Source organism: Phyllopteryx taeniolatus, chromosome 10 (assembly GCF_024500385.1).
Source record: "Phyllopteryx taeniolatus isolate TA_2022b chromosome 10, UOR_Ptae_1.2, whole genome shotgun sequence".
Taxonomy (NCBI): domain Eukaryota; kingdom Metazoa; phylum Chordata; class Actinopteri; order Syngnathiformes; family Syngnathidae; genus Phyllopteryx; species Phyllopteryx taeniolatus.
The window spans coordinates 1877698-2021876 of NC_084511.1; the positions used below are offsets into that span (position 1 = coordinate 1877698).

Genomic DNA, 144179 nt, shown 5'->3' on the forward strand with positions numbered 1-144179 from the left:
TGGGGTCCTTCACTCAATACATGCATTAGAGTGTGAGAAGTTTGTCGAGATATTTCAAGGTGCATCAGAGAAGGCAGACTCTCAACATTCCTGCCTGGTCAGGAGAAGAAACGCAAAGTGCCAGTGCGTTTTCTGCACAGCACAGCACAAAGCAACGCCATTGCAAATGGGTGATGAATTTGACTCTGTGGATTCGTACTTCAGGACGAATGTGTATTACAAATTTCCATCCAATTTGTCACTTCCGATCCGATGCAAATATCGCAGCCTTGAGATTTGGCCAATACCGATATCGGTCTGATCCGCTAACAGCAGTAATCATAAATACTTTACTTATTTTGCATTGTTAGAAAGTGTTAGAAAAGGCTTGCTCAAGTGATATTACTCAGAGAACAATAAACAGCAACAGTAGGTATGAGAAAAACTGACCCATTTATTGTTAACCATTGGGTTACATAAAGTAACTTTCAAAATAAGAATGTAGTACAATTGAATGAAATAAAAATTAGATTAGAAAAATCCTTAAAAATAACTTCAACAAAACCAGTAATGACAAAAATATATACTTAAATTGCAACATAACCACTGCTTAACTTAAACATAAGCATATTCTGCATTTGGATAGGTTAAATAAAAAATAAATGAGAAACTGCGGAATAGTCACATGATTTGTACACATGCATTTACACTTGACAGGTTTGACGCCATACTTGCTATATAAGATGCATCGTTATGCTTCAAAATGGGGTTGTGAGGAGATTTAGGCAGTGAGAGAGTGAATTTGTTGTGAATATGTATAGGTAATATGATAAACCAATTAAACATTTCTTTCCGGTCATCTGAGGGAAATCGTACCTACAATGTGGCCTGTGACAAAAGTGAGTTTGATACCCCTGCGTGTAAGTAAATAAAACGGTGGTAAAATCGGAGATTTTATTTTGAATCCAGTCAGATCCAAGGTTATTATACTGAACGGAAATTAACAAATTAATCTTAATTCTTTACCCTCAAGTAGTAATAATGATAATAATACATTTATTTATAAAGTGCTTTTTAAGGCTTTAAAAATAAAACAAAATAGTAAGATAAAAACAGAATTGGGAAAAAAACAAAGACAGGAATAAAACAAATGGCAGATTTACACATTGAAAGGAGTTCGGAAGAGGCGACACATCATTTTAACACATATAATATTTAGGCATTTAATAAATATATATTAAATGCATAAATATTATTCATTCATTTCGCGTACCGCTTCTTCTCACTTGGGTCGCGGGCGTGCCGGAGCCTAAACCGGTTGACTCCGGCCGAGAGGCGGGGGTACACCCTGAACTGGTCGCCAGCCAATCGCAGGGCACATAGAAAACAAACAACCATTCGCGCGCACATTCACACCTACGGGCAATTTTTGAGTCTTCAATTAACATATTTTTGGGATGTGGGAGGAAACCCACGCAGGCACGGGGCAGATGTGCTAACCAGTCGTCCACCGTGCCGCCTATAAATATATTATACGTTGAGAATCTTGGTCATCCGGGAGGGGCTCAGAGTGGAGACAGATGAGAGGAGACAGATGAGGTGGCTGGGGCATCTGATTCGGACGCCTCCCTGGCGAGTCGTTCCGGGCACGTCCCACGGAGAGGAGACCTCGGGGACGACCCATGACACGCTGGAGACGACCTCTCCCGGCTCCATCCAGTAGTGCCGCAGTCGAGCATCCTACTGGCAATTCTATAGAATAATCAAGTAATCAGATAGGCGGAACGGTGAACGACTGGTTAGAGCATTTGCCTCACAGTTCTGAGGATCGAGGTTCAATCCCCGGCCCCGCCTGTGTGGAGCTTGCATGTTCTCCCCGTGCCTGCTCACAAAGCTAGCTGCTAATGCTAACGAAAACAAGCATACGTGACTTCAAGCTGCGCGATTCCCACAATGCAATGTAGATTTTTGTTGTTGTAATAATTAATGTCCTTATGGTCACGTCAATAACCCTTGACATTTCTGTGTGAAATGCGTACCTTATGTAACGACAACATTTATTGTTGAGTTACGTTGCACTCTTTTTTAATAAAACCATTACTTTAAGTAGGGACTGAAGGAGTGACCTCCTGGTCAATTCTTCTACTGGAACATATCCAACACGCTGTTAACTGGTAAAAGAGGTCATTAACTTATGAATGAATTACTAACTCTCTGGGATTCTTCCACTTGAGGGATGTGTGTAGAGAACATGGACTTTATGATTACATCTTTGTGAAATTCCTGGAATAATAAACATTAGCATGTTGAGCTGTTGCAGTAATCATTTCTCGGTACTTTGGTAAAAGTGGCAAGTCTTCAAGTCAGTGGGCTCGAGTCTGAGTCAAGTCACGGTTCAAGTCCAAGTCGACTTGCAAGTCATCAAATTAATTAGAAGTACAAGAAGTACATTGCGCAAAATAGAAAGCAAAACTATTGTCCATTGAGTTGGGAACTTTATATTGAACAAATATATATCAAAATTACTTCTATTAGTTTGAGACATCTCCTTCACATTTGTGTGCGTAACACAAATGTGAAGGTGAAGATGACACAGTTATGTTTGACAACCTTCACATGCTTTATTGTTATACTGTTATGTTGTGACTACTCGCTCTGTGTGCGGAATACTTGTTGCAGCTGGACATAGATAACCGTTTTGTTTTCTTTCTCCGTTTGATATAACAAAGGGGATTTTAGTTTGGGCTTCAGTAAGGGGTAGCAACTCGGAAGACTTGTACCTTTTCCTCTTTTTGCAAAGACTGAAAGAATAAAAACCCACAAAGACAAGATTGTCGAGTTGGGGGGGGGGCGGCGTCTCACTCTCCTGTGGGTGGGGGGCAGCGGTGGCTGGGTGCGGGGGGCAGTGGGCGGGAACAGTGGGTCCCTGCATTGTCCTACGGGTGGCTGATTTTGGGGTTCTTTGGTGGGGCCGGTGGAACGCCCTGGGTCCCTTGTGTGGGTGGTGTCCTGTTTGGCGGGCCTTTGTCCCCTTTTCAGCTGGATTGGGTGGTGTCTTCGGCTCCTGCTGTGCTGGCACAGCAATTACAGGACATGTCTCGCATGCCTGTATCTCGGAGAATAAAATCACAACTCATGTTTATTTTGCACGATATTTATTAATTGCAGAATTCAGTGTGACAAAAAAACAGGTGCATCCTGAAGTCCATGGTGACCACCTGCAATGGGAAAACAAACTACGTTTTATTTTCTCATCCATTAATTACACACAAACACAAGTATGTGAACACTGGAATTACCTGAATTTTTGAATACCCTAAATTGGTCAAAAAATGTGACCTGATCTACAACCCCAATTCCAAATGAAGTTGGGACGTTGTGTTAAACATAAATAAAAACAGAATACAATGATTTGCAAATCATGTTCAACCTATATTTAATTGACGACACGACAAAGACAAGATATTTCATGTTCAAACTGATAATTGTTTTTAGCAAATAATCATTAACTTAGAATTTTATTGCTGCAACATGTTGCAAAAAAGACTGAGAAAGTTGAGGAATGCTCATCAAACACCTGTTTGGGACATCCCAGAGGTGAACAGGCTAATTGGGAACAGGTGGGTGCCATGATTGGGTAGAAAATTGCTCAGTCATTCACAAGCAAAGAAGGGGCGAGGTTCACCTCTTTGTGAACAAGTGTGTGAGAAAATAGTCAAACAGTTTAAGGACAATGTTCCTCAACGTACAATTGCAAGGAATTTAGGGCTTTCATCATCTACGATCCATCATCAAAAGGTTCAGAGAATCTGGAGAAACCACTGCATGTAAGCGGCAAGGCCGAAAACCAACATTGAATGCCCGTGATCTTCGATCCCTCAGGTGGCACTGCAACAAAAACCGACATCAATGTGTAAAGGATATCACCACGTGGGCTCAGGAACACTTCAGAAAACCAATGTCAATAAATACAGTTCGGTGCTACATCCGTAATTGCAACTTGAAACTCTACTATGCAAAGCAAAAGCCATTTATCAACAACACCCAGAAATGTCGGCGGCTTCTCTGGGCCCTAGCTCATCTAAAATGGACGGATGAAAAGTGGAAAACTGTTCTGTGGTCCGACGAGTCCACATTTCAAATGTTTTTTTATTTATTTATTTATTTATTTATTTTTTTAAATTGTGGACGTCGTGTCCTCCAGGTCAAAGAGGACAAGAACTATCCGGACTGTTATGGACGCACAGTTCAAAAGCCAGCATCTATGAAGGTATGGGGCTGTGTTTAGTGTCAATGGCATGGGTCATCTGTGAACGCACCATTAACGCTGAAAGGTACATACAGGTTTTGGAGAAACATATGCTGCCATCCAAGCAACGTCTTTTTCATGGACGCCCGTGCTTATTTCAGCAAGACAATGCCAAACCACATTCTGCACGTGTTACAACAGCGTGGCTTCGTAGTAAAAGTGTGTGGGTACTAGACTGGCTTGCCTGCAGTCCAGACCTGTCTCCCATTGAAAATGTGTGGCAGATTAGGAAGCGTAAAATACGACAACGGAGACCCCGGACTGTTGAACAGCTGAAGCTGTACATCAAGCAAGAATGGGAAAGAATTCCACCTACAAAGCAACAATTAGTGTCCTCAGTTCCCAAACATTTATTGATAATAAAGTTTATCAGTTTGAACATGAAATATCTTGTCTTTGTAGTGTATTCAATTAAATATAGGTTGAACATGATTTTCCAAATCATTGTATTCTGTTTTTATTTATGTTTAACAGAACGTCCCAACTTCATTGGAATTGGGGTTGTAAAATATAACAGACAAGCATAGTCTACTATTAATAACACAATTGTTTGGTTTTTATTGGACACACCTATTGCAGTATATACACAGTATATATTCACAGTGCATGGTGGAAAAGTATGTGAACTCCTAGGCTAATAACATCTCCAACAGCTACACTAATCAGTCAGTGAGCCTCAAGTCCCATCAATGTGATGAGAATGGAGGTGTTGATGGTGTTAAAACTGCACTCTCCTTCCAGTTTTGAGTTTTCTAACACTGCCCAATGTGAAACATGCCTCGCACAAAAAAACTCTCAAAATACCAAAAGACTTGTTGACTTGCATGTAACTGAAAAGAGTCAGTCTTACCATGGCGTCATTAACATCAAGTCTTTTAGAAACACTTATGTGACCGTCATAAATGGAGAAAGCACTGTTATTTCTCTCCCTCGGAGTGGCTATCCTGTAAAGATGACTGTTAAGAACAAGAATTTAAGACCGTGTCTGCCAACACTTCCTTGGAATTGGGGTTGTAAATAATTTTTTGCTTTGCTATTAATCTGAAACCCAAATGTCTTCAGAAGACAACAAAGACAAAGGAATTGACCTTGCCTTTCCAATACTTTTGGAGGGGACTGTACATACTGTACATATACATACTGTACATATACATACACAAACGTAGTCTGAATAATTAGGTATACAGTAGACTTTACACCGATTTTATCGGTGTGATCGGTATCGGCCGAACTTTTAATACAATACGGCTCACAAGCAGGCAATAAAACGTTATGTAGCCTAGCAAGCTACTGCGAGCACTGACGGTTGTACGTAAACATGCCGTCGTTCTGTCGAATCATGCTCTAAAGTTTCGGTGTGGGTAAAGTCATTTACTTAAAAATAAAGTAATTTAATTACAGTAAGTTAGCACCCGTTATTTCTGTCATGTAATGTTGGTTTGACCTGACTGATTAGAATACACAATCTGACTAGAGCAGTGATTTCCAGCCTTTCTGGAGCCAAGGAAAATATTTTACAATTGAAAAATCTCACAGCACACCAACAAACAAAAATGTCACAAAAGGTGGCTACATTAATTACTGTATTAACTTCCTGCCATCTATTAGAAGACCATTCATGTGTGTCTGTCACTATGCCTCACTGGCATAAATAGAGGAACAAAGATATATATTATTTATTGTAAATATAATTTTTTGAGAAATTAAGTACACAAGTATATACAGTAAATGAACAGGTCATTTAAATAGACACATTCCTCCAGCTTGTGATCGGATCGGTGATTGGTTATTGTTTCTTTTTTAAACTCGCTGATCGGCCCCAAAAAGCCTGATCGTGTAAAGCCTAGTATACAGTGGGCCCCTGCACGTTCGCAGTTCGGTAGCCACGGATTCACCTATTCTCAGATTTTTAAAAAATATATAGAGAGCTTACTGGCAGTATTTTCCCGCTTAGTCACACTTTTTTCTGGAGAAATTGTTTTTATAGCAATGATGATGACTGTCAATTATTCGCAAAGTTTTGCTTTTTGAGGTCAGACCCGGTCTCTATCCCCCGCAAATAGCGGGGTCCACTGTATAACACATACACATGAATTTGATCTACATACTGTACATCACGTTTAGCATCTACTGTCTAACAAACTAAATACAAATAAATACATAATTACCATAGAGCTGGGTTATTCTATGTCATTCCTTAGTTTTTCCTCAAGAACATCTGTGCTGTGCTGCTTGAAGAGCTGCATGAGGTGGATAGACAATTGTATGAATTAGACGAGTGATTCTCGACCAGGGTGTCGTGGCACACTAGCATGCCATGAGAAATCACACCAAGGGTACAGCAAGAAATTCTCCAATCACTTCATAACTTTCACTTAATTTGTCTGAAAATTATTTTTTTTGATTAATTGCAAATATATCTTTATTAATCTAGTGAAGCCAGCGATGTACAGTACAGGCAAACTAATCAAATGCCATTCCAGGAGTGCACTACAATTAGAGTGGGATTTTAAACTTGGTAAACGCCCACCTTGCACCATAAGCAATGAATGCGCTGGTTGACGGTGAACTGCGCTCTGCTAAGAGCCGTGCGAAAAGGCCTCAAGACTTTTTAATACAGTGGTACCTTGATTTACAAGTTCAATACGTTACATGAGCAAACTCGGAACTCAATTTACTCATACATCAACTAAATTTGACCTATTGAAATGAAATGCCACTCATCCGTTCAGGCTGGGGGGGGGGACATTTTAATAAAGCGTTTGCTTTATTTTAGCACAGTAGTGTATAAAAAAAAAACAAGAATATGAAGAAATAGACGTGTCATGAAGTGTAATTACAAGCCGAACATCACAACAAACCCTGTCGTGTTGTACTGTACGTGCGCCTTTAAGGGGCGTGAAGTAAGGAGCCTAAATTGGGTTGGTCCAGTCTTTTCATTCTGTATTTGTGTGTTTGATTCTTTTCCCGTTCCATAAATGGAACACTATTTGTTAAATAGTAGGTGGTCAATTCCATGTTGTTCCCATGTGCTAAAATGAAGGGGTATATTATTAATTTCGAAATCTGGATTCTGCCAGATTGGGGAGAGCATATTGGGAGCTAATTGAGATATTGTCGATTCTAAACTTTTCCACCAAGACGTTAAGGTGGATGCGATTATTGGGTTTTTGAAGCATTGATGGCATTTAAGACTGGAAATAAAGGGGCGATTCGGGAGTTTTATGTTGTTGCAGTCTAACTGTTCCAATTGTAGCCAAGAATGCTGCTCCTCATTGGGGTGCAACCATTTGATGAGGTATTGTAATTGGTTAGCTAAATAATAATGTTTAAAGTTGGGAGCATTTAGCCCTCCCCCCTGTTTACTTTTCTGAAGAGTGGATAAACTAATTATATTTTTCAATACAAATCTACTGCGGCAGATTCTAATGTTTGAAACCATTTAAATGTGGTCTTAAATGTAATCTTTGAGAATAAATAACTTATTTGAGGTAAGGTTTTCATTTTTATTGTGGCTATTCTTCCCAGACCCTCCTGGAAGCAGTCACCTTATCGTGGTGGATGGGGTTTGTGTGTCCCAATGATCTTAGGCGCTAAGTTGTCTGGGGCTTCACACCCATGGCAAACGGGTCCTAGAGTCGGACTCTCCTCCACCCACAGCTTGGGCTCTGGTACCAGTCCTCTCAAGAGGGGTCGGACTCTCTTCCACTCAAGAGTTGCCCACGGTGAGAGGCGCCGAGCAGGTGTGGGTATACTTATTGCCCCCCGGCTTGGCGCCTGTACGTTGGGGTTCACCCCGGTGGACGAGAGGGCAGCCTCCCTCCGCCTTCGGGTGGGGGGACGGGTCCTGACTGTTGTTTGTGCTTATGCACCAAACACGAGATCAGAGTACCCACCCTTTTTGGAGTCCTTGGAGGGGGTGCTGGAGAGCGCTCCCACTGGGGACTCCATCGTTTTGCTGGGCGACATGTGGGCAATGAATCCCTGGGAAGGTCTATTCAGGGGTGCTGGAGAGGAGGGTCCGTCGGGAAGTGGAATCTCAGATTCAGGAGGAGCAGTGTGGTTTTTGTCTTGGCCGTGGAAAAGTGGACCAGCGCTACATCCTCGGCAGGGTCCTTGAGGGTCTATGGGAGTTCGCCCAACCAGTCTACATGTGTTTTGTGGACTTGGAGAAGGCGTTCAACAGTGTCCCTCGGGGGGGTCCTGTGGGGGGTGCTTTGGGAGTATGGGTTACCGAAAACATTTGCCTTCTATTGTTCCCATCGTCATTTATCCAATTTCCAAGCAAAAAGTTCCACAATATACTGTATGCTGTCGGACTGAAACAAGTTCTTAATTCAAGCATCTTGATTAAGAAAAAAAATGCTGACGATGCCTTGGAGAAGCATTTTTTTAAATTTGTAAAACTCAAAAGAAACACCCATGCTAACTTTAAAGTGTCAGCGCGTTTCTGTCACCTAAGCAAGGGAAGAAGGACACGGATGCACGACGCATATTTTTAAAGTAAATACCTTTATTTGATCAGTCAGACGCTCTCAAATCAAAGATTGAAGCGTTTATTTCGCGTAACTTGAAAAGAGCGTGGATTGATAACAGAAATGAAAGCCGCATGTCAGACAGAGGACAACAAAATGCGACGTGTCAAGCCATGTACGGTTGGAACACGTGGCTTAATTTTACGGTCGAAGAGAGTGCACTAGATTATATGCATTGTTCCCTTTGTCACCATCACAGAAATAATTAAATATTGCCGAAATTAGTCGCCCAAGTTTGTGGAAGGTGTTGCATGCACCAGGCTAAAGCAAGGTAATGTTGAAAAGCACAACTGTGCGGAGGCACACAAGAAGGCGGTAAAATTTGGATACAAATCCTGCAACATTATCTGAATTCTACAAAACTATTCAGATTGGAGAGGTGTTGAGTGATGCCTAATAAATCACCTTTGGAAATATAGATTTAGTGAGAAAAATGGTGACGTTAAATATTTCAGCCGCTGTGTGTGTGTGTGTATACAGTGGGGCAAAAAGGTACTAAAGTCAGCCACCAATTGTGTAAGTTCTCCCACTTAAAAAGATGAGAGGCCTGTAATTGTCATCATAGGTATACCTCACCTATGAGAGAAAAGAAAATCCAGAAAATCACTCTTTTTTTAAAGAATTTATGAGCAAATTATGGTGGAAAATAAGTATTTGGTCACCTACAAACCAGCAAGATTTCTGACTCTCACAGACCCTGTAACTTCTTATTTAAGAGGCTCCTCTGTCCTTCACTCGTTACCTGTATTTATGGGACCTGTTTGAACTCGTTATCAGTATAAAAGACACCTGTCCACAACCTCAAACAGTCACACTCCAAACTCCACAATGGCCAAGACCAAAGAGCCGTCAAAGGACACCAGAAACTAAATTTGTCGACCTGCACCAGGCTGGGAAGACTGAATCTGCAAGAGGGAAGCAGCTTGGTGTGAAGAAATCAACTGTGGGAGCAATTAGTGGAAAATGGACGACATACAAGACCACTGATAATCACAATCTGGGGCTCCACGCAAGATCTCCCCCCGTGGGGTCAAAATGATCACAAGAACGGTGAGCAAAAATCCCAGAACTACACGGGGAGACCGAGTGAATGACCTGCAGAGAGCTGGGACCAAAGTAACAAAGGCTACCATCAGTAACACACTACGCCGCCAGGGACTCAAATCCCGCAGTGCCAGATGTGTCCCCCTGCTTAAACCAGTACATGTCCAGGCCCATCTGAAGTTTGCTAGAGAGCATTTTGATGATCCAGAACAGGATTGGGAGAATGTCATATAGTCAGATGAAATCAAAATATAACTTTTTGCTAAAAACTGAACTTGTGTTTGGAGGAGAAAAAATGCTCAGTTGCATCCAAAGAACACCATACCTACTGTGAAGCATGGGCGTGGAAACATCACGCTTTGGGGCTGTTTTTCTGCAAAGGGACCAGGACGACTGATCCGTGTGAAGGAAAGAATGAATGGGGCCATGTATCGTGAGATTTTGAGTAAAAGTCTTCCATCAGCAAGGGCATTGAAGATGAAATGTGGCTGGGTCTTTCAGCATGACAATTATCCCAAACATACGCATTCCATTGCACCGTACGATGTTTTGATTGTATTTTTATTTTTCATTCATTCATTTTCCGTTACGCTTATCCTCACTAAGGTCGCGGGCGTGCTGGAGCCTATCCCAGCTATCTCCGGGGGAGAGGCGGGGCACACCCTGAACTGGTCGCCAGCCAATCGCAGGGCACACAAACAAACAACCATTCGCACTCACATTCATACCTACAGGCAATTTAGAGTCTTCAAATAACCTACCCTGCGTGTTTTTGGGATGTGGGAGGAAACCCACGCAGGGACGGGTAGAACAGGCAAACTCCACACAAGCGGGCCGGGATTTGAACCCTGGTCCTCAGAACTGCGAGGCAGATGTGCTAACCAGTCAATCACCGTGCCACCTATTTTTATTTTTCTCTGTTTTGAATCTTGATAAGCAGTTATTTTAATTAGTTTTAAAAGGCTTTTAATCATGTAAAGCACATTGAGTTACCTTGTGTATGAAATGCGATACAAACATTTGCTTTGCTTTAAACCAATAAAGTATGTACATCAATCACAGGAATCAAAAAGATTCACAAAGCTCTAACAAGACGAATTGCAATTATAGGTTAATTATCAGTTTGCTAGTTGAATTTTCATGGAAACAAGCAACATCATCATTTACAATTCTCAGTAAATCATCATTTACCAGACTCCACAGAAAATAGATGATCCAAAGGCAAGACCCACTCGTAACCAGTTGGGCAAATTAGTGTCACGCTTGGCGCTTGTAAACACGGACCTGGACCCAACTGCAAACATATGAGTACAGGTTCAACCATTAATACATTTAGGACATTTGCACAGTTACACGGATAATTTCAAAATTGCAAACTGTTCGATGGCACTTAACTTGCCTTTTATCCATGCACAAACGTTTGTGTTCTTAGATAAATTAGCCATCGCAAAACTGAGAAAATAATGCTGTCACTGTGACACTAAGGAACAGAAACAATCGGTATGTTGTAAAACTTGTATTCTGTGAGCCCAACGGACCACATGTATAGCAAAACTAAGAATTTCTGGTGGAAAAGTCAAATGGCATAACAGTTTCCATTGTCAATAAGTTATGAGCTAGTGGGACGCCTACCGACTGAAAAATAACCTCTGTTGGTAAATGTGTGAAAACCGACAGTATGTTCAATAGAACGTTACTATGCAGTCCATCAACTGTAATATTAATAAGTGACCAACAAAGGGACCTGGTTGGACATGCTCATAAGATGAGCACCGACCGATGTTAAAGTCAATAACCCATGAAACAACACACAAAGAGCAGCCCAAAGTATTATCCACCCATCCATTTTCCATTTTTCCCCAGCTAACTGCGGGCAGGAGGCAGGGTACACCCTGAACGGCTTGCCAGCCAATCGCAGGGCACATATAAACCACCATTCGCACCCACATTCAAACCTACGGGCAATTTGGAGTCTTCAATCAACCTACCACGCATGTTTTTGGGATGTGCGAGGAAACCGGAGTACCTGGAGAAAACCCACGCAGGCACGGGGAGAACCTGCAAAATCCACACAGGCGAGGCCGGGATTTGAACCCCGGTCCTCAGAACTGTGAGGCAGATGTGCTAACCAGTCGCTCACCGTGCCGCCCTATTATATACTTATTTTTTTATATAACTATTGAGGACATAGGGGAAAAAACTACACACCTGCATTTACTGTCTCTCACTTTAGAACGAATCCATCTCGTAATAGATTACATTTGGAGGGTGTGGGGGGGGGGCTTTATTGAAGGCACAAGCTTCAGTCGTACACAACAACATGCTTTGCTTAAACTAAAGCACTCAAATATAGATATACGAATGTATATGTTAAAACATACACGAACAAATTGGAAAAACCAGTCAAATTCTGACAGTAAGACTGTTTTCCATTAAAACGGTATTTATGCACTAAAAACGATACATTATGGGATACATTTGTGGGTAGCTTACCGTATTAATTATATACAGTAATATACCATAAATAGCAACCTGGGATGATATGAAAATCAACAACGGAGACATCGCGTAAATACCGTATTCGGGCTGCACAATTAATCAAATTTTAATAATGAGCTTGATTTTGACTGCCACAATTAAATGACCCTGATCCTCTACGATTTTGTTTTTATTTGAAATGCGGGCACTGCTGCATATGAAAAATACTTGATTTGTAGCAGTGCCCACAACCAAGTCAGCCAGCCACCAGGGGGCAAACGTGTGGTTAAGGGGGCCGGCACCGCGCTCCGTGGCTAACTTCAAAATAAAAGCCTAAAATTGCATTGATGTCCAATGTAGTAATATATGATGCTTTTATTTTGAAGTTGGCCCTCTCAGCACGTTGGCGGAGAGGCGACGTGTCACAGTCAGACACTATTAACAATTGCTGCCTGCGATTCTCTGGCGACCAGTTCAGGGTGTAATGCGCCTCTCGCCCAAAAATAGCTGGGATAGGCTCCAGCACACCCGCGACCCTAGTGAGCATAAGCGGTACAGAAGATGGATGGATGGATGTAGCAGGTGCCTTGACTTCAACTTTTCAGCTGGCCCGACCACAGTAAAAAAAATCGATCGTGATTGTCAACTCAAACGCGACCAGATACACTCGTTACCACGGCCACGACAACAACAATCCATTGCGTCGTGTGTATTATAAGAACTATCCATCCATCCATTTTCTGAGCCGCTTCTCCTGACTAGGGTCGCGGGCATGCTGGAGCCTATCCCAGCTGTCATCGGGCAGGAGGCGGGGTACACCCTGAACTGGTTGCCAGCCAATCGCAGGGCACATAGAAACAAACAACCATTCGCACTCACAGTCACAATTTAGAGTCTCCAATTAATGCATGTTTTTGGGATGTGGGAGGAAACCAGAGTGCCCGGAGAAAACCCACGCAGGCACGGGGAGAACATGCAAACTCCACACAGGCGGGGACGGGGATTGAACCCCGCACCTCAGAACTGTGATGACGCTCTAACCAGTCGGCCACCGTGCCGCCTTATAAGAACTAAATGGGGAAAAAAACGTGAGTTGGTGGCCACCGGTGCTCAGGAGAGGACTTTCATTTAATTAAGACTTGCTTGATGTATGTTCACGTACTTTTACGATACGATACGGCTTGCGGGCAGGCAACAAAACGTTATGGAGCCTAGCAAGCTAGTGCTAGCACTAACGGTCGTAAGTGAACATGCAAGCATTCTGTCGTATCATGCTTGAAAGTTTTGGTGCGTGTGAAGTAATTTAATTACAATAAAGTAATAAAATTACAGTAAGTTAGCACTCATTATTTCTGTCATGTTGTAATGTTGGTTTGACCTGACTGATTAGAATACACAATCTGACATTGATGTGACGCTATTTAAAGATGAGCCAACTTATTTTATTTTTTTGATATTTGAACATGATTTTTTGCAAATTTTCACGGCATTCCTTTGACCACCAAAGAAACTGACCAGGCTCATTCATGAGTGTCAAATATTGCCTCACTAGTCACTGTCACCCACAAACATGTTTGCTTTAATTAAGGACATCTTGGAATGGCTCAAAACGTCCAATTAAGCCTAATAATGCTCAATGAGCATCTTTAAATGTGTGAATGCGTCAATTTGACATTTTAAAAAGCTTGTAATTGACGTAGCCCGACGTTTACTACAAGAATGCTAAGCTAAGGTCAAACCTAAAAATGAGCACTCACTCGAATGGCAGTCGAAAAGCACAAAATCCAGGACGACATAAAGTTCCCCGCATATAAATTGCTTACCTCTGTGGACAGGATAGGATCGAGCAAATAGACTGCTCACAGTCATTTTGTGTTCAGAAAAGTGTTCTTTCCGAACAGAGCCGCAAACCACAACACTCTTCTGCCTCCTCGTCTTGTTTGGATTGAATTGAACGGTGGTTGCAACCACCGTGCGGGTGCATTACCGCCACCTGTCGAGTGGAGTGAAAATGTCACTTCTTGATGTGTTTTGTGCGTGTTTTGAAGATCACAAAGCATCATCGTCAAAATTGCAGTTTGTATCACAAAGGGTGAAGTTTTTGGGAGGCATCCTCACTCCTCATGGAAAAACCCTTTCTCCAGACTAAAGAAAAATGTATTATCCTTTTTTTGGTAATGTGCTCTTAGTGTCGACATTTCATCCCGAATGATTCTGATTATGACTCTGCTTTGCGCTCTCTCACCCTGGACAGTCCAGTCACTTCCTCATCACAGGTCAAATGCACATCTGAGGCTACCACTGCCTTTGAAAACCTGAAGTGTGCTTTGTGCCCTTCCAACTTCTGCAAATCCTGCCTTACATGTGCTCGTCACAACCCTGGCAGACCACGCCCACTCACCCAGCGGGCAGCACACCCACCACCTACACAACCATTCCAACATGTAATGAGGGATTTGATAGAATTAACACCCTGTGAGGGCAGCAAATACTGTCTAATTATGGTAGACATGTTTTCAAAATGTATTTCCATCAAAACATGCATCTGCATCTACGGTGCACTATTGACTGAAATTACTCCCAGATGGGGAATTCCTGGAAAACGTTCTTCTGACAACGGCACACACTTTGTAAACAAAGTGATGAGACAGCTTTCGACCAGGCGACAATTGGACCTCAAAACACATTGTAGTTACCATCCCCGGTCTGGCGGTGGAGTTGAGAGGGAAAATGGGATATTGCAAGCCAAAGTGAGTAAGTGTTGTGAAGTCACAAAATTAAATTGGATTAAGCGTCTACCAATTGAGTTGATGTATATGGCCGTGTGCGGCCTAGGCACAGTTTGTCCCTTTTTGAAATCCTCTTTGCAGGCCCTTCGAATGCCGGACTGCATCCTCCAGGCTTGCCGATGGACGCACACCTTTGCGAGGACAACATGATCAGGTATTGCACGTCTTTGATTAACTTGCTCTCTGATGTCAGGAAAGGGCGACCGACGGACCGCTGCATAACATCAAACCCAAACTTTGTGCTGATTAAGAACTTCTGGCAGAAAACGTGAAGACATCAGCGCTGGCTGGGGGCTTTCCAAGTCCTCCTTGTGACCAACACTGTAGTGAAAGTTGCTGAAAGAGCTACGTGGATTCACGGGTCACACTTCAAGAAGGTCCCAGCGTCTCCTATTGTCCCGGCTCCTCCACTTCTACAACGGATGGCCGGAAAAGTCAGCCTCATCAGGCTAAATAATCACCTCTAAGAAAGAGGATTCACTGTTAGCATACACTTTAGCTACAATCAGCGCTAGTAACTGATTGCACGTCGATAGGTCATAGAGGAGCAGAAGATTGGTCATAAAAGCTGAGCAATGACCAATCATCTGTTATCTGAACTGACGCATGCACATCACACACACACACACACGCGCACACACACACACACGCGCACTTGCGTAACTCAGCAGAAGAACAGAGGAAGAAGATGGCATCTCCCGGGGGCTTCGAAACCCTCCTCGATGGATTGGCATTAATTGCCATAGTTATTGTGATTAAAATGTGTATTGATGTTCCCACTTTAACAGTTGACACAATTTTGCATCTTACGAGACGTGGCACCTATGATGAGCTTCTTTGGTTACATGCAATCGCCACGACCTCTGCTAATTTCACTTCCTTCTGAATGAATCTTTGGTTTCTTTATGCCCTTCACGTGGCATGCTCTCAAAATCGTTCTCGCTGCTATGTTTGTTCTTTCATGTCGCATGCCGCTGCAAAACCACATGGATTGCCTTCCCCACATCCCAATTCCTCATCACTTTTTCCTTGTACCTTAACTTCTTTTTATCAGTCCACAGTACCTTAATCAAACCGTCCTTGCTGGTTCTCCTCTCCCCTATGTTAATGTGACCAAACATTTTGATGGTTTTAAACCCACTAATGATTTGGGTGTGGTACCTTTGTTTGTTCCTGACAGGCGTTATAGCCAGTGGATAAAAAAAAATCATTAAATTGCATTAAAAATCTCACTATACTCCATATCATTGCCTGTGAGGAGGTTCTCGATTCGAGCTGGTGCACTGGAGTTGGATGGCAGGCTTGGGTGTATCGTTTTGCACTTATGGTCTATGTTGCGTTCCTTCTTCTCTTTTTCATCTCCTGTTGCCTGGTCCCTTTGGTGGTCTTTAGTCTCTTGCATGGTTGGCACAGCATTTGTCCACTATTCACGAGAGACCTCTGATGGACCACTGACAATGTTCCCGCTATTGAGCACCGTTTTCTTGATCTTTTCATGACCTTTTTCCCTCGATCCGACTGCTTGGATGACAACGACAACTTAAATGATGACAATGACTCACATTCCTCAGTCTCACTTTACTGCATGACTGACTGACAACCCACTTATGAAGGATTTTCTTAAACCGAAGGTGTGAATTTCCAGATGAACGATCCTGCACGGCACTGCCTGATGCTGGCTGCTCATTGGTCATTCGCCGAAGTGAGTGACAACGCTGGCGAATCGTAAATCACATGACAGTATGTTTAATGAACGCCCGCCCCCGCCTGCACGCTTGCTGCTCATTGGTCATTCACCAAAGATTCAAAAGTGCGTGACAGAACGCGTCAGCAGTTCCGTTTTAGCTCCCAGCTGACTCGCTCGCCTCACGGCAGCGGGTGGCGGCCAAGTTTAGAGAACAAATCATTTCATAAACTGATTCAGTTCACGAAAAAGATTTGTTCTTCTGAACGAAACATTCGCAAACGAAACAACTCTCAATTGTATTTTTACCTTAAAGAACTGTGCGACTGAAAATAAAACAGAAGTGTTTGATTGGGGGTTGTTTGAGAAAAAAAAGTACATAATCAGAATCAGAATCAGAATCATCTTTATTTGCCAAGTATGTCCAAAAAACACACAAGGAATTTGTCTCCGGGAGTTGGAGCCGCACTAGTACTGTCTAGACAACAGACAGTCAATTGACAGAGAACACTTTTGAGCCATAAAGACATTGACAAAAAACAGTCACTGAGTAATAAAGGGTTGCTAGTTATCTGGTAATGCCGGTACATTTTATTTTATTTATTTTTTGACAATTGTGGAAAAAGATGCAGAGCCCTCTAGCACTTAGAGCAGTTCGAAAGACTAATATTGCAATAGTCCGATGCAATGACCATTGTGCAAAGGGCGCCGAGACTTCAAGTGAGTAGTCCGATAATCTGGGACAATGTTGAGTGTGCAAATGTTGCAGATATGCCTCAATCGAGACTACTACAGTGAGTGCACGAGTAATATATAATTGGCCCCACAGAAATGTGACAACAAACAAACCCAAGTCAAAAAATTGCCAGCATGTTGTAATGGAATTGTAGGTTAGGTGTTTAAGAAGTTGATTGCAAGAGGGAAGAAGCTGTTGGAATGTCTGCTAGTTCTAGTTTGCATTGATCGGTAGCACCTACCTCAGGGAAGGAGCTGGAAGAGCCGGTGACTGGGATGTCGAGGGTCCGAGAGGATTTTGCACGGTCTTGTCTTAGTTCTGGCAGCGTGCAAGTCCTCAAGGGTGGGTAGGGGGGTACCGACAATCCTTTCAGCAGTTTTGATTGTCCGTTGCAGTCAGAGTTTGTCCTTTTTTGTAGCAGCACCAAACCAGACTGTGATGGAAGAACACAGGACTGATCCGATGACCGCCGTGTAGAACTGCCTCAGCAGCTCCCGTGGCAAGCCGTGCTTTCTCAGAAGCCGCAGGAAGTACATCCTCTGCTGGGCCTTTTTGAGGACGGAGTTGATGTTGGTCGCCCCCTCAGTCACTGAGAGACTGTAATTCCCAGGAACTTGAAGGTCTCAACGGTTGACACAAGGCAGCTGGACAACGTGAGGGGCAGCTGTGGTGAGGGATGCCTCCTGAAGTCCATGATGATCTCTACAGTCTTGAGCGTGTTCAGCTCCAGGTTGTGTCGGCCGCACCACAGCTCCAGCCGCGCCACTTCCTGTCGATATGCAGACTCGTCACCGTCCTTGATGAGGCCGATGACAGTGGTGTCATCTGCAAAGGAGTTTGACAGCCGGGTGCGCTGAGGTGCAGTCGTTCGTGTAGAGAGAGAAGAGCAGCGGAGAGAGGACATAACCTTTGGGCGTCACAGTGCTGATGCTATGTGTGGATGAGGTGGCCTCCCCCAGCCTCACCTGCTGTGTCCTGCCCGTCAGGAAGCTATAAATCCACTGGCAGATGGCAGGTGAGACGCTGAGCTGGAGAAGCTTGGATGAAAGGAGTTCAGGGATGATGATGTTGAACGTTGAGCTGAAGTCCACGAACAGGATCCTCGCGTAGGTCCCTGCACTGTCGAGGTGTTCTAGGATGAAGTACAGTCCCATATTGACTGCATAATCCGCAGACCTGTTTCATGAGGCCAATGGATTGGAGGAGCCCATGCAACTTGGCAAGACCAGGTTAGACCCTCTGGAACGGCACCGCCGCTTCAGTCGATGTTTATGCATCTATTGTGGACAGCCAGGCCATTTCATCACCATATGCTCATTAAAACCAAAAGACAAGGCTCCCCACAAACCGAGAGCGCCGTGGTGAGCCATACCAACACTTCTCCTAGCTCTCCCTCCCGAATGACCGTTTCCTCATTTATCCTTGGCCCAGATTGTAATACTCCGGTCACCGCCCTCATTGACTCCAGCGCTGATAACAAGTTTATTCATGAGGGCTTGGCGTATCAACTCCGGCTACCCCTCGAACCCCTCCGGGTCCCTAGAAAGTTACTGCCCTGGACGGGCGAGTCATCTCCCCTGTCACTCAACAAATGGCACCGTTCACACTACTCATCTCAGGAAGTCACCGGGAAACCCTCCAAGTATTTGTTATTCCTTCCCCTGGGATCCCATTAGTCCTCAGAATCCCCTGGCTCAAAAGACACAACCCCGCCATCGATTGGACCCACCTGTCTATGGGTGGAGTCCTTTCTGCCACTCCCAATGTCTTCTCGCGGCCGTTCCACCAGCCAGCAAACCTCAGCCACCTGCAACACCAATTGATTCTCCCAGGTTCCGAAAGAATACCTTGACCTTTCTCCAGTGTTCAGTAAGGAGCTTCCCATCTACCACCGCTACCCCCCCACACACCCCACATCACCACTGCCCCTATGACTGCGCTATCGACCTCCTGACGGGATCCCCTCTCCCCTCGAGTCACCTCTTTAAGCTTTTCCACCATGAAAAGAAGGCTATGGAAAACTATATCCGTGACTCCCTTGCTTCTGGACTCATCCGGCCCGCTTCTTCTCCCCTGGGGGCTGGGGACTACTCTCCGCCTCTGCATTGACTTCCGTGGACTCAACGACATCACCGTGAAAAATAATCCCCGCTGCCCCTCATTGTCCCTTCATTCGAATCCCTCTGTGATGCCCAGATATTCACTAAATTGGACCTCGGCAACACATACCATCTCATCCTCATTAGAGAGGGGGACGAATGAAAAACTGCTTTAATACCCCCCTTGGAAACGTTGAATATCTTGTCATGCCCTTTGGGTGACCCAACACCCTCGCATTCGTTCAAACTTTCATTACCGACCTCCTCCGTGATATGCTCCACCCGTTCGTTTTTGTCCGTTTAGATGATATCCTCATCTTCTCCCACTCTCCCGAGGAAAATCACCAACATGTCCGCCAGGTCCTCCAACGCCTACTTGAGAACCGCTTCTTTGTGAAACCGGAAAAGTGTGAATTAAATCTCTCCTCCCAACACTTCCTGGGATACATCATTGCCAAAGAACAGTTACAACCAGACCCGGTAAAAATCCAAGCAGTCATCAGCTGGCCCATTCCCTCCACCCGCAAAGAGCTGGAACATTTCATAGGCTTAGCAAACTTCTACCGTAGATTCATCCGTGATTACAGCAAAGTGGCCGACCTTCTCACCAGTCTCACCTCAACCAGCTCTCCATTCCATTGGACCCCTGTTGCATCCCAAGCATTTGAGCGCCTTCAGGAGCTATTCACTAGTTCCCCAATCCTGAGACAGCCCGACCCCTCCCTCCAGTTTGTTGTGGATGTTGACGCCTCTGACACTGGAGATGGGGCCGACCTCTCCCAGCAGGACCCCAAATCCCCAAAATGACATCCCTGTGCTTTCTTTTCCCGTCACCTTTCCCCATCCGAACAGAATTTTGATGTGGGAAATTGCGAGCTGCTGGCCATCGTCTGGGTCCTGGAAGAATGGAGGCATTGGCTGTAGGGGACCGTTTCTCCTTTTATTATATGGAGCGACCACAAGAATCTTGCCTATCTCCGTTCCACCAAGCGTTTGAACCCCCGGCAAGCTCGTTGGGGCCCATTTCTCAGTCGTTTCAACTGTAGTCTCTCCTTCCGCCCTGGTTCCCATAACGGCAAGCCTGACGCTTGAATGGCACTTATGTCAACCAGAAGCAAACAAATACAGATGTCTAACTATCTATCTAACCCCTAACCCAGACAGACAGATACTGTAGCAACCCTGCATATTGCTCGAGTTTTGTGGTTTCCTATTGTCTGAACGGGTCTGGGGGGTGCGTGAGAGGCAAAAGACAGAATAATGGCTACCGCGCGAGTTAATGTTGTTTTAAAAGCATGATTACGAACAACAGTAATCATTTTGTTTGCATTCTATCAACAAACTCTTTGTTGATAGCTCATCGCTTTACCTGATTAACTCCACGTCTCACACACATGCGTTCAGACACACACAACTTCTCCCACCATCGTAATTTTGATACGTTGACAACCGCAAACAATTTTTTTTTTTTGTTTGTTCCCAGGGACAAGTTAGCACCTGTTTAGCTGCACGCTTACATAACACTGCATACACATTTTTTTTGGGTGTGCCACATTCCATTACAGATACACACCAAGCCAGGTCTTCTCACAAACATATAGTTGCGTCACGGAGTATGTGCACATGTACATACAGTATACTACGTTTATCCATCCATCCATCCATTTTCTGAGCCGCTTCTCCTCACTAGGGTCGCGGGCGTGCTGGAGCGTATCCCAGCTGTCATCGGGCAGGAGGCGGGGTACACCCTGAACTGGTTGCCAGCCAATCACAGGGCACATAGAAACAAACAACCATTCGCACTCACAGTCATGCCTACGGGCAATTTAGTTGTTTAGTCACGCATAAACAACGCTCGCACAATATAGCAACACACACGCCCAGGCGAAGCTTGGATTGGGCCACGACTGCATGGCGTCACGATATGAAGCAGACACTCCACTATAAAAGAGTTCGGGCGCAGACTTCTGGGGTGTTTTTCACTTCAGAGCTCTTCGAGGTGGGCACGGAAGAACTCAGCGGTTCAACCTTCACCAACCTTATGGCTTGCAGCAACGTGTTACATTGCTCGTTTCTGACATCACGAATTCCCATCACATAAAACAACACAAACACATACCACAATCCACTCTTAAAATTCATTTATTAATTCCAGGGGTTACTACTTGTGTTGTCGGTGCACAAGCAATAGCAACCACGTTGGTTGATAGATCGATTGATGTACAAATATTGGGTAAGAATGTACTCCAGTAGTTTTTGTGTTCTGCCCATTACGCACACTTTTGTTTTCCCAATGCACAACGTTCCGTGTAGAACTGCCTCAGGAGCTCCCGTGGCAAGCCGTGCTTTCTCAGAAGCCGCAGGAAGTACATCCTCTGCTGGGCCTTTTTGAGGACGGAGTTGATGTTGGTCGCCCCCTTCAGTCACTGAGAGGCTGTAATTCCCAGGAACTTGAAGGTCTCAACGGTTGACACAAGGCAGCTGGACGACGTGAGGGGCAGCTGTGGTGAAGGATGCCTCCTGAAGTCCATGATGATCTCTACAGTCTTGAGCGTGTTCAGCTCCAGGTTGTGTCGGCCGCACCACAGCTCCAGCCGCGCCACTTCCTGTCGATATGCAGACTCGTCACCGTCCTTGATGAGGCCGATGACAGTGGTGTCATCTGCAAAGGAGTTTGACAGCCGGGTGCGCTGAGGTGCAGTCGTTCGTGTAGAGAGAGAAGAGCAGCGGAGAGAGGACATAACCTTTGGGCGTCACAGTGCTGATGCTGTGTGTGGATGAGGTGGCCTCCGTCAGCCTCACCTGCTGTGTCCTGCACGTCAGGAAGCTATTAATCCACTGGCAGATGGCAGGTGAGACGCTGAGGTGGAGAAGCTTGGATGAAAGGAGTTCAGGGATGATGATGTTGAATGTTGAGCTGAAGTCCACGAACAGGATCCTCGCGTAGGTCCCTGCACTGTCGAGGTGTTCTAGGATTAAGTACAGTCCCATGTTGACTGCATAATCCGCAGACCTGTTTCATGAGGCCAATGGATTGGAGGAGCCCATGCAACTTGGCAAGACCAGGTTAGACCCTCTGGAACGGCACCGCCGCTTCACTCGATGTTTATGCATCTATTGTGGACAGCCAGGCCATTTCATCACCATATGCTCATTAAAACCAAAAGACAAGGCTCCCCACAAACCGAGAGCGGCGTGGTGAGCCATACCAACACTTCTCCTAGCTCTCCCTCCCGCATGACCGTTTCCTCATTTATCCTTGGCCCAGATTGTAATACTCCGGTCACCGCCCTCATTGACTCCAGCGCTGATAACAAGTTGATTCATGAGGGCTTGGCGTATCAACTCCGGCTACCCCTCGAACCCCTCCGGGTCCCTAGAAAGTTACTGCCCTGGACGGGCGAGTCATCTCCCCTGTCACTCAACAAATGGCACCGTTCACACTACTCATCTCAGGAAGTCACCGGGAAACCCTCCAAGTATTTGTTATTCCTTCCCCTGGGATCCCATTAGTCCTCAGAAACCCCTGGCTCAAAAGACACAACCCCGCCATCGATTGGACCCACCTGTCTATGGGTGGAGTCCTTTCTGCCACTCCCACTGTCTTCTCGCGGCCGTACCACCAGCCAGCAAACCTCAGCCACCTGCAACACCAATCGATCTCTCCCAGGTTCCGAAAGAATACCGCGACCTTTCTCCAGTGTTCAGTAAGGAGCTTGCCATCTACCACCGCTACCCCCCCCACACATCACCACTGCCCCTATGACTGCGCTATCGACCTCCTGACGGGATCCCCTTTCCCCTCGAGTCACCTCTTTAAGCTTTTCCACCATGAAAAGAAGGCTATGGAAAACTATATCCGTGACTCCCTTGCTTCTGGACTCATCCGGCCCTCTTCTTCTCCCCTGCGGGCTGGGGACTACTCTCCGCCTCTGCATTGACTTCCGTGGACTCAACGACATCACCGTGAAAAATAATCCCCGCTGCCCCTCATTGTCCCTTCATTCGAATCCCTCTGTGATGCCCAGATATTCACTAAGTTGGACCTAGGCAGCACATACCATCTCATCCTCATTAGAGAGGGGGACGAATGAAAAACTGCTTTAATACCCCCCTTGGAAACGTTGAATATCTTGTCATGCCCTTTGGGTTACCCAACGCCCTCGCATTCGTTCAAACTTTCATTACCGACCTCCTCCGTGATATCCTCCACCCGTTCGTTTTTGTCCGTTTAGATGATATCCTCATCTTCTCCCACTCTCCCGAGGAAAATCACCAACATGTCCGCCAGGTCCTCCAACGCCTACTTGAGAACCGCTTCTTTGTGAAACCGGAAAAGTGTGAATTAAATCTCTCCTCCCAACACTTCCTGGGATACATCATTGCCAAAGAACAGTTACAACCAGACCCGGTAAAAATCCAAGCAGTCATCAGCTGGCCCATTCCCTCCACCCGCAAAGAGCTGCAACGTTTCATAGGCTTAGCAAACTTCTACCGTAGATTCATCCGTGATTACAGCAAAGTGGCCGACCTTCTCACCAGTCTCACCTCCACCAGCTCTCCATTCCATTGGACCCCTGTTGCATCCCAAGCATTTGAGCGCCTTCAGGAGCTATTCACTAGTTCCCCAATCCTGAGACAGCCCGACCCCTCCCTCCAGTTTGTTGTGGATGTTGACGCCTCTGACACTGGAGATGGGGCCGACCTCTCCCAGCAGGACCCTGAATCCCCAAAATGACATCCCTGTGCCTTCTTTTCCCATCACCTTTCCACATCCGAACAGAATTTCGATGTGGGAAATTGTGAGCTGCTGGCCATCGTCTGGGTCCTGGAAGAATGGAGGCATTGGCTGTAGGGGACCGTTTCTCCTTTTATTATATGGAGCGATCACAGGAATCTCACCTATCTCTGTTCCACCAAGCGTTTGAACCCCCGGCAAGCTCGTTGGGGCCCATTTCTCAGTCGTTTCAACTTTAGTCTCTCCTTCCGCCCTGGTTCCCATAACGGCAAGCCTGACGCTTGAATGGCACTTATGTCAACCAGAGGCAAAGAAATACTTCAAGACACATGCATTTGGGATAAATTAGGTTGATCGCAAAGCCTTCATGTCATAATATACGCTTAAAGACCACCCTTAGACTTGATTGGTTCAATGCGTTTGAATAGCCGGGCTCCGCCTCTTACCTCCAGTTGGTGTCACTTCCTTCTGCTGGCCACAAGGCTATAAATTAATGGCATCCTTGCGAGTTCCTCTGGTGTCGCAATGTCTGGAGTTGAGCCACCAAGGATATTACAATGGCACACACTTTTATGGCCCACCTCCTATCCTAGTTTAACCAGAGGACGTATTGTCCTGAAAACAGCGGGGGCCTGCTGGATCAGCAAACGGTCCCAAGAAAGCAATTAACCCTCTTTGATGTACATAGTTCAAAGAGATTATAAGTTTAAAACTCGCTCACACGCACCATACTGAAATGTGAAAATGTCTATATAAAATACAATTAAAAATACGCAAGAGTAGCATAATCCAAGTGCCATCATATTAAAGTAATGTAATGTACCTTCAATAACGTTTGCATTACTTCAATACCAAATATGCTCATAAAGACAAACTATATGAAATCTAAAAACAAGTTCATATATTTATGTACATTTGTCTGGCCCTATTAATATTTAATATGCACATTTTTGGAGGAAGCAGGACCACCCTGAATGCTGCAGGCAGATAGATAGATAGATAGATAGATAGATAGATAGATAGATAGATAGATAGATAGATAGATAGATAGATAGATAGATAGATAGATAGATAGATAGATAGATAGATAGATAGATAGATAGATAGATAGATAGATAGATAGATAGATAGATAGATAGATAGATGTCTAACTATCTATCTAACCCCTAACCCAGACAGACAGATACTGTAGCAACCCTGCATATTGCCTCGAGTTTTGTGGTTTCCTATTGTCTGAACGGGTCTGGGAGGTGCGTGAGAGGCAAAAGACAGAATAATGGCTACTGCGCGAGTTAATGTTGTTTTAAAAGCATGATTATGAGCAACAGTAATCATTTTGTTTGCATTCTATCAACAAACTCTTTGTTGATAGCTCATCGCTTTACCTGATTAACTCCACGTCACACACACATGCGTACAGACACACACAACTTCTCCCACCATCGTAATTTTGATACGTTGACAACCGCAAACAATTTATTTTTTTTGTTTTTTTGTTCCCAGGGACAAGCTAGCAGCTGCTGAGCTGCACGCTTACACAACACTGCATACACATTTTTTTTTGGTGTGCCACATTCCATTACAGATACACACCAAGCCAGGTCTTCTCACAAACATATAGTTGCGTCACGGAGTATGTGCACATGTGCATACAGTATACTACGTTTATCCATCAATCCATCCATTTTCTGAGCCGCTTCTCCTCACTAGGGTCGCGGGCGTGCTGGAGCCTATCCCAGCTGTCATCGGGCAGGAGGCGGGGTACACCCTGAACTGGTTGCCAGCCAATCACAGGGCACATAGAAACAAACAACCATTCGCACTCACAGTCATGCCTACGGGCAGAAACAAACAACCATTCGCACTCACAGTCATGCCTACGGGCAATTTAGAGTATACTACGTTTAGTCACGCATAAACAACGCTCGCACAATATAGCAACACACACGCCGAGGCGAAGCTTGGATTGGGCCACGACTGCATGGGGTCACGGTATGAAGCAGACACTCCACTATAAAAGAGTTCGGGCGCAGACTTCTGGGGTGTTTTTCACCTCGGAGCTGTTCGAGGTGGGCACGGAAGAACTCAGCGGTTCAACCTTCACCAACCTTATGGCTTGCAGCAACGTGTTACATTGCTCGTTTCTGACATCACTAATTGCCATCACATAAAACAACACAAACACATACCACAATCCACTCTTAAAATTCATTTATTAATTCCAGGGGTTACTACTTGTGCTGTCGGTGCACAAGCAATAGCAACCACGTTGGTTGATAGATCGATTGATGTACGAATATTGGGTAAGAATGTACTCCAGTAGTTTTTGTGTTCTGCCCATTACGCACACTTTTGTTTTCCCAATGCACAACGTTCCCATGGGATAATTAGTATTCTTATACAGGTACAGTAGAAATGGGCAGTACAAAGCTAAGAGGCAGCTTTACTTAATTAAATTACGTGTTTACTAAGTTGAAGGGATAACAGGTAAACACTAAAGTTAGCTCCTGGTTAAAATAAATCAGCAATTGTAGAAAAGTAAGTTTATAACGATCAATAGCCTGGAGAACAACACATTTCTAAACAAGAAAGATGGCTTTAACGCTTGTAACAAAACAACAATTTAGTTTTATTCTGTGACTAATTACCCTCTTTACTTGTAAGTCCACTTTATTGCCAAGATACAGCTCGGTTTGGGGTTAGTATAAAGGCAAAAATAAAAGAGGCAGGCATGACAACAGAACGGAATGAGATGAACACACAAGGAATACATTTACATTTGGATCAAGCCGAATAGGTAAAGAGCAGGCATCACAGGCCACCAAGGGAAATAATAGCAAGTTGGCATGAATAACAATACATTACAGAAAAAGGAGGGGAAAGAGAAAAGAGAGAGAGCTGGAGGGAAGAACCACCCCCACCCTCACTGGAATTTATATGCACTTTTGGAACTGCATGCTTGCAACGGCAGAGTGGCTACGGCCTTAACTTGTTCCAGTGATTATTCCTGAAATACAGTCTGTTCCTCATACGGAGTGTGTATCTTGGAAACTGAAAAGATGAATAGAAAGTCATCCACTGAAGACAATGGAGCAGATACAAATGAGCATCCAATGCTTTCCAATGAACCCATGGGTGAGAAAGAAAAAAAGGTGGAATTGGGGAAGAAAGTGACACTTCTATCTGGGATTTCGGTCATTGTTGGGACCATAATTGGAGCTGGGATCTTCATCTCTCCAAAAGGAATCCTTAAACACTCAGGCAGTGTTGGAATGTCTCTGATAGTGTGGATCGCTTGCGGTGTGCTTTCACTGTTTGGTGAGTTTGTTAAGGTCCTTAATCTTTTCCATATTTCATGGTATCAACAATCCTTGCGATGAGTGTAACAGTTGCCAAATGTGCTCCTCCACAAGTAGACATTGAAAACAAAAAAGCTTCAGATAAAAAATACCGACAAGAAATTAGCATCTTAAGCCTGATCATTTTTCCTTTTTTTCTGTGCGTGTGTGTGTCCCACTCAAGCAAATCAAATGCTTCGTTTTTCATGCTTAATCCGCTATATGCGGAACATCACATGACCAAACCCGGAAAGCGGGATAGCTGATGTTCTGTGTATGCTATGCTACGAGCATGACTGGTTTGATGCCATGATTATGTGAAGGAGAACTTGCTAAAATGTTGTTTTCATTATGGCTGGTGTCTTCGGACAAAAGTTAAATATGCAGTACGCACAGTATATTATTTATTTATACAAATATGGTATATGTATACACGAAGAAAGTCTAAACATAGAATGTTTTCATCTTTGGTGGCTCTGTTGTGACATTGTGTTAAAAAACGACGCAGACGTTTAAAGTTTCCACCCGAGCGATGCGAAAGTGATTTTACCCGTTTTGCCGAATGCGTAAGTAGGTTGCGCATGTACAGATACATTTGTTCTTCTCATTTCGGCAGAAAATCTGGATCAAAGTTGCAATTTTTCTCCACTCTTTACAGATATTACAAGCATGTGTTCCACCTAATCCAGTCACATAAATTGAACTATAATACTATACTATAATGGTTGTCACTATTTTCTGACTTCCGAAGCCCAATTTGTTAAAAATATATTTAATAACAATTAATTGCAGGTGTACTATTACTATACAGGTATAAATGTAATAATGATGAGAGTAGGCTATATTTATGTGCTTGATAAAGTCATCATGGCCCTTTGAGGAAACCATAACTACGATGTGGCCCGTGACACTATTGTCTAAGTTGTATTTAGTAGGGCTACGAACAAATCAGTGGTGACTCGGTGGTGCATTCGAGTGCACTGAAAAAAAAAAAAAACTCCAAGTCAGAATATTCCAATTCAAATCATAACAAACTCGAATTCACTTGATTATCGCATGTTTTCGTCGTTATGAATAGCGAGTGAGGAAAAATACCCAGTGTCTAAGTACTAGTACAGGGAGCGGTGTTCGTCCCATTGTCCATGACAGTGAAGCACTTATTTTTGTACGGTACAAAATTATTGTTTTGTATTTTTTTTAATGGACGAAAACGCCCAGTTCAGTACAAAGTTATTATAAATAAAATATCTAAAAAATGCTTGAAAATGTTTGGAAGTTTCACTTTTTATCCAAACTTACCATGCCTGTTCTTGGTCATTGTGAAATTGTTCATGTACTATACTCATCACAGACGAGTCGCTTTCATGAGCCGCGAGGATTTAGTGTGTTTCCTAGTTCCAAATCTGTTGCCAAAGGTGAACGGCTTGACCAAAAAAAAAACTCCTGTTTTGTATACCTCAGAGCCATTCCGCTCGCGCTCTGTGGAGCGCTCTATGTACAATAGACAATAGATAGAACCATTGTCACATTGCCACCACGTCAGGGCCCCACATTCAACATGGCTGCCACGTAGACGCGGCAGGAACGTCATTTAGAATTGGATCTCGTTCTACTGTATATCTGTGACCCCGAAATACGTCAGTCCCATTCTCTGGCTGCATTCCGCCACAGCGCCAGTAAACAACAGCAGCCAAATCTGGAACTAACAGACTTTGTCAACAGCATTTTAAGTGACAGATGGAAACTATTTTCGGAAACATTGTTCAGTCCCGACGGGCCGTTTTATCCCCCATCTGTTGTATCGAGGTCCGTTTTATTGAGGTTCCGCTGTATTTGTGAGTGTCAATGATTGTTTGACTTCATCTGCCCTGCCATTGGCTGGCGACCAGTCCAGGTGTTTCCCACCTCTCTCACGAGCTGGGATAGGCTCCAGGGACCTCATTTATTAAAGAGTGCGTAGAATAGGTTCTATATTCGTTCGTACGACTGAACACACACCACCTCACACCGGTAAGTAATGTAGTGTAGAAAATGAATATCTCTACAAGACAGACAGGAACTGTCTGAGAATTGGGAATGTAACCCAGCTGTAGTTTAACTTGGTTTATATATATATATATATATATTAAAAAAAACTGTTTGGAACAATTAATTCTCCTCTTCAAAGGGAGAATTTCACTGCTGCTTTTAATTCTATCGATCAGTGAAAAGAGCAGCAACTGTCTCAGAAATAAAAATAAATGGTTTAATATCAAACTCACTAGCAAAAAAAAGTGTCGCTGCCCACAGACAAGAATTATCTATAATTCAGTGGCGGAGGACAAGCAATTATGGGTACCCATATTGCAAGCATTATTTGGGAGACGTCATTCTATACGCAGCCAGCCATCCTCAGGCACGGCTCCCGTGGAGGGGCGCGTGCATGCACGCAGCTATTCAGTACAATGAATGAATGAATGAATCATACATTTCTTCAAGCGACGTGCATGGCAGTGCATTGATTGAATTAAATCCTTTCCTGTTCACGTGGTTGAATTTGTTGTGTGATTGCGCTTCAATTGAAATATGGATGGAATCTATGGCTCCAATTATATGTCTGGGAGACCTTTGTTTAATTTTGGCTTGTTGGTGATGGCTGTATGGCACTGGATGTAAATTGCAGCGAGGGAAATAATTGCACAACGGCATGATCCGTCGTAGTTTTGATTGCAAAATGCCACATATGTCCCCAATCTCCTGCTAAAATGTTCTGGTGCTGGATGTGCACTTGGATGGCTTTGGTGGTCATTGCACCGGAGTATTGTAGTATTAGTCATTCGAACTGCTCTAAGTGCTAGAGGACTCTGCATCTTTTGCACAATTGTCCAAAAATAAAAATAAAATAAATGTACCGGCATTTCCAGATAACTAGCAGCCCTTTATTGCTCAGTGACTGTTTTTGTCAATGTCTTTATGTCTCCAAAGTGTTCTCTGTCAATTGACTGTCTGTTGTCGTACTAGAGCGGCTCCAACTACCGGAGACAAATTCCTTGTGTGTTTTTTGGACATACTCGGCAAATAAAGGTGATTCTGATTCTGGTGTTCTATGTGTAGTTTCACTGTTCTACCACAAGGTTTTCTGTGTATGCATGGTCAGAGCGGTGTGTAAAGGTGTCCATGTCCCCATGAGTCCATGTTGATAAATCCCAGACTTTGCATTGAAATATTTGTAGGCATGGTTTACGCACACTTCCGGGTGTAAGCATGCTTGATAAATGAGGCCCCAGGTCTCATAAATCCTGTTACCAAATTTCCCTTTTATGCAGATTACACCATTTAATATTGTTCGGCTTCAGCATTCACCAGTGTCATAGAACATCTGCAATCTGCCTTTATTGATATTCAGGAAAATCTTCATCAGTTGCGCCTTGTACGCAAGTCTGACAAGACTAAAATGATGTGTTTTCCAAAGTCAAGGAATACAGTTTGTCAGACTGCTATACTGAACAACAAAGTAATTCACAAACACATTTCTGTCTAAAAATAACACGGACTTTATTTGGAGGAAAATTTATCTTTCAAACAGCATATTGAGTACCTTACAAAGAAACTGGGCTTCTTTTATAAAATATAAAAAAGTTGTTTTTTCTTTAGTGCGAGGAAAAGACTTAATCTTATACATGCATGCAAATCTCTCCTTACCCTAAAAATGGTGGATTCAGTCTATCATGCAGCATTAAGTGAGCATTTACTGATTCAGGTTTTCTTACTGTTGGTTGGCCTTCTCTGAAAAATTGTGTGAGATGGCATCCAAAAATCATGGGGGATGGCATCCAAACGGGTTCGTGTGGACATCAAAATCCTCCCACCCCCGTTGACAAATGAATTTCGATAGTAAATTATGTAATTGTCAAAGTCCATTAATGATTGTTTTTTTTTTTTTTTTTTGGGGGGTGGGCCTTGGGATGGGATGAGAATCAGCACCTCCAAATCTGAGGCCAAGATCCTCAGTCAGAAAAGGGTGGATTGTCATCTTCAGGTCAGAAATGAGTGCAGGAGTTGAAGTATCTTGGGGTCTTGTTCATGAGTGAGGGAAGAATGGAGCGTGAGAAGACAGTTGGATCGGTGCAGCATCTGCAGTGATGGGGACTCTATATTGGTCCGTCGTGGTAAAGAAGGACCTGAGCCGAAAGACAAAGGTCTCGATTTACTGGTTGATCTACGTTCCACCCCTTACCTACGGTCAAGAGCTGTGGGTCCTGACTGAAAGAACAAGATCATGGAAACAAACGGCCGAAATGAGTTTCCCCCACAGAGACAGGGTAAGAACCTCGGTCATCCAGGAGGCTCTCAGAGTCGAGCAGCTGCTCCTCCACATGGAGAGGCGCCAGATGAGGTGGCTCATTAGGATGCCACTTGGACACCTCCCCGGTAAGCTGTTCTGGGGACATTCCATTGAAAGGAGGCCCCATCGATGACCCAGGACACGCTGGAGAGACTATATCTGGTCTGGGTCCACCTCGGGATCCCCTCAGAAGATCTGGATGAAAGTGACTGGAGAGAAGGAAGTCTGGGCTTTCCTGCTTAAGGTGCTGCCACCACGACTCGACACCGGATAAGCGGAAGAAAATGGATGGATGGTTGGCTCTTCTTAATGTACTGTAGATGTCATGTTTATGTGCTTGTCTGGTTTCTCTCTAAATACTTAGAGGTCATTAAATCATGGGAGTTTCATGGAAAAAGTCATGTTTCAACTCTCAGCAGCTTCTGACATTCTCAAGAGTTTCTTATTCTTTTGCTCATACATTGTCCATTGTCATATATTATTCTCTTGAGCTGTAAAGGAGTTGTTAACGTCGATGTATTTACATGAACTGTGGGCTAATTAGAGACTATCTAACACATGGGGGTGAAAGCGAAAACTCATAACAGGATTCATGACTTGGATAACATCTTTCAATAATTATCCGCTGCTTCAAAGCAATATTTTTCAGACACACACATCTGTGGCTTATTTTATTATTGTTTTCTTTATTTCAGTTTTTGTTCTTTGTTGGACAGCTTAAAATCTTTCTCTTGACTTTTTTGTGTATTTACCGTCGTAGGAGTTGCTAGACCGTCCCCTCCCCCCAAAAAATTTATCCCAGCATCCCGAAAATTTGAGATTTAAACTGTAGAGGATGTCATTTTTAAACTACTTGGAAAATTGCCATACAATACTTCATTGTAACATAATATTCGAACAACAGAAATACAGCACCCCTCATCATAATTGCACATTTAATCGAATTTTAATCGTGATCGCAATTATGGAGACCACGATTAAATCAGCCTGATCGTCAGCGATTTTTTACATTTAAAATGTGGGCACTGCTGCATATGAAAAGTGCTTCAATTTTAGCACTGCCCACAACTTAGACAGCCAGCCACCAGGGGGCGAACATATGGTTAAGGCTTCATTTAGGGCTGGCACTGCGCCCTGTGGCCAACTTCAAAATAAAAGCTTAAAATGGCATTGATGTCCAATGTAGTCATATATGAAGCTTTTTCTTTGAAGTTGCCCCCTCTCCTCTCAGCACATTGGCAGAGGAAAGAAATGTGCATTATACATGAGAAATTACAGTAGTTATTTTAAACACAAAATAAATCTTTTAGAATTATTTCCATAGGTTTGAAACTTTATGCTTTTATACAATAAGATGAATCATCTTTGGAAATGAAAATCCAATTTGTTGTCCACCTCTTTTTTCCTCTCACGAAGGGCTCGATACTTTAAAGTTCTCTTCCTGAACAACCTTCATTCCGTTGTCTTTGCCAAATCTTCTTCATTTCATTTCTAATTATGGATTTCGCTTCTGCTTTTTCGAGGCATGCCATTATGGCGTGAATCCATCTACAGTGCGGTACATCAAGAAAGAGGAAGCAAACATCCGCAAAACTGCTTCAATAAGGAAGCCAAACGTGTGGTAACTCCGTGTAATAAGAGACGGGGTTATGGGGAATTTTGAAGCAAAAGAAAAAACAAAGACAACAACTACCCATCAGCATGTTTTTCTCCAAGGTAAAACCCCAGCTACACCATCAGCGCCTCCAGCAGAAGTCTCCGAGTGAACCTAAAGCCTCTCCTCCGCCACTGACGCAAGCCTCTTCGCCTCTCTCAGAAGGCAATGTTGATGAATGTTAATGACTGTATAAGGGTTTAGAATTAAAGATTTAAGTAAATACGTGTACTGTTGTAATCTTTGTCTCAAATATGTAAAGTATAAATACTGTTTACATATTTTAAACATTCTGGTACCTACATACACATCCACCAAAATTCCTAGTGGGGTTTTTATTCATCTGAATCCCAAATTAATTCTATACAACTACTGAGGTGCTACTGTTTTGTCATGTTTCACAATGGAAAACTGATCATCCCGAGCTGAGGTGAGTAGACCAAAGTACATGTGGCAAGCAAAATAGTATAGGTGCAGTGAAGTGCCATTTCTGAAAAATCCAACTCACGCTCAAGGTTTCCTTGATAAGCACCAAGCTAGCACAGCAGCAATTTTGTCCGAAATAGACGACATACCTCTCTGGCTTGTACCATACGTTTGGTCACTTGTAAAAAACTGTCGTCTTCCTGCCTGTAATTCTGACCAGAGTAGCGGAATATTGTACTCAAGTAAGCAATGACCAGTCTGCCGAATGTAGACCACTTTGTTCGACTCAAAGGGTGCGCAAATAATTTCCCCCAAAGGGCTATGTGCGAAACTGAAACGGTTTTTGATGTTCACACAAACATGTTATACAGTTTATCACTATTTAATCAACACTCACAAAAAAAAAGCATCTACAGCATGCATCGATTTTCTGCATTTTTAAAGTATGCAGACGTTTCTTACGCCATCCGCTAACTTACATGAGCCGTTACTAGTTGGGACTCCCAAATCATTATCCGGGCAAATCCCCGTCATTTTGCAGTCTTTGCTTTTTGACACATTGCTCTTGCACATGCTTGCTTGTCCCACTCACACACATACGCACATACACGAAGGCACAAAACAACTGTTGTATTCCTGCGTATGGCGATCTGCAGAGAGACACTTTCAAAAATAAAAGCACCACTTTCAAAAGTGAGTGACTGCAGACAGTCTGGATGGGCTGTATCATGCCCAGGTCTGGTCTACTCTGTAAAAGATTAAAGTGAGGCATTAAACCTTTTTTTTTAAGAGGAATAAATGGGAGTCTCATTATTGTTTGTGCATGGCTATGATCACAAATGCACTGTGCGAAAAAGTTGTGTTGCTAATCTGTCATCCTTGTCTTTCCTAGGAGCCTTGTCCTATGCTGAACTGGGAACTTGTATTAAGAAGTCTGGTGGGCATTACACATACTTACTGGAGGCTTTTGGTCCGCATGTGGCTTTTATTAAACTGTGGACCGATCTCACTGCTATCAGGTAATGTGCCATTAGGTTTACTATCCTTGTACTTTGGGGGGCTGTGGCTCAGTTGGTAGGGCGGGTCGTCCAGTGACTGAAGGGTTGCCGGTTCAAATCCCACCTCCAACTGTCAGCATGTCGAAGTGTCCATGGGCAAGACAGCGAACCATAATTGCTCTCAGTGGGCCTGGCAGCAGCTGCCCATTGGTGTACAAATGTGTGTGTGAATGTGTGAATGTGAGGCTTTGTAAAGCGCTTTGGGCACTGTGATGGTGTCGATAAAGCGCTATATAAGTGCAGTCCATTTGCCATTTTACCATTTACTTAAACTGGATTGCGACAGCCTGAGAAATTGAATCCTATGTGCCGCAGTAGGGCTGCACGATTATGGCCAAAATGTAACGATCATGATTATTTTGATCAGTATTATGATCATGATTATTCATCACGATTATTCCTCATGTTTGGGAAAACATCTGTGTTTTTATGACAAAACTTTTCAACAAGTATATAAAACAATTTGCATTGCAAAATGAAACTTCAAATAAGAATAAATGATAGATAAAAAAAATCAAGAATTTCAACTTTACAAAGGTCTAACTGAATAAATATGTTACAACAGAGTGCCATCACAAAGTGCAACTCACTGGAAGGAAATAGTTTATAGATCAAAGGCAAGAGCATTAGACTGCAAGCACCGACGTTTCATTTGAAAATAGCCGTCAGTATAGTGAATTTGTCAAGGATGGGTACGGTTCCATTGTTCTGTTTGATCATAGGTTAGACGAAGTTGCAAACTGCAAATAACTTGACAGTTGTGATTTCCGTCTTTATTTACTTCTGGTGTTTTTCACTGCGGTCAGGTCAGCCTCCAATGGAAAAGAGCTGTTAAGCTCTGATTATCATAAGAATTGTGCAGAAAATGAAAGAAGCATTAAACTTTTTGCTCTTGAGTATATAAGCTTTGATTTAGGATGCGGAGGCGTTCTCAGTTTGACCTGGGGGGTGAGCCAATAACTGGGTGGTCAATAACCGTCACCCTTACGGGTCAAAGGTCAAGATCGCTCAAAAGGATCCCACATTTTGGTCAATCTAAAAATCAAATGTACAGCTCCTTTCTATTTGATCAAATAATTACATGTAAATATTGACATGACAAAAAAACAGGCCTATGAGTATACTGTAGATACAATACAATTGTAGGCCTATTTTAACATCACCACATCAGAAACAACAAAGAGTATTTTCACAACCATAAGGCACACTTAAAAGTTAGAAATTTTCTCCAAAATGGACGGGGCGGGCACGGTGGCCGACTGGTTAGAGCGTCAGCCTCACAGTTCTGAGGACCCGGGTTCAATCCCCGGCCCCGCCTGTGTGGAGTTTGCATGTTCTCCCCGTGCCTGCGTGGGTATTCTCCGGGTACTCCGGTTTCCTCCCACATCCCAAAAACATGCATTAATTGGAGACTCTAAATTGGCCGTAGGCATGACTGTGAGTGCGAATGGTTGTTTGTTCCTATGTGCCCTGCGATTGGCTGGCAACCAGTTCAGGGTGTACCCCGCCTCCTGCCCAATGACAGCTGGGATAGGCTCCAGCACGCCCGCGACCCTGGTGGGGAGAAGCGGCTCAGAAAATGGATGGATGGATGGATGGATGGACGGGGCGCCTTGTAATGCGACACAGCGCGCCTTATGTGTGCGCCGAGTTTCAAAATCTGTAAATGTTGTTGCGTGACATTGATGAGCGCTCCGCTTGACTGACTGGGAGCATTTCCTGCAGACACGCTTATACAGAGGAAAGGTGCACGTGACTGAGAACAGCATTAAACAGAATTGAACAGAATACATTATAAGCATTCTAAAATCATTATAAAACAATGGAATTTGTTGTAAAGACCTTGCCTGAGGGTTCACAACAGTTTTAGTTACTGCAGTCACCAGAACATGTGCACAGTGTTGTGCACCTTAATGCAGCCTTTTTACATTTACAGTGCCCAACATAGCCCCTTTTGCAATCATAGTGCACAGGTTCACAACAAGCTTGCGATGGATGCCTCAGAGAGAGTTGTCTAAAGTGTCTGCCATCCGGCATCGGTGTCAGTCCATCGCAAAGTCTGAGGGACTGGCCAAATGTGAAACCAAGGCAAGGTTCCAGATGTTATCGCCTGGTATATTGCTCTTTTGTTGTTGTGTTGTCTCAAAAGCATCTTGTGTAGGGGGGGATGTTTTCCAGTGATCTTAACTGTTGCGTGAAAATGTTTACTTGCTTTATTGACATCTGAGCATGCACTTGTTCTGTCATAAATGAGCAGAACAAAACATTCTACCTGAAACAAGGAACAATCACCCAACTCGTGGTATCAGCAACATTTTGTGGAAAGCCTCTGTAACCTTTGGCTATACATACCATTTATCCCAGGCAGTCTTTTTACCACAACCACAAAATGAAGAGGTTGTATCACAGCGAGTAACCACATTGTGAATGGCTATATAACAGAAACCTCTACCAGCTCCAAACGCAGTTCACATTTCTTCCAGACTAACTTTCTTAAAAACATCCAGTGACAAAAGGTGACTAAGTCAGTCAGCTGTTTGCACCATGCCCTCTTGGTTCCCTTTTTGACTGCTTCCGTCACATGAAGAAAGAGAAGAGTATCAGGTTCCCTATGTTTGCATCCAGGAGAACAGAGGACAGTATTACCGTGTTTGGCCTAAACTTCTTTATCCAGACGTAAAGGTACGGTGTATTAACCACCTGAGTAGGAAGATATTGAAATAGTTCAGCTTTGTTTTCCTTCATAGACAAGAAATCTTTCCAGTCCTTGGAGTGCCTGGTTCAACTCTTCTCCGAGTTCTCTTTCCTCTCCTCTTTCTTGTTATAGCTTTCAGGCTATTTATTTGGTAAACACCAAATAATGTTGATGCGTTTTGTGCTCGTCAACTATGGTGCTATGTATGGTATAACAACACTGTCAGCATAGTTGTGAAAGGTTTTAGCAGTACCTGATTTCAGCATAAGCAACCGCTGCAGCACCATCAAATAATACAGCTTCGACATACACAACAGTGGTTTCGGACAAGCCAGAATACATTGAAATCAGACAGTGAACAAGATCTGATTGTGCTCCGTTTCTTAATATGCCTCTTTGCGATAAAGATGGTGGTGCTGGCTGGTTCTCATGGCTAAAAAACTGATCAAGACCACCTCCCTTGTTTGACATGCTGTGTACAGATGAGAAAACAGCAATCACTCCTCTGAGAATTCTGTCTGTAATGGGCTTGACACATTTCATCAGGCGCTCCAGGTGCATGGTGTAAAATATAAGTCAGATTAAGCCACCAAACTATGCCTATTATTTAGATCAGATATCGTAGATGTGAGAACAATGCACTAAACTGAAAGCAAATTAAACAACAAACTATTTTAGTTCTAGTTTGAGCGATCCATAACATGGCATTGCTTGGTAAAATACCAAGGAGCTGTTCATTTTGTATTTTGATTGACCAAAATGTGGGATCTTTTCAACCGACCTTGAACTTTGACTTTAAGGGCTTGATTTTCCTGACGAGTGCAAATCCGGCGTGGCGCATAGTGTATCTTTGCAAAGAGGCGGGTTTGACCGAATTGTGGTATTTTCGTAGATGCATCCAGCTGTTGTATTTAACAAAAGGGGCTGTCTGCGCTGGTGGGCGAAAACACTGCCAACTTCATTCGCCGCCAAACAAAGCGTTTCATTTCCTTTAAGTTAAATGCAGTAACAGTGTCCCTTGCATGGAGAAAGCACCGTCCCGTTGTAACTTGGCCGTGTGGCAAAAGACAAGGTCATGCAAGATACAGATGAGCTGGCGATTAAAATACAGGTACAGTATGTCCACGGAATGAATCCCTCCCCACCCAAGCACGATCGTACGTGCATGATCGTACGCACTACCGAACAATGCAAACTAAAACTAGCAGACATTCCAACAGCTTCTTCCCTCTTGCTATCAACTTCTTAAACCGCTAACTTACAATTCCATTGCAACATGCCGCCAATTCTTTGTCTTGAGTTTGTTGTCACATTTCTGCCGGGCCAATTATACATTACTCATGTACTCACTGTTGTAGTCTCGCCATGCTGCACTATTTGCACATCTGTTGTAGACCAATACTGGCCACTCATGCCAGAGTAGCATCTGCTCCATTTGCACATTGAACAATCAACATTGCACAATCAACATTGTCCCAGATTATCGCACTACTAGTCACTTTAAACTGCATACATTCCTTGAAGTCTCTCTGTTTTTCTCAATGTCGTTATGTCTCAATGTCTATTCTCTGTCAATTGACTGTCTGTTGTAGTACTAGAGTGACTCCAACTACCGGAGACAAATTCCTTGTGTGTTTCTTGGACACCGTTGGGCTGTAGTGCTACACCCTGAGAGGGAAGGACAGGACAAGACAAAATAGGACAAGGACAGGAGAAGAAACATGGAGGACCAGGGTCGTGAACCCGGCTGCACAACCGAAGTGTGGTGGGATTAATTATGTAAATTCTAAGTGTACAGGACGAGAGTATAAGTGAGGGGATACACAAGCGCTTTGCATATTCATGTGTTATTTGTTGCAGCAAGGGGTGTGTGTCTGCGGATAGATGCAAGTGAATTGACACCGTTTTACATGCACAAAGACTGACAGAAGTGTCCTGTAATTGCTGTGGCCGCACCGCGGCGGCTGAGGACCCCACCCAATCAATCGAGGGGCGGGATCAGGCCCTGGGGTCCACCCGAGAGCAGCCTGACGTATGGGACACGTCCCACACGTCTAATTTTATCCAACCTGGTCACTCCGAGAGGGAACCTCAACATCTTCATTTCCGCGACCTCCAGCTCTACTTCTTGTGGTCTCTTCAGTGCCACTGTATCTAATCCGTACATCATGGCTGCCTCACCACTGTTTTATAAACTTTGCCCTTCATCCAAGCAGAGACTCTTCTATCACATAACACACCTGACCCATTCCTCAACCTGTTCCAACCTGCTAGGACCCGTTTCTTCACTTCCTGACCACACTCACCATTGCTCTGGACGGTTGACCCCACATATTGAAAGTCCTGCACCCTTGCTATCTCTTCTGCCTGCAGCCTCACTCTTTCCCCCACCAACCCTCTCATTCATGCACATATATTCTGTTTTACTTCGGCTAATCTTCATTCCTCTGCTTTCCAGTGCATGCCTCCATCTTTCTAACTGTTCCTCCACCTGCTCCCTGCTTTCACTGCAGATCACAATGTCATCTGTAAACATCATAGTCCACGGGGATTCTAGTCTAACCTCATCTGCCAGCCTATCCATCACTGCAAAAAGGAAGGGGCTCAGGGCTGATCCCTGATGCAGTCCCACCTCCACCCTAAATTCGTCTGTCACACCTAAAGCACACCTCACCACTGTTCTGCTGCCCTCATACATGTCCTATATTATTCTAACATACTTCTCTGCCACTCCAGACGTCCGCATGCAGTACCACAGTTCCTCCCTGGGTACTCTGTCATAGGCTTTCTCGAGATCTACAAAGACACAATGTAGCTCCTTCTGACCTTCTCTGTACTTTTCCATCAACATCCTCAAGGCAAATAATGCATCTGTGGTACTCTTTCTCGGCATGAAACCATACTGTTGCTCGCAAATACTCACTTCTGTTCCGAGTCTTGCCTCCATTAATCTTTCTCATAACTTCATTGTGTGGCTCATCAACTTTATCCCTCTATAGTTCCCACAGCTCTGCACATCACCCTTGTTCTTAAAAATGGGCACCGGCACACTTTTCCTCCATTCCTCAGGCATCTTCTCACGCACTAGAATTCTATTGAACAAGCTGGTCAAAAACTCCACAGCCACCTCTCCTAGATGCTTCCATACCTCGACAGGAATGTCATCCGGACCAACTGCCTTTCCATTTTTCATTCTCTTTAATGCCTTTCTAACTTCCCCCTTACTAATCATTGCCACTTCCTGGTCCACCAAACTCGCCTCTTCTACTCTCCCTTCTCTCTCATTTTGCTCATTGATCAACTCCTTGAAGTATTCTTTCCATCTATCTAGCACACTACTGGCACCAGTCAACATATTTCCATCTCTATCCTTAATCACCCTAACCTGATGCACAACCTTCCCATTTCTGTCCCTCTGTCTGGCCAACGTGTGTAGATCCCTTTCTCCTTCTTTAGTGTCCAACCTAGCATACATGTCATCATATGTCTCTTGTTTGGCCTTTACCACCTCTACCTTTGCCCTATGTTGCATCTCAATGTATTCCTTTCGCCTCTCCTCGGTCCTCTCAGTGTCCTACTTCTTCTGAGCTAACCTTTTTCCTTGTATGATTTCCTGTACTGTGAGGTTCCACCACCAAGTCTCCTTCTCCCCTTTCCTGCCAGAAGATACACCAAGTACTTTCCTACCTGCCTCTCTGATCACCTTTGCTGTAGTGGTCCAGTCTTCTGGAAGCTCCTCCCGTCCACCGAGAGCCTGTCTACACTCGTCCTTTCTCAGCTTCCACCACATGGTTCTCTGCTCTGCCTTCGTCTTCCTAATCTTCTTCCCAACCACCAGAGTCATCTTACACACCACCATCCTATGCTGTCTAGCCACACTCTCCCCTAACACTACCTTACAGTCGGTAACCTCCTTCAGATTACATTGTCTACACAAGATGTAATCCACCTGCGTGCTTCTACCGCCGCTCTTGTAGGTCACCCTATGTTCCTGCCTCTTCTGGAAAAAAAGTGTTCACTACAGCCATTTGCATCCTTTTTTCAAAGACTACCACCATCTGTCCCTCCAAGTTAATTTCCTGGATGCCGTACTTACCCATCACTTCTTCATCACCCCTATTTCCTTCACCAACATGTCCATTACAATCTGCACCAATCACGACTCTCTCTCTGTCTGGGATGCTCAACGGTGTTTTGCTGAGCATGCAAGCGGGATTTTAACTGCTGTGCCATAGCCGTCCATTCCTGCGTTGATTGGTTGTTAACATAATTAGCATGCTTGGTAGAAAAGTGACGGGTAATGTTATATTCCTTTAAAACCAAAATGGTTTCTTGGCAAATAAGACATACAGCCTTTGTCCGGACTTCAGTGAAAAACTATTTAGTAGTCCATTCTCTATTAAACACTCGGCACTGAACTTTTCTTTTCTTTGACCAACTCATGGTTGAAGATGGGTGCAGAGCAGTAGCAGAGAAAAACAGAACGGCCAAAGTCAAGTGAATGTATCACTGTGCCTGCTGCGCCACCTGGTGAAACCACTGGACATCAAGTGATTTTGATATGATTTGGGTGATTCTGTACCAATCTTTAGTGGGCCGGATTTAAATTAATAATGGCTCGGATGTGGCCCGTGGGCTGTAGTTTGCCCCCCTCTGGTTTATGTCCTGTTCTTGTGCTGCCATGATTAATGCCTCTGTGTTGTCTTTCAATCCAGCCTTTTCTTCATACTGGTAGGTTTTCTCGATGTCAGCCACTTCTTCAATGAAGGGGGCTTCTCTTTCCATGACAGCCAATCTGTCTCCTTCTCCTTACTGTGTTTCTGTTGCCCGAGGCATTCACTTAGTAGATCCCGAGGCCTCTACTTCACTTAGTAGATCATCCCTGGGGGCCATATTTCTTTATGTATTCTTGTAGACCTGTTGTTTCCTCCTGGATAGTGGCTGAGACGCTTGCTAGTCCTCAAACACCCTCCTGCGTCCTGCGATTGGCTGGCGACCAGTGCAGGGTGTACCAGGCCTCTTGCCCAGAGTCAGCTGAGATAGTCTCCAGCACGCCTGCGACCCAAGTGAGGATAAGTGTCTGTATGTGCCCTGCATTTGGCTGGCGACCAGTTCAGGGTGTGTCTCAGCCAGACCCAAGTTCCTGGGATTCCACATCCCTGAGGACCTCTCCTGGACCAGCAACACCTCATTGGCCAAGAAAGCTCACCAGCGTCTCTACTTCCTGCGCAAGCTGAGATGAGCCAGAGTCCCGACCCCTATCATCTGCTCGTTCTACAGATGGACCATAGAGAGCATCCTGACCAACTTCATCTCTGTGTGGTACGGAGCCTGCATCGCATCCTGCCACAAGACTCTCCATCGCTTAGTGAGGGCAGCTGAGAAGAACCTCTCTTCCCTCCATGCAGGGCATTTACAGCACCCGCCTCACCCGCAAAGCCCTCCCCATAGCGGGGGATGCCACCCATCCATCACACAGCCTCTTCAGTCTTCTGCCATCAGGGAGGAGACTGCGGAGTCTGCAGGTCAGGACTAGCCGACTTAAAGACAGTTTTATTCATCAGGCTGTCAGGAATCTGAACTCTATTCCTGCTCTGCCCCCTCTACCTCTTCTGTCCTCTGCCCACCTAAAATCTGACGCCCCACATACATGTACATGCACACACACACACACACACACACACAGACACACACACACACACACACACATGCATACATACATGCATACTTACATGTTACGAGACGTACATGTGACAAATCTCCTGTCTTCTTTATATGTCTGGGCAATGGGTCGGGTGTCAAGACAGAAGCCTGATCTTACAAAGAAAAAATCCACATGAAATCTCCCAAACGCATCTCGAAAAATGTTTCATGGTCCGATGACACCAAGGTTGAACTTTTTGCCATAAGTCCAAAAGTTATGTTTGGCGTGAACACATTTCTCATTCCCAAAAGAACAACATACCTACAGTGAAGAATCGTGGTTGCAGCATCATGCATTGGGGCCTTCGTCAAGGTGAAGGGAATTCATGAACGGTTTCCAATGCCGGTCAGTGTTAGGACAAACCCTTCATGCTTCTGCTAGAAAGCAAAACAATGTCAGGAAAAGCCCACCACAACATCTGAACTTTTTTAGGTGTGTGGTGACTCCCGTTTAACACAAATTTGAGTGTGATTGGTTAATTCTGAACAGAGCCTCATCCCAAGTTATAAGAGGTAGTGCGTACTTGTGGACCCACATTATATCAATTTTGTATTTGTTTTTCCCCTCACAAACAGCTTTAAATTTTTCTCAGTTGAGTTGTACAGCCTACAGGTCAAATTTACTCAAAAGTTGCAGGTGACATTGTGGGAAAAGATCCACCATTTAAATGTCCATCCGTCCAGCTTTTTGCTCTCATAAATGATTATTTTTTCATTACAAATAATGCAATTATTATAAGCTGTGTACCTGATTCAAATGGAATGAAAATGAAAAGCTGAAATGTTGATCTCGTTTCATATTCTTCTTCTGATGTCAAACCCAAATGTTTTCAGCCTGCAGCAAAAATGAAAGGAATCAGCTTTAGTGTTCCAATGCTTTGGAGGGCAGTGTATATTTACTGAAACTGATCCGTTGGTTTAGCGTGTTTAATAAGCTAAAGGTAAAGAATGTCAAAGAGGCTGTAGGATCCTTCAATCTTTCTGGATGCGGCCCTTGGTGGGAAAAGTCTGGACACCTCTGGTTTCGGTGTTCTGATAGAATTGTGAAACAATGACATGCTTAGCTGACAACTTAGCTGTGATTTTGTTAGGCCATATAATAAATGCCATTTGAGAGCATTGAGGTGAGAAAAGCTCCATGTATTTCTTTGTATGCACAGCCAACCAAGGGCTGTATAAACACTTGTGGGAATCCCTGAGTCACCCAGTTTGTGTTGGCCTCAGGCTACCAGGACTCAATAGAGACCATGGGAAACCAAAAGAGACAGAGGCCTCTGATGGAAACAAAGATAACTGGGATAAAGACCTGTTTTCACAGCAACTGCAGCTCCATGGTTGTTGTTGATGAATGGCTAAATGGATGTTCATATGTATGTATGTTAATGTACTTCTTCCACGACATTTTCAAATATTTTAACTGAGGGTGGATGCAAATTCTTTTTTTCTTTCATTTCTATATTATTTATTTTGATCATTGTTTTAACTCTAGTTGCTTACATGTACAGCTGTTTCAAAATAATATCAGTCCAACATGACTTATTGATGGTTGTTATAATATCAGTCCACTGTTTTTTGTAGAAATTATGTTACTACATGGCAAATACTTTAGCAGTGAGTGTACTAACAGACCAACAGATGCAAAATTCATTATATGCATGTTCCTACGGCTGTGTAAATGCAAAATTAATTGAATACGGCTGTATTCAGTAGAATAACAGTGTGGATTTTAGTTCGTGAGGACCTATAATTCATTCTGGGAAAAAAGGTGGGAATCACGTGGCCCTTATTTAAACTTGCAATCTACAACAATTTTTTGTTTTAAAAAAGTACATTTCACTCGAGCCACGACTAGAGGAGATGACATAATGCTGATTAAGCCTGTCAGCTACTCTAAGATCTTGCTGTATTTTTAAAAATTAGATTTTGTTTTAATTTAGTGTCTATTGTATACATTCCCACGCTGGCCCGAGTAGTGGCGCACAGTAAATGACGTAGCGGAAATTCACGGAACAAAAATGAGCCATTTTGCTGAGGAATATGGGCAGAGCACAGTTATAAAAAGCACAATAAAAATATTATTTTGCATTATCTGTAGCATAAAATAATCATAAAATAATTAGTTCTATTATTATAATTATTGTTTTCATTTAGAAAACAGTACCGTAATTTCTCGTGTATAATGCACACCCATGCACCCCCAAAGTTGACCTAAAAATTTTTACAATGCATGATTTTGTGTCTACCCATATAATAAAAACATGAAGTATTATCTGTACTTTGTTAGTTTTTTTTCAAATAATTATTCTGAAGTCAAGCACTTTATTTGAACACGTAATATTTGCTTTTTTATTTACTTGCTCTTACTTAAATTCACAGCCCTACTTTTATTTAGTAAATGAGAAAACACACAGTTGTGCTCATAGGTTTGATTACCCAGGCAGAATTTGTAAGATGGGTACAATTCTTTAAACAAAACATGAAGGGCCAGGCGAAACACATTTAATTTTATTTGAATGGGATTCAAATTAAACTGTCAAGCATTTCAGAAAAGTATTATCATTAAACAAAACATAACCATGAATAAATTATTGATGGTTGTTATTCAGTCATCAGTCGTATTTAAAAAAAAAACTATTTCACAAATTCTGCCAGGGTAGAATTTGTGAAATATTGTCCCATCAATTGTTCCTGTTGGGCGTTCGGCGGCGCCTTGCATGCATGTTTGAGAATTAAGCAAATAGTTCATTGCTGTGTTTGCGTCCCGTTCTCGATCTGTCCGAGCTTGGTCTTCTCGGAGAGAGAATCCCCAACCTTTTGGTCGCTATCTTCAAGAGAAGGAAAGGAGTCTTTTGAAGACGGGAATCAAGATTTGACGGAAAGCTGCTAATTAGATTAATGTCCAATTAATCTTACAGCACGGCGTCTTGGAAGAATGCAGTTTATCAAGTTGCAGAGGAGTCACTGTGGCATGATAGTAGTGTATCCAGATAAGCACAGTTCAATGAAGGTGTTGTGTCACTGTCTAAAAGAAATAACTGGATGAACTGAAATTCCATTCAGTTAAAGCGCAAAAAAAAATAGATCATTGATTTTGGAAGTAAAAAAAAAAAAAAAAAAGACTATTGATGTTAGTAAATAATAACTCTCTTTAAAAACTAAAGACCAATTCCCAAATCTTGGTGTGCTGTTCCAAACAGACTTCCAACAATCATATCAAATCAATCACTAAAACAGCCTTCTACCAGCTGAAGAACAAATCCAGAGTGAAGGCTTGCATGTGTCAAGCAGACCAGGAGAAGATCATCCAAGCTTTTATCTCAAGTGGACTTGACTATTGTAATGGTCATCTGACTGGACTCCCCCAAAAGAACATTAAACAGCAGCAGCTCATTCAGAACACTGCAGCTCGAGTTTTTACCAGATCAAAGAGATCAGAACATATTATTTCAATTCGAAAGTCTCTACACTGGCTCCCAGTCAGCTTTAGCATATAATTTAACGTTTTGCTACTGGTCAATAAATCACAAAATGGTTTAAGTTCTGAATACATCAAAGGCATGCTAAAGGATATAAACCCAGTAGCATACTGTAGAGTCCAAAGCCAACAGGGTGAAGCAAATTTTAGCTGCTATGCTGCAACCAAATGGAATAAGTTGCCACCAGAAGTAAAGTCAGCCCCAAGTATGAATCCTTTTACGTCGAGATTAAAAACTCTTCCTTTTTCTCAGGTTTATGATTGAGAATTTTAAAGCAATTCTTTCTTGCGCCATACGTTTTTTTTCTCTTTGTTTTGAAATGCTTAAACAGTTTTTTGTTTTTCTCTTTATTTTTAAATGCTTTTAATCATGTAAAGGACAGAGTTAGCTTATGCATGATATGCGTGATATAAATACATTTGCTCTCTTTTGGTTTGTCTGTGCTCAACAGGCCTGCTGGGATGGCAGTAATCTGTCTGGCTTTTGGCCAGTACATACTGGAACCTTTGTTTATGCCATGTGATGTTCCACCTATTGCCATCAAATTGGCAGCAGCCATTGGCCTCAGTAAGTACTTTATTCATTGTTACAGCACGAGAGGAGTTTTTAATTACAAGTCAACCAGCATCACGGGATTGATTGTCGTCCACTTTGGCTCTTCTGGTCATTACTACTGTCTCTAAACCATACAACATGGCTGGTCTCACTGGTGTCCTGTAAACCTTTCCTTTTACTTTAGCTTGTGCTCTGATGTTGCAGATCACCCATGACACTTTCCTCCATCTCCAACTCCATCCTGCTCTCACTCTATTCTTCACCTCTCCTACGTTGTACACTCCCCATTGCTCTGAACTGTTGATCCCAAGTACTCGAACTTTCTCTGTTTTTACTCCTTGTAACCTCACAGTTCCACCGGCCTCCCTTTCTTTCACTCACATACTCTGTCTTGCAACTGACCTTCATACCTCCACCACTTTAGGTTCTCTTCTGGCTGGCCCCTACTCTCAGACCACTATGTCATCTACAAACATCATAGTCCACAGAGACTTCTGTCTCATCTCATCTGTCATAACCATAATAAACAAGAAGGTGCTCTGAGCTAATTATTGATGAAGTCCCACCTCCACCTTGAAGTCTTCTGTCATTCCAGAAGCATACCTCACCACTTCCTTACTGTTCACGTACATGTCCTGGACTAGTCTAACATACTTCTCTGCCGTGCCAAATTTCCTCATACAGTACAACAGCTCCTCCATTAGCACCATTTTCTACACTTTTTTTTAGGCCTGTCCTGTTGGCTACGGCCATGCAGAATGGTGGATTTGTATGCCTTTTGTGCTGGAACAGTTTTGCTGTGCAGCAGGGGAGTTTGAAAGACCCCCTCTGCTAATTTAAAAAAAATATTTTCTGATGTTTATTGAAAATCCAGCAAGACAGAAAATGGTTTGAGGGGACAGACACAGAGGGACAAAATGGACAAGGAGAATAGGGGTGCGAACCACAGTAGACCAATAGTTAGACAGTCTAGACCACAAGTAACGTTACAAGACCACAAGTAACGTTACAAGAGTCTCTTAATATAACCTGTTATTATTAGTGGTCCCAGCACAAGCAGTCAAAGCCTATAGCATGTCTATAGAACTTAGCTAATTGTGAGATGAATATAACCTATTGTAATAGTTGTATAATATATCATTAATATCCTGTGGTGATTGAGTAAAGTACTCATTTGAATCTTGTCTAGTTGTAATTAGTGTTTTTTCTTTGTTACGTTGAAGTTGGTTTGCAAGAAATTTTCCTGATTTATTATTGTGCTCAAAATGAGTGTATCTTAGCTGTTTTAGTAGGAACTCTGTTCTTTTTACTAATACAGTGGGTATGGAAAGTATTCAGACCCCCTTAAAATTTTCACTCTTTGTTATCGTGCAGCCATTTTCTAAAATCATTTAAGTTCATTTTTTTCCCTCATTAATGTACACGCAGCACCCCATATTGACAGAAGAAAAACACAATTGTTTATTTTTTTGGGAGATAAAAAAGAAAACCTTAAATATCACACAGCCATAAGTATTCAGACCCTTTGCTGTGACAATCATATATTTAACTCAGGTGATGTCCATTTCTTCTGATCATCCTTGAGATGGTTCTACACCTTCATTGGAGTCCAGCTGTGTTTGATTATACTGATTGGACTTGATTAGGAAAGCCACACACCTGTCTATATAAGACCTTACAGCTCACAGTGCATGTCAGAGCAAATGAGAGTCATGAGGTCAAAGGAACTGCCTGAAGAGCTCAGAGACAGAATTGTGGTAAGGCGCAGATCTGGCCAAGTATACAAAAAAAGTTCTGCTGCACTTAAGGTTCCTAAGAGCACAGCGGGCTCCATAATCCTTAAATGGAAGAGATTTGGGACAACCAGAACCCTTCCTAGAGCTGGCCGTCTGGCCAAACTAAGCAATTGGGGGAGAAGAGCCTTGGTGAGAGAAGTAAAGAAGAACCCAAAGATCACTGTGGCTGAGTTCCAGAGATGCAGTCGGGAGATGGGAGAAAGTTATCGAAAGTCAACCATCACTGCAGCCCTCCACCAGTCGGGGCTTTATGGCAGAGTGGCCCGACGGTAGCCTCTCCTCAGTGCAAGACGCATGAAAGCCTGCATGGAGTTTGCTAAAAAACTCCTGAAGGGCTCCAAGATGGTGAGAAATAAGATTATCTGGTCTGATGAGACCAAGATAGAACTTTTTGGTCTTAATTCTAAGCGGTATTTGTGGAGAAAACCAGGCACTGCTCATCACCTGTCCAATACAGTCACGACAGTGAAGCATGGTGGTGGGGCAGAATCATGCTGTGGGGGCGTTTTTCAGCTGCAGGGACAGGACGACTGGTTGCAATCAAAGAAAAGATAAATACGGCCAAGTACAGGGATATCCTGGACCAAAACCTTCTCCAGAGTGCTCAGGACCTCAGAATGGGTCGAAGGTTCACCTTCCAACAAGACAATGACCCCATATAGTAGTGAGGACAGAGAACCTCCCACATCCCAAAAACATGCATGGTAGGTTAATTGACAACTCTAAATTGCCCGTAGGTGTGAATGTGAGTGCGAATGGTTGTTTGTTTGTATGTGCCCTGCGATTGGCTGGCAACCCAATGATAGCTGGGATGGGCTCCAGCACGCCCGTGACCCTAGTGAGGAGAAGCGGCTCAGAAAATGGATGGATGGATGGGTTCCACTTTCCTGTATGTCAACCCTGAGTTCCGAGAAGTAGCCTTCCTTGTTACTCTCCCAATTATTGACTCCCGCAACATCTATCACCTAAAAGACGTAAATAATGTTGGCATCTGGCAAAGCGACACTTACGTCCGAATCAGTACTCCCGCGGTAGTCGCCTATCATGATAGTAATCCTGATTTGTATCTGGGGCCAAATTTGCACATGTGCATCTTCACAAAAGACATCCATTACCTGTGTCCCAGTAAGCAATTCATCCGAGATGTAGCGGAGGGGATTTGGTGCCCATGAACGATGGGTTGCGGTGTCGAGCAGAAGTTACACCTCACTACCAGGTTACTACTACTCACGTGGAAATTGATGGGTCCAAATGGGTAGTCAATACACCAGCCCTAAGCACAACGCTAAGTTACGACCACCACGACACCACGACGAGACTCGCCCTGCCAAATCAAACCATGTGGCTCGACCTCCCCAAAGAGGCCATTTTGTATATTGAGGATGTCACCCTCTCCCACACACGCCAATCCTGACACCGACACCTATATACCCATATAAGTTGAATCTCGAAACTCCGTGGTCGTCTACCTCAACGGGGAGAGGGGCGGTAGCCCGAGACTGGGGTGCTGGGTGTCATCTTTAATGGTGTGTCCATTACAGCCATCATGAGTCAACGTTCAGTGATTTCCGTAACAAAATATAGATGTTTCGCAACATTTGCCAGCTCTGTGTTTTTACGAACATAGTGATTTCCAGCGAGTTGATTGCATAAAATTAACAACTTGAAATTCCATTCTATGGAAGTCCTGCTTTGGAAAGATTCACACACCTTATGCTGGTCTCGTGTTCGTCTGGAATTTTATGCGAGTCGACTCGAAACAGATAACTGGTGCCTGTCACCAGTCTCTTTTGGACGTGGCGGGTGAGCAAATGTTCACAGAACCACATAAACAAGCATGGAAATAGCACAAAAAGAGCATAGCTGCAGCGTGATTGTGAATCCACTCGAGTACTCTATAAGGCAGGACGCACCCCGATGCAAGATGATTGGCTGCTTCATCGCTGGACGAAAACGATGGGTGCTTTAGGAAATAAACTCTAGCTCTGCTCTGCTGCACTCGGGACCATTTGGAAACTCAAAACATTGTTTGATTGTGTGGAACACTCTCAAGATTAGAGTTAGGGTGTCAGATTGAATTTCCGAACACACCCAATGTGTCCTGCCTTGTCAACTGCTCGAGTGGGAGTCAACGCAAGGCCGGAAACATGCGCACCACCATCTTGGCTAGCATTAGTGCTACTGTACACTTCATCTCAACAGTAAATAAGGTTTTTCCAGAACTGAACAGGACACTTGCAGACCGAACTGAAACAGTCGAACTGAACCGTTGTGACGGTTTCCAAAAAAGTTTGATCCCTAATGTTAAACTTTACACCGCAGTTCCAGCCTTCTTTCTTTTACACAGGAGCCACCCTGCCTCTGATATGGCTCTGATACCACCTCAGAATTCCTGGGTCAGGAAAAAGCCAGCTTTCACTGGAAGTGTGAATGTGGCCACAGATAAAGTGCAATAAGTGATTTACAATTTTTTTACTTCACTTAAAGTATTTCAAATGTCTCAATGCATTTAAATTTTGCATGTAAATTTTCCTGAAGTTTTAAACAGTACATGAAACAGCCAAGATCAATACCAGTGAAGCTTGTTGTCAAATAATGTACCAAAACAGTGGCAGTTAAATCAATCATCTAACGATACTTTGAAAAGATTTGTGATTCACAGCTTCTTTTTGTGTGACATGACTCTCTCTATCTCTGTAGCCTCGGTAATGTACACAAATAGTATGAGTGTGAGGTGGACAGCACGGATTCAAATCTTCTTCACCCTCTGCAAGCTGGTGGCCATCAGCACCATCATAGTTCCTGGAGTATACCAGTTCTTCAAAGGTAGGACAAGTTTCATCTCATCCCTAACACTCTTATTATGAACATCTTGTCTAGTTGTAATTGTCTTTGTTACTACCAGACTAGATTGGCACAGGTTTTTTTTCCAACACCAGCATGGGGTTAACAACACTAGCTACTCAGATATCGTGATACATGTCGGCTCCAATGATACATGGATGAGGCAATCAGAGATTAGAAAAAGGACTATAGCCAGGATTTGTAATTTCACCATAAAGATGTGTCGGCATCGAGTAATTGTCTCTGGCACCTTGCCTCCGAGAGGCAACGATGAGCGGTTTAGCAGACTAAATCATGCCTAATTCAGACTACAGGATTTTAGCTATCGCAGGCGTTTCCTAGATCAGGCCCGACTTCTTGTGGTGTGACATAAACAACAACCAACGATTTGGCCCTATGTTAGCCCTACGACGCCAAAATGAAATGTCTAGCATTTTTGATTTTTGGAATATCTTCCGTGTAGTGTGACATATGAACGAAAACTCTCCCACAGCGCACCTTGACGTTGACCAATAGGGTTGCGTATTGTGACCGGCGCACTGTGTCCCGTGCATGCCGTTGTCATCATACTTGGTCGCCGTTGTCAACATTTTTTCACGCGGACAATCCAATGTTTACCGAAGGTTTAGAGCATGATTCAACAGAGTGTCAGCATGTTTACGTACAAACATTACAGCTAGCACTAGCTTGCTAGGCTACATAACGTTTTGTTGCCTGATTGCAAGCCTAATCATATTAAAAGTACGTGAATATACCTAAAGCAATCCTTGAATGCATCCCGAGCACCCTGTTACACCGCACATTTTGCTTTCTCTTTTTGTACTTTTATTCCCCCAGCATTGCCGCAGCAATCTATTGTTTGACAACAATTTGTTGTCGCCATGGTAATGGTTGCGGTCAAAGGTGACACGTTTTCTGGTCACGCATCTTCGACAATGTTTGAGTTGAGGAGATAAAGTTCAGTGATTGTCAGAGACGGGTACAGTGATACCAGAATACATGTTGTGCAGTGTTGCCACTGTCTGACTGTGATACGGCAAGATTTTATGGAAGTAGTCTGACATAGTGCAATTGTGAAAGACCAAATTTGTCTTGTAGTCTGATCCAGGCATTCACCGGTGGCTGGCTAGCTTCTGTAGCGCAGCTAGTACGACAACAGACAGTCAATTGACAGAGAACACTTTTGAGACATAAACACAATGAGAAAAACAGTCAGATTCGCGAGGTGGATGGACGGAAACGCCAATCTGTATCTTCTCTTGCGGAGTTTCACCTGGATGCCAGCTCGCTTCCCTCTGTGGCGTCGCCTCCGCCTCCTTGCGCCGTAGACCGCCGTCGCTGCTCCGGTGAGTAACTCGGGGAAAAAACTGAGCGGATTTGCGAAAGTTGGTGAAAGAAAGTCCGGAGTAGCCTCCTTGATGGTTAGCAAGTCTCCCCTTGTGTAAGTGAGTTGTGTAATGTCTCCAAAGACGAACGAAAAACACAAAAACAAAAACAATACTAGAAAGCGCGTAACCGAGCGTAATCTGTAAATATAAATAAATAGTGTGTGTCTGTGTAATCAGGTGGCCAGTGGTTGTGCTAAAGTTTTGGCTAATGCTATTACTAGCTTGGCTCACAGTTCAACAGGTATAAATAAGTACTGTAAATGGTGTAAATAAGTACTGTAAATGAATGGAAAATTCCAAGCCGGCTCCTTTCTTGCTCAGTTCCGGTACTGAGAACATGTCATGTCATACAGCTCAGAGTGCCCACAGACTGCAACAATCACCTCCTTCATTTTCCTCTACTCAACAACTGTACCAGACGCTGTGTGTGACGTAATGCATTCTTGATGCTGATTGGCTGTCACGACGCGAACGTGGCTTATAGATCAAACTCTCCCAGCTTTGAGAGAACTGGCGAAGGAGGTTAAACGGGTCATATGTGCCACCCGGCACAGATTTGCGTCTGTTCATGTGAACTGCATTGACGTTCTATGTAATCACGCCGCGTGGAACGGCTAAGACGAGTCAGGTGTGAATGCAGCATAAGGACACTACCATTACCCAAAGTGAGTCGGCAAAAAGCCTCTGGCATTATATTTGACTCAAGTCTCTTCTTTCAAAAGGAAATTAAGAATATTACCAAAACTGCATTTTTCCCTCCCCCATCTTCACAATATCGCTAAGATATGGCCCATCCTATCTACTAGTGACGCAGAGATCATAGTCTACGCATTTGTTATGTGTTGCTTCGACTATTGTAACGTGCTGCTTTCTGGTCTTTTCATGTATAGTACTAAAAGCCTGCAGTTAGTAGAAAATGCTGCAGCAAGTCTTTTGATGAGGATGAGAAAGTTTGATCATATTTCCCCCATTCTGGCCAGCTTGCATTGGCTCCTGGTCTACTTGAGATGCGATTTTAAGGTCTTGTTACTTCGTCATAAAATCTTACATGGGTTAGCACCCTCTTATCTCTGTGACTTAGTTGTACCGTATGTTCCATCCTGAAACATACACTCGCAAAACACTGGTCTTTTGGTGGCTCAGAGAACCAGAAAGAAGTCCGCAGGCTCTTGAGCATTTTCTGTTCAGGCTCCGGTATTCTGGAATGCCCTACTCGCGAATATTAGAGTCGCTATCTCAGTAGAAATGTTTAAATCTCGATTTAAGACTCATTTCTACTCTTTGGCATTTCATTAAAATACGTTTTACTGCCGCTTGTCTTATCTCCTCCCCCCTTGTCTCCTGCTTGGAGACAAGGCTAGGTGACTAGCAGAACCACCGAATGCATCTACCCTGCAGTGCCTTTTCTCTTTAAATGGACTCTTATGCCATCTTAATAAATATTATATAGCATCTCGTAATGAACATTGTACAGAACCAGACTATGTGATAAATGTTGCCCACTCGACATCCATTGCACCGGGTCATCCTGGAAGGGGGATCACTCCCTCATCTGCGGTCCCTTCTGAAGGTTTCTTTTTTCCACAAATGGGGTTTTGAATTTTTCGAATGTCGTCAGTCATTGCCAACTGTGGGCCTGTGAAGGTCTTTGGGACTGTTTTGTGATTAAGGGCTATACAAATAAACTTGACTTGACTGATATCAATATATATTCAAGAGATGACCACTTCACAACACTAATGTCATCGTTACTGGGCAGCTCCAGTCGATAAGCGGATGCGCAAAAGTGTTGGAAGTGCGGTTTTACAAATCTGATTGACTTGACAGAACACCGTCACCAGCTGTTGGAGGCTCGGAGCACAGAAGCAGTAAACTTAATCAAAACATGCAATATGATGTTTCACCTTCCCAGGGCGCTGGACTTACTACAGCCTCTGGAGTGCGGCTGAGGAAACACACTTGTCTTTACCAGAATGCGCGCTCGGCCAGATATGGGAGGGAATGCCCACACTTCAGAGTTACTCCACCCAGAGTGCCTAAATAACAGAATGGTATGGTATCAGTTTATTGTCAGTCCTCAATATACTTATGTGGAACATACAGAGGGCCGACTAAAAAAAAAACATAAACATGAGGACATAAAAAATACTGTACATTCATACATGCTCTTTGTTGTATGAAGCGGTTATAGATTAAAAAGGAGGTCTGGAGCCTCCATTCCCCAGTTGATCATAGATGTGATCACAGCGAACATGATGTCATTCCTGTTCGTTAAACATAAGCAACTGGAGTGTCCAATATCTCCATTCTCTACTCCCATCTAGCTCTACATCACTCATCTCTTCCGGGCCACTTTGCTGACGCTCCTTGCTCAACTCAGCTCATTCCCCTCCTTAGAAACCGACTTAACCACATGGGATAATACGCCCTTTAAATGGCTTCTTATGTGGGTGTAGTGGTTCCTATACTGAATGGCTGCTGCTTTGTGCTCTCAGGCATTTGAAAAGCACAAGCTTGTTCTCTACATGGTAATTGTTGAGAGGCACAAGAACACCATATATAGTGGGCGGCCTTCTGTAACCTCTCGTCAAAGCAGATAATTATAGTCCCAAGAGTCTGTTTTAGTTTTTTGTTTTTCTTTTCATGTTGTTTTGTGTGTGTGTGTGTGTGTATTTGTGTGCAGGGGAGACACACAACTTTAAGAAAGCCTTTCAACTGGACAACATGAAGGTGTCAACTTTACCTTTGGCTTTCTACTCTGGAATGTATGCATACGCTGGATGGTAGGTACGATAATAACATGCTGTTTTAACATGCACTTATTCACAGATGTGTGTGCTCCTCCCCCACACACACACATTCAGATAAATGCAACACACATAAGGTTTTGTTTTTTTTGCATCATATTGTATTTAACCAAACATACATACAGGTACATGGATGTAAAAGAAAAATATTGATTTAAATTGTAGACCATATCCCAACTCTGCATTTGTACCATAAGCGACATATACAGTGCCATGAAAAAGTATTGGCACCTATCACAAATATGTATTTTTATTTTAGTTGAAGACAGGTAACTCACTTCCTGCATTTTTATAGTGCTTAAACCTGATTGGTGTTTCTGCATTTAAGCAATCATGTGGTCACGCACCAGATGGCTGTGTTTAACCAATTGCCTCATTGGTGTGGTAATTTGACAGTCAGTGCCAGCAATTCAATCATATTTAAGTCCCAACTTTTACAAGGCGAGTGCATCCTAACTAAGCCTTGTTGCATGACCTGATGAAGCCTGCTTGGATGAAGGGGGAAACGTCTCCTAAGACAAACTTGACTCAATGCTCTGAGAATGAAATGACCTGGATGAATGAGAATATTCACAGGCACCATGTGTATTGTTTTGCAAAGAACGAGGCTGGCATTGTGCTTATAGTGGTGCAAATGTTGGCGTAATTGTTGGATAATTTTGATTTTAGTGTTTATGCAGTTGAAAAGAAACTGTAAGGCTGTGGGAAAGTAATGGCCCCCTAAACCTAATAACTGGTTGGGCCACCCTCAGCAGCAACAACTGAAATCAAGCGTTTTCTATAACTGGCAATGAGTCTTTCACATCTCTGCGGAGATATTTTGGCCCACTCTTTCTTGAATTGTTTGAATTCAGCAACAATTGAGAGTTTTCGAGCATGAAGGGCCTTTTTAATGTCATGCCACAGCATTTCAGTCGCATTCAAGTCCCAATTTTGACTAGGCCACTCCAAAACCTTAATTATTATGTTTTTAAGCAATTCATACATTGACTTGCTGGTGTGTTTTGGATCGTTATCCTGCTGCAGAACCCAAGTGTGCTTCAGCATGAGGTCACAAACTGATGGCCCAAAATTCTCCCTCAAAATTTTCTGGTAAAGACCAGAATTCCTTGTTCCTTCAATCACAGCAAGTCATCCAGGTCCTCAACTAAAAAAGCAGCCCTAGACCATCATACTACCACCACCATGTGTGGCTGTTCTTTTACTGATATATTGTGTTATAATTACTCCACATGTAATGAGACACACACCTACCAAAAAGTTAAACTTTCATCTCATTACTCCTTAGAATATTATCCCAAAAAGTCTTTTTGCAGTAACAAAAACCCAAGTCGGCACGGTGGCCGACTGGTTAGAGCGTCAGCCTCACAGTTCTGAGGACCCGGGTTCAATCCCCGGCCCCGCCTGTGTGGAGTTTGCATGTTCTCCCCGTGCCTGCGTGGGTTTTCTCCGGGCACTCCGGTTTCCTCCCACATCCCAAAAACATGCATTAATTGGAGACTCTAAAATTGCCCGTAGGTGTGACTGTGAGTGCGACTGGTTGTTTGTTCCTATGTGCCCTGCGATTGGCTGGCAACCAGTTCAGGGTGTACCCCGCCTCCTGCCCGATGACAGCTGGGATAGGCTCCAGCACGCCCGCGACCCTAGTGAGGAGAAGCGGCTCAGAAAATGGATGGATGGATGGAAAAACCCCAAAGTAGTCTGTTTTATCAACAACATGGTGTCTTCTTCTTCTTCCACCTCTTCTTTTCCTTTCGGCTTGTCCCGTTAGGGGTCGCCACAGTGTGTCATCCTTTTCCATGCAAGCCTATCTCCTGCATCATCCTCTCTCACATCAACTGCCCTCATGTCGTCCCTCACAACATCCATCAAACTTCTCTTTGGTCTTCCTCTAGCTCTCTTGCCTGGCAGCTTCATTCTTATCATCCTTCTACCAACATACTCAGTATCTCTCCTCTGGACGTGTCTAAAGCATTGAAGTCTGCTCTCTCTAACTTTGTCTCCAAAACATCTAACCTTGGCCGTCCCTCTGATGAGCTCATTTCTAATCCTATCCATCATGGCTGGCCTCACCACTGTCTTATAAACTTTGCCCTTCATCCTATCAGAAACTCCCGATAGTCACATAACACACCTGACACCTTTCTCCATCCATTCCAACCAACTCCTTTCTTCACTTCCTCAGCACACTCACCATTGCTCTGGACTATTGGTTCCAAGTATTTGTAGTCCTCCACCCTCGCTATCTCTTCTCCCTGTAGCCTCACTCTTCCCCCTCTACCTCTCTCATTGATGCACATATGTTCTTTCTTACTTCGGCAAATCTTCATTCCTCTTCTTTCCAGTGCTTGCCTCCAGCTTTCTAACTGTTCCCTCACCCCACTTTCACTACATATTACAATCTGCAAATCTTCTGCAAATATCATGGTCCACGGGGATTCCAGTTTAACCTCATCTGTCAGCCTCTCCATCACCACTGCAAACAGGAAGGGGCTCAGGGCTGATGCCTGATGCAGTCCCACCTCCACCATAAAGTCCTCTGTCACACCTAGAGCACACCTCACCACTGTTATGCTGCCCTCATACATATCCTGTACTATTCTAACATACTTCTCTGCCACTACAGACTTCTGCATGCAATTCTCTGTCATATGCTTTCTCTAGATCTACAAAACACAATGGAGCTCCTTCTAACCTAACCTGTACTTCTCCATCAACACCCTCAAGGCATATAATGCATCTGTGGTACTCATTCTAGGCATGAAACTATACTGTTGCTCGCAAATACTCACTTCTGAGTCTAGGCTTCACTACCCCTTCCCGTAACTTAATTGTGTGGCTAATCAACTTTATTTCTCTCTGGTTCCCACAGCTCTGCACATCACCCTTGTTCAAAAATGTGCACCACCATTTTTCATCATCATTAGTGCCTTTCTAAATTCCCCCTTACTAATCATTGCTACTTCCTGGTCCACCACACATGCCTCTTCTACTCTTCCTTCTCTCTCATTTGACTCATTCATCAACTCCTCAAAGTATTCTTTCCATCTATCCAGCACACTACTGGCACCTGTCAACACATTTCCATCTCTATACTTAATCAGCCTAACCATCCTTCCCATCTCTATCCCGCTGTCTGGCCAACCTGTATATATCTTTTTCTACTTCTTTAGTGTCCAGTCTGCCATACATATCATCATATGCCTCTTGTTTGGCCTTTGCCACCTCTACCTTTGCCCTACTTCTGTCATGAACGGAACAGAGGATAGGACCCAAAAATGCACGACTCGAAAACAAATGGACAGTTTCCAAAAAGAGAGGTTTAATAGACGGGCATAGGTCGGTACACAGGCAGGCAATCCAAGAAAGGCAACAGTATCCAAAAACATGAGGCAAAGAGGCAAGGTCGATAATCGGAACAGGGTCAAGTCTTACTGTGAGTCTGTGACATGGAAACAAGGAATGCTGGAATGCGACGACAAGGTACAACGAACTGGCAATGAGAGGGAATGAGACACGAGGTTAAATACAAGGGGTAATTAGGTTGAACGAGGCACAGGTGGTGAAGATGCTCACAGGAGCAGGTGTGTGAGAAACAGGAGGGAGGACAAAATCCGGAACACACACACATGACAAAAGCGGAAATGAAACATGACCTAGGCAAAATAGTCTTAGGGTCGGACAAAGAATTCTCTTCGGAGAAAATACGTGACAAAGCATATGGCTTACCATTTTTAGAACCAGGTCGGTAGGATAACGTGAAATTAAATCTAGTGAAGAACAGAGCCCATCTAGCCTGCCTCGCATTTAATCTTTTAGCAGTCTTAATATACTCAAGGTTCTTGTGATCTGTCCATACTAAAAACGGAGTCTGTGCCCCCTCTAGCCAGTGCCTCCACTCCATCAAAGCCACCTTGACTGCCAACAGTTCACGGTCACCAATGTCATAATTTTTCTCAGCTGGGGTCAGTTTTTTGGAGAGAAAAGCACAAGGATGTAATTTATCATCCTTGAGAGATTTCTGGGAGAGCACTGCTCCTATTCCAGCATCAGACGCATCGACTTCTACCACAAACTGCTGTTTGAGATCTGGCAAAGTAAGGATGGGAGCGGAGGTAAAGCTCGACTTAAGTTTCGGAAAAGCTGCCTGACAAAGCGGGTTCCATACAAAAGGTTTGTGTGGCGAGGTAAGATCATGCAAAGGAGAGGCTATAGAACTGAAATTTCTGATGAATTTTCTGTAGAAGTTTGCGAACCCTAAGAACCTTTGTTGAGACACGAGGTTAAATACAAGGGGTAATTAGGTTGAACGAGGCACAGGTGGTGAAGATGCTCACAGGAGCAGGTGTGTGAGAAACAGGGGGGAGGACAAAATCCGGAACACACACACATGACAACTTCGCATCTCCATGTATTCCTTTCTCCTCTCCTCAGTCCTCTCAGTGTCCCACTTCTTCTTCCATGTGGAAGAAAGCATTCACTAGAGCAATTTCCATTCTTTTTGCAAAGTGTACCACCATCTGTCCCTCCAAGTTCCTTTCCTGGATGCCAAACCTACCCATCACTACTTCATCGCCCCTGTTTCCTTCACCAACATGTCCCTTACTGTCTGCACCAATCATATCTCTCTGTGTCTGGGATGCTTAGAAGAACTTAATCTAGCTCCTTCCAGAATTTCTCTTTCACCTCTAGGTCACATCCTACCTGTGGGACATAGCCACTAATCACATTATACATAACACCCTCAATTTCCAGTTTCAGCCCCATCACTCGATCTGATACTCTTTTCACCTCCAAGACATTCTAAACTAACTCTTCCTTTAAAATAATGCCGACAACATTTCTCTTCCCATCTACACCATGGTAAAATAATTTAAACCCAGCTTCTAAATGTATAGCCTTATTGCCTTTCCACCTGCTCTCCTGGTCACACAATATATCATCATCATCATGTCAACCAACTCCTGAGCTTTTCCTGTGATAGGCCCAAATCCAATTCCCCACATTCAGTTCTAGGCTCTGAGCTTTCCTCTTCTCTTTCTGCGTAAGAACTCGCTTTCCACCTCTCCTGACCCACCACAGCTTAATTTCCACGGGCGCCCTGTAGGTAAACGCCGCCGGTGGCGGACATTGTTCACCCGGGCCACGACCGATCTGGTATGGAAGATATGGTGTGTGAAATCTAAAAAGAAACCATGGAGATCACTAATGAGCACCCAATGTGAAATCTGTCATTATACACACAGGGAACCTGGATGTTGTCAAGCAGCAATAAGAGGTACTGAAACGAGATTTCATTGATCTCCTAACTAAAGTGCAATATTTGGATGCTGAGTTTTTCACAAATGGACCTCACCCAATGGCACAATCTGGAGAGGAACATTTCAGCAGGCTTTTACAGCTAAATAAGTGTGCACTCTGCTACCCGTAAGCTTCACTGACAATTTCTGCATTTTTTGGGGAGTACAGGCATCTTCACAAGGCAGAGGGTTTCTGTCTCAATAAACAAGGGGTTAAGTTATTGGGTGCCAGCATTTTTGACTGTGTACGTCATTCAGCGGCATGAAAAGAAAACATTGGCTTTGTTGACGCAGCTGAAGGACAAAAGATGCAGAAGGAGTCTCCAGGTGTGCATAAACAATCAGAGGAACAAGAGAGAAGATGACAAGAGGCACAGATGGCATCACCAGCAAAGAGCATTAAACAGCTGCAGCTCATTCAGCTCGGATCCTGACCAGAACAAAGAGGTCAAAACATATTACTCCAAATCTAAAGTCTCTACACAGGCTCCCTGTCGTATTTAGAATAGATTTTAAAGTTCTGCTACTGGTCTATAAATCATTAAATGGTTTAGGTCCTTAATACAAGAAATAAATCGTAATGGGATATAAACCCAGTAGGGCTCTGAGATCTACAGACTCAAGTCAAATAGTGGAGCACCGGAGTCCAAAGCAAACGGTGAAGCGGCATTTAGTTATTATGCTGCACACGAATGGAATAGGTTGCCAGCAGAAGTGATGTCAGCCCCAAGTGTGAATGTTTTTAAGTCCAGGTTAAAAAATTCTTGTTTTCTCATGCTTTTAGAGCATTTCCAGTTTTAAATGATCTTTCTTGCACTGTACGCTGTTTTTATTGTTTTTAAGCAGTTTTTGTTTGTTTGTATTTCTTTGTTTTTAAATGCTTTTAACCATGTAAGGCACATTGTGTATGAAAAAATTAAATATAAATAAATTTTCTTTGCTTTGCTTTGCTTTACTGTGTGGGTTAGAAGAAGTGACGTCATCGGACAGTGCCGTAGTACTGACGGCTCGCCAGACCTAGCACAAGTTTTGCAGCCCAGTTAACTTTTACGTCCAAGCTGTTTTTGTTGCAACGTGTTGCTAACGGAAATGGCTAAGACGGCCACTGGCTAGCTCATACCTTCAAAGAACTAGCTAGCACCTTCAAAGAACCTGCACATCTGTCTTTTGGGGACAATTCTGAGAAACGGACAACTGCCGAGAGTCTCATAATGCTGCTGTTTCTCGCCACAAAAGGAAGATGTGTAAGCAGACGGGTTTGTCTCGCTGGCACAGCAGGTGATTGAACGATTGCAACAACAGGAACCTTTGACAGCACTACTTCGACAGCAGAAAAACTTCCAAATCTTTGTCACAATAATCATGGACTCAACAACAATAACAAAAAAACAGACTTGATGCACTTTCAGTGGAGATACAGAAGGTAAAAGCAAGCTTACTTTCTGTCTATCTAACAGTCACTATTCTGAAAGTCCACTTGATAAGTTTGCAATTTAGCAACAAGGGAAGGAAAACATGCAAATAAGAACTTTTTTTGTAAGAAACATATAAACACACTGCACTACTACAGCATGTGTAGTGCATGTGCTGATGCAGTCAACATGGGACTGCATTTCATCCTAGAGCACCTCGACAGTGCAGGGACCTATGCGAGGATCCTGTTCGTGGACTTCAGCTCAGCGTTCAACACCATCATCCCTGAACTCCTTTCATCCAAGCTTCTCCAGCTCAGCGTCTCACCTGCCGTCTGCCAGTGGATTTACAGCTTTCTGACGGGCAGGACAAAGCAGGTGAGGCTGGGAGAGGCCACCTCATCCACACGCAGGATCAGCACTGGGGCGCCCCAAGGTTGTGTCCTCTCTCCGCTGCTCTTCTCTCTCTACATGAACAACTGCACATCAACGCACCCGGCTGTCAAACTCCTGAAGTTTGCAGATGACGCCACTGTCATCAGCCTCATCAAAGACGGTGACGGGTCTGCATATCGACAGGAAGTGGAGCGGCTGGAGCTGTGGTGCGGCCGACACAACCTGGAGCTGAACACGCTCAAGACCGTAGAGATGATCGTGGACTTCAGGAGGCATCCTTCGCCACAGCTGCCCCTCACGGTGTCCAGCTGGCTTGTGTCAACCGTCAAGACCTTCAAGTTCCTCGGAATTAAAGTCTCTCAGGACCTGAAGTGGGTGATCAACATCAACTCCATCCTCAAAAAGGCCCAGCAGAGGATGTACTTCCTGCGTTTTATACTTTTATACTATTTTTACTATTTATACTATTATTTCCAGTCTGTCCTTGAATTTCTTTCGTTTGTGGTATTGCTTTTTTTTTTTTTTTAGATCTTTTGGCCAACTTCATTTATTCAAATAGGTTCTATTAAAGTGATTTCTTGATTTAAACAGTTCTGGAGGGTTGGTTGTGGTTAGTGAAAATGAACAAATGATTAGCCACAGTTACAGTAATTCATGATTTAACAAGGGGGGCATTACTTTTTCACAGAGGGCCAGGTAGCTTTGTATAGTTGTTTTTCCTTAATTAAAATCACAATTTTATGCTTTCTTGGGTTATAGTTGTCTGATATTTACATTTCTTTGATGAATGAAGTGGTGAAACTATGCAAAAATATCAGAATTTGAGAATGGGGCTGAGATATTGACATCATCATATTTACATCCTGTCACCTCATTCGGTAGGGGGCAGGGCCTGCCCTTCCTCAGTGTGTCGACACAGCAACCCCGTACACTAGTTGACTGACATGCATGTGATGTAGTGTTTATTCACTAATAGGTTCTACAGACACGCTATCGGCTTGAATTGCTCATGCTGGGACAACTGACAATAGCACAGGTTTATTAACATATCAACTCACAGGCTCTTATAGGTGTTTAGCCACTATAAAAGCATGCCACCGCACCACTTATCAGTAGCACTGCCTTGGTCATCTCCCATCTCCCTTTTCTCTCCTCTCCCATCTTGTCCTAAAGGTCAGCTGTTGCATGTCCTGCCCCCCTATTCTCCATCTCCGTTCTGCCGCTCTGTCTATACCATAAAACCCTTTTCTGTCCGGCTGCAATTTGTTTGTTTGTTGAATTTTTTTTACAATTTTACTTTATATGTCATCTTGCAGATACTGTACATTGTTAATCTGGGGGTCATGTGTTTTCCAGGTTCTACCTAAATTTTGTTACAGAGGAAATTGATAATCCTGAAAGGTGAGTTTTACGTATCCCTTTTTAAATGTACAGACCCCTTCCAAAAAATTTGAATATCATGGAAAAGTTTATTTATTTCCATAATTCCATTCAAAAAGTTAAACTTTCATAGATTATTGATTCAGGGCCCACAATTTAAACAATTTCAAGTATTTATTTGTTTATTTTTACATAATTTGGGCTTCCAGATCATGAAACCCATAAAATCGGCAATTCAAAAAAATAGAATTCTGTGAAGAAATCAGCCCAAGTTTTGCAGGCCATAAATGTTTTAAATTGAGTGTCACACACTAATCATTTACTAAACTTGAAGCACCTGCACAGGTTGCCCCAGGTGTCATTAAATTGCTTCAATTTGGTGTAATTGTCTAAGTAGGGTTCAATATTGGGAAGACTGCAGACTTGACAACTGGCCAGAGGACCATCATTGATACCCTCCATAGGATGGGTAAGCCACAAAAGTACATAGGTAAAGAGGCTGGCTGTTCAAAGAGTGCTGCGTCCAAGCATATCAATGGAAAGTCAAGTGGAAGTACAAAATTTGGCAGGAGAAGATGCACCAGCAAAAAAGATGACCATGGGCTTCAGCGGATAATCAAACAGCGAAGACTTAAGAGTCTAGCAGAGATCCAGAAAGAGTGGAATGAGGCGGGCGTCACAGCTTCAAAACCCACCACATTCGGACACATCTGGGAGATGGGCTACAACTGTTGGGCTCGTTGGGTCAAGCCACTTCTGAGCCTGAGCCAACGTAGGAAGCGTCTCAACTCGGCCAAGGAGAAGAACGACTGGACTGTTGGCCAGTGGGCCAAGGTCCTCTTTTACGATAACAGTGAAGTGTGCCTTTCATATGGGAATCAAGGTCCTAGGGTTTGGAGGAAGACGGTTGAAGAAAATAACCCAAGCTGCTTGAGGTCCAGTGTGACATATCCACAGTCAGTCATGATTTGGGGTGCAATGTCCAGTGCAGGTGTTGGTAAACTTTGCTTTCTAAAATCCAAGGTCACCGCAACAGTCTACCAGAATGTTTTAGAGGACTTCATGATTCCTTCTACTGAGGATCTGTATGGAGATCTAGATTTCATCTCCCATCAGGACCTGGCCCCTGCCAATACTGCCAGAAGCACCAAAACCTGTTTTGAGGCCCATGTCTTCACAGTACTTGACTGGCCAGCCAACTCACCAGCTCTAAACCCCTTTGAGAATCTATGGAGTATTATCAAGAGGAAAATGAGGGACACCAAACCCAAAAACAAAGAAGAACTGACAGCAAGCATCAAGGAAATCTGGGCTTCTATAACTCTTAGACAATGCCACAGACTGATTGCCTCACTACCACGGCGCATCGAGGCAGTGATTAAAGCAAAGGGATTCCATCCATCCATCCATTATCTAGCACTTATCTGAGGTCGGGTTGCGGGGGCAGTGGCTTCATTAGGGACGCCCAGACTGCCCTCTCCCCAGCCACTACATCAAGCTTGTCGGGGAGAAGGGGATCCCGTGGTGTTCCCAGGCCAGCCGGGAGACATACACTTTCCAGCGTGTCATGGGTCGTCCTCACCGAGGAGGCGTCCAGGAGGCATCCTAATCAGATGCGCGAGCCACCTCATCTGGCTCCTCTTAATGCGGAGGAGCAGGGGCTCTACTGTGAGCCCCTCCTGGATGACCGAGCTTCTCACCCTATCTCTAAGGGAGAGCCCGGACACCCTGCGGAGGAAACTCATTTAGGCCACTTGTATCCGTGATCTTGTTCTTTCGGTCACGACCCACAGCTTGTGACCATAGGTGAGGGTAAAAACATAGATCGACCGGTAAATTGAGTGCATCGCCTTTCGGCTTAGCTCCTTCTAGACCACAACGGACCGATACAAGGTCCGCATCACTGCAGACGCTGCACCGATCTGCCTGTCAATCTCCGGTTCCATTCTACACACACTCATGAACAAGACCCCAAGATACTTGAACTCCTCCACTTGGGGCAGGATCTCCTCCCCGACCTGGATAGGGCACTCCACCCTTTTCCGACGGAGGACCATGGTTTCAGACTTGGAGGTGCTGATTTTCATCCCAGCCGCTTCACACTCGACTGCGAACCGCTCCAGTGAGAGTTGGAGATCACGGATTGATGAACCCAACAGAACCACACCATCTGCAAAAAACAGAGATGCAATACTGAGGCCACCAAACCAGACCACCTCTACGTTCCAAAGAGGACCAGTCTGGAAGGGTAGGAGTCCGGTTTGTCGGTGGGCCGCAGGATGTGAGCGCTGGTTTGCAGGGAGCAAGGGCAGACAGCAGACTGGGGACAAAGACCAAGAATGGGTTAGATATAAAATTACGAGGTCTTCAGGAAGCAAAAGGACTCAGGGTGCTGAAACAGCAGCCCTGACACAAATAAATACTTGCTCTGATTCTATAATCTATAAAAGTTTAACTATTTGAATGGAATTATGGAAATAAATACACGTTGCCAGGAGCACAAACATGTGTCATTGGCAACATGTCACGGTTGTATCAAACGGTTTTGGACTGGACCCAAAAGCAGACGGAGGCGGGGGAAGCAGTTAGTTTATTTGGGAAAGGCGCAAGGTCAGGAATTTCAAGGCGTGATGGTGGTCCGTAGGAGCCGGGGCACAGATCATGACACAAAATCAATGACTAAATGGCATGACTGTAACCTAAATTTCTGCTGGGTTCAAGAGAAGAAAATATGATGACTATAATATTTTTTTTGTACACTTCTTCAATATATACATTGACATAAAACCAGCAACAGCACGACAAAAAAGCTTCTTCTAATAAGTTACATGACACTTACCAAATTAATTCTGGTAAGATACTGATATAACCTTTTGTACATGAGTATAACAGCAAATTCTTATGTTCCAGGACAGTGCCCCTGGCTATCTGTAGCTCCATGGCAATTGTGACAACCTGCTATGTGCTGGTTAATGTGGCATACTACACAGTGATGTCAGTTGAGGAGCTCCTGGCCTCAGACGCAGTGGCTGTGGTAAACATTTAAAACACAAGTTAAAATCCATTCCGTACAATTGCATTTAATTTCATAGGTACTTTGTAGTACCCAACTCCTGAAAACAATTACATTAATAAAATAGATGCATTATTTACTGGAAATTGTAAACATAATTCACAGTGTTAAAATAATTCCACGATCCGCTCCATCTGGATCCACACTAATATTAAATAGGCTCATCCTTGGCCCTTGTGTTTCTCCATACATTTTTGTGGAAAACAGTTAATTATTCTTGTTCACTAACAAACAAACAAACAGTGATTAAGGTTCTACTAAGATGATTCAAACCGTGGTGGCCTTGGCCGGAACTTCCCCTACCTCACCTGTCCCCTGTTAGCCACTCCACTGTGAACACTTGGGCTTTGGCCTGTTCAGATCTGCCATTACATTATATGGCAGAGGTACAGCGGAACCACCAGAGTGTCCCATAATTTGAAGTTTAACCAATATTAAAAGTCTTAACAGTCCAACAGTGAACATGCGTGATGTCTGTGACTCTTCAGCAAAATGACTTTACTTAACAACTTACAGCTATAGTAAAAGCACATTCTGTATATAAATCAATGGATAATGCCTGGCAGGAAATATTGTAACGGTCTACAATGTACTGTATGTAAAACGATGTAATTCTAGTTTCTATCACACTCACACATGTTCATTAAGAAAATGCGTCTAACCATGCTTTGACTTATCACACAACACCTTACTCCCTAAATTTCAATATGGTTTCCTTATTTGCAGACATTTTCAAAGAAGTTGATGGGGAATTTTTCGTTAGCGGTGCCCATATTTGTGGCCATGTCGTGCTATGGCTCCATGAATGGCTCCCTCTTGGTCCTGTCAAGGTACAGTTTCTTCTTATTTGGACAGCATTGTTGCTTCTGTGCAGCATAGTATCAACTGATTAAAAAAAGTTTACAAACCTCTGTAAATTACACTTTTTGTGATGTAAAAATTAAAAATTTCAGAACTTTACACAGTCAGTGTGAACAAATTATCTTACAAATAGGGTTGCCACCTGTCCCGTAAAATACGGAAGCGTCCCGTATTTGGCCATTAAATGTCACGTACAGCTTTGTTCTGTATATTCATTTATGTCCAATACAAATGTTTGTCACACTCACACACTAAATTTGACAATAATGAGCAAAATAAAACACAGAAAATACTCAGGGCAGCAAAATTGTCTTGGCTGGAAACACAGGATCCCCGCTCCGGTCTTGTGTGTATCTGGCAGCTGCTGTCACTGTTGCCGGTGGCGTTTCTGGGTGTTGTTGAACTTGTTTCCTGACAAACTCAATCTTTGGCATTTGAAAGTTCGGATCCATCTTGGCCTTCTGTCTGGTAACTGCCAGGGATGGCGGGCCCGGGACCCATCTTTGCTGTTCCATGGCAAGAGGTGACATGCTCCCAGCAGGAGTGGGCTGTGGAGGCAGGGAGTAGGGGGGAGCAGCACCGGTAATTCTTTTCCACTCTTCCCACCTCCCATTTTCCAATACCCGTGAGAAGCGCTTCTTTTTTTCCCCACAATATTCGAACGTCTTCGAAATTGTTGAGGACCTAAACCCTAATCTCTGGACTTCAACCGGGAGAGCTTTAACCTAGACTTTAATTAGACTCTAACCTAGACTTTAACTAGACTCTTTAACCTAGACTTTAGCTAGACCCTACCAATGGAATGTGGGGTGAGAAATTACCAATACCACTTAATCTTTATGGTAATTCTGTTCTGGTCCGGGCGGCACGGTGGCCGACTGGTTAGAGCGTCAGCCTCACAGTTCTGAGGTGCGGGGTTCAATCCCTGTCCCCGCCTGTGTGGAGTTTGCATGTTCTCCAAGTGCCTGCGTGGGTTTTCTCCGGGCACTCCGGTTTTCTCCCACATCCCAAAAACATGCATTAATTGGAGACTCGAAATTGCCCGTCGGCATGACTGTGAGAGCGAATGGTTGTTTGTTTCTATGTGCCCTGCGATTGGCTGGCAACCAGTTCAGGGTTTACCCCGCCTCCTGCCCGATGACAGCTGGGATAGGCTCCAGCACCCACGCGACCCTAGTGAGGAGAAGCGGCTCAGAAAATGGATGGATGGATGTTCTGGTCCGTTTGGAATCGCGAGGTGATGGCCAATCCAGGAGGGCAGCCGGGCACTCCCCTGTCCTAATGCTTGGGTAAGGGCAGGACCAATGTGCTTGTCCCGGATGATCAGTCACTGGTCCGGAGAGCCTCTGGATTGTCATCAATCCTGGAATCCCACTTCTGACACCAACTGTTTTTGGCAAATCTTTTTCTGACAGAATAAGTAAGGAAGCAATCTTGTCTTTGTGGGTTTTTATTACAAAAAACAAAGCAAAGTCTTTGCAAAGGGAGGAAAAGGTACAAGTCTTGTGACTCCTTACTGAAGCCCAGACAAAAAAAAACCTTTGTTATATCGAAGTGAGAGAAAGCAAAACAATTATCTTTGACCAGCTACACTCAATTTATCTTTATCAAAAACCAGCTAGTAGTCACAAGATAGCTGGGAACAATTAGTACGCACAGTATGGCCGAAAAAGAGCTAGTAGTCACAATGTAAGAGATTTTGCACTTATAGTGGTGATCGATGGTGGGGAACCCAGTTCGTCCGACCTCTGGCTCACTCCCTCAGCCGCATAGACAGAACGATGCTTAACTGGTAATATACAGAAACACCACAACTTGCACCCAACACTCGCTCCTTTGTGCAATGAAGACGCGCTTGGCACTGATAACACTGCTTTGCTTAAGCTAGTTATTTAATTGACAGTCATCACCAGACATTCATTTACACAGTTATGGAGTTAATGTATGCAACTATGAAATATAACTGATAGATCCCTTTGAATTTGAATTAGAATATATTGACAGAATTAGCATTATATCTGGATCTCTCAGCGCTGTTGGTTATTTTTATGTTCTTTTGTTTTGTTGTTGTTTGTTTTCTTGTCATGAAAACAAAAGACGAGGGATAACAAAGATAACAACAACCATTAACAACAACCATGACTAATGCAGATGGGAATATTGAACTACCTGAATTATTGAGAATAATGATTTGTAATTGTCTGAGGATCTATTCCCCGCGTTAGATGTTGTAGATGTTTGGTCGGGGACCTAAGGTGTAGCAGTTTAGAACTGCTGGAACAAATCTACAGTAGGCCAGGGATGGTGTTACTAAGGGAAGGTGATCGAGGAATCACCTGGAATGGAGGATAGTTATTTGTAATTTTTCAATGTTTCGAGAAACTATCCCGCTGGTCGACATTCGGTCTGGGAAAAAGAATTGAAATGCATTCATTGATGATTGAAAATTTTAAATAAAATACAAAAATATGTAAAATAAATAAATGATGAACACAGTTGTGAAAAGCAAAATATTAACTATTTACTGTGAGGGGCGAGATGATCAGTTTTGTGAAAATGCGCAATTCGCAGCACTGAGTTCAAAACCACAACTTGTTTGCACTCAGTGTTAACAGTTTTGTTTGAAACAATGTTTGTTTCAAATGCTGTCAAATGATCAAAGCAAATGTATTTATATAGCACCTTTTCTACATTAAAAATGGAACACCAAGTGCTTTACAACAATTAAAATGATGAGAGAAACTTTAAAGTTATTTGCAACTGAAAGGATAAGACGATCTAACTGACAAGACGTGTTCAAACTTTTGGACGAAAAAGACTTGGTGTGAGTGACTGTCTGCTGATTACTGATGTGTTGGTCTGTGTATATACAGGAATGTGTGTGGTAATTGGAAGATGAATGCTGGAATTTTGGCCAAGTGTTTGATGAAAGTGCATTGTTTGACTGATTACAATAGCTGTTGTTCTCTTTGGATACTGTATGTATCTGTGTGCGTGTTATTACTCATGTAATATGCTGTGAGCAGTCGTTGCAGGGGAAAGTTGTTGGAAAATGTTTATTTACATTATTGTTTTTGGAGTGGTTTGTATTTGTTTTTTGTTGGTTTTGTTTTGTTGGTTTTGTTTTTGGTTTTGCCTTGTTTTGTGCTCCGTACAAAGCTAGTGGATTATTTTATTTTTGTGCTTAGCAGCACAAGTCGCATCACATGTATTATTATTATGTTTGACACATAATTGATTACCACAAAATCTGAATTTATAGATTCACTTAGAGACAATTCCACAGGCTGCAAACAGAGCACCAATATTAGCATTATTATAGTGATACATATGATTGGTTCAGGAGTTCGTCTAGGACCCTAAGCACCAGCGTCTTTACAGGGCCATTCAGGCGGACAGCCATTGTGCCGAACCCAATGGTAATGCAGGGGCCAGGCAATTCAGTAATTATGCATACTTTGGAGAAAAAAAATTAGCATACTTTGGACAAAAAAAATTGCTGAGGTAGACTTTATCCAACGGAAGAAAGCTTTGGTAGTGCTGGGGTCCTTCGATTGCCAGACTACTCAAAACCCTTCACTCCTCATGTTGACACAGACACGGGCTTTGGGGGGAAAGGTACCAAGCTTGACCTTTTATTCCACCCAAAATGTTATAATGTGCTTAGAGCACTTTTTATGTGCAGTATTTACATTTAATAATTTTTTGATTATCAGTCTCAAAGATGATGATAATATACCAAAATATTATGTTGGTATAATGCTGATAATGGATCATAGTTTTGACCATATTGACGCTATAATGATAACGTATATAATGAAATAATGATCAATGCGCTTACAAAATACTGTCGAGATATGATAGACATGTTAAAGTAAGAATTGAAGTAAGTGATAGTAGCACAAGTGACCGAAATTATTTTCAGAATTTTCTTCCAATTCTTGGAATGCTTTCCTCGAACAACGGCTTTCTGACAGGTTACAATTTGACCTCAGAACACATGGTACCTAGCGCCCGCAAAAATGCTTTGAAGTCAATTAAACTCAAGTATATATGAGGATGCGTGTGTGCCCTATTCACACGTCACACTGCAAGACGGTCCCAACTCCTCCTCTCCCTTCACCTTCTACATCGGATTCAGCCTGATAAGGCTAAATAATCACCTCTATGAAAGAGGATTCACTGTTTGCATACACTTTTAGCTACAATCAGTGCTAGTAACTGTTTGCACGTCGATAGATCATAGAGGAGCAGAAGATAGGTCATAAAAGCCGAGCAACGACCAATCATCTGTTGTCTGAACTGACGAGCGCGCGCACACACGCACACACACACGCGCTTGCGTAACTCGGCAGAAGAACAGAAGAAAGACGATGACGTCCCCAGTAAACTGCAAGGGTTTGAAGCCCTTCCTTGGTGGTTTGACATTATTTGCCATAATTATTATGATTAAAATGTGTATTGATGCTCCCACTTTGACAGTTGACACAATTTTGAACCTCACAAAACGTGACGCTTCTGACGAGCTACTGTGGTTTCATGAACTAGCCACCACCTCTACTAATTTCACTTCCTGTGGTATGAATGTTTGGTTTTTCGACACCCTTCATGCAGCACGCTCTCAAAACCATTTCACAGGCTCTGAACCAAACCATACATGCAGAAACTCCCTTATGACAACTATGTGACCACAAGATTACATTTGTTGTAAATTGACTGACAATTCGAGAGGGATGGGGGCCCTTTATTTGGTCCAGTTCACATTCGTCCAGGAGTGAAATTCCACTGCGTCGCAATGAATGACACCCTAGGGTGGCTGTATGGCTTTATACTTATGATCTGTGTTGCGTTTCTTGTACTATATTTCATGTCCTGTTGTCTGGTCCCTTTGGTGAAATCTTTAGTTGGGACTGAATTTGCACACTATTCACAGGTGACTTCTGATGACCCACTGACAACGTCCCCCGCTACTGACCGGCATTTTCCTGACCTTTCCTCTCAATGACACATATTCCTCAGTCTAACTTCATTGCATGACTGACTTACAAACCCGCTTATGAAGGATTAGGGGTTAGGGCGTTAGGGGTTAGGTTATAACCACTGTTATACTGTGATATTGTTTTGATTGCTCCATGCTATTTTAGCATTTTTTGGTTACTTATTTTGGTTACTTAGTGATAAGTAATCCATCCATCCATTTTCTGAGCCGCTTCTCCTCACTAGGGTCCCGGGCGTGCTGGAGCCTATCCCAGCTGTCATTGGGCAGGAGGCGGGGTACACCCTGAACTGGTTGCCAGCCAATCGCAGGGCACATAGAAACAAACAACCATTCGCACTCACAGTCATGCCTACGGGCAATTTAGAGTCTCCAATTAATGCATGTTTTTGGGATGTGGGAGGAAACCGGAGTGCCCGGAGAAAACCCACACGGGCACGGGGAGAACATGCAAACTCCACACAGGCGGGGCCGGAGATTGAACCCGGGTCCTCAGAACTGTGAGGCTGACGCTCTAACCAGTCGTCCACCGTGCCTCCTGATAAGTAATGTTTAGTAATTTTCATTTCATATGTGAATGATTTTGCGTTCCGTCACCGGCGAGCAGATACCTTCCAAGATGTCGCCTAACCGTGTGGTCACCTCGGTTACGTGCTCTCTAGTATTGTCTGTTTTTCGTTCGTCTTTGGAAACATGACGCAACTCACTTACACAAGGGAAGACTTAGGGATTCTACCTCAGACTTTCTTTAACAAACTTTCGCAAATCCTAAAATTTTTTTTTCTCCCTCACCGGTGGTACGGCCGTGGCGTACGGCGCATGGAGGCGAAGGCGACGAAGGGGGAAGCGAGCCGGCATCCAAGTGATGCTCCGTAAGAGATTATTTTGAATGCCGCTCCCGTCGATCCACCTCGCGAATCTACGCTCCCTCGCAACAAAATGGGCCAGCTTCCTCTTCTGACAAAGACCAGTCAAGACTTCGGCCGTTCCGCCGCCCTGTGCTTTACGGGCATATGGCTTTGTGAACACGTCTCCGATGGCACCGTAATGCTTCCGGGCCTCCAACTTCACCTGCACAGGTTTCCCCAAATGTCATTAAATTGCTTCAGTTTGATGTAATTGTCTAAGTAGGGTTCAATATTGGGAAGACTGCAGACTTGACAACTGGCCAGAGGACCATCATTGATACCCGCCATAGGATGGTTAAGCCACAAACGTTCATAGGTAAGGAGGGTGGCTGTTCACAGAGTGCTGCATCCAACATGTCAATGGAAAGTCTAGTGGAAGGACAAAATTTGGCAGGAGAAGATGCACCAGCAAAAGAAATGCCCGGGGACTTCAGCGGATTATCAAACAGAGAAGATTCAAGAACCTAGCAGAGGTTCAGAAAGAGTGGAACGCTTCAAAAACCATCCGGAGATGGGCTACAACTGTCGGGTTCCTCGGGTCAAGCCACTTCTGAGCCTGAGCTAACTTAGGAAGCATCTCAACTGGGCCAAGGAGAAGAAGGACTGGACTGTTGGCCAGAGTTCCAAGGTCCTCTTTTCTGATGAAAGTAAAGTGTGGCTTTCATTCGGGGATCAAGGTCCAAGGGTTTGGAGGAAGACAGGTGAAGAACAGAACCCAAGCTGCTTGAGGTCCAGTGTGAAATATCTACAGTCAGTCAGGATTTGGGGTGCAATGTCCAGTGCAGGTGTTGGTAAACTCTGCTTTCTTAAATCCAAGGTCACCGCAACATCCATCCATCCATCCATTTTCTGAGCCGCTTCTCCTCACAAGGGTTGCGGGAGTGCTGGACCCAATCCCAGCTATCATCGGGCAGGAGGCGGGGTACACCCTGAACTGGTTGCCAACCAATCATAGGGCACATATAAACAAACAACCATTCGCAGTCACATTCACACCTACGGGCAATTTAGAGTCTTCAATTAACCTACCATGCATGTTTTGCCCGGAGAAACCTCACACAGGCACAGGGAGAACATGCAAACTCCACACAGGCGGGGCCGGGGATTGAACCCCGGACCTCAGAACTGTGAGGACACTCTAACCAGTGGTCCACCGTGCCGCCTGTCACCGGAACAGTCTACCAGAATCTTTTAGAGGACTTTATGATTCCTTCTGCTGAGGATCTGTATGGAAATTTCATCTTCCAGCAGGACCTGCGCATACCGGCAGACGCACTAAAACCTGCTTTGATGCCCATGCCATCACAGTGCTTGACTGGCCAGCCAATTTGCTGGATCTAAACCCCATTTAGAATCTATGGGGTATTATCAAGAGGAAAATGAGGGGCACCAGACCCAAAAACAAAGAACTGACAGCAAGCATCAAGGAAATCTGGGCTTCCATAACTCCCAGGCACTGCCACAGGCTGATTGCATCATCGAGTACTGCACATCGAGGTAGTGATTAAAGCAAAGGGATTCCCAACCCAATACTGAAGATTAACGTCTTGTTTTGAAAGTACCATATTTTGATCGATTTAATGTGAACCTAATTTCTTTCTTTTTTTTCTACAAAAACTGAGACGTAAATGTTGATTTCTTCACAGTATTTAATTTTTTAAATTCCTGATTTTGTGGGTTTTATGAGCCGGAAGCCCATGTTATGTAAAAATAAAGAAATAAATATTTGAAATTAAATTTAAATTGTGGGCACTGAATCTATAATCTATGAAAGTTTAACTTTTTGAATGGAATTATGGAAATAAATTAACTTTTCATGATATTCTAATATTTTGGAAAGGGTCTGTATATGTTACCATTATTGCTCAAATTATATGAAAATGACACATATCCCTTGTTGTGTTATATGTATTTATGTAAAGCATAAAATGTCATTGTTTTAACAAGGGCGGCCCGCCTATCGCCCGCAGTCGGCTGGGATTGGCTCGAGCATACCCACGACCCTCGTGAGGATACGTGGTGTAGAAAGAGGATGGACGGATGTTTTAATCAGCTGCTACTTGTTTAGATGATTAATTAGATAATTAGAAAATAAAAGTGTTAAACAGAATTATAAGCAGTCATTAAAATTACATATCTCCACAAATTAACATTACATCACCATTTAATCAATATTCAGAAAAAAACACTTTGACAGTGTGCATCCATTTTCTACATTATTAAAATCTGCTGACATGACATAATATCAGGAACTCATGTTTGCAATTCTTTGTTGGGACTGGAAAATCATTACCAGGGTAAATTATTGTTCAATCTTACCTTCACCGTGCAGGAAATGGTAATGTTGCTAACATATTGAGCACTCATTTGGCGCCGTTTGCTTTTTTTTGGGGGGGGGGAAATAAATCACTCGAGTTGCTGGAAAAGTCACTAAATACTGTACAGCGACAATGTCTTGTTGCTTGGTTGGTAACACAGAAAACAAGTTATTGCTCATGTTCACATCAAATATAAGTATAACTTTCAAAATAATTGCACGTTTTATTTTGACTTCATAAAGTTTCCAAGGGACAGTCAACGGGCAGGATGAAGCCCCCAGGCCGTACTTTGCCCAGGTCTGAATTCAAATTACTGATGTCATCGAGCGCACTGATCTGTTGCTGTAAGCGGCTTTGCCTCTTTCTCAACCCAAAAACACTTGATTAGCAGCTACCAACGTCAAATCAGATGTGCGGTATGTTTTTTTAAAAAGTGTTGATTATAAAGGTATGCCTTTACTTATTGACTCAGCACAGTCCTACCATTTATTGAACAAAACTATTTCCAATTGAACTTTTAACTATTTAAGCTTTTAACCTTTTTCGACTAAACAATTTTAAAGTAAAACAACACAATCACTGTATAAGAAAAAGAAAAACAACTTTAGACGAGATAAATTGCCTATAGTTCTTCAGCTTTGAGGAGCTGATCTGGTTACTCCTGGCACAAATGATCTGCCCTGTGTTGGAGAACATTCTCTCAGAAAGGGACTGACGTTGCTCCAATGCACCGTCTCCAGCATCGGCAGCAACAGTCGCATAGACACACTAGAATCTTCGTTAATATCAGGTTCAAATGCTTGGCTTTATTTCTTTCCATTACATGGAAGGGTGCCTTATTTGGGGAGCCAGCTCGATAAGGGATTTTTTTCTTGCAGATTTTACACTCTGCCTTTATATTGTTAGTACAGATGAAATGTGTCCAGATTTGACAGCTTTTCCTGCTGTCACTCATTTTCTTAGCTATTCCTTACTAGCTGATTTTGTGGTGTCTCTCCTTGTGGCCCCTTTCCCTCTTTCTCTTGCATCTCCCCTGTGTGATTTGTATGGAACTGCCACCACTCCCCCTTCTGCTAAGTGCAAGACAGGCTTGTAGAAAGAATGTGACAAATAAGTGGGAAGAAAAGAAATGTGGCTTCTAAATCACCTCAAAGAGCTGGTTTTAAGAGCTATTTCATCTGTGACACCAGGCTGCAATGGATGCTGGGTAGGTAACATCTATCACATCATACGATGCAGTACAATGTAGTTAAAACAGCATTAGAATCCATCCATCCATCCATTTTCTGAGCTGCTTCTCCTCACTAGGGTCGCAGGGGTGCTGGAGCCTATCCCAGCTGTCATCGGGCAGGAGGCGGGGTACACCCTGAACTGGTTGCCAGCCAATCGCAGGGCACATAGGAACAAACAACCATTCGCACTCACAGTCATGCCTACGGGCAATTTAGAGTCTCCAATTCATGCATGTTTTTGGGATGTGGGAGGAAACCGGAGTGCCCGGAGAAAACCCACGCAGGCACGGGGAGAACATGCAAACTCCACACAGGCGGGGACGGGGATTGAACCCCGCACCTCAGAACTGTGAGGCTGACGCTCTAACCAGTCGGCCACCGTGCCTGCGCATTAGAATCCATTGAATGAAATGAAGCGCCGCATGTCGAGGCCTTGAGGAAAGTTGGTCTCCTCGGGATCTGTCTTGGTCAGTCGACGTAGAACAGCAACACCTCCAGGGACGTGGTGCTACTCAAATCTTGTCCGGCAATCTTTTAATTTTTGTTTTTGTGTGTGAATTTGCTGCAAACAATTGGGTCTCTGGTACCCCATGCTCCACCTTCCACAGGACTGCCCAGGGGACACGGTTGAATAAATTTTTCAAGTCCAAAAAGCACATTTTGTGGGTTTATTGCTGGTCCGCTGTTCCACGGCCAGGAAGAAAACTAGATTGGTGCTCCTGAATCTAAGGTTTTACTTCCCGACAGACCATCCGCTCCAGAACCCCCCGAATAGACCTTATCAGGGAGGCTGAAGAGTGTGATCCCCCTGTAGTTAGAACACACCCTCAAGTCCCCCTCTTAAAAGAGGGACAACCACCACAGCTTGCCAATGCAGAGGCAGTGTCCCGATGTCCATGCGATTTATGGTGTGCACTGCTGAAGATTTTTCAGTTGTGCTTATTTTAAAGCCTTTACACTGTCGCAAGACAATGTATATTCCAGCTCATCCAAAAGGATTTATAATTTGTATATTTGCAGTTTCCTCAACCAATAAAGAAACACCAAAGTGTTCAGTTTATTAAAAACAAAACTCAAGCAACCTAATTTTAGAGAACAGAGATGTACAGTATAAACAGACAAGGAACGAAGAGAGCAGAGGTCATCAGAAAAAAAATCCCAATGTTAAATGTCGGGAGTAAAAATCTTCCTCTGAGATATAGCGGAGTAGACAGCACAAAAAGGAAATATATTTTAAAAATAATCTGCTCATTTGCATCCGATTCTGATCAACTGAAAATAATTATAAATATTTTACAATGCTATGAAATGCATATGATTTGTCAATAAATTGACAATAAATAAATTGATTCTTTTACTGACAAAGCAAGTCTTGTAGACTACATCGAAGTCACCAAATAGAATAGGAAGACCTTGGAGAACCACAGAGCGAAGGACATCATGATTGTAGCATCGTAGACAAAATACATACTTTGCAAAAAAAAAAACATTAAAAAAAAATCACGGTTAAAAACGCTGTAATAGTGCGAATGGATTAGCATGACGAAAGAGTGGAAAAATACTAAAGGATAATGTTAATGGAGCTGAACAGAATGCCAACTGACAGGCACACACAACGACAGTACAACACGATATTCTCCACGAAAGAATCTCACGGGTAAATAATTCAAAACGCATTGACATGACGCAAAACCAACACCAAAGAGTTAAAAAGGGTGGAAAAGTATAAACAAATTAGAACATTAGCAAAGCTGTTCTGTTATTGGCACACCCCTCAGGAGAGTGTAATTTGTGTGTGTGTGTGGAGATTGAAAGTTAATACTGATTAATTCCCTACAGAGAGGCAAGACAGGTTTTTGTGTGTAATTTATTAATGCAGACACAGGCTTGATAACAGCTTGCAATTCAAATGAAACAGTTTACACTTTTAACGTACGGGCTAGGTAATCAATCAAATTTTAATTGTGATTTCACTTTTGGCTTCTCACAATTATAAAAACGAGTAGTGCTTGTTGCGTGCAGGTGCAGCTAGAGCTCGGAGCTCAAAAGGCTGACAGGCAGCATTTGATAGTTCAACAGCAAAAGGAAAGAATACTTATGTCACTGATAATTTAGGTATTGTTTTCTTTTGCTGTTGAACTCACAAATGCAGGAGTGATGTGTCCTGAATTTTCATCGGAGTCCATGGTACGATCCTCTAATAAAGATGACAATGCTTTAACGTCCATAAAATCCAAAATATTGGGCCGATCAATCTGATATTTTCAGAGGTCAAAGTGGGTAGTATTAGAGATGTCCATATACATTTTGGTGACAAGTGATCACAGTTTTGTGTCATTAAGCAATGTTAAGCTTTTTCTATATTGTGAGCGTATATGGAAAAGAAAACGCTTAATGTCCATAAAATCAAAATGTTGGTACAACTGTTCTGATATTTTCAGAGGTTGAGGTAGGCATACATATTGATATCCACATAAATTTGGCGATTGATTGATTGCAGATTTGTGATATTAAGATTCCTTAAGCTTTTTCTCTGCAGTGAGCGTATAGAGGAGTCTGCAAAAGGTCGCCACTGAAATCGAACATGTTCAGTTGAGATAGGGGTCTAATCCCTCGCCATATCGTGGTTAATGTATTGCGGATTCAGTGCATCATGGATTTTAATGAAAGGTCAGTGTAATGCAATTACTCACCTGTACCTCTCTGAAACAGTCAGCTTTATAGGAATTGATTTAAATGTGGCAGCAATGACTCACAGAAAGTCAATTGGGCTCTTGTTCATAAAATAAACCTTACTGAGTAACTGACCCATTTAAAATACAAGCCAGAGTCAGTTTTATTAAATTCACAAATATCAACCGACGAATGGCTAATGTACACATTCATAACAATATTGACAAGAACAAATGCAGAACACCTTTTAGCTTGATTTTCTACAACTACTACTGAATTCTGGGTACCCATAGTACTTTTTGCTGACTGCATTCCCAGAACCGTGAGTGTGAGGAACGGTGCAAATGGTTAACCCAGGAAATTGTGCGCATCAGCCCATGTGCGCATGGGCAGATGTTTAAGTCATGCCCAATAGGTATGTGCTTATGTTATATGTACAGATGGTGACTTCAAGTGGACAAACAAAATGCTTGCGTCATATGTATTGTGCAATTTCAAAAATTGGCACTGAAATGCATGTATGAAACATAAATTTACGTAATAAATAATTGGTCACTACTTTGTGGATTTCATTTACTTTCTGGCACATTACGCCCACGATGAAAGAGTTTGGCATAATATGACAGAAGCATGTCACAGCCATTTTATTAAGACACCTGGTAATTGGAAAATTCCATAACACCGGTATGTTGCATTTACAAAACATTTTTCTGTAAACATTGTAACTACAGTGGGACAGACAGTTGAAGGAACTAGTTAAATAGAGAACATTTGACAACAGTATTAACAATTTTGGCATGATCAAACACACTTGGGATAGTAAGGAAGTAAGTTGATTGATATATGTGTGTGTTTTGCAGAACATTCCTGGTGGCATCACGTGAAGGACAACTACCTGAGGTTTACTCCATGATTCACATTCGCAGAAACACTCCAATAGCTGCCGTCCTCATACTGGTCAGTTGGCTACAATCAAGGAACAATCTAGAGCGAATGCTGATAGCAACATACTACTTAATCCTGAATTAGGGTATTCTGTATTTCAAGTTCCCCAATCCCCATATACTGCCAGGTCTCATCCCATCTCGGAAGCTAAGCAATGTCAGTCCTGGTTAGTATGTGGATGGGAGACTGCCTAGGAATACCAGGTGCTGGTCTTGGGCAGCAGGTCAATCACCTGCTCCCGTAAAAAACTACAGATTACAGAAACCGGAATTGCAGCTCAATGTGCCTCATGGCATTGAGACTGTTAACTAATATTTCAATTCTTTCTAGTTTCTTCAATCAGTGGTGCTTTGAGATATGAGTGACTTGATTTAAACGGTTTTCAAGATACAAGCTGTCGTTTGGTAAATTTTTTTGCTTTGACTTTTGAGTAATAATTTGAGACAGGGCCAAGATAGGTGTGAACTTAACTCCCAGTTGAGGTTTACTCTTAAACTAAACATAAAACAAACAGAATTACAAATTGTGTATTTAAAACAACCACATAGGTTTGCCTCAGAAAAGTGCGTTTAGCTTAATGCTAACAAGCAATGCAGCACCCCATAGATGGGCTAACAAAGAGCAACAATGTCGGAGCGTTATAAACTTTTTAGCAAAAAATATTTGCGCACAAACCGTGGAGCAACACATTATAATACAACATTACTCACAGGCGTATCTTTTTTATTCTCTGCAAAGAGCGCCGAATATAACTGCGGCTGACTGAAGAACTGTGACTGTCTCAATGTACAGTATGTCCATAATGCACTGCCCCCATGTGCCCAAAGTGCGCACACCAGAATGAGCAGCACAATGTCCATTGTCTTGAAGCAGAAAATGTGGCAAATACATTATTATAGAGTACTATGTTTCCGTGTGACCATAGAATGAATAAAATTTGTATTGAGAGGCACCACTGTATTTTTTATTGTTATCTTTTACCTTACGCAAAGTTCAACACATCAAATATTTTTTTGTGGCCACAGTTCAAATTTTAAATATTACTGATTTACTAATGGTTTGCACGTGCAATAATAGGTACAAACTTGATTGCTCACGCAAAGAGATGTGAAGCTGATCTACTAACCAGGCATACCCAGGATTGCGTCTGCAAAATGCACAAAATTGCTGTGCAGTTCATTTTGCGTGTTCTGGGAGGAGTATATGCAAAAGATTAATTTAGCACAAACACTGTCAAACCTGAGACAAATTGTGATGGTAGATTATTTTTGAAAATTGTGATGGTAGATTATTACTTTAAATATTGCGCATCTGAAAGGCTGGCACAAACAGCTCAGCTGTTCATAACCACGACGAGGAAGCGACAGGGAGAACAGATTTTTTTCAGTTCGTGTAAAACATTTTTGAAATGCCACAAACAAACTTTTTTTTTTTACGACATTGTCTACCAATGCAATTTTGGAGCTCCTGACTGATCTAAGGTATGACTTAGAGCCAGTCACAAGAAGGAGTCTTGCCATATCACTGATGACAAAACGTTTTCTGGATTTTCTTCCATTTGGGTCATTTCACTGAACTGTAACAACTAGTGTTGGCCTCTGCCAAAGCAGTTTTTCGGGTGCGTTATTGCATGTTACAAAAAGCAGTGTTATGCAGAGTAGGCAGATACATCCAATTGCCGTGCACTTGGGGTGAGTTAAATCAAACAAAACATGGCTTTTATGTGGTTGCTGGCCCCCCAAAATTTGGGGAACGATCGATTTATTCTCTGCAACTCAATATGTTTGTTTGCCTCTTCACTAATACTTCCAAATCCATTACTTCAAACTTCACTTTGTACCTTCAGTGCTCTTTCAAATATTACATGGTCAAAACCATCATATCAACCTAAAGGAAAAAAAGTTGGGTGTAAAATACATGGGTCTCCAACATTTTTACATTTGTGACCAACAGCGTGCAATCTGTGTGTGAGTGAGTGAGTGAGTGAGTGAACATGCAATTTACTCCCAGTATTTGGGATCTTAGTAAAGATTGTAATCTTAGTAGATCAGGCATAACATAGCCACCAACGGCGACCCACCAACCCAAACTGTAAGACTGAAAACACAGCTTTCTACCCTTATTAAATCAGGCCCTTAATATCGAAGAATCCTACAATTCTTTAAAACTTCTGTGTGCAGTATCCAATGACCATGCTCCAGCTGTTTCTGGGAGACATCTACAGTCTGTTAAACTTCATGAGCTTTCTGCGGTGGTTATCCATTGGTGTGGTAGTCCTTGGTTTAATCTACCTTCGATACACCCGGCCAGACCTCCCACGTACCTTTAAGGTCAGTATTAACACACTTTTAGCTTTTCAGTCACATTTTATTCAAGCAATAGTTTTGTTCAGAGAAGCACTTGCTTGGTTTAAGGGTACCAACATAACCGATACCTACCAGTACCACTTAAGCACACCTCTGCTTTGGGACGACTGACGCAAGTGGACCAAATAAAGGAAACAGGTGCAGGAATCCAGGCAGACGAAACTACCTGAAAATCGTTGTTTGGAAAAAAATAAATAAATAAAATGAATTAAAAACACTGAAGAACTGAAACACAAGGAGCACAAGAAATAAACATACCACATATGACGGTGGCGGGCCATAAATGTGGTACCTGGCCCTTCACTGGGGACATAATCGACCTCTTAATACCACCACTATCATGTCAGATAATAATAATCATCCATCCATCCATCCATTTTCTGAGCCGCTTCTCCTCACGCGGGTCGCGGGCGTGCTGGAGCCTATCCCAGCTATCATCGGGCAGGAGGCGGGGGACACCCTGAAATGGTTGCCAGCCAATCGCAGGGCACATACAAACAAACAACCATACGCACTCACATTCACACCTATGGGCAATTTAGAGTCTTCAATTAACCTACCATGCCTGTTTTTGGGATGTGGGAAGAAACTGGAGTACCCAGGCGCGGGGAGAACATGCAAACTCCACACAGGCGGGGCCGGGGATTGAACCCCGGTCCTCAGAACTGTGAGGCAGGCGCTCTAAGCAGTCGCCCACCGTGCCGCCCTGTCGACAGTTATAAAGTTAAAAAAATTACAAATAAAATTAAAAAAAGAGGGAAATGATAATAGTTGTGTTATAGTCTGGGAGTCATTAATAAAGTAATTGTGCCTTTTGATATCCAAACTGAAAAGAACACAATTCACAAACCATAGTAGAACAACTTCAGGAAAGACTACAGCATTGTTTCCCAACCTTTATTGATACAAACGCACTTATTTTACATGCGATAGAATATCACTCATGCCACTAAACTAAAATGTCAGTTAATTATGTACCTTCTGCCATCTGGTGGAAGAGCAATTAATTAATTCTGCCTGTCACTATACCGTCACTGGCATACTGTACATCGTTGAACAAACATTCATTCATTCAGATGAACAAAATAATTTTCAGACCAATTAGGTGATATTTGATTTCCTGCTCCACACCGATGATCTCTCATGTCATACTGATGTGCTGCGGCACATTGGTTGGGAATCAGTGTATTACAGTTTATGGGGGTCGGTTTAGGGTGGGATGGGGGGCCCTTCACGAGGCTTCTGAATGGGAACCTAGAATTTGGTGCTATGCCCCTGATGAACATTCACAATCACAACAAAACACAGGTGAAACCGATAATGAGGTAATTCCAATAAACACAGAAGGACTGAGAAAAAAACAAAAAATTAATTTAACTGATATTGTTACATTCTCAACCTAACTGATTGATTCACTCCTGCTTTCTACCCAGGTACCGATCTTCATCCCAGTGGTTTTCAGCCTTACTTGTTTCTTCATGGTCTTCCTCTCGCTGTATTCAGACCCACTCAACACAGGCATTGGATTTGCCATTTCTCTGACAGGGATCCCAGCCTACTACATCTTTGTACACTTCCACCGTAGGCCCAAGTGGTTGCAAAGGGCTTTAGGTAAGTCTCAACCAGTGGTTACGTGAAAGGGATCATTAGAGTAATAGGAATTATCATACAGGTTACATTATGTACTCTGTAGTTATTGATTTTATATACAAAATTAAGTTTTAAGTACAACCCCAATTCCAATGAAGTTGGGATGTTGTGTTAAACAAATAAAAACCGAATACAATGATTTGCAAATCATGTTCAACCTATATTTAATTGAATACACTATAAAGACAAGATATTTAATTTTCAAACTGATAAACTATTGTTTTTAGCAAATAATCATTAACTTAGAATTTTATGGCTGCAACACATTCCAAAAAAGCTGGGACATGTGGCCAAAAAGACTGAGAAAGTTGAGGAATGCTCATCAAACACCTGTTTGGAACATCCCACAGGTGAACAGGCTAATTGGGAACAGGTCAGTGCCAGATTGGATATAAAAGAGCTTCCCTGTATTGCTCAGTCGTTCACAAGCAAAGATGGGGTGATGTTCACCTCTTTTTGAACAAGTGCGTGAGAAACTAGTCGAACAGTTTAAGGACAATGTTCCTCAACGTACAATTGCAAGGAATTTAGGGATTTCATCATCTACGGTCCATAATATCATCAAAAGGTTCAGAGAATCTGGGGAAATCACTGCATGTAAGCGGCAAGGCCGAAAACCAACGTTGAATGCCCGTGACCTTCGATCCCTCAGGCGGCACTGCATCAAAACACGACATCAATATGTAAAGGATATCACCACATGGGCTCGGGAACACTTCAGAAAACTAATGTCAGTAAATAACAGTTCAGTGCTACATCTGTAAGTGCAACTTGAAACTCTACAATGCAAAGCAAAAGCCGTTTATCAACAACACCCAGAAACGCCGCTGGCTTCTCTGGGCCCGAGCTCATCTAAGATGGACTGATGCAAAGTGGAAAAGTGTTTTGTGGTCCGATGAGTCCACATTTCAAATTGTTTTGGGAAATTGTGGACGTCGTGTCCTCCGGGTCAAAGAAGAAAAGAACCATCCGGACTGTTATGGACGCAAAGTTCAAAAGCCATCATCTGTGATGGTATGGGGCTGTGTTAGTGCCAGTGGCATGGGTAACTTGCACATCTGTGAAGGCAGGATTATTTCTGAAAGGTACATGCAGGTTTTGGAGAAACATATGCTGCCATCCAAGCAAGGTCTTTTTCATGGATGCCCCTGCTTATTTAAGCAAGACAATGCCAAACCACATTCTGCACGTGTTACAACAGTGTGGCTTCGTAGTAAAAGAGTGCGGGTACTAGACTGGCCTGCCCACAGTCCAGACTTGACTTGATTGAAAATGTGTGGTGCATTACGAAGCATAAAATACGACAACGGAGACCCCGGACTGTTGAACGGCTGAAGCTGTACATCAAGCAATAATGGGAAAGAAATCCACCTACAAAGCTACAACAATTAGTGTCCTCCGTTCCCAAACGTTTATTGAATGTTGTTAAAAGAAAAGGTGATGTAACACAGTGGTAAACATGACCCTACCCCAGCTTTTTTGGAACGTGTTGCAGCCATTAAATTCTAAGTTCATGATTATTTGCTAAAAACAATCAGTTTGAACATTAAATATCTTAGTGTAGTGTATTCAATTAAATATAGGTTGAACATGATTTGCAAATCATTGTATTCTGTTTTTATTTATGTTTAACACAACGTCCTAACTTCATTGGAATTGGGGTTGTACATTAATGAGGGAAAAATGAACTTAAATGATTTTAGCAAAGCCAAAAACAAGTGATTAGCTATGGGTCAACTTCAAGCTCTGGAAGTAATTGCGGAGTAGTCGACTCATCGACTAGTCTGTTCAACCCCCATATTACTATGACTATCTCATTAATGACTGCACCCATCCATGACTCATTCTAAATTGAAATATTTTTCAAGGACCACAATATAATGTTATTTGTCCATTCCCCTTTTATTTTTTAAGAAGATAAACGAATGATCTTTGAATATTGTTTTGTTTGCGAATAGCAATTGACATTAACATTATGGTACTTTTTTTTCTGTGTCTAGATTCTATCAATAGAAGCTTACAGATTCTCCTGGAAGTGGTCCCTGCTGAGCAATAATTGCAACCACATCCTACGTCTTTGGAAAATAATAGCTACTCTATACATTGTCAAACAGTAAGTTCAAACAAGTGCTTTGTACAACCAGGATCCAAACTTAAATTAGTTTACACTACCTATGAGCTTCTGTGTATTTTACCTCAATTTTCAACAACCTTTATTAAACAACACTGTTGTGTGTCCTTTTCCTAACCACAGATCTGTAGTATTTTGTACCAACTGTAGTGTGCATGGAAATGCAATATAATCTAATCCAGTATTTTTCTGTGTAGGAGTGTTTTTGTTTGGTAGTGATAAAATGAACAGTTTTCAACAATTTTCTGCCAAACTAAATAAAAACATAACTGTGGTCAGAGTATCAATTAACAACATGTGAATGATTAAGAGGCGTTTTAAAATCATTTGAGGCATTAAGTATGAGCAAACAATAATGGCCAATCATATTAGCTGTAGCTGAAACTGCTTAGCTGTTGTTATGGCCTCATCAAGGGGTGGGTAGGCGCAACATAAAACGGCGAGACACAGGTAATTGTGATGACAAGCGGTTTAGTACCACGCATGCACAGAAACAGAACAATTCAATATAATCCTTTGGGGTAAGCCAAGGCCAAAATAACAAACAAATAACGTCTAACTTTAAACAATTCACTTTCTAACCCCTATGTGAAATAAAATTAAACCACAATACATTTACTAAACCTAACTAACCAAAAACAGGAGAAAATCAGACAAACAGAAAATGGCAGCTTACCCTTACTGCTTCGTGCTCTATGTACAAGTTGTTAACAAAAACTCTCAAGGAAAAACACAAAATGCTGACCAAAAATGGGAGGAAATACTCTAATACTAACTTAACAAACGACCAAAACGATCTGCCTAACGAGGCTCTACAGTAGGAACAAACACACCTGGGACAACGAGGAGTGACGTGACGACTGTCAAACAGGGCTCTTGAAAAACTGACAGCAGCAGGATTTGAACTGGCGTCTCCTCTCGGCAGCCAATTAGCAGATGCCAGACGGTTGGACTCCTGGAAGAAACCAATGAGCTGGACCAGAACCAGGGAGGCAATTAGCCAATCACCTGCAGAAAGGCATTAAAGGAACACGCAAAAACAGGCACACAAAGAGCCTCCCAAGAAGATGTCTCACGCCGTCGAAGAAACGGCAGGAGCCGTAACACCTGTACTAATAACGTCCATCCATCTATTTCCTTCCACTTATCCAGGTTTGGGTCACGGGGGCAGCAGCGTAAGCAGTGAAGCCCAGACTTCCCTCTCCCCAGCAACTTTGTCCACCTCTTCCAAGCAGATCCCTAGCCATTCCCAGGCCAGCCGAGAGACATAGTCTCTCCAGCGTGTTCTTGGTCGTCTCTGGGACCTCCTCCCGGTGGGATATGCCCTCACCAGGGAGGTGTCAAGGGATCATCCTAACCAGATGCCCTAGCTGTCTCATCTGACTTCTCTCTTTGAGGAGGAGCAGCGGCTTGACTCTGAGACCCTCCTGGATGACCGAGCTTCTCACCCTATCTCTAAGTGAGATTTATGAACAAGACTCCAAGATACTTGAATTTCTCCACGAGCTCTTCCTCGACCCGGAGAGGGCACTACACCCTATTGTGACTGAGGACCAGAGCCTCAGATTTACTGGCCACTCATGCCAGAGTAGCATCTGCTCCATTTGCACACTGATTGAGGAGTATCTGCAACATTTGCACAATCAACATTGTCCCAGATTATCGCACTACTCATCACTTTAAACTGCATACACTCCTTGAAGTCTCGGAGCCCTTTGCACAATGGTAATTGTACCGGACTATTGCAATATTAGACATTCGAACTGGTCTAAGTGCTAGAGGACTCTGCATCTTTTGCACAATTGTCAAAAAAAAAAAAAAAAAAAAATGTACCAGACAACTAGCAACACTTTATTGCTCAGTGACTGTTTGTTTTTTTTGGTCAATGTCTTTATGTCTCAAAAGTGTTCTCTGTCAATTGACTGTCTGTTGTCGTACTAGAGCGGCTCCAACTACCTGAGACAAATTCCTTGTGTGGTTTCTTTTGGACATACTTGGCAAATAAAGATGATTTTCATTCTGATTTGGAGGCTCTGATTTTTGTCCTAGATGACGCTGACACCGGTCGTACAAGGACCAAACAGTCTGTATTAATTACAACCATACTACTGGAGCACCCTCTATAGGACTCTCAGAGGGACATGGTCAAACGCCTACTCCAAGGCCACAAAGCACCAGTCTACATGGTTGGGCGAACTCCCATGAACACTCCAGAACCTTGCTGAGGGTGCAGAGCTGGTCCACATTGCTCCTCCTGAATCTGAGATTCGACTTTCCAATGCACCCTCCTCGACAGCAGCCCCGAATAGAACTTACCAGGGAAGCTTCAGAGTGTTGATCCCCCTGTAGTTTGAAACACACCTTAAAAAGGGGGACCAACACCCCGGTTTGCCAATCCAGAGGCATTGTCCCCGATGTCCATGCGATGTTGGAGAGGCGTCTCAACGTGGACAGCCCCAAAACATCCAAAGCCTTTAGGACCTCTGGGCAGATCTCATCCACCTCTGTTGTCCTGCCACCAAGGAGCTTTTTAACCACCTCTGTGACTTCAACCACAGAGATAGGAGACGCCACTTCAGAGTCCCCAGTTTCTGCTTCATTATAGGACGGCTTGACAGCCATCCCTCACAGCTTGATGGCATCCCTCACAGCTGGTCTCCACCAACGGGTTTGAGGGTTGTCGCCACAACGGGGAGCGACCTTATGGCACCAACTCAGATGCCTCAACAATGGAGGCACAAAACATGGCCTACTCAGACTCATTGTCCCCCGCCTCCCCTGGGAGTTCTGCGGGAGGTGGGAGTTCAAACTCCTTCTGACAGTCGACTCTGCCAAACATTCCCAGCAGACCCTCACATTACATTTTGGACTGCCAGTTTGGAGCAGCATCTTTCTCCACAAGTCCAATGACACGACCACAAATTCAATCATCGCCTCACCACGGGCAACTCCAGAGTGGAATTGAGTCCAACAACCCTCAAGGAGTACCAGAGCACAAGCTGTGTGTTGAGGCCAGCTCAACTAAGTCTAATTGGGTATTGGTCTACCTCACACACAAAGTCACGTTTTCAGTCCAGAGAGGGGCTGTGTCCAGCCGGGACCCACGTGGAGGTCAGGCCACTAATGACAAGACTTGGAAAATCATTCATCCATCCATTTTCCATTTTCTTTTTCGATACTGTGCCTTGAGCTGTGGACTCTGTTGCGTTCACCAACACAGAGCAACAGAACTGCGAAGTCATGATGCATTTAACTGCAATTGGAGAAAAAGAAAATCAGTACCAGAGTACAAAATTTTAAAAATACTGCTAAACAAAATGTGTGGTGTCTGTTGACAAAAAGAAACAAAATAACAACTTGTTTTTATCAACCCTATGAAAACAAATTATGCCTTAACATGTATGTCTCTGGCGGCATGGTGGAAGACTGGTTAGAGCGTCTGCCTCACAGTTCTGAGGACCGGGGTTCAATCCCCGGCCCCGCCTGTGTGGAGTTTGCATGTTCTCCCCGTGCCTGCGTGGGTTTTCTCCGGCCACTCCGGTTTCCTCCCACATCCCAAAAACATGCATGGTAGGTTAATTGACGTCTCTAAATTGCCCGTAGGTGTGTATGCGAGTGCGAATGGTTGTTTGATTATGTGTGCCCTGCGATTGGCTGGCAACCAGTTCAGGGTGTACCATGCCTCCTGCCCGAAGATAGCTGGGATAGGCTCCAGCACGCCCGCGACCCTTGTGAGGAGAAGCGGCTTGGAAAAATGGATGGATGGATGTCTGTCTCCCACACTTTCTCCCACTTACCGTATTGGGCAGCCGTGGCCCAATGGTTAAGATCATCGCCTGCCACCGTGTGGGACCTAGGTTCAAAACCCCGACTGGACCATCCGCCAACATCCCCCGGACTCACGGCTGTGGTGTCCTTGAGCAAGACACTGATACCCCGAAATGCTCCCCGGGCGCTTCAGCTGCCCCCTGCTCCAGTGTGTTCCACTAACGTGTATGTGTTCACTGTGATGGGTTAAATGCAGAGAACAAATTTTGTGTGCATGCATGCATGTTCATGACAATAAAAGATGATTCTTCTTCTATTCTTCTTCTTCTTCTTCTTCTTCTTCATGACCAAAGGCCGTATCGTATTAAAAGGTGCAGTCTCAGTTACGGGGTCTATTTGTGTATTTAACACATACATAAGGCGCACTGTATTATTGGGCGCAGGCATAGTAAAACATACGCTAGTTTAAAATATACATGCATGCACGCTAAAACAATGTTTTTTAAAAGGCAGTTTGGTTGTACTTTATTGAAGTATTTAACAATGTACTCATGTTATTTTTTGATGAATCCTCATCCACAAATCCATCAAAGACCTCATGTGCTGTATCCGAAATGAACAACTGGGCAAGTTCTCCAACAAACACGCCGGGTTCCCTCTCGTCATTGTCAGAGTTAGTCTCGTTGCCGGAGGGCTGTTCAGCAATGATGCCTGCTTTCGCAAAAGCTCGGACAACAGTCAAAGCAGATACCTTAGCCCAGGCATCCACAATCCATTCACATATGGTGGCGTAACTCGCCCGGCGTTGCCTCCTAGCCTTAGTAAAGCTGTGTTCGCCATCTGTCATCCATCGCTCCCACGCCGCTCACTTCACTTTGAAAGCCCTGTTTACACGGATGTCCAGCGGTTCGTCAAGCCTCCCGGAATGATGGCAAGCCCCGAGTTATTGCACTCAGTCGAATGGTGACTGTAGAGACACTTGCTCATTAATCCATTGCTTGAGTTGGTCTTCCAACTCGAGCCACCTCGCCTTGTTTCCGCGTTTTGTTTTTCTTTTTTTTCCGCGGAAACTAAGCTTCGTCTTCTTTTCTTGGCAAAGCTCGTTTTCCTGCTTCCTCCACTTGCGAACCATGGATTCATTGATCTTGAATTCTCTTGTGGCTGCTCGATTCCCATTTTCCTTCACGTAACTGGTAGCTTGCAGTTTAAACTGTGCTTCATAAGCGTGTCTCTTCGTAGGTGACATTTTCGGGGGTCCTTAGCCAAACCCATGTTGTTTTGCACGATGCACACCCCGGAAATGCTCCCAGTCAGTCAAGCCGTAAAATAAATAAATAAAACATTTTAAAAAATAAAACACTCCGGCGCTATATACCTACTGGGGGCATGGCTTTAGCGTCCTACTTCACGCACCCTTCCCCTGTCCTCAGCCACGTCCGCTTTTCCTCTGTGCAAGAAGCGTGTCGGCAGGAAATTAAAAAAAAAAAAAGTCAAGCGGCGCGCTCATCACACAACAACATTTATAGATGTTGGAACTCGGTGCACACATAAGGCGCGTCGCATTATCAGGCGCCCTGTCCATTTTGGAGAAAATGTAAGACTTTTAAGTGCGCCTTATGGTCGTGAAAATACGGTAATATAAGATACAAATTGGTGCAACCCGTGTGAGGAGATTACAAGTTCGTTAAATTCAGAACACACAAAAATACAAGATATTAATTAATTAATTATTATTATCATAAGGGCGGCACGGTTGGGACTGGTTGGAGCGTCTGCCTCACAGTTCTGAGGACCGGGGTTCAATCCCCGGCCCCGCCTGTGTGGAGTTTGCATGTTCTCCCCGTGCCTGCGTGGGTTTTCTCCGGGCACTCCGGTTTCCTCCCACATCCCAAAAACATGCATGGTAGGTTGATTGAATAATCTAAATTGCCCGTAGGTGTGAATGTGAGTGCGGATGGTTGTTTGTTTGTATGTGCCCTGCGATTGGCTGCCAACCGGTTCAGGGCGTACCCCGCCTCCTGCCCGAGGATAGCTGGGATAGGCTCCAGCATGCCCGCGACCCGAGTGAGGAGAAGCGGCTCAGAAAATGGATGGATGGATGGATAGTATCATAAGAGCAAGACATCGTCCGCCATCTTGGGTAGGGCGTGTTCCGACATGCCTAGGCACGCCTAAACGTGATCTATGTGTGAGCCGCATTCCGTTCCCGTAGACACAGCGTTGTAGTGCTTGTAACCGTGAGAAAACTAAGATTAGCCTCTCAGTAAATCAAGAGTGTTAACTCTTTTGTGTGGGGGAAAACACGTGGCATCTGTGCCGGCCACCATTTTCTCTTTCTGCTTTGTATATTGAGGTCGCCATGTGGTCATTCGCTTAAGACTTAGAAGCTTCCATAGTCCGCCATCTTTGTGTTCCACGTGACGTCATTGTGAGGTTGCAGCCTGGCTCTCTTCTCGGTTGGTCTGTGCGCTCGACTGTAAAAAAGCTCCTCGGTGGCAAGGCGCCGTAGGTGGATGAGATTCGCCCGGAATTCCTCAAGGTTCTGTATGTTTTAGGGCTGTCCTGGTTGACACGCCTCTGCTGGATTGGCAGACTGGGGTGGTGGTCCCCCCTTTTAAGAAGGGGGACCGGAGGGTGTGTTCCAACTACAGGGGGATCACACTCCTCAGCCTCCCTGGTGAGGTCTATTCAGGGGTGCTGGAGAGGAGGGTCCGTCGGGAAGTTGAATCTCAGATTCAGAAGGAGCAGTGTGGTTTTCGTCCTGGCCGTGGAACAGTAGACCAGCTCTACACCCTTGGTAGGGTCCTCGAGGGTGGATGGGAGTTCTTCCAACCAGCGCTCGACCGTCTCCCTGTATGTCTATATGCACCGCTTGAAGCACCCAGGCACTGAGAGATGATCAGGATGGGGAAACAAGTCCAGCATCCCCAGAGTCCCACACCGCAGATCCAGAGCCAGAAGGATAGAGGTCCAAGTACATGCAAGGGACCCTATAGCATGCACAGGAGTCTTAGATGAGAAGATATTATTTGGTCACATTACATTACATTTACATTACTTATTACATTACATTTCTGTTTGACAATCTTTCCCAGGACGACAAGAATCAAGGTTCAAGGTTCACCATTTCAAGGAAAGGGGACTAGTTTTTCTTAAAGTTATCAATTTGGTTATTACATTGTTGTATACTCGAAGGCAAGCTTTTGCCATTGGGTCATGTTGGTAGCTTATCTTTACAGTTAAAAAATAGTTGTTTTTTTGGGATTGCTAATAGTACGAGTATCGCTTGAGCATGTTTATTTGAGAGATCTATAGCTTTTAAATCACCCAATAGACAAAGATGAGGAGAAATTGGAATCCTACTGTTCAAAACTGCGGAGAGTTTCTGTCTAACTAGTGACCAGAAGCATTGTACAGATGGACAATGTCAAAGATTCTGAAGGTGTCTGTGGAGTGTTTTCAGTACAATGAGTGCATATGTTTGAATTTGAATAGCCCATTTTATGCATATTATATTGCATAATGTGTGATCTATGGAGTACTTTAAACTGGATTACAGTTTAAAAAATCACAGTTTTCTGGTCATTGAGAATGTATTTCTGCAGATATGCGCCCTGTATTGATTAACAGTAGACACTGATGATTTGGTCCACAGGATTCCTTGAGTTAGCCATTATGGGGAGTATAGTTGAGTTTGACCATTTGATTGCATATTCTGATAATGGTGAAAATGTCATAATGAGGTTAAAAACTATCTGAAGTGATGACTTGGTAATTTGTGAAGTAGATCATCTGGGTCATGACCTGACCTGTGAGGGCTGGCTTGTATTTGTGTTGCTTTGCCTCCCTCTGCTGGTGTTTTAGCATAAATAATGATTTTCCTGTTACATTCCAGCCTTTGTTCTGATAGGCGGTTTTAATCACATGACACCTCCAGTTCACAGCGCACACACCGTCTGCTAACAGACACACTGGCGTCTTTGTACTGAGAGTCATCTTGCAGCTCGAGTCTCTCACAATTGTGCCTTAGAAAAGCTTCCCAGATAGCAAAATCTAGCTGGCAGGTATGTGGGGCGGATGTGCTTGAAAATCCGGGCCGAACCCGCAATATAGATCCAAGCCAGTATGTTTTTGACAATGAGCCGCATGCGACACGGACTCATTTCCCGGATCTTGGCCAACTTTGGGCCAGAACTGGCCCAGAGCAAAGCAAAACAAATGTATTTATATAGCGCATTTCATACACAAGGTAACTCAATTTGCTTTACGTGACGAAAAGCAAAGCAAGAACAAAAAAGTTAAAAAAAGGCCCAAATACTGCCCACATGCGTTACCCAGAAATCAGATCCTGATCATCTCTGGACCACATCTGGTTCTGGGTCTGTACCAAAACTCTTTTAGTATTTAAATAAATAAATAAATATTGTATATAGGTGTCATATTTTACATATCAGATAAATATATTCAAACAATGAGAATACTTCATTGAAGTTTAATTAAAGTGACATTTATTTACAACAGCGTCATTACATTGCACAGATTAGCATGATAAATGCTAAAACCCATAAACAGCATATTTGAAGAAAATTTTATTGCAATAGTAACAAAAGGTTTAACATTTTAATTTGTAAACATGAAAATTCAAGTGGGCGGCACGGTGGCCGACTGGTTAGAGCGTCTACCTCACAGTTCTGAGGACCGGGGTTCAATCGTGGCAGCTCAATGTTTAAAGGGCCAAGGCAGATGATAAAGTGGGTCTCTCTGTCGAAGACAGGCGCTTCCTCAAGCTCATGAGTAAAGAGATGTTCATGGACTGCACCCACATTTGGTTGGCACCACTCCCATTCCGTTGTCCTCGGCAGCGGCTCCCAGACAACCGAGAGCAGGCTCTCAGTCACCTTGCTTCCCTTCGACACACCCTTGCAAGAAAGCCTGAAATGAAGACTAATTTCCTGAACTTCATCCAAAAAACCTTTGATCACGACCAGGCACAATTAGCTCCTATATTGGTGGAGGAAGAAGAACGATGGTATCGATCCATCTTAGGTGTTTACCACCCACGAAAGCTAACTCAAATCAGGGTCATCTTTGATTCCACTGCGCAACACCTTGGCGTCTTGTTGAAGAACGTGCTACTTACCAGTCCAGATTTGAACAACAGGTTGCTCTGAGTCTTGCTGCATTTCAGAAGAGAGCAAGTGGCTGTGATAGACGACATAGAGCAGATGTTTCATAGTTTTATTGTCAGAGAAGACCATCGATAATTCCTTCGGTTCTTCTGATTCAAGAACAACAAGCTCTGCAACAAAAATGTTGAGTATAGAATGAAAGTCCCTGAATTCAGCAACAGCCCATCTCTGGTGGTAGCCATTTATGGTCTTCGTCGTCTCCGGTAGTTGGAGCCGCTCTAGTACGACAACAGACAGTCAATTGACAGAGAACACTTTTGAGACAGACATAAAAAACACAGTCACTGAGCAATAAAGGTTACCAGTAATGTGGTAATTAAAAAAATAATAATAAAATTAAAAAAAAAAAAAAAAAAAATATATATATATATATATATATATATATATATATAATTTTTTTGGGGACAATTGTGCAAAAAGATGCAGAGCCTTCTAGCGATTAAAGCAGTTGGAAATGACTAATAGAACAATAGTCCGGTGCAATGACCATTGTGCAAAAGGCGCAAAGACTTCAAGAAAATTATGCAGTTTAAAGTGACAAGTAGTGCGATAATCTGGGACAATGTCCATTGTGTAAATGGTGCAGATGCTACTCAAGCTCATGAGGGGCCAGTATTGGTCAACAACAGCTATGCAAATAGTGCAGAGTGGCGAGACAACTACAGTGAGTGCACGTGTAATGTATAATCGGCCCGACAGAGATGTGACAACAATCTCAAGACAAGACATCAGGGACAGTGCCTCTGGATTAGCAGACTGGGATGGTGGTCCCCTTTTTTAAGAAGGGGGACCGGAGGGTGTGTTCCAACTATAGGGGGATCACACTCCTCAGCCTCCCTGGTAAGGTCTATTCAGGGGTGCTGGAGAGGAGGGTCCATCGGGAAGTCGAATCTCAGATTCAGGAGGAGCAGTGTGGTTTTCGTCCTGGCCGTGGAACAATGGACCACCTCTACACCCTCGGCAGGGTCCTCGAGGGTGCATGGGAGTTTGCCCAACCAGTCTACATGTGTTTTGTGGACTTGGAGAAGGCATTCGACCGTGTCCCTCGGGTGGTCCTGTGGGGGGTGTTTCGGGGGTATGGGGTAACGAACCCACTGATACGGGCTGTTCGGGCCCTGTACTACCGGTGTCAGAGCTTGGTCCGCATTGCCGGCAGTCAGTCGGACTCGTTACTGGCGAGGGTTGGACTCTGCCAAGGCTGCCCCGATTCTGTTCATAACTTTTATTGGCAGAATTTCTTGGCGCAGCCGAGGCGTAGAGGGGGTCCGGTTTGGTGGCCTCAGAATTGCCTCTCTGCTTTTTGCAGATGATGTGGTTCTGTTGGCTTCATCAAGCCGTGACCTCCAATTCTCACTGGAGCGGTTTGGAGCCGAGTGTGAAGCGGCTGGGATGAGAATCACCACCTCCAAATCTGAGACCATGGTCCTCAGTCGAAAAAGGGTGGCGTGCCCTCTCCGGGTCGGTATGAGATCCTGCCCCAAGTGGAGGAGTATCTTGGGGTCTTGTTCACAAGTGAGGGAAGAATGGAACGGGAGATCGACAGGCGGATCAGTTCAGCGTCTGCAGTGATGCGGACTTTGTATTGGTCCGTTGTGGTGAAGAAGGAGCTAAGCCGAAAGGCGAAGCTCTCGATTTACCGGTCAATCTACGTTCCTACCCTCACCTATGGTCACGAGCTGTGTGTCGTGACCGATAGAACGAGATCCGGGATACAAGCAGACAAAATGAGTTTCCTCCGCAGGGTGTCCGGGCTCTCCCTTAGAGATAGGCTGAGAAGCTCGGTCGTCCGGGAGGGGCTCAGAGTAGAGCCGTTGCTCCTCCACATCGAGAGGAGCCAGATGAGGTGGCTGGGGTATCTGATTCGGATGCCTACCGGACGCCACCCCGGTGAGGTGTTCCGGGCACCTCCCACCTCGCCTGGTCCTTCATGCTTTCTTTAAAGAATTGTCCCATCTTACACATTTTGCCTGGGTAATCAAACATATGAGCACAGCTGTGTGTTTTCTAATTTAATAAATAAAATTAGGGCTGTGAATTTCAAAATAAGTAAATTTTAAAAACTGTTACGTGTTCAAATAAAGTGCTTAACTTCAGAATAATTCTTTAAAAGAACTAACAAAATACAGATATGTTTTGATCATATGGGTAGAAACAAAATTATTTATTGTAGAAATGCATTATTCATAGGTTGAAGGGTTTTCCAGAATATTGAGGTCAATTTTGGATGTACGTATTATAGATGGGTGCACATTATACATGAGAAATTACGGTATGTGTGTGTGAGTGGGTGAATGTGAGGCTTTGTCAAGCTCTTTGGACACTGTCATGGTTTAGATAAAGCGCTATATAAGTGCAGTCCATTCATCATTTATCATTTACTTGGGATGTTCCCAACATCTGCTGAAATTTTCATGTCAATAACACCTTTGGAAATATATGCAGTGAGAAAAATGGTGACGTGTTAAATACTTATTTGACCCGCTGTATTAGGATATCAACTCACATATTCTTACAGGTGTTTACACACTATTAAAGCATTCCACCACACCACTCATCAGTAACACTGCCTTGCTCATTTCCCACATCCTGTCCTACCCTTTGCTGTCCTCTCTCATCTTGTCTTATTAGTTAGTTGTCCCATGTCCTCACCGGGTGTCTCCCCAGTCCACAAATAAGAACACGATTTGACTTTTGCAACATGACTTGTGGTCAAATATCGAGACAATTTTTCTCCTGTGGTTCACAAGCCTATTCCCCAGGTCAGTTCTGTCCCTCTGTCTGTCCCCTAATACCCTTTTTTGTCCAGCTGCATTTTCAATAAACATCAGAATGATTCCAAATTTTAAAATCTAAGCAGAGGGAGTATTTCAAACGCCCCCGTTGCACAGCAAAACCGTTCCAGCACAAAAGGCACACAGATCCACCATTCTGCATGGCCACGCAGCTGAACAGGACAGGTTAAAAAAAAAAAAATCACCAAATTCTCAATGATTATTTAATGTATTATTCATCCATCATATTTCTGACTTCATTCCCCCCCCCCCGCAATGGTTTTGCAGCATATTAATGGCTCAATAAGTGGTGGGTATGAATGAAATAATAAAAATCAAGTGCAAATATGTTCATGGATGATTTCAAGATATGCAATTAGTTCTTACAGATTGCGCGGCGTTCTTTTAGCTCATCTTAAACAGTCTTGTGTTTCCATTAACTGGAATATCTTTTGAGTGGTCTGCGGGGGACAGAGTGTAGCTAAATCCTGCAGGTGCTCACTCTACTTTGACTCTATATTCTTTGTTACAGCTGCAATTACGAAATAATGATATCCTCGGATGTGAAAAATGTGCAGAACTAGAAATCTTTATTACAATGCAAAATGTAGTAATGTCAACAGTATATGGCCTGCGGTATAGCCTTCTATTCTGCACTACTGGCAGATCTATGGAGCCTACTAAAGGGGAAGAAAGAAGAGTTCACAGCATTAATGAAGGGTCGTAACTTTAAATTAAATATTGGTATTCATCTATTGTAAAAATGTGCTATTCTGTGAAAAAAGTAAAACAAATAAAAGAAAACTACAGACTGAAGACAACAAAATTTTGCCCTCACAGCACTGGCAGCTAAGTAAGTAATGTCTCAAAACAACAACAGAAACACCAATTCTTTAAACAAATCTCAGTAATAATCCTGTGTGCATGAAGTCCCATTCCACTGCCTTTAGGCTGTTGTCACCAAGGCAAAAATACACTGTGACCTGGCTTCAGGATCCTTTGTACCGTGAAACAAACACATTTAGAGGTGAGGTGATGACTCTCACTTGCAATGTTTGTTGTCTTAAATAGCCCTGGGGTTTCACGTTCCTTCTGACATTTGAATAGAAGCGAAGGCACTCCTAAGCTTGCATGCGGTACAGCACAGATGTAGACACTTTCAGACATCTCCCCTTCAGGTCCGGCTCTCAAATTTGTCTCCATATGTCCGCACTGTGACATTGTTACTCTTGATTTTAATCATATGTTTACAACAGGGCACATGGAGGCAACATTGTAATATAAGGCATATATTAACTAACCATGAAGTAATGGCCACTTGCACAATCTTCTCAGATTCAGTACAAGGGCTGTACAAAAAAAGTCTCGGGTAAATTGTGCTTGTCACAATAGTTTTAATGAAGCATACTTTTTACTTTTACTCACGTATTTATGTTAAGAAGAAACTACTTTTACTCCGTTACAATAATCCACATGCCGTTCGCGACTTTCATTTATCAATAATTGCATGCAGGATCTATTTTTAGACTTTTGTTTTCGACTTTCGCATCGGTCGCCATTGCTCCAATCCACTGTGATTACCACAGTGATGTTTGACTCAAGTTCACCAATCAAACGACACAAGGATGTCCGCACACAAAGTCTTCTATTGGGCTTCGAGGGCCAATCAAAGTGAGTTGTGACAGCCGTGTGTGACTCGTGTTTACAGTATATACTACAAAAAACAACAGCTTTAACATGCAACATAGTTTTGTCACTGACCAAATTTTGATATTTCAGCCCACTTCTAAGTTGACAAAACAGAAACCTGGGCTTCCAGTCATCAGAGAACCCCTGGGTGCGCAGGTTTCAAGATACCGACCCAAAAAGTTTGAAAATCCGCTGGCCGACTGGTTAGAGCCTCACAGTTCTGAGGACCCGGGTTCAATCCCGGGCCCTGCCTGTGTGGAGTTTGCATGTTCTCCCCGTGCCTGCGTGGGTTTTCTCCGGGTACTCCGGTTTCCTCCCACATCCCAAAAACATGCATGAATTGGAGACTCTAAATTGCCCGTAGGCATGACTGTGAGTGCGAATGGTTGTTTGTTCCTATGTTCCCTGCGATTGGCTGGCAACCAGTTCAGGGTGTACCCCGCCTCCTGCCCGATGACAGCTGGGATAGGCTCCAGCACGCCCGCGACCCTAGTGAGGAGAAGCGGCTCAGAAAATGGATGGATGGATATAATATTCTTCTTCTTTTCCTTTGGGCTTGTCCCTTTAGGGATTGCCACAGCGCGTCATCCTTTTCCATGTAAGCCTATCCCCTGCATCCTCCTCACGAACACCTGTCCTCATGTCCTCATGTCTTCCCTCACGACATCCATCAACCTCTTTGGTCTTCCTCTGGCTCTCTTGCCTGGCAGCTTCATCCTCCTCATCCTTCTACCAATATACTCACTATTTCTCCTCTGGACGTGTCCAAACCATCGAAGTCTGCTCTCTCTAACTTTGTCTCCAAAACATCGAACCTTGGCTGTCCCTCTGATGAGCTCATTTCTAATTTTATCCAACCTGGTCACTCCAAAAGCAAACCTCAACATCTTCATTTCCGCCACCTCCTGCTCTAGCTAAAAATGATGCTGCTCATTGTGGTGCATCCATTTGACGACGTATTGTAATTGGTTAGCTAAATAAAACTGTTTAAAGTTGGGAGCATTTAGGCCTCCCTCCTGCTTACTTTTCTGAAGAGTGGATAGACTAATTTTATTTTTCTTATTTTTTGAATAAAGATTTATTACAACAGAATCTAAGATTTGAAACCATTTAAATGTGGTCTTAAATGGAATCATTGAAAATAAATAATTTATTTGAGGTAAGGTTTTCATTTTTATTGTGGTTATTCTTCCCAGTAGTGATATAGTCAAGTTACTCCAGCATCTTAAATCAGCTGAGATTTTTTCCAGAAGTGGTGTGTAATTTAGATTGGTTAGCCCTGTGAATTTGGCGAAATATTAAAAACTAAATACTTAATGTTTCTTTTAGGAATAGGGTAATCTGGGATTTGTTCTGCAGGAGTCCATGAGTTTGCTGTTATTGGGAGTATTGTTGATTTTGTCCAGTTGATAGAGTAAACTGATATTTGTGAAAATGTTTTAATGAGATTGAAGACTGCCTGAAGAGAATACTTGGGTTCCTGTAAGTAAAGAAGAATATCATCAGCATACAGACTGATTTTGTGTTCTGTCACTAGTGAGCAGATACCTTACAGTCCAACACGTGCTAATACCGATTTCGTTAACCGTGTTTTTCAACTATTAAACTTTTAGTCAGGAGAAACCATTAACGGCGCGAAGTTTTGAGCGAAGACGAAGTTATAGTAAAAGCGTCGACTGTTAACTTCCCTGTTCGACTGGTCGTGCGCGCTAACGAAGCATTGACCGGCCCCCAGGCGTTCTTTCAGCCGTCGCTGGAGTTTAATGACCTGGGTTTGTCGCTGCATGCCACACCCCTCCTAGACGCTTCCCGGACCACCGTGCTGCCAATGCACAGCCACACAAGAAGCAACATTCACATTCCCAGATCTACTAGGCTTGGCCTCTTGATCTGCGGCAAACCACAAGATGCAAACCACTCAACAGCAAAAAGAATCGTAAGGCCAGATCAGATTTTGCAAAGAAGTACAGCGATGAGCTACAAAAATCTTTGAATTTTGGAGTTTTATGGACTGATGAGACCAAGATTAACCTCTACCAAAGTGATGGAATGGACAAAGTATGGAGTAAGAAAGGATCTGCTTCTGATCCAAAACACACAACTCATCTGTGAAGCATGTCGGAGGTAATGTCATGGCTTGGGCTTGCATGGCTGCTTCGGGAACAGGCTCACTAGTGCTTATTAAGGATGTAACTCATGATGGTAGCAGCATCAATTAATTAATAATTAAATGTTATTAACTTTCAGTTAATTTAATAATGTCTGTTCCAATACGTTCGCTCACTTGAAAAATGGATGGCTTCAAACAAAAGGTGCGCTGTCCTGAGCTGTTTAACACATCTAAATGTACAACCCCAATTCCAATGAAGTTGGGACGTTGTGTTAAACATAAATAAAAACAGAATACAATGATTTACAAATCATGTTCAACCTATATTTAATTGAATACACTACAAGGACAAGATATTTAATGTTCAAACTGATCAACTTGATTGTTTTTAGAAAATAATCATTAACCTAGAATTTTATGGCTGCAACACATTCCAAAAAAGCTGGGACAGGTGGCAAAAAAGAAGTTGAGGAATGCTCATTAAACACCTGTTTGGAACATCCCACAGGTGAACAGGCTAATTGGGAAGAGGTGGGTGCCATGATTGGGTAGAAAAGGAGCTTCCCTGAATTGCTCAGTCATTCACAAGCAAAGATGGGGCGAGGTTCACCTCTTTGTGAACAAGTATGTGAGAAAATAGTCGAACGGTTGAAGGACAATGTTCCTCAACGTACAATTGGAAGGAATTTAGGGATTTCATCATCTGCGGTCCAGAATATCATCAAAAGGTTCAGAGAATCGGAGAAATCACTGCATGTAAGCGGCAAGGCCGAAAACCAATATTAAATGGTCCCTCTTTCACAAGTGATTTTGTTCATATATGTGCAACCAATCTCAAAGAATAAAATAATCCCTGCACCCACTGGCACTATATACTTTTTTCTTACCAATTTGATCACCTTGACTTTTTCTTCCGGGCATCTGCTTCACAGTTAAGACACAGAGGTTTTGGGTCCAAATTTTGCTCTCCTGTGTTCTCCAGGTATTCTGCGGGTACTCCATCTTCCTCCTACATGCCAAATACATGCCTGTTAGGTTCGTTGAAGACTAACTTGACCACAGGTGCGAAGGTTATTATGAACGGTTGTTTGTCTATACAAATGTGCCCACTGATTGACTGGCCATCAGTCCAGGGTGTACCCCACCTCTTGCCTGAAGTCAGCTGGGTTCAGCTCCAGCTCACCCGCAAACCTTATGAAGGCAAGCGATATAGAAAATGGAGAGAGGGACTTTTTTTTGCAATATGTTTTCTTTTTTTAGCTGCTCAAAGTGAAATAAGATGAAATGGCAAATAATGACAATGACAAGCTTCGGGGGAGGATACACAAAATGAGGACAAAAAGAGGGGGTGGAGGGAGAACAAATGAAAGAGAATTAAAACAGATTGAGTGTGTCTGCTTCAGGTGTTTCTAGTCACTCTGAATTACGTGTAAATGGTTTCTCACTTTGAGTCAAAACATACAGCCACAACATGATACCCATGATGCATTTCCACTGGCAGGCCACTCCGCTGCCCCCAGGTTAGCCCATTTCTCTCATCTCTCTTCTGCTCTTATTCTTCTCCAGTCATCTCTCTGTATCCTTCCATTGCCGAGGGTGAAGGATTTTGTAAACTTTGCTCTCCTTTAGTCTTTCCATCATTCTGTGGCGAGTGATTGGACTATCAGAGTTAGCTGCAGTTGTTTCAAACCTTCCAAGTCCCCCTTTTCCATCTCCGACTTGCACAGTGAATAGAAATATTCCAGCCACCATCTTTAAACTCTTTTAGTGCTGAGCTGCCCTAGTTTCCATCTTGCACCAAGCTTTTCACAATTTGTTCCCCTTTTTTTCACCATACTTCTGCTTTCATGATTCCTATCATTGTTCTCATGTTTTCTATTTACTATTAACCGGCTCCTCTCTTGTGATTACCATCCTTTATTTTTTTTCCCAGGATGCGCATTGAAAGAATAAACTGTATTGCATTGTGGTCACTTGAGACAATAAATATTAAGTTAAAAAATACTGGGCATGTAGTCCATTGATGTTCTCAAAAGAGTTGTGTCACCCTCATTTTCAAATTGACAGAGCAGTTGGGGAAAAAGAAGCTAGCTAGCCCATGCCGAGCTTGTAAAGTCTGGTAAACTGGTAAACTCCTCCCGCCGCAAGTCACCCACAGCTTTTCTTTTTACACTCAACATTATCAATGCTGCTGCATTGGTCACAGGAAGAAAACCAAGTTTCTTCCCCGGATGACGTCTACTGATAGTATAGAAGATCCCTTTCAAGGTTTATATAAAGTGCATTTATAGTCATTGAAATCTGAACTATATTATATTAGTAGTATCATACTAAAAGCACCTACTTGTCGTGTAACTCGAGCAAGTAAACAGTATCCTTATAACAGTTAAATAAAAAGTGTGTTTATATTCAGTCAAATATTATATTTTTACATTTGTTTAAATTAGGGAGTGTATTCATTTTAATAACACATTTCTATGGGATAAATATATTGCATCAAAGTCTACTTTTCGAGATAGCTAAACGAACAAATAGCCAGTGGTACTTTTAAAATTAATATCAACTAATGCTGAGGATGACTGACTAAGATATTACTTTCACCACTATTATTTGTCCAATCCTAGCCCCTACATGTAAATCCTACCTTTGCAGGGAGGGCGGGGATTTCTTTCTTCCTCCGTTTCTGCAGTGTTATTTTCTAATGGGTGATTAAAAATTTGTTTTTGTTGTTGAATTTGTTGTGACAATTATGATGATATTTTAGCCCCCCCCCCCTTTTTTTTTTTTTTTTGCAAATCTTTCAGTTTGCTGTTGAATCATTTTCCACCTTACCACACAGCCATTCCTCTTCCTCTCTGCATTCATCAGGTCATCTTTGTGCACTGCTTTAATGTACAGTGGGTACGGAAAGTATTCAGACCCCCTTACATTTTTCACTCATTGTTATATTGCAGCCATTTGTTAAATTAATTTAAGTTTTTTCCCCCTCATTAATATACAACAACACCCCATATTGACAGGGAAAAAAATGGAATTGTTGAAATTTTTGTAGATTAAAAAAGAAAATCTGAAATATCACACAGACCCTTTGCTGTGCCACTCATATTTAAGTCGGGTGCTGTACATTTCTTCTGATCATCCTTGAGATGGTTCTCCACCTTCATTGGAGTCCAGCTGTGTTTGATTATACTGATTGGACTTGATTAGGAAAGCCACACACCTGTCTACAGAAGACCTTACAGCTCACAGTGCATGTCAGAGCAAATGAGAATCATGAGGTCAACGGAACTGCCTGAAGAGCTCAGAGACAGTGGCAAGGCACAGATCTGGCCAAGGTTACAAAAAAAATTCTGCTGCACTTAAGGTTCCAAAGAGCACAGTGGCCTCCATCATCCTTAAATGGAAGACGTTTGGGACGACCAGAACCCTTCCTAGAGCTGAGCAATCGGGGAAGAAGAACCTTGGTGAGCGAGGTAAAGAAGAACCCAAAGATCACTGTGGCTCTTAAAATTAAAATTCTCTTAACCGTAATTCTTTGTTTGGAGGACAACAAGTGTCTGTCTGTTTCACACTCGCACACACAAACACTGCATGTTTCTTTCAGTCACATACCGGTGCAAAAAATACCCCGAAAAGTTCCATTGTTTAATATAAAACAAAGCTATTGCTGCTCCATTTGGCAAGGGCTTTGTACCTTTGGATTATTTTGTCACTGTGAAATTTAATATATCAGAAACTGATCTTTTTCACCTGATCTCGATCAGCTGAAAATCACGTGATCAGATCGGGACAGCCCTAATTCCATCCGTTGTCTTAATGTCTCTGTGGATCATCTGAGTGTTCAATTAGATACACAATTGTCTTAGGCAGTGTAATAAATACAAACAATAAAGTTATTTTACCAGCTGTTGTCTATAAATCACATTGCTTAAAGAAAGTGATGTTGGCCTTACCCAACTGTTTCTTGTCTTCCAGCCACACAAAACAAAGATGTCTGCAAACCAATATAGGCCAGATGATTACCGCCCTTCTGGGCACAAATGCAGCATCAGTAGACAGATGAATGAGGGTCAGAAGAGCTAGTTGAGCCTTCTCATCTCCTGCCCCAAATAATTAAAAAAACCTTGGAACATACGCCCTTTCGTGCATATGTTTGCATACTAATTAGGTCAAACGTCTGCCCTCTTGGAAGACATTGCAGGCAACTGTCTGTCTCTTTGTTACTCCTTCCCTTGTTTATTTTCCTCTAGAAAACTGACATGAGTGTTCTTGGGGGTGTTGTCAGCCTTAGCCTGCATATAGAAGAAATTAGGTACAAACCAAGATTCTCAACCGCTCAGCCTCCAAACATATTTGTCATACAGCACCTTCCAATTTGTTTTATCAGAGATACAGAAAAATTAGTTTGAAACAGCCGGCATGGTGGAAGACTGGTTGGCACATCGGCCTCAGAGTTCTGGGGACCGGGTTTCAAATCCCGGCCCCGCCTGTGTGCAGTTTGCATGTTCTCCCCGTGCCGAGGTGGGTTTTCTCCGGGCACTGCGGTTTCCTCCCACATCCCAACAACATGCGTGGTAGGTTGATTGAAGACTCTAAATTGCCCGTCGGTGTGAATATGAGTGCCAATGGTTGTTTGTTTCTATGTGCCCTGCGATTGGCTGACGACCGGTTCAGGGTGTACCCCGCCTCTTGCCCGAAGATAGCTGGGATAGGCTCCAGCAGATCCGTGACCCTAGTGAGGATGAGCGGTAAAGAAAATGGATCGATGGATGGATGAGTTTGAAACAACATATTTTTTTCTTAGAAAACACACAACCTACTCAAAATGCAAATTAGGGTGTTGTCAAACTTAAGTCAACTGGGTTAGGCTCCAGATTTCTTGTCACCCTGAACAGGATAAGTGGTCGAAAATGGATGGGTAGATGTCGGAAGTTGCTGCATGTCAGCGTTAGTGAGATAAACATTACACTATGGACATACATTTGGTATATGGGCCTTAAGGGGGGACTGACCCAACTTCATTTACCCCTCAATACCACTACGCAATTATAGAAACTGGCGACACTATACAAAAAAGGAAAACAAAAAAGATACTTTTATTACATACAAAAAACGCAATATGACAGCACACAACAGTGCCACGTCATCTGGAACAGTTCAGAATCAATATTCATCTACTCTGTTAAATATTGATATCTTGTCTCATATGTGTCTTTTCATCAATGTTTTCAGTCTACAGCAAATAATAAAGGAATTGGCCTCAGTGTTCCAATACTTCTGGGAGGGAGTGTAGTTTAAGATTCATAATCTTGTTCGCTTTTCCAAGTCATGTTACTCAAGTAGCGCACGGAAACTATTGATGTGGTTTAGGAAATGATTTCAGTTGGACTATACATCTCTGAAGTTTAGTCACAGCGGCGCATCTGTGACGCAGACAAAACAGCTGCTTCACGTGTGTTTAGCTGGTTTCTTTTGGAAATAACATGAAGCCTGGTGGGTTCATACTTCCAGTGTTCTGGTTACGAATTAGTGCTCTTTGATCACATGGAATAAGTACTGGAACAGAAAACTTGAATCTGTGTTCAAACATTTCACAGTATGGTAATCCATCAAATATATTGGACATTTGTTTTCCTGGTGGCCCATCCAAATAACAGTCCAATTCAAACCTTCCATCAAACTGGGTCGTATGTTTACTGAGATGAATGCTGATTGACTTACAGTAACTGCCTGCTGTACAGTACTATAATGTCAAGTATACAGGTACTGTCAATCTGTAAACTGAGGCTAAAGGTAATACAAGAAAGAACTGTTATGCTCGATCATCTATTATATATATATATTTATATCACATCTTTTTGAGTGAGTGGACCGGAAACTAGTACGTAATTGCAGTTCACGAGCTGATGCAAATTTTTTTTTTTCAATTCAGAGAATTTTTTGCTTAATGAGACAGAAGCTATGAAAAGAATGATGAGTATTTATTGCCCAAATAACAAACTCATTTGGTGATCTTTGGGGTCACTACCTGGATATATACTGCACATGTTAATGACTAATTTGGATTTAGTCCCTATATCCTATTGGTTGACCAGCGACAGTGGAACCCCATTTGAAAGGTCCCTGAGGCCCAATTTAGAAATTGACTAAAACTTAAAGTTAAAAAATATGCCTCCACAGTCACAGTTTTGGAGTTGCCCTCTTGCGTAATGTCACGCGGGACGCCAGGAAATCTTGGAAGACTTCTGTGAATCTAGCAAGACCTCAGCCCAGCATGCATCAGAAAACTCAGATTTAGCTTTTTCTTTTCTGCATCAGTTATTCCAAAAGAAGTTTCAATAAGAATGTTAAGAGAAGTATGTAAGAAAGGTAGACGAACATCTAATTAGTAGCAACGTGACCGCCATCTTTGCGCAATTAGTCCCCAAAACATGGAATGAGCACGTCTAACGCCTTTAAATCTTCCATAACATAAATTCAGGAAAAAGCAATCGATGACGAATGTACATGACCCATTCTACTGCCCACACGAATAATGCTTTATTTGTGTGTCTATTTAAGTTGAGTTTTTAGGCCAAGTGATATAATCATAAAACCCACACAGGAACACAGGCAGGGCCGGGATTTGATCCCCGCTCCCCAGAACTGTGAGACCGATGTGCTAACCAGTCGTCCACCGTGACAGCCACTTGGTTTACATTTGTCTGATATGATAGTATTATATATATATATATTTAATCTTAAAATTTTAAGTGGGAACTGAAAAAATATAAATAGAGAAGGGGGCCAATACTTTTTCACGACACTGTAATAGACAAATTTAGTTTAGTTTTATTATTAAAGTATTTTATGTCATTTTACTTAGTTACTATGCTTTTAGATGGAAAATATGGTATTTAGATTTCAGCATTTTACTGAATTTAGCCTATTTCCCTTTTTTGTTTTTGTCACCATTGCAACAAACTTGTTGCAATTGTTGTCATTGTTTTAATAACAAACAGTTCAGTAAATTGTCAATGCATTTTAAAATTAAATTCCGAAATTGACAGTCAAGTAGCAACCAAATTTCTGCAGGTAACAATTAGAAATCTATTTGAAATCTCATGCCTACGTATAGTGGAAAAGGATTTTTTTTTCTCTTAATGATAATTGCCATTTTATTGAAATAACATTTTAAAAGGAATTTCCCAGCAGTGATAATTTGAACGATAGCATTGCAAAATACTGCCACTAAAATCTGCAGTTTCAAGTGAGGGTTACTCTCCCTTTTCTTGACATTTCTCGAAAAACAATCCCTTAATTTAGACCAAGTTTTGTGCCTTGAAGCTGCCAATATATGACTAATAATACCCCCAATGATAAGAGACCGGAGACTGTTTAATTATAGTGTTCAAATTCAGTTAAAAATAATCACTTTAAAAGCTTGCTAAGCCAATAATAAACCAATTAACATTCTGAGTCATCTCTGAGTGACTCACCTCGGTCTGGTACAGATAGGCGGGCTCACCTTCTTCGGTGGATTTCATCTCTTTTTGTTTTGGTATTTGGTATTATCAATTGTGTAAAAACAAAATTCAAACATATTTAAATTATTTAAAAGGGTTGTTTAAGGTCTTAATTGTTAGGTCTCCTGCCCCTGCTCCTTGAGCTCCGTGTGTGTGTGTGTGCGTGCGTGCGTGCATGTGCACGTGTCACATGACTCTGACACAGACCTATGAGTCATAGGTCATTAGATGCTTGAATGACTTTTCTGCTGAAGGCCTCAGAAAAGGATGAGAAATGCCCTTCATTATGACAGGTCTCCATCTTGTAACTCATGACATGGCTCTCATTGACCAAAGGCAACAAAACAAAGCTTTATGAGATGGGGATTAGGGGCAATAACAGTATTGTGGTAGTGTTTGGAACGAGAGGGGCTGCTGAAATGAAACAAGCACATCTCTCTCGTTGCACCAACAAACACTTGGGAAGTGGAAGGCGAACACAAACGAGTTACTGCTGTTTTATCTTAAGTCCTGGTTTTACCCACTATCAGTTTATCATTCAGCATTTTGCTGACAAAAGTTGGTGTAATAACAAATATTAGGGAGCAAAACTATTAAAATAGTTACTAGTTAACTAGAAGGGCGAAAATTGTCAAGGGGTTTCTGCAATAATATTTTTTGTTGCAGGAAAATTTGCTTTTTTTATATAAACCATTTAGGTTTACCAAAATCCCATTAGTTATTCCCGTGAGTAGTGCCTCCTGTCAAAGAAGTTTCTCTGCACTTCAACTGATCAAAACACACACAAGAATAAGTTTGACAGACAACAGCTTGAACAGTTTAGGAATAGTAAAGAGTCTAGAATCTAGTCTTGAGTCTAGAATGGGAAAGAATATCTTGATATGGAAAAATTAGTCCCACAATTTGCCATTAAGGATTTAAACAGGTGCCCTGCGATTGGCTGGCGACTAGTTCAGGGTGTACACCGCCTCCCGCTCGAAGATAACTGGGATGGGCTCCAGCAGCCCGCGACCCTAGTGAGGATAAGCGGGAAAGAAAATAGATTGATGGATGGTTAGAAGATTTGACTTTTCGTAGAGTCCCTATGTCACAGGCTCAAAAGCAAAGGCCCTGATTGGCCGAAGAGATCTGCGTATCGCAGATCGATTGCTATTCCTACAGTCCCCACATGTCTGTCACAGCTAATTTGAAATTGAATTTGTCGAACTAAATCTGAAATGGTGAGGGACCATCTGAAATAGGTGAGGGACCAGACAAAGCACAGCTCCAAAACCCCCTATGATGACAAACAATTCAGGAAGACGTTTTCTCTTGCCCGGACGCGGGTAACCGGGGCGCCCCACTGGAGCCAGGCCTGGAGGTGGGGCTCGAAGGCGAGCGCCTGGTGGCCGGCCTGCACCCATGGGGCCCGGCCGGGCACACCCCGTAAGGGTAACGTGTGTCCCCTTTCCCATGGGCTCACCACCTGTGGGAGGGGCCAATGGGGGTCGGCTGCAGTGTGAGCTGGGCGGTGGCCAATGGCAGGGACCTTGGCGATCCGATCCCCGGCTACAGAAGCTGGCTCTAGGGACGTGGAATGTCACCTGTGAGGTCGAGAAGTTCCGACAAGATATAGTCGGGCTCGCCTCCACACATAGCTTGGGCTCTGGTACCAGTCCTCTCGAGAGGGGTTGGACTCTCTTCCACTCTGGAGTTGCCCACGGTGAGAGGCGCCGAGGAGGTGTGGGTATACTTATTGCCCCCCGGCTTGGCGCCTGTATATTGGGGTTCACCCCGGTGGACGAGAGGGTAGCCTCCCTCCGCCTTTGGGTGGGGGGACGGTTCCTGACTGTTGTTTGTGCCTATGCACCAAACAGCAGTTCAGAGTACACAGTCTTTGGAAGGGGTGCTGGAGAGCGCTCCCGCTGGGGACGCCATCGTTCTGCTGGGGGACTTCAATGCTCACGTGGGCAATGACAGTGAGACCTATAAGGGCGTGATTGGAAGGAACGCCCCCCCCCCGATCAGAACCCGAGTGGTGTTCTGTTATTGGACTTCTGTGCTCATCATGGATTGTCCATAACGAACACCATGTTCAAGCATAAGGCTGTCCACACGTACATTTGGCAACAGGACACCCTAGGTCGCAGTTCGATGATCGACTTTTTGGCCGTGTCATCGGACTTGCGGCCATATGTCTTGGACACTCGGGTGAAGCGGCGCTGTCAACTGATCACCACCTGGTGGTGAGTTGGTTCCGATAGTGGGGAAAGATGCCGGTCCGACCTGGCAGCCCCAAACGTATTGTGTGGGTCTGCTGGGAACGTCTGGCAGAATCCCCTGTCAGAAGGTATTTCAACTCCCACCTCCGACAGAACTTCACCCACATCTCAGGGGAGGCGGGGGACATTGACATTGGGACCATGTTCCGCGCCTCTATTGCCGAGGCGGCTGACCGGAGCTGTGGCCGTAAGGTAGTCAGTGCCTGTCGTGGCAGCAATCCCCGAAGCCGTTGGTGGACACCAACGGTGAGGGATCCCGTCAAGCTGAAGAAGGAGTCCTATCGGGCCTTTTTGGCCTGTGGGAATCCTGAGGCAGCTGATGGGTACCGGCTGGCCCAGCGGAATGCAGATTTGGTGGTTGATGAGGCAAAAATCCGGGTATGGGAGGAGTTCGGTGAGGCCATGGAGAAAGACTTCCGGACGGCTTTGAGGAAATTCTGGTCCACCATCCGGCGGCAATGATTAGTAAGGGGGAAGTTAGAAAGGCATTAAGCAGGATGAAAGAATGGAAGGGCAGTTGGTCCTGATGACATACCTGTGGAGGTATGGAACCATCAAGGAGAGGGGCTGTGTAGTTTTTGACCAGCGTGTTCAACAGAATTCTAGCGGGCGAGAGGATGCCTGAGGAATGGAGGAAAAGTGTGCTGGTGCCCATTTTTAAGAACAAGGTCGATGTGCAGAGCTGTGGGAACAATGGAGGGATAAAGTTGATGAGCCACACAATGAAGTGATGGGAAAGATTAGTGGAGGCTAGACTCAGGACAGACTTGAGTATTTGCGAGCAACAGTATGGTTTCATGCCTAAAAATATTACCACAGATGCATTATTTCCCTTGAGGATGTTGATGGAAAAGTATAGAGAAGGTCAGAAGGAGCTACATTATGTCTTTGTAGATCTAGAGAAAGCGTATGACAGAGTACCCAGAGAGGGACTGTGGTACAACATGCGGAAGTCTGAAGTGGCAGAGAAGTATGTTAAAATAGTATAGTACATGTATGAGGGCAGCAGAACAGTGGTGAGGTGTGCTGTAGGAGTGACAGAAGAGTTTTAGTTGGAGGTGGGACTGCATCAGTGATCAGCCCTGAGCCCCTTCCTGTTTGCAGTGGTGATGGGCTGACAGATGAGGTAAGACTGGAATCTCCGTGGACTATGATGTTTGCGGATGACGTGATCTGCAGTGAAAGCAGGGAGGAGGTCGAGGAACAGTTCGGAAGGTGGAGGCATGCACTGGAAAGGAGAGGAAGAGTAGTTGAAGTAAGACAGAGTATATGTGCATGAATGAGAGGGGTAGAGGGGGAAGAGTGAGGCTTCAGGGAGAAGAGATAGCAAGGGTGGAGGACTTTAAATACTTGTGGTCAACAGTCCAGCGCAATGGTGTGCTAAGGAAGTGAAGAAACGGATCCAAGCAGGTGGGAACGGGTGGCGGAAGGTGTCAGGTGTGTTGTGTAACAGAAGAGTTTCTGCTTGGATGAAGGGCAAAGTTGATAAAAGAGTGGTGAGGGCATCCATGATGTACAGATTAGAGACAGTGGCACTGAAGAGACAACAGAAAGCAGAGCTGGAGGTGGCGAAAATGAAGCTGTTGAGGTTCTCTCTCGGAGAACCGGCTGGATAGGACTCGTGTGGATGCCTCGGTTACACGCTCTCTAGTATTGTTTTTGTTTTTGTGTTTTTCGTTCATCTTTGTAGACATTACACGACTCACTTACACAAGGGGAGACTTGCTAACCATCAAGCAGGCTACTCTGGACTTTATCTCACCAACCTTCGCCTTTTTTCTCCGAGTTACTCACCGGAGCAGCGACCGCAGTCTTTGGCACATGGAGATGAAGGCGACGCCACAGAGGGAAGCGAGCAGGCAACCAGGTGAAGCTCCGCAAGAGAGGATACAGATTGCCGTTTCCGTCCATCCACTACGCTCCCTACCCAACAAAATGGAAGCGCTTCATCTTCTGATAAAGACCAGTAAAGACTTCGGACATTCTGCCGCCATGTGCTTTATGGAGACTTGGCTTTGTGAGGCTGTGCCTGATGGCGCCGTCATACTTCCCGGCTTTCATCTTCACCGGGCAGATCGCGACATGGAATCATTGGGGTAAACAAAAGGCGGCGAGATATGCTTCGATATCAACGAAAAATGGTGTACGGCCGTCACGGAGCTCAGCGTCCACTGCAGCCCGCATTTGGAGTCTCTGTTTTTGAACTGTAAGCCATTCTACTCGCCTCGTGAGTTCGCATCATTCATTCTCGCTGGTGTCTATATTCCGCTTCAAGCTAACACGAACGCCGCACTGCTAATACTCGCCGAACAAGTAAATGAAATTGACTCACCCATCACTATTCTCGGGGACTTCAACAAAGTTAAACTCAACCACGAACTCCGTAAATACAACCAGCACTGTCCCACCAGGGAAAATAACATTTTAGACCACTACTATACTACACTAAATAATGAATACCGTACCAAACCTCGTGTAGCCCTGGGCTCGTCTGATCACTGCTTAATTCACTTAATACCGACATACAGACAAGAACTTAAATGTGCGAAGCCTACAGTGAAAAAGTGGACCAAAGAAGCAAAGATGGAACTTCAAAGCTGTTTAGACTGCACAGACTGGATTGTCTTTGAAAATTCAGCAGGCAGCCTGGATGAATATACGGACACTGTCACATCCTATATCAGTTTTTGTGCAGATGTGTGTGTATCAACAAAGTCATTTCGCACATTCAACAACAACAAGCCGTGGTTCACTGCCAAACTTTAGCAACTTCGCCAAGCTAAGGAGGACGCATATCAAAGCAAGGACAGGGCCCTGTATAATCGAGCTCGAACCCAGCTGACTAAAGAAATTAACATTGCAAGGAGGAACTATGCAGAAAAGTTGGAAAAACAGTTTAGCGCTAACGACTCTAAATCAGTCTGGCATGCATTCCAATCGCTGACCAATTACAAGCGACGATCCCCCGCAAGCTGAGAACAATAGCACACTAGCCAACAACTTGAATACCTCCTACTGCAGATTTGAAAAGGACACTTTCACACCCCACACCCACCCGGCCGCACCACCGACCACAATCACACCTCTGACTTCTGCGTTAACCATCCACGAACAGGATGTGAGACGCATCTTCAAACAACAAAAGACAAAGTGGCAGGCCGAGACCATGTTTCCCCATTCTGCCTCAAAGTCTGCGCGGACCAGCTCACTCCAGTCTTCACACAGATTTTTAATAGAGCTCTGGACCTGTGCGAAGTACCATCCTGTTTCAAACGCTCCACCATCATTCCAGTCCCTAAGAAACCTACAATCTCAGGTCTAAATGACTACAGCCCTGTTGCCTTGACATCTGTGTTCATGAAGTCCTTTGAACGTCTCGTGCTGGACCACCTCAAGAGCGTCACAGGTCCCTTGCTGGACCCCCTGCAGTTTGCCTAACGAGCGAACAGGTCTGTGGAGGATGCAGTCAACATGGGACTGCACTTCATCATAGTCCTTCGACAGTGCAGGGACCTACGCGAGGATCCTGTTCGTGGACTTCCGCTCAACGTCCATCATCCCTGAACTATTTTCCTCCAAGCTTCGCCAGCTCAGCGTCTCACCTGCCATCTGCCAGTGGATTTACAGCTTCCTGACGGGCAGGACACAGCACGTGAGGCTGGGGGAGGCCACCTGCCGGACACAACGGCGTACTGGCCTGTCTGTGATGCGCGTGTATGCGAAGCTGTGGATAATTGTGTGTGTCCTATCTGTAAGAAGGAGTCAATTATCTTGCAGCAGGCAGCCAATCTTGGAGTTGACTTGCTGTGGATGCCATTTTTCCCCAGTCACGTCGTTATTGTTGTGCCATGAACACTGACATTAACTGAGGCAAGGGAGGCCTGCAGTTTTTTGAAGTTGTCTTGAGTTCCTTTGTGGCATCCTGGTTGTGTCATTGCTGTTCTCTTGGGGTAATCTTGGTAGGCTGGCCACTCCTGGGAAGGTTCACCACTGTTCCATGTTTTCACCATGTGAGGATTATGGTTCTCCCCATGGTTCGCTGCTTTAAAAAGCTTTAAATGGCTTTTGTAACCCTTTCCAGACTGATAGATGTCAATTACTTTATTTCTCAACTGTTCTGGAATTGCTTTGGATCGTGTCATCTTCAGCTTTTTTAGATCTTTTGTCCCACATGATTTTGTCGGGACAGATTCTGTTTGTGTGATTTCTTGGTTGAACATTGAATTGTCTGGAGGTAAGCAGGGTTGGTTGTGATCTGTCAAAAATTGTGATTAGCCACAAATAATTAATGATTTAACAAGGGGGTAATTACCTTTTCACACAGAACCAGGTAACTTTGGATAGTTTTTGTCCTTAATGCATTAAATCACCATGTAAAAAAAAAAAAGTTCACTTGGGTTAGATTTGTCTGTTTACATTTGTTCAACAAAATGCAAGAATTTGCGAAGGGGGGCAATACTTTTACACGGCACTGTATAACCCCACTTGTTCAAGAATTCTTTGGGGAGTTAAAAGTTCAAATTTTTCAATGCAATTATACTGGGCGTCAATTATTTGCAGATTTTCACTATTAGTGTTCCAGCCCGGTCCTACTGTACTGCCAAAAGCTTGTTGCTACTCATGGCATCTGCAACTTGTGCATGGAGTAGCATGTGAGTAGATCGTGAGGCAGTTACACGTCCAGAACTTGCACCATTTGGTATGCCTCTCATAGTATCGAATGTTCCATACCGAAACACTTTAATATGAATACATGCGCTGTTACACCCCTAATAATCAGTACTTTACTCAATTCAATATGCTAGAGTACTAATAGGGCCTATGTTGTTATTTCTGTTCACGTCTGAAGGCAGAAGTGATGTACAAGATGTGGGGGAGGCCACCTCATCCACACGCAGCATCAGCACTGGGGCGCCCCAAGGTTGTGTCCTCTCTCCGCTGCTCTTCTCTCTCTACACGAACGACTGCACCTCAGCGCACCTGGGTGTCAAACTCCTGAAGTTTGCAGATGACATCAAGGACAGTGACGAGTCTGCATATTGACAGGAAGTGGAGCGGCTGGAGCTGTGGTGCGGCCGACACAACCTGGAGCTGAACACGCTCAAGACTATAGAGATGATTGTGGACTTCAGGAGGCATCCTTCGCCACAGCTGCCCATCACGCTGTCCAGCTGCCTTGTGTCAACCGTCGAGACCTTCAAGTTCCTGGGAATTACAGTCTCTCAGGACCTGAAGTGGGCGATCAACATCAACTCCGTCCTCAAAAAGGCCCAGCAGAGGATGTACTGCCTGGGCTTCTGAGAAAGCACGGCCTGCCACGGGAGCTGCTGAGGCAGTTCGACACAGTGGTCATCGAGTCAATCCTGTGCTCTTCCATCACAGTCTGGTTTGGTGCTGCTACAAAAAAGGACAAACTCCGACTGCAACGGACAATCAAAACTGCTGAAAAGATTGTCGGTATCCCCCTACCGACCCTTGAGAACTTGCACGCTGCCAGGACTAAGACAAGAGTGTGCAAAATGCTCTCGGACCCTCCATATCCCGGTCACCGGCTCTTCCGACTCCTTCCCTCAGGTAGGTGCTGCCGATCAATGCAAACTAGAACTAGCAGACTGTTGGATTTATCTTACCCAACATTATAAAAAATAGACACAAAAGGAATGAAGACACTGGTTTCTTTTTCTCATGAGGAGGGCGTATGGGAGATTGTTCAGATCACAGCCTCTCAACACGCTCTAAACAATCTCTCCCGTCGCTCCTGCATTTATTTGCTACGTTGCTACGTAACAACTTATCGAATCTCATAACCAACGTGGGTGTGCCTTTCTGCTGAGTTCTCACTAAAAGGGTTGGTGTCTTTTTTCTTCACTGACCAGCAAGCGTTTTCAGAATCTACACATCTGCTCCCGCTCCGTTATCAGACTTTTGCTCACCTTCCCTATTTGAGTACTCAGCTGAAATGACTCTTTTACAGTGTGTTAAATGAACCCACGTGTTTCTGTCTGCTATTTTTTAGGGCTGTAAAGTGTCAATCTATCTGTGCCACCATCCCTCCGGTTGAGACGTGACACAGCATGGCTCAATATAGCAGCCCATTTGAATAGGTTTTTTTTTTTTTTTTTTTTCCTGTGCTAATGTAAATTTCATTTTGTAGTTTTGCACTTTGTTTTTCCCAATAATTGCGTTCTTGTTGTGGAATACTCATATTGGCTATCAGTATAGATTGTACCATCTTTATTTATCATGAGTTTGCATGCCTCGGTTAATGCTACTAATTCAGCAGTTTGTCCAGCCAATTCCCTATAATCATGCTGCGTGCCTTCATCAAGTAAGGGTATTAGTGTGGCTGGATTTAAGGTTGTGAATCGCTCAACAGTCAAATGTGGTTGTGATAGCAAGATGGCAATGCAAGATAAATGTCTTGCAGGTGATAAAAACGCCATATTGGTTTGCAATAGGAGAGCAGACACTGTATGTGGGACCTTTAGGGTGAACTGCTCTCTAGTTGAAAAATAAGCTATTGGTCTTAGCTTATCACCGTATTGTTGTGTAAGTACGGAGGTCATGCAATAGCTTTTACAATCTACCATTTGAATGAATGTTTTATCATTAAATTTGGAAGGCCACTGGACAAAAAATGTTGTTTAATGTCACAGAAGGCCTTTTCTGCCTCTGTACTCCATTAAACAGGTGATGTAATTTTAAGGTTGTTTTCATACATTAATTTTGACAATGGTGCAACAATTTCTGCATAGTTTGGAATCCATGCTCTACAATAATTTGTCAGACCTAAAAATGATTATTATATGTTTCTTCGTCTGTGGTTTAGGATTTTTTAAGACTATAGCTCTCCTGTCTTCTAATTAGTCTTTCCTCCTATACTTAAATTATGGCCTAGATATTTAACTTGTCTTTTACATCATTGCAATTTATTTTTGTTAACTTTATGTCCCTCTTCTGTTAGATGATGCAGTAAGGTCAATGAATCTTTGCATGTCTCTCCATCTGTAGATGCCAGAAGACATGCGTGTTGTCATAACTTGTGAATAAATAGTTGGACTTTCACAGTAACCTTGCGGTAATCTAGTAAATGTATATATATATATTTTTTTTCCTCAAATGTGAATGCTGCTCTCTGTATTACTGCAGCTCATCACATTCTTTTTTATCTTCTATTTTTGTGATAAGCTGCAAGGCTGCAGACAACCGGTGTTTAACGGTGGTTTGTCTTTTATTTTTTATATAATTTGATTCCTGCAACGCGGCTATTTTTTGTGTATTTAACCAACCATTAAAGCCGTGTTCGGTTATCCCTGTCTCTAAATATTAAATTTTATCAGGATCCTGTTTTTTTTTTCTTTTAAATTTAATTTAATGAACCTCCAACCTTTACACTGCAGTGTATTCCTGTTTTTTATTTTACTACTTCCTTTCCCCATTTGAAAGAATTTGGTTCAGTGTAATACTACCTAGGGTAGTCTAGAACACTGTTTCTTTTCAGTAGGACGGTGATTCAAATTTACTTTCTGTGGTAATTCTCACTTCAACTCTTTCGAGTGGAGAATTCTTGCCTTTGCATCCACAAAAGTCCACCGTTTACTTTCCCACTGTTTTGGTATGGAATGAAAAACCTAGTGGTTTCCCATTTCCCATTTACACTCTCATTCAAACAGTTTTCATTCACGTCCTCGCGGAATTTGTGGACTCCGGCGTCCTTTTTCCTAAAAAAAAAATTTAAATTTAACTCACCAGTCGTCTTCAATCCTGTGGATTGTCGTCAACCTTCAGATCCCAGTTGAGGAGAACGAAGACCAGTCCCGTAAAGGGTCTTACTTGCCGTGGCCACGGTCTCTTAACTGGAAGTCAGCTTCACAACTGGAATCCTCGGGTGTGTTGACATCCGGCTCGAAGGACCAATTTAATGTTGGATTTATCTTACCCAACATTATAAAAAATAGACACAAAAGGAACGAAGACACTGGTTTCTTTTTCTCATGAGGAGGGCGTATGGGAGATTGTTCAGATCACAGCCTCTCAACACGCTCTAAACAATCTCTCCCGTCGCTCCTGCATTTATTTGAAAATAGGAGGGTTTTTCCCAGACATAATGTTCTATACAATAAGACACAACACAAAACATTGGACCAACACCTGTCACGTCCCCGACCACATCCGATCACGTCCTTGGTCCAGGCGCCCTTCCATCGGATGATGCTGAGTCATCTTTTTGAAGGCGAGACATCTAAAATCGTCCATAATACTAATGCAAGCTAAGCAAATAAATGATAACTTCTAGAATATATTTAACACAGACATTCCAACAGCTTCTTCCCTCTTGCAATAAAATTATTAAACAGCGAACCTACAATTCCATTGCAACATGCTGCAATTATTTTTTTTGTCTTGAGTTTGTTGTCACATTTCTGTCGGGCCAATTATAAATTACTCGTGCCCTCACTGTAGTAGTCTCGCCACGCTGCACTATTTGCATATCTGTTGTTGACCAATGCTGGCCACTCATGCCAGAGTAGCATCTGCACCACTTGCACACCGACTGAGGAGTATCTGCAACATTTGCACAATCAACATTGTCCCAGATTATCGCACTACTAGTCACTTTACACTGCATACATTCCTTGAAGTCTTTTGCACACTGGTCATTGCACCGGACTATTGCTATATTAGTTATTCAAACTGCTCTAAGTGCTAGAGGACTCTAAATCTTTTTGCACAATTGTAAAAAATCATATAAATTTTTACCGGCATTACCAGATAACTAGCAACCCTTTATTGCTCAGTGATTGTTTTTGTCAATGTCTTTATGTCTCAAAAGTGTTCTCATTCAATTGACTGCCTGTTGTCGTACTAGAGCGGCTCCAAATACAGGAGACAAATTCGTTGTGTGTTTTTTGGACATACTTGGCAAATAAAGATGATTCTGATTCTGAGAGGGCCAGCCAAGATTAGATTTTTTGGAGACAAAGTTCGAGAGAGCAGACTTTGATGGTTTGGACACATCCAGAGGAGAGATATTGAGTATATTGGTCGAAGGTTGATGAGGATGGAGCTGCCAGGCAAGAGAGCTAGAGTAATCCCAAAGAGAAGGTTGATGGATGTAATGAGGGAAGACATGAGGGCAGTTGGTGTTAGAGAGGAAGATGCAGGAGATAGGCTTGCATGGAAAAGGATGACATGCTGGGGCGACCCCTAACGGGACAAGCAGAGAGGAAAAGAAGAAGAAGAATGGTTCTGAGATCGACAGACTCAGGTCAAATAGTGGAGCACAGAGTCCAAAGCAATTATGGTGTTTAGCTATTATGCTGCACACAAATGGAATAAATTGCCAACAGACGTGACGTCAGCCCCAAGTGTGAATGTTTTTAAATTCAGCTTAAAAACTATTTTTTTTTCTCATGCTTTTTAGAGCATTTCCACTTTTAATAGTTCGTGCACTGTATGCTGTTTTAATTGTACTTTTATTTTTCTTTGTTTTAAATGTTTATAATTGTTTACATTGTGTTACCTTGTGTTTGAAATGCGTTATATAAATGCATTTGCTGGCGATTGGCTGGCGACCAGTTCAGGGTGTACCTTGCCTCTCGCCCGAAGATAGCTGGGATCACGCCCGCGACCCTAGTGAGGAGAAGCGGCACAGAAAATGGATGGATGGATGGATAAATAAACTTGCTTTGCTTTGCTTTCAACAGAAGAATGCAACAAACTCACCCCAGAAGAAAAAAACAGCCCTTTACAATTCCCGCAAGGCGGCGACTTTGGGAGGGGTTGACCAATGATAGCGGAAAAGGCGCAGGTCACTTTGGAAGGTGTCTACCTTCTTCTTTTCCTTTCGGCTTGACCCTTTAGGGGTCCCCACAGTGTGTCATCCTTTTCCATGTAAGCCTATCTTCTGCATCCTCCTCTCGAACACCAACTGCCCTCATGTCTTCCCTCACAACATCCATCAACCTTCTCTTTGGTCTTCCTTGAGCTCCCTTGTCTGGCAGCTCCATCCTCATCATCCTTCAACGAATATACTCACTATTTCTCCTCTGGACGTTTCCAAACCATCGAAGTCTGCTCTCTCTAACTTTGTCTCCAAAACATCGAACCTCGGGTATCCCTCTGATGAGCTCATTTCTAATTGTATCCAACCTTGTCACTTCAAGAGCGAACCTCAACATCTTCATTCCACCACCTCCAGCTCTGCTTCCTGTCGTCTCTTCAGTGCTACTGTCTCTAATCCGTACATCATGGCTGGTCTCACCACTGTTTTATAAACTTTTTCCCTTCATCCGAGCAGAGACTCTTCTGTCACATAACACACCTGACACCTTCCTCCACCCGTTCCAACCTGCTTGGACCCGTTTCTTCACTTCCTGACCACACTCACCATTGCTCTGGACGGTTGACCCCAAGTATTTAAAGTCCTCCACCCTTGCTATCTCTTCTCCCTGTAGCCTCACTCTTCCTCCACCACCCCTCTCATTCATCCACATATATTCTGTCTTACTTCGGCTAATCTTCATTCCTCTGCTTTCTCCACTGTTCTGCTGCCCTCGTACATGTCCTGTATTATTCTGACATACTTCTCTGCCACTCCAGACTTCCGCATGCAGTACCACAGTTCCTCTCTGGGTACTCTGTCATAGGCTTTCTCTAGATCTACAAAGACACAATGTAGCTCCTTCTGACCTTCTCTGTACTTTTCCATCAACATCCTTAAGGCAAATAATGCATCTGTGGTACTCTTTCTAGGCATGAAACCATACTGTTGCTTGCAAATACTCACTTCTGTCCTGAGTCGAGCCTCCACTACTCTTTCCCATAACTTCATTGTGTGGCTCATAAACTTTATTCCTCTATATTTCCCACAGCTCTGAACATAGCCCTTGTTCTTAAAAATGGGCACCAGCCCACTTTTCCTCCATTCCTCGGGCATCTTCTCATGCGCTAGAATTCTATTGAACAAGCTGGTACAAAACTCCACAGCCACCTCTCCTAGATGCTTCCATACCTCCACAGGAATGTCATCAGGACACACTGCCTTTCCATTTTTCATCCTCTTTAATGCCTTTCTAACTTCCCCCTTACTAATCATTGCCACTTCCTGGTCCACCACACTTGCCTCTTCTACTCTCCCTTCTCTCTCATTTTCCTCATTCATCAACTCCTCGAAGTATTCTTTCCATCTACCTAGCACACTGCTGGCACCAGTCAACATATTTCCATCTCTATCCTTAATCACCCTAACCTGCTGCACATCCTTCCCATCTCTATCCCTCTGTCTGGCCAACCTGTATAGATCCTTTTCGCCTTCTTTAGTGTCCAACCTGCCATACATGTCATCATATGCCTCTTGTTTGGCCTTTGCCACCTCTACCTTTCCCCTATGTCGCATCTCAATGTATTCCTTTCGCCTCTCCTCGGTCCTCTCAGTGTCCCACTTCTTCTTAGCTAACCTTTTTCCTTGTATGATTTCCTGTACTGTGAGGTTCCACCACCAAGTCTCCTTCTCTGCTTTCCTGCAAGTAGATACACCAAGTACTCTCCTGCCTGCCTCTATGACCACCTTGGCTGCAGTGCTACAGTCTTCTGGAAGCTCCTCCTGTCCACCGAGAGCCTGTCTCACCTCTTCCTGAAAAGCTGCACAACACTCGTCCTGTCTCAGCTTCCACCACATGGTTCTCTTCCTAATCATGGTCTTCCTAATCTTCCTCCCCACCAATAGAGTCATCTTACACACCACCATCCTATGCTGTCTAGCCACACCCTCCCCTACCACTGCTTTAAAGTCGGTAACCTCCTTCAGATTACATCGTCTGCACAAGATGTAATCCACCTCCGTGCTTCCGCTCTTGTAGGTCACCCTATGTTCCTGGCTCTTCTGGAAAAAAGTGTTCACTACAGCCATTTCCATCCTTTTTGCAAAGTCTACCACCATCTGTCCCTCCAAGTTCCTTTCCTGGATGCCGTACCTACCCATCACTTCAGCTAGCTCCTGCCAGAATTTCTCTTTCACCTCTAGGTCACATCCTACTTAGCCACTAATCACATTACACCCTCAATTTCAAGTTTCAGTCTCATCACTCGATTTGTGATACTATTTTCACCTCCAAGACATTCTTAGACAACTCTTCTTTTAAAATAACCTCGACTCCATTTCTCTTCCCATCTACACCATGGTCAAATAATTTAAACCCTGCCCCTAAACTTCTAGCCTTACTGCCTTTCCACCTGGTCTCCTGGACACACAATATATCAACCTTTCCCCTAATCATCATGTCAACCAATTCCCGAGATTTTCCTGTCATAGTCCCAACATTCAAAGTCCCCACATTCAGTTCTAGGCTCTGTGCTTTCCTCTTCTCTTTCTGCCGAAGAACCCGCTTTCCACCTCTTCTTCTAATCTGCTGTTGCTCCCAATATGTACCCGCAGAACTATCCTGACTGTGGATTGTTGCTTTCTCATAGCAACAGAGAGGAAGTGCTGATTATCACTGACTCTGAGTTCCTAAGAGTGGCTCACATTTTTTATTTTTCAATGCTGCTGCACAGCGACATTACTCTTATTTTTACCTGTGGGTGAATAGTTGAGTATTGTATGTGTTCACCCATGTTTCATTTTGGGATTTAGTCCGTCAGGTTTTATAGGGCCCGACCGATATGCTTTTTTAGGCCGATCTGGATTCTGATATTTGGCAGAACAAAATTTTGCTAACTCATCAATCGGGTGATTAATTCGAAAATATATAATAAATACAATAACATCTTTTTTGGTCCCTTAACGCTTACAACAATAAAGATATTCATTACAGGCAGAACATGTGACTGGTTTACAATTCTTTGTCCACTTTTATTTATTTAATTTTGCAACAGAGAGAAAAATAATCGATAAACAACCATAGAAAAAAAAATGGCAAAAAATATGCTAATATTTGAATATCATTATGTTATGTTATAACAATAATAATAAGAATAATGATTATTATTGCGGCACGGTGGCTGACTGGTTGGAGTTTGCATCTTCTCCCCGTGTCTGTGTGGGTTTTCTACAGGCACTCCGGTTTCCTCCCACATCCCAAAAACATGCATTAATTGGAGACTCTAAATTGCCCGTAGGTGTGAATGTGAGTGCGAATGGTTGTTTGTTTGTATGTGCCCTGCGATTAGCTGGCAACCAGTTCAGGGTGTACCCCACCTCCTGCCCGATGACAGCTGGGATCGGCTCCAGCACGCCCGCGACCCTAGTGAGGAGAAATGGCTCAGAAAATGGATGGATGATTATTATTATGATTATCATTATTATCTTGTGGTGGCACGGTGGCTGACTGGTTAGAGCGTCAGCCTCACAGTTCTGAGGTGCGGGGTTCAATCCCTGTCCCGGTCTGTGTGGAGTTTGCATGTGCTCCCCGTGCCTGCGTGGGTTTTCTCCGGGCACTCCGGTTTCCTCCCACATCCCAAAAACATGCATTAATTGGAGACTCTAAATTGGCCGTAGGCATGACTGTGAGTGCGAATGGTTGTTTGCTTCTATGTGCCCTGCGATTGGCTGGCAACCAGTTCAGGGTGTACCCCGCCTCCTGCCCGATGACAGCTGGGATAGGCTCCAGCACGCCCGCGACCCAAGTGAGGAGAAGCGGCTCAGATAATGGATGGATGGATTATTATCTTGTTTTAATGGGTTAAAAAAACTGCAAAAAATGTGTCACATTTTTGCCGGTTTGAAATCTTTTATAATAAAACTCATTAATAGTTTCATCATCCATGTGCTGAACTACTGTGATCAGGCCAATCACATCTGCCCCTTCACTTAGTCACACATGCATACTGCATGTAAAGTGACCTTTGACCCCCAATACATGCTTTGACCCCTGGCGGATGGGCTACAAAAACACATCTGTTGGCCTCCTCTCAGCCACCGTCTGCCACTTTCACTTGAGAACACATGGTCTAATATGAACTCCCTCCCCCACTACCCATGCACACAAACACACATGCTGTCCCAGTGAATTCATGACAGTGACAAAATGCCCGCAGGCTCTGACCTTATGTTGCTTTGTGTCACAATGCTACAGCAAGTGGTGTATGTATGCGAGTGTGTAATGCATTTAAAGGAACGAGAGCAGAAAATTAAATCTCCCAATTAATGTTCCGTTCAATAATAGTATTTAGTATTTATTAGTTTGCCCGAAGCGCTGTATGTGTGTGCATATCTGTAGTGTAACTTGATTAAGAGGTTCTGTACATTCTTGATTATTCAATCCTTTTTGCAAGTTATCAGGAAAAAAAATCCAATCTTGTACTACTTTTGGTCTACCTTTTCTTCAGGCGCCGAAACAATAACGCCATGTTTTGGACTCGCCCTTACCAGCTGAGCAGGGACGCTAAGGACGCTACAAATTCAGAAGACACTTTCAAGTTCCACCAATAAAATGTGTTTGCAGTTTAGGGCTCTAAAAATACAATAAATCTAACTCTCATGAGACCATGACTTTAAGGTTTTTCCAGAAATTCATGATATCTGCTATTTTGTAAGTTTGCGTGTGTGTGTGTGTGCGCGTGTACGTGTTGTCATGGTTGTTGCATGAACAGAAGGGGGCGCATGTACACACAGCCAGGACAGCACATAAATCAAAGTTTAACGTGTTGTTTGATGCGAATGGCGTCAAGCTTTTGAGAGAGGAGGAGAAACACGCAGCAAACGCTAAGTTTTCAAATATGGAGTATTTGGAGTCAGAATGCTCCTCCTTAAATAAGATCATACAATTCTGCTAAGACTTCAGTTCCGTTTCTCACACTCGAAACACAATATTCCAGAAGCACAAATAAAGAGAAACATTAGACATTAACACAAAATTTAAGACAAAAATACAGTGCAATATTATTATCATATTGATCATTGCTTTTTCCTGTGCAGTATAACATGTATCGTATGTATGATACTGAAAGAGAAGGTCTTCTCTTGAGACACCATAGTTGTCATTTGAAACAAGTGTGGTCTGCATTAAGAACTCTGAGGTATTTCAACTTCAATTTGATGTCAGGGAACATAGAGTATTTCTGCTTAACTGCCCCTTTATGTAACTGGAACAGTGAAAATGGCTTATGAGTTCGTAGGATGGGAGAGACATGCTATGGCTGACTTGGCTATTCAGATGCTAATACAACAAAGAGGTAGAGTGAAAAGATGTAACGCAAGTAGCTTTGAAAAAGATGACCTCCAGATGGTGTGCAAGAGTGCTAACTGTAGATAACAAACGACGATTGCTGGAATTTTGACTACAACAAAAATCATTCATGTGCTTCACTATAAAAATAGCACAGAATTTTAAAATTTAAATATGAGAAACATAATAACAGATAATAAAAGAGAATATAAAGCAATAAACTGGTTTTATAAACTTCAGAAGCTGGTGTCAGTCAGGTTTACCATGCAGTTACTTCAGTGTAAGCATCTGCTCCATAGTGCTTGCAAGTGTTTTCATTTTGTATTCGTGTGTTTGTCCCGTTTAATAAAGAGGTGAAAGTGCATCAACGGTTCTGGCTCTCCTTTTTCCCCCCACTTCATTCGATTTGTTCATGGCTTCAAAATGTATTGTACAGTAGATGCATGAGTTTACGTTGAAACCATCTTTGGTTTGGGAGAGTTTTACTATGGCTTAGGGAAAAGGAAGCCGCACCACAAACTAGAAAAAACAACAACCACGCCATATTCTCAGCAGCTAGCCAACTTTGTTTCCAAGACTCTGGAAGCCATCAAGAAGCAAATCAACCCCCTGGAGTGGTGTCGTTTAAATATTACAGTCCCCTTTTAAATACCATATTTTCCCCTACAACCCCAGACAGTGAGGGATCAGTGTGGGTAAGATGAGCTGTCTTAAGGGATCCACAGTCAACACATGCAGGAGTTTCTTGCTCCCTGCTTTCTTTATCGACAAGTGCCAGGGGGGAGACACTGGCATGTTTCCGGGCCTAAAGATAGAAAGCTAAAAGCTAGCTGTGACTACACAGAATGTTCTTCGTATGATTCCAAACTAACATTTGACTCACTATAGTCCCCAAACGCTTTGGCAGTTCAGTGATTTTTTTTTCTGGAAAGCTATTGCAATTTGAGAGTTTCAGAGGAACCAGGGCTGTTCCCTGTGCAGCCCTCCCTCTTTTCTTTTTCTAACCTTCCTTTATTATTTCATTTTATGAACCTCAAGAATCCCTTGCGTTAAGAGTGTTTTGCTGTGTGTAGCATAAAAGAGCATGAACTTCAAAAGACTCTTTATTTCCTCTCTTTATTTCTGTGTCGAATGTGAGGTCTGCAGCTGTAAATGCGCTCTCCAGTGTGGAGAACATGAACAGACAAACAAAGGTTGGACAGTAGAAAATTGAGGGATTGAAGAGGGAGACAGAAATAGAGGGCAAGTCAAGAAAAATCTGAGACTAATCAAACCGTGGCCAGTTTCCCAGAATGATTCGAAACACACAGCCATTCCGAGGTCAAGTGTTATGAAGTTTGCAAACATTCATGAAGCATACTGTGTGTCCCTCGCATGTCGATGTATGGATATATGTGTCACTGACAAATCGTCCCTAGTTCATTCTAAGGTACTGTACTTGAATAACATTTTTATTGTTTCTCATAGAACAAGCCTTCCACAAATAGCAGTACAAAAGAAGAGCAGATGTTGAAAAATTGGATTAACAGAATTGTTCACACATCAAATCTAGCACAAGCTATGTTAATATCTTTGGGATAGTGCACAGATAAACAATGTAAAAAAATGAAAAAGTCCCCTGTTTGACTGTTCTCATTTTAAAAACAAGTCTTTTCACTTGTGAGTATCCAGTATGATCATGATCAGCAGTCTGGTGTCTGAGGAGATTCACACAGAGCATATAAAGGATCTCTTTGTTTTGTAGGAAAAAGTTGGTGATTGGATGTAGAAGGTATTATATTTCAAGTGGTTAGGAGGGCTCCATTCTAGGTACGGGACACCAGGAAGGTGGAGTAGAAGGGAGTTAGAGGTGAAAATGAGAGAGAGAGAGCGAGAAAGAGAGAGAGAGTGTGTCCAACGAAGTTTCCAAAGTTTCTTCTGGTCAGCTCAAACATGCAAGGATATTATTTGTGTACATGTATATACGAGAGATAATCACACTAACTAATTTTGATGAAGACGTTAGCTGTTAAAATCCACATGAACCTATTATTTATCGTTATTTATAGTTTTTTATTCATGTTATATATATGGGTGTATTTTTTTCATAGTTACATATAATTTACTGTATATGTAATATGTATTGATATGGAACATATATGCATTGATTGCTTATGAACAGGTGGAACAGGTGATCGACAGGGAGATTGGTGCAGCGTCTGCGGTGATGCGGACTTTGTATCGGTCCGTTGTGGTGAAGAAGGAGATAAGCCGAAAGGCAAAGCTCTCGATTTACCGGTCGATCTACGTTCCGACCCTCACTTATGGTCACGAGCTGTGGGTCCTGACCGAAAGAACAAGCGGTAAGAGCGGCCAAAATGGGTTGCCTATGCAGGCTGGAAATGGCTGGATGGATGGATGATTGCATGATTAGTCGAGTACTTCATTATGTCATTTCGAGAGGTGGATAGTGACATGCTACATTTACGTCGTTATATTTACTCAAGTAACATTTTGGATAAATTGTACTTGTCCAAGTAATTTGAATGCACCATCCTTTTTTACTGTTACTTGAATATTTATGTTAAGAAGAATCAATACTTGCTGCTCGATACTTTTATTTATACATTATTGTGTGAGCGATCTAATTTTATATTTTATCTTCAACATCCGCATTTCAAACGGTCCGCCATCATCCCAGTCCCCCAGAAACCTGCAATCTCGGGTCTGAATGACTACAGGCCTGTCGCCCTGACATCTGTGGTCATGAAGTCCTTTGAACGCCTCGTGCTGGACCACCTCAAGAGCGTCACAGGTCCCTTTCACGTTGCCTACCGAGCAAACAGGTCTGCAGATTATGCAGTCAACATGGGACTGGGCAGGACACAGCAGGTGAGGCTGGGGGACACCATCTCATTTACACGGACCACCAGCACGGGGTGCCCCAAGGTTGTGTGCTCGCTCCGCTGCTCTTCTCTCTCTATACGAACAACTGCACCTCAGAATTAGTCTCTCAGGACCTGAAGTGGGAGATCAACATCAACCCCAGCCTCAAAAAAGCCCAGCAGAGAATATACTTCCTGCGGCTTCTGAGGAAGCATGGCTTGGGGGTTGGGGCATAGGGTTGGGGCTGAGGTTCCCTGGTGGGGAAACTTTGCATGGACTTCCAGCTGGAATTCCTCTCCGTTGCAACTGGGCTTCGATGTGCAGAAACGATGAGCCTGGGTTTTACTAATGTCTCTAACTGACTATTGTGGTCACCACAACCCAAATTTTTAATGTGGGCGGCTGTAGCTCATATGTAAGGACTTGGGCTTTGGACCTGGTCAAGGTCTGTGTCCCGCTGTAGACGAATAACGAAAAATGGAAACTAGTTGTTAGAGAGATGCTAGTCTGCTATGGCCGGCTTCTTCGATCGAAAACGGCACCGGCTTGGTTGCGGCGGGAGTTCGCGCACAAAGTGGCCCACGGAGGCCTCCGGAGGCGCCCGAGGACAATGGAAACAAAAGAAGGGGGAGGGGGTTGGCCGAAGGCCACCCTGGCCGGCGTTCTGCCAGCAAGACAAGAGGCGAGAGGAAAAACACAAGACTAGACGAAGAAGGTGTGAGTTAAGAGTTAAATACCCCAGAGGCGGGGCGTAGGAAGAGGGATTGCCGACTTGGAGAAGACCACAGCCATCAGCCTGAATCTTGTCTACAAAATTGATCAACTGGGTTTAAAATCATATTAATCTAAAACACTCCCAACTTTGTACTCTCACGCATAGAATCATTGTTTAAACTTTGGTCATGGCAAATCGGCTGCCTATTGTTCAATACAACATTTCGTACTGTTTGATTTCAAATCACAAGGAACAGCTTTCAAAATCTTGCAGAGGTCCTGTCAAACTGACAATAGTAACACAGACACCAAGGCATACATTTGGAATATTTCTACAGAGTTGGTAAGATATCAAAACGGACATTTTAACTTCCGTTAACAAACATCAATGGCGGGTCAACGTGTCAGAGCTTGCAGTTCTTCTCAACGCCAGTGAGTGGCACCTCACGTGCATGTTTGAATATTAACCACAAAGTCTCCTTGGAGGGAAGGGCCCTAACCTTTTGGTCGGGGAAGGAGTCTTTTGAAGCCATGAATCAAGATTTGACGGGAAGCTGCTAATTAGGTTAAGGTCCACTTGACGTACACCAGACATTCTCCTAGTGGCCGTCTCACAGCAGGGCAGCGTGGAGGAGAGGGGTTGTCAAGTGGTTGGGAGTCCCTGTGGCACCTCTCAGTTTGCGGAGCGCATGTCCGCTACAGCACCCAGACACCGAGGCGAAGCTAGGATTGGTCTGAGACTGCATGATGTCACGACAGGAAGCAGCTTTGGCCACAAAACACGCGGACCAAAGCTTCCGCGCTCTCTTTCGTATGGACGCTGTTCTGAGCCATGTGTGGGAGAGCCCAGCACTGAACCTTCACCAACCTTATTACTTGTCTCTGTATTTTTGAATAAATTGTTAAACTTTTCTTCCGGCCTAATCATTGAAGAATCAGCTTGACCAGAATAAAAGAACGGGATAATAGAGGTTTGAACAGCAGGCAGGCTAAACCTGGGCCACGACGTTTCTTTATTCTCTTTTTCAACCTCTTACACTCCCAATCAATATTTGTGATAACTTCTGTGTCTCACTCTTTCATCGTCACACACACCTTGCATTTGGCGGAATGTCTTCCAACCCAGGCAATAAAACAGGCCCCTGAGGAATAGATTACTGTAGCTCCTTGTGTTTCATCAAACTCTGAGGTAAAGTTACTTTGCAAACAAAACCTCTGGCCGTCTAGAACTCTTATAACATTTCAGAAAGTGTAGCAACCTTCAGATTACGAGACTGATAAAAAGGTTTCTCGTCACTTTCCCTAAATTTTATCCACATAAAAAGTGGCGTGGTGACCCTTTTACTAGATAAAATAGATTGATTTATAACGCTGTAATTTAAAATTACGTTAAACCGGAAGTAATGCAGGCGTCGCTTCCAGCTCATTCTTTTCTACTAATTTAATTACATTTTTATTTAACCCATATACGCTACACCTCTCACATTTAAGTGGAATCCCTGGACCTCACTTTGTTTCAAGGGTTATACACCCCTTTGTCTTCGCCATAGCTAGCCCTCGGCCTGATGGAGAATGGGGATACCCCTTTGTTCTCATGCACGTGTAAAACCAAGGACTAAGGGGCGAAACCAGGGCTAAGAGTATTGGGATTGACCCATCGTCTGTCCAGCGTGTCCTTGGTCAGATCATGAAGCAATTGTTGTATTTATATTTTGGGTCAGTGTATGTTTTTGTAAAACTGTGTTAAACCTGTGGATCAATTTTGAAACAGCTGGTATGTAAAGGCTATTTTATGCTTGCTGTATGTTCAACCTGTGAAATAACCATAATCATCTGTTTTGTGTGCATGTTTGTGTTTGTGTCTTCTTCAATGGCAAAAACAACATTGTAGATGCTTTGGTGCTCCCTTGATGTGAGAAAGGATGGCCTTGATCATTTCCCAACATGGGAAACCAGACAGAGATGCAAGTACTGCACAGGCCACTGCCCGTGTTAACTGTGAGAAATGCATAGTGTTACTTTGGAAATGTAGATGGTTACAAAAACAAGTTATCCTGTTGAAAATGGAATGGTAATGTAACTATTTCAATGACTTTTGATTGATTTTCTTAATTTTGAAAGAATGCATCAACAGGGTCCTTGGACGTTTCCTCTACGAAAGAGTGGGTTAAAACTATAGATCTTTATTTTGGAGTGAACCAATTCCTTAATCAATCCATTTTCTGTACCGCTTATATGGTGGTTCAAAAGTAGGCTTAGTAATACAGTTTTCAAATTGTGATCCAGATCATTACCAAGAAACTCCCAACAGCTGATTGAAATCAGATTTAAAAAATAATAATAATAACATGACTGCCGACCCCCCTTTGGCAATGCTTATTTGGCATCTACAGCTTAAACAAAATACACAGATCTAAAACGTGAAACAACTGTAAGCCTACTTTTGGCCCACCCTGTATGTGTACAGCATGTGGAAAACATACCACATTGACCTAATTACAAACGTTTGAAAGGTTTGAACCACATTGCCTCATATGTCAACCAGATAAGTGAATTTTCCATACAAAAGACCACAATTATAAAGTTTAAACTCTTCAAAAGTCAATGTAATTTACATGTTCTAAAGTATAACTACGAGGCTAACCGTTTCAAAATCTGAGACAAGCTAATAAATTGCACGACAGGGTGGCGCTGCTTCACGGTCACATTTGGAAGAATGCGTCATGTTTGAGACTATGGCAGAATGGCACATGACCAGAGAGAGCCAATCAGAAGTGTCGGCTTTAGCAAAGGCACTGATTGTGTGACATTCTTGTGGCAGTGTGTGGACTGGGGTTTAGGAAAATCTGTGATACAATGAATTCGGGAGCATTTTCGTTGAGGACAGGCTGCTGGTACATTTCTCACTTTCTGACACCACAGCAGAGGCTTCCGCGAGGGAATATTGAATTAGTTTGAGGCATTCATTTCAATTTACAAATCCATTGGGGGTAAAACAAGGGAAGAGGAGCATTGTGAAAAAAGCAAGAAAGTGGGGGAAGCACCAACACTAATCATAAAAGTGTGTTTTCTGGTTTCAAGGTGCAAGGGTTCTTATTTCAATTGATGGTTAATTAGACTGTCTCTTAATACCCATGCCCAAGTTCAATCCTGCACAGATGCACATCCAAGTAACATTTCTACTTTTAACATTTCTCCAAGTAACTCCATGTTTTTTTTCCCAGTGTGGAAGATTGCTTTCTAAATTATTTAAGAGGGACATTTCACAATGATTCTGACACTTAATAACTTGAAAGCTCTTAATGCGTCCCTTCCTGTCAACACACAACATTGCATGTATTCTGATTCACATTTTAGTTTCTGCCATGTTACGTAACACAAAATCTGTACACAGCTTGGCCAGTTGCAGGTGTCTGTACACCGCATTGCTGCCTTCCTACACACTTCCTCCACTACACTATCAGACTCTCTGGTCAGGGGATTCTTTAGCTGGCAGAAAATTGGGTTTATTTTTTCAGCTTTACACCACAGCCTTATTCCGGGTTTGTTCGTCAACTGCTTCATTTCCCCAAACTTCTAATTCCTGAGTATTTCCCGCTTTTGCAAACCAGCAGGCAAATTTGATTGCTGACGAGATGAGACTGATTTGACTCGAACAAATATACAGTTGTTACTACAAGTACAACTAACTCTATCATGTTCTGCAAATGCTCTGATGACTTGCCTAGTACTGGCATTTATTTATGTGAGTTGATTTAAAATACTTGAATTACTTTTACTGAAAATGCTTTCACATTGTGTTGGTTTACTTGCTTATTATACACAAAATCCTCTCAAGTTCACACAATCATTCTAGACCGAACCGGAAATGTCTTTAGCTAAAAGGATCATTAACACTGTCCCCTTGGGCCATCATGACAAATAAAAGTTCTGTTATCACCGTACATACCTTTAAATGATTATAAAAGGTAATCAAAATCAGAATCATCTTTATTTGCCAAGTATGTCAAAAGACACGCAAGGAATGTGGCTGCGGTAGTTGGAGCCGCTCCAGTACGACAACAGACAGAGAACCTTTTTGAGACATGAAGACGTTGAAAAAAAAAAACAGTCACTGAGCAATAAAAGGTTGCTCGTAATCTGGTAATGCCGGTACATATTCTTTTCCTTTTGTTTTTTTTGACAAGTGTGCTAAAAGATGCATAGTCCTCTAACAATTAGAGTGGTTTGAATGACTCCGGGTACACCCAGAACTGGACATCAGCCAGGGCCTTGTGTTTAGTCATTCATTGTTAATTGGAAAAAAAACTATATCACATAAGGAAGTGAAAAGGAATCGTGGTTTTGGATGTTTTTAAAAATGACAGAAGGGGTGCATCAAGCCTGCTGCACATGTGAGCGAGGAATCTAGAAGCGTTTCCACACAAATGCCCCTTAAATTCAGAACACGTGGCGCTTGATCAAAACTACCCCCGCGCTAAAAAGGAAAATAAAAAGAGAGAAAAGCCAGCGCCTGTCTCACATCTGCCAAGACAAACAGAAAGAAAGGAGTGGGGGATGGTGGACGAGCACGTGGGTGGGGTGGGGGTAAATCAGTCTAATGAATGAGCACTCCCTGAAAATACAGCATGTCACCCATTGGCCTGCACGTGGTAAACATTGAACTAGAGCCACATAGGCGGCCTTTGTTTGCTGCATCACCAATTGAGCCAATGCAAAGAAAACGCTGTTGTCATCTGCATTGTCTCGCCGACAATTCACTTACGACACCTCGGCTTTAGAAAAGGCAGTAGTGTGTCGCAATCCAAACGACTTGCCGAAGAGTTTTCGGTAAACTGCAGTTTTATTGACCCAGCCTGGCCAGCTGGGTCTGCTTACGCTTAGTACCCGGAAAGATATTTTGGGCGAAGGCTCGTGAGCATTTTTCACTGGCTGTTACACGTGCGACATTGCGACTCAAAACTAGTGGCCACTCATGAAAAGTAGTTGGTGAGACCCGAGTTGATGGGTTTAGTTGGGTGCGGCCGCATCGCTCAGTGTCCGGTGGACCTAAGAAGGGCTAGAAGTTATTACTTGGTGACAGCAACTGGGTGGGTTCTTGTCTTTCTTTCTTTCTTTTCTTTCTTTCTTTCTTTCTTTCTTTCTTTCTTTCTTTCTTTCTTTCTTTCTTTCTTTCTTTCTTTCTTTCTTTCTTTTTCTTTCTTTCTTTCTTTCTAGAGAAATGAAAATATGGTATAGGCCAGAACATGCTATTGTGTGGCTTCAAACACAAGAGATCAGGTATCAGTGCAGCAGATGCCAGACGTGTGTCCATCGGAGAAGAGGGCGTTGGTACTGCCATAGCTTAAAGGTCAGAGGACAAATATGTTAAAGTTTTTCTTGATCACTTTAGTGGGAGCTTCCTTTAAAAGCGCAGAGAAAGTTAGATGATGGCAAAACACAATAAATACATAAGAAGTGGGCCGTGTTTGGACCTCAGAGGCATCATGACCAAGTGAAGCAGCTCTCAGTGGCTTTACTAAATGTGAATTGAGTCATGAAAGTCGTTAAGCTTGAGCCCAATTACCCTTCTCTCCCCGAGGCCCCGCTGGCCCGCATTCAAACTTTTCGGACTCATCTCTCCTTGATGCGACACTGCATTACTACAATTTACCTGACAGGGATTATTTTTGGTTCTGTTCATTTCTATGTGGAAGTGGGGGGCGGTTATCACAAAGAGTGCAGAATAAAACGGATGGGAGGAATGCTCACGTTGTGTCTACGCTCGAGGTCAAGCATGGGCAAGCGTGTGCTTTCACTTTGTGGATTAATTCACGTCTTTCTGTTTTTTCTGTTCTATAATCTTGATTCTGCAAACTATTTTGACAATTTCTTTGGATGTTTTTCAACAGTATTTGACTTCATAAATGTTCTGAGTGAAAAAGCCCCCCCACCCCCCTCCCAAAAGAAAAAAGAAAACACACACACATTCCAATTGGTGTTGCAAACATGTTGAACGCCTTCCCAGAAGACTGAATTCCTGTTATAGCTACAGAGGGCTCACCAACTCCACATTTTCTTCCATTTACAGTTTCTGAAGTTATAATAGCTTGGTTTTCTAATGCTTTTGTCCCAGTACTGCACACTAACATTTAACAACCGACCTTTTGCGCTGACTAGCAGTTCTTTTCTCTCGACTATGAGAAGTAAAGTATTCATGACTTATATCTATGCTTTACCCAGGAAAATGTGCAAATCCAGTGTCATTCCAACCACAAGACAAGTCGAGTCACCTCTTCAATAAAAAAACAGTTTACCCCAGTTTCAACAATGATTCCAATTTGTGGCTTGTGTAGCAGTAGAGCTGTCACTTTGTTGTTGTCTTCTCTTTTTAACGAAGCACCGCCACTCTCCTCTCATCGATGTCATCGCAAAATGACTCCCCAAACGTGGAAGACTGCAGCCAGACTTAAAAGGGTTCTCTATTTTCACAAGTGTGAAAATAAACAATGGAATTCTGTATTCTTTGTTGTCGAGGTTGTTGTTGTTTTATTATAATTATGTTTATTTATTTTATTTTCAAACATTTTAGATCGGTTTGCATGGTGAGAGGACACATGCATGGAGTGGGGATCTTCTTCTCGTGTCCCTGTGTTTGCTGTTCCGGCGTCTGTGGGGTGGGACTTTTTTCACTCCTTCCTGATCTTGGGGGTGGGGGGGGGGGGGTGAACCACTGGGACGTCCTCCTGTGGAGTATTGGTGGTGTGATGGTGACTCGCCCATGTTACGTGGGTGCTGGAGCGGCGCCAGCTGGCGCCCGCCTGGGTCACCCGCTCTGACTGCCGGTGGGGGCGGTGGGGCCCTCTTGTCGCTCCTCGGGCCTGCTTCCTCCTCTTCTTTCCGTTCCTCACGTCCCGCTGCGGTCGCCTCTTCCTCTTCCCGTGGGGGAGCCGGGTGGTCCCCTGTGGGCTGTGGGGCCTGCTGTTGGGGTTTTGTCCCTGCCTGGTTTGAGAGGGGGTCCGGTGGGGGAATCCACCTGCCACACCCGGGGGCGGGTAGTGGGTGCTGGCGGGAATGTGGGGGTGGGGGGTGGCGGCCCAGGATCGGTGCTGCGGGTCTGGGTGGGGCAACCCTCTTCGTCGGTGGTTGTCCGGCCTGATGGGCCCGATTTGCAGGAGCCATGCCTCTTAATCACTCACTTAGCACACACTCACACCACTCACTGTATATATTTTTCTCACTAATCACATCTGGGCACATACACATATCAAAGGGTTCCTGGGGGACTGGTATGGGATCGGGAGGGTGTGGGTGTGAGACCGGGTTTCAGCACGTCTGTGCATTGGGTCACTGCAGCTCCCACTGGGTGGCCAGTTGTCGGGGATCCTCGGTGGGGCCGGTGGACCATCCTGGGTCCCTCGGTGTGGGACGTGTCCCGTCCACCGGGCCGCTCTCGGGTGAACCCCTGGGCCCGATACCGCCCCTCGATTGATTGGGTGGGGTCCTCAGCCTCCGCGATGTGGGCACAGCAATTACAGGACACTTCTGCCAGTCTTTGTGCATGTAAAACGGTGTCAATTCATTTGCATGTGTCTGCAGGCACACATCCCTGGTACTTTTCCACTGGGTGTGGGGCCACACACTTATTGCGACAAATAATGCATGAATATGCAAATTGCTTGTGTATCCCTTCACTTATACTCTCGTCCTGTAGACTTTTATCATTTACATAATTAATCCCACCACACTTCAGTTGTACAGACGGGTTCACGACCCTTGTCTTCCATGCTTCTTCTCCTGTCCTTGTCCTGTTCTATCTTGTCCTGTCCTTCCCTCACAGGGTGTCGCACTACAGTTCCATGCAACACTCATATTGTTATATTGATTTATATTGTTGTTATATTATATATGTTTCATTGTTGTAGATAATGTAATGATTTACTTCTGTCATCTTGTTCACAATTAGTGCTTTCGCTTTTGTCTTTGTTTCTCTCTCCCCTCTAGAAACTTTGTCCTGTTCGACTGATCGACTGATTTTCAATAAACTTATATTATAATACTAAGAAACCACAGCGGAAGCTTAAAAACTCCACTGTGACACAGTAAAACTTTCCGGCATAAAAGGGATACAGATCTTCCATTCTGCTTGACCTAACAGCTGAACAAGACAAAAAAAAAAAAAAGGGTTCTGTGCAAGTGCAGGGAAGGGTGGGATTTTTGTTTTTTTTTCACCCATATTTGTGGAAGAGCTGATTTCCATTTTAAAAACACAATACAGGTACTATGTCACCGTTTGTGGGAATGGAGGTGTGTTTTTTGTGCAAATAAATGGGTTGATAGATTTTCACTTCTCAGAACAGGATTCTACTTATGATTGATTGTCTGTCATAGCAGGAAATATTATTTTCTTTTTTATGATAATCAAGTGACTCTCTGAAACAGCAAAATTATTTAAAGAATTATGTCCAATCAGTGCAGAATTGAATTCAAAACTCAGGGAAATGTCTCCAATCAGAAGATGCCATTGTTGTAATACATACAAATGCTGAATCCTCTTAGAGTTTTCCCACAAAATACGATTGTCCGCTTTTACAGGTCCTAATAGAATAACTGATATCATATAAAGTATATAACTAAACATATGAATAAACTTTAATTAAATTGATAGACTACTGTACTTTTTTTTAATGAGCTTCACCCTCATATTTAGTGTTTTTCATTTTTGTAAGTGAGCTTTAGCATAGATTTGAAAGTTCTGCTACTGGTCTGTCAATCACTGAATGGTTTAGGTCCTGAATACATTGAAAGAAATGCTAGTGAAATATAAACCCAGTCGGGCTCTGAGATCTACAGACTCGGGTCAAATAGTGGAGCACAGAGTCCAAAGCAAACATGGTGAAGCAGCGTTTAGCTGTTATGCTGCACACAAATGCAAAAGGCCGCCAACAGAAGTGACGTCAGTCCCAAGTGTGAATGTTTTGAAGTCCAAGTTAAAAACGCTTTTTTTTTCACATGCTTTTTAGAGCATTTCCACTTTTAAATGATAATTCTTGCACCGTACGCTGTTTTAATTGTATTTTTATTTTTGTTTTTCTCTTTGCTGTAAATGTTAATAAGCTGTTCTTTTCTTTGTTTTTAAATGCTTTTAATCATGTAAAGCAACCTTGCGTATGAAATGCGCTCTGTAAATAAATTGGCTTTGCTTTGCTTTGCTAATGAGAGGTATATATATTATTGACATACATTTATTTCCTAGTCTGTCCAAACATGCCCCCCCACCTGGCGCGTGCTGTTGTGAATTAAATGTTATGATCAGCCATGCAGAAAACTGGCTCTGATGTCCAATTAATGAAAGTGTATACATCCCAGTGGAATTTGGATTCCAATTGAATGACCTGGGGCTGATAATCCAATTTTAAAAAGGTGGGACACATTCAGATGCGGTGGAACAGTTGGCTTTCAATCAAATTATTGAAACAGTTATTTTCTGTAAACGTACTGATTGAGACATCTAAAATGCACTGTAGGAATACAGAAGTTCTCTTTAATGAGTATGCACTCCATTCTTGATTGCGTTCCAGTTTGAATTGCTCAACGTGGATTCTGAAGTTCTGAGATAGTGTTTCAACGAACCATGCTTCAATACAAAATGGATTTGCATTTGGGAGACATCTCACTGAACATGCTCCATTGAGGCCCTTACACTCCCCCCAATCTCACACAAGACAACAGAATGGTAATTCGACTGTGGCAGACACTCTCGTGCCTTTACAATCCACACCAGCCAGTGACAGAAGCCCCTGCCTCAAGAAAGCGTGCAAAATATCTCTGGATCTCGCTGTAGCTATCAGTTAAGTACACATAATAATTGTCTTACTCTTTACTCTTTTCTCTTTCTCAGCGCTACACCGCTTGCAAATTCCAGCATGAGTCCCAGCCGCCATTCTTGTCATCCTAGTCCACACAGATTCTCCAAGGGGGGTGTGTCGGTGGCTGTGGGGTCTCTGTGCCGCCTCTCCACCTGCTATGCTTCCTTTGTCATCGGGATCTCCTGCTTCATTTCAATGACAAAGTTGCTGAGCCCTTCATGCAGCACCCCCACTCTCCCCTAGAGCTCGTCTTTGTAATTTCCTAGTCCCTAAGGGCATCTCCACATCTCCATCACCCACCTTGTCATCGGCACAATTTGCGATATTAGGCAGCACAAGAAAGCAAGTCTGGACAACACATATTCAAAGTAACATTTATCATAAAAATAGCATTATTACATACGAGCGTTTTACTGACATGCTTGAACGTTAACTATTCTGCGATGATGAAGAAAATATGTCAAATATGTACTGAATCCCAACTTAAACATATAAGTAAAAACAAGTCAGCAAATTGTTTTAGATAAAACAACTTGCTTTGTTGTGCTAACTAACGTTGCTGCCATAAATGTCAATAACTTATATTTTAAAGTTTTCCCAAATTAAATTAGTTATACGCCAAAAAATACAAGTAAAAGCCACGGCTTTTAAGTGTAATGTTCCGTGTGTTTCAAATAATGATTTTAAGTCCTAAACAAATGATCTGGTAAAGATGTACTGATGTTTATTTTTTGTTAAGCATTCCAGCATCCGCGTTGCAGGAACCAACGCCATGTGTTTTGGCAGAGGCAGATGGCAGCGCTGGGAGCCCACTCCCACAAAGCAGACAGAGAAATTTAAAATGCAGATGAAATCCATCACAGAGTCACACCCGCGAAGAGATGCCGACCCCAGATAATTTACTCAGTGGCGCGCAATAAGAACCGCAATTAACAGACGAGTGTCACACACCAAAATAAGCTTACTTGGTATTTCAGAAACTGAATCTTTGAATCTTGAATTTTCCACGGCTTGGTTGAAGTTTTTAACACTAAGCTGAACATGTAGAACAAAGATTTTCCTCTTCTTGGGTTGTAATCGCACACAACAACATGAAATACAAATCATAAGTGATTATGTGACAGATGAGACTAACCTACAGAATGCTGACTGGTTTAAGTTATTGCATTCTACGAGAGTGATGGACCTGCAACTCTGATTGAAGGATGTTTAGAAAATTCCATCGCAATTCCGTATTATAGCAGACATTATCAGACATGTGATGTGATCTTTTGTTTCTAGGTTCTCTCTCGGGGCTTCATGATTTGTGGATAGATGGTCATTGTACATTTTGGGTCGTCCCAAGTGTGGACTTGACGGCATGTTCATAAAGTTATGTGGCCACTTGCTGTCTGAGCAAGAGTGAGTTTGCGGGATGCTAATTTGGATGGTTGGAGGATGTAGGCCTCCGTAAATGATTACTAGGCGCCAAGAGGGGGATTGTGAAAAGAGCACACGTAGGGGTCAGCTGTGCGGGTAACGAAGCGGCAAAGCCGTGACTGTCACAATGTATTTAATGGTAGCTCTCTTTTGTCAAAGGAACCTTGAAAAAGCTGATATGTTAACAATCAAGATTTTTGAAATGTTTGTAACAGTAGTACATATTTAACTTGTATTTATTTCTTTGAACACAATTAACACAGTCAAAAATACAACTATTAACATAGGAGCTGAAGGGAAGCTGCTGTGGATATAGAGTCTACAGCCTCCTGTTCAAATGGCAGGTTTTGATGCTATGAAAAAATGGGACAAAGCTCAAGATCATTTTCAAACCTTTTCCCAGTGCCAGTTAAACTATAACCTGGACAACTCAACTGAAAAAATACAGATGGAAGTAAAAGTAAATGACGAAGTGCGCACACCCTCTTATAAATGTGTTCAGAATGAAGCAATCACCTTCAAACTCGTGTTAAATGGGAGTCAGCACACACCTGCCGCCATTTAAAGTGCCCCTGATCAAACCCAAATAAATTAAGGTGGGAGCATGTATAATTCTCCCAAGGACTCAATTAAGTGCCGCTCAAATATCAAAACACCTTGGGTTGAATTAATAAAAGGGAGGGTTTTAAAAAAAATTTGTTTTATTAATATTGATGAATAAAGTAAAGGGCACTTTTTTCATCCAGGGCAACAGGGCAGGTTGGAGATAAAGTACAT

General features: G+C 43.2%; 2 protein-coding genes and 1 long non-coding RNA gene across 5 annotated transcripts; 2 read left to right on the top strand and 1 right to left on the bottom strand.

The window, feature by feature from the left end:
• Positions 1-3117: 3117 nt before the first annotated feature.
• LOC133484796 (uncharacterized) lies at positions 3118-21396 on the bottom strand. 2 transcript variants are annotated; one of them, XR_009790497.1, is made up of 4 exons: positions 21287-21396; positions 14169-14338; positions 6457-6528; positions 3118-3197 (listed from the first exon to the last, which is right to left on the bottom strand). It is a non-coding gene; the product is annotated as an uncharacterized LOC133484796 (long non-coding RNA). The 2 variants fall into 2 exon arrangements; XR_009790496.1 differs by lacking the exon at positions 21287-21396 and adding an exon at positions 17796-19447.
• Positions 21397-22498: 1102 nt separating this feature from the next.
• On the top strand, positions 22499-24391 carry LOC133485210 (uncharacterized). The gene is made up of 2 exons (XM_061788622.1): positions 22499-22505; positions 23889-24391. Exons 1-2 carry the CDS (start codon positions 22499-22501, stop codon positions 24389-24391), a joined length of 510 nt encoding a protein of 169 aa, XP_061644606.1.
• Positions 24392-27323: 2932 nt separating this feature from the next.
• On the top strand, positions 27324-88218 carry slc7a11 (solute carrier family 7 member 11). 2 transcript variants are annotated; one of them, XM_061787699.1, is made up of 12 exons: positions 27324-27709; positions 35026-35152; positions 47517-47632; positions 52117-52242; positions 56332-56431; positions 64920-64964; positions 67854-67977; positions 68743-68846; positions 81865-81961; positions 84130-84279; positions 85749-85926; positions 87966-88218. In XM_061787699.1, the coding sequence occupies exons 1-12, from the start codon at positions 27451-27453 to the stop codon at positions 88019-88021; spliced, it is 1482 nt and encodes a 493-aa protein (XP_061643683.1). In that variant the 5' UTR covers positions 27324-27450; the 3' UTR covers positions 88022-88218. The 2 variants fall into 2 exon arrangements, with proteins under 2 accessions (XP_061643683.1, XP_061643684.1); XM_061787700.1 differs by lacking the exon at positions 52117-52242 and having other exon boundaries at positions 27325-27709.
• Positions 88219-144179: the final 55961 nt, after the last annotated feature.

What these genes read in the sequence shown, in the direction of transcription:
- slc7a11 (XM_061787699.1), top strand. Translation starts at nt 27,451, where the DNA reads ATGAATAGAAAGTCATCCACTGAAGACAATGGAGCAGATACAAATGAG. An exon ending in ATGTATGCATACGCTGGATG is followed by an intron (nt 56,432 to 64,919) that starts GTAGGTACGATA and finishes TGTGTTTTCCAG; the next exon opens with GTTCTACCTAAATTTTGTTA. An exon ending in ACCTCCCACGTACCTTTAAG is followed by an intron (nt 84,280 to 85,748) that starts GTCAGTATTAAC and finishes CTTTCTACCCAG; the next exon opens with GTACCGATCTTCATCCCAGT.